General features: G+C 42.2%; 10 protein-coding genes across 14 annotated transcripts in view; 7 read left to right on the top strand and 3 right to left on the bottom strand.

Moving 5' to 3' along the window:
- The window catches only part of vsnl1a (visinin-like 1a), a gene marked incomplete at both ends in the record, with an annotated part of 20,213 nt that extends 2,577 nt beyond the window's left edge, over window positions 1-17,636 (top strand). The window contains 2 exons of one of the 2 annotated variants that reach the window (XM_079179759.1): window positions 16,617-16,832; window positions 17,439-17,636. In XM_079179759.1, coding sequence (XP_079035885.1) covers window positions 16,617-16,832; window positions 17,439-17,636 — 414 coding nt within the window. The remainder of the gene's footprint in view (window positions 1-16,616; window positions 16,833-17,438) is intronic. The other variant, XM_079179760.1, reaches the window with a different exon arrangement.
- A 3,124-nt stretch (window positions 17,637-20,760) lies between these two features.
- sf3b6 (splicing factor 3b, subunit 6) lies at window positions 20,761-23,485 on the bottom strand. Its single transcript, XM_079179970.1, has 4 exons — window positions 23,346-23,485; window positions 22,649-22,767; window positions 21,863-22,001; window positions 20,761-21,661 (listed from the first exon to the last, which is right to left on the bottom strand). Exons 1-4 carry the CDS (start codon window positions 23,373-23,375, stop codon window positions 21,572-21,574), a joined length of 378 nt encoding a protein of 125 aa, XP_079036096.1. The 5' UTR covers window positions 23,376-23,485; the 3' UTR covers window positions 20,761-21,571.
- Window positions 23,486-43,580: 20,095 nt separating this feature from the next.
- On the top strand, window positions 43,581-55,701 carry tdrd6a (tudor domain containing 6a; the record flags this gene model as incomplete). The annotated part of the gene is made up of 11 exons (XM_079180638.1): window positions 43,581-45,052; window positions 45,533-49,089; window positions 49,232-49,311; window positions 50,202-50,256; window positions 50,880-50,947; window positions 51,034-51,646; window positions 52,577-52,638; window positions 53,196-53,250; window positions 53,556-53,623; window positions 55,092-55,149; window positions 55,604-55,701. 11 exons carry the CDS (start codon window positions 43,581-43,583, stop codon window positions 55,699-55,701), a joined length of 6,186 nt encoding a protein of 2,061 aa, XP_079036764.1.
- A 1,525-nt stretch (window positions 55,702-57,226) lies between these two features.
- On the bottom strand, window positions 57,227-64,948 carry pla2g7 (phospholipase A2, group VII (platelet-activating factor acetylhydrolase, plasma)). 4 transcript variants are annotated; one of them, XM_079179851.1, is made up of 11 exons: window positions 64,725-64,948; window positions 63,439-63,563; window positions 62,907-63,057; window positions 62,317-62,410; window positions 62,136-62,204; window positions 60,470-60,641; window positions 59,960-60,073; window positions 58,549-58,640; window positions 58,265-58,435; window positions 58,027-58,175; window positions 57,227-57,953 (listed from the first exon to the last, which is right to left on the bottom strand). In XM_079179851.1, exons 1-11 carry the CDS (start codon window positions 64,900-64,902, stop codon window positions 57,853-57,855), a joined length of 1,416 nt encoding a protein of 471 aa, XP_079035977.1. In that variant the 5' UTR covers window positions 64,903-64,948; the 3' UTR covers window positions 57,227-57,852. The 4 variants fall into 4 exon arrangements, with proteins under 4 accessions (XP_079035977.1, XP_079035978.1, XP_079035979.1 ...); XM_079179852.1 differs by lacking the exon at window positions 64,725-64,948 and adding an exon at window positions 63,999-64,327; XM_079179853.1 differs by lacking the exon at window positions 64,725-64,948 and adding an exon at window positions 64,175-64,327.
- A 1,420-nt stretch (window positions 64,949-66,368) lies between these two features.
- ints9 (integrator complex subunit 9) lies at window positions 66,369-75,891 on the top strand. Its single transcript, XM_079179846.1, has 17 exons — window positions 66,369-66,451; window positions 66,913-67,040; window positions 67,136-67,196; window positions 67,390-67,452; window positions 67,870-68,009; window positions 68,172-68,258; window positions 68,451-68,571; window positions 70,077-70,211; window positions 70,477-70,588; window positions 70,723-70,903; window positions 71,792-71,852; window positions 72,295-72,466; window positions 72,548-72,672; window positions 73,645-73,812; window positions 74,095-74,193; window positions 74,305-74,442; window positions 75,530-75,891. The coding sequence occupies exons 1-17, from the start codon at window positions 66,443-66,445 to the stop codon at window positions 75,704-75,706; spliced, it is 1,977 nt and encodes a 658-aa protein (XP_079035972.1). The 5' UTR covers window positions 66,369-66,442; the 3' UTR covers window positions 75,707-75,891.
- A 928-nt stretch (window positions 75,892-76,819) lies between these two features.
- Window positions 76,820-80,185, bottom strand: glrx5 (glutaredoxin 5 homolog). The gene is made up of 2 exons (XM_079180405.1): window positions 79,792-80,185; window positions 76,820-78,677 (listed from the first exon to the last, which is right to left on the bottom strand). Exons 1-2 carry the CDS (start codon window positions 80,087-80,089, stop codon window positions 78,505-78,507), a joined length of 471 nt encoding a protein of 156 aa, XP_079036531.1. The 5' UTR covers window positions 80,090-80,185; the 3' UTR covers window positions 76,820-78,504.
- Window positions 80,186-80,401: 216 nt separating this feature from the next.
- Window positions 80,402-81,481, top strand: prkrip1 (PRKR interacting protein 1). The gene has a single exon (XM_079180196.1). It carries the CDS (start codon window positions 80,525-80,527, stop codon window positions 81,095-81,097), a length of 573 nt encoding a protein of 190 aa, XP_079036322.1. The 5' UTR covers window positions 80,402-80,524; the 3' UTR covers window positions 81,098-81,481.
- A 1,405-nt stretch (window positions 81,482-82,886) lies between these two features.
- Window positions 82,887-90,521, top strand: clmnb (calmin b). Its single transcript, XM_079180030.1, has 10 exons — window positions 82,887-83,784; window positions 84,218-84,279; window positions 84,372-84,467; window positions 84,670-84,753; window positions 84,861-84,953; window positions 85,058-85,284; window positions 85,445-85,638; window positions 86,002-86,084; window positions 87,749-88,785; window positions 89,497-90,521. Exons 1-10 carry the CDS (start codon window positions 83,700-83,702, stop codon window positions 89,606-89,608), a joined length of 2,073 nt encoding a protein of 690 aa, XP_079036156.1. The 5' UTR covers window positions 82,887-83,699; the 3' UTR covers window positions 89,609-90,521.
- Window positions 89,839-93,951, top strand: LOC306711622 (alpha-1-antiproteinase-like; the record flags this gene model as incomplete). Its single annotated transcript, XM_079180637.1, has 5 exons — window positions 89,839-89,849; window positions 90,746-91,533; window positions 91,878-92,145; window positions 93,385-93,529; window positions 93,721-93,951. The coding sequence occupies 5 exons, from the start codon at window positions 89,839-89,841 to the stop codon at window positions 93,907-93,909; spliced, it is 1,401 nt and encodes a 466-aa protein (XP_079036763.1). The 3' UTR covers window positions 93,910-93,951.
- A 1,658-nt stretch (window positions 93,952-95,609) lies between these two features.
- Window positions 95,610-98,263, top strand: LOC306711093 (alpha-1-antitrypsin homolog). The gene is made up of 5 exons (XM_079179880.1): window positions 95,610-95,617; window positions 95,886-96,540; window positions 96,796-97,066; window positions 97,323-97,470; window positions 97,653-98,263. The coding sequence occupies exons 2-5, from the start codon at window positions 95,895-95,897 to the stop codon at window positions 97,842-97,844; spliced, it is 1,257 nt and encodes a 418-aa protein (XP_079036006.1). The 5' UTR covers window positions 95,610-95,617; window positions 95,886-95,894; the 3' UTR covers window positions 97,845-98,263.
- The last annotated feature ends 45,563 nt before the right edge of the window (window positions 98,264-143,826 follow it).

Raw genomic sequence — 143,826 nt, 5'->3', positions numbered from 1 at the left:
GGAGGGAGAGTGAGACAGAACAGGGTGTTTCGCTTCGGTTGAAAGCGAGAAACACGGAGGGATCAGAGACGGGAAAAGTCAGCAAGTGAATGAGCGTGTCTACATTATTTATTAGTCATTAGCTCAGATGGAGTCACGAGAAATGTTCGAGAAGAGTTGCGCTTGAATGTACGTGTGAGAGAGAGAGAGAGAGAGAGAGAGAGAGAGAGAGAGAGAGAGAGAGGGAGTGTGCATGCATGCGTGAGACAGGCAGGGTTCGACTTACACCTGTGCACCGAGGTGTTTTTTAAACATGCAGTGAGATCTCCCTACATTTACACAGATCTGCACTGCCAGGGTAAACGCCTGGCAGGGGGGGGGGGCACCTCCACTCAGCAACCTGCCTGAACTAAATGTACTGTTTCATTTGGACTTACACACACACACTGTTCTCTCGCTTCTTCTTCTTCTTCTTCCTTTTTTCTCTGTCTCTCACTCCTTTAATTTACACTGCCTCCCTTTGTGGAGGTAACCATCTCCCAGGCTGTGAAGATGGAGGGAGAGGAAGAGAGAAGGTGATCAGGACTGGGGGGTCATGATCACTTGGTATATCATTATAAGAGAAAGTGATGAATCTCAGTTCTTTCAAAACAGTCAGATAGTTGAGTTCAACAATGACTTTTAATCAGTCGCTCTATTCAAAATGATGGCTGAAATTAAGAATGTGAAATTAGAAGTAGATGAAATGGTTTCCAGATGTTAATAACACAATTTAAATGTCCATTAGTAATATCAATTCAAATTGAATCGCTTATTTAAATGCATGTTTTATATTAAAGTAATCAGAAATCTCTCGCCGTGGTAAAGAGGCTGAATAGATGATTTATTGGGAAAGAACCCATCTCTTGAGTTATACCCATGTGCTGTAATGTGTACAGGCACGGTCAAACTGCTAAATCATCCCCACATCTTCATAAGAGTCGTGTTAGAGGCTTGGGGACATAAGAACTAGTCAGTCACAACAGCTCTCTGTGAGCTCTTAGACTCACTGTGTTTAGGACTCGTTAATATATCCATAATACATCGATATAGTGATATGAGTCTAGATATTGTCTTAAATTTTGGATATTGTAATGTTGTCTCTTCCTGGTTTTAAAGGCTGCATTACAGTATTTAGTTGCTCTATTATTTGTCTTTACCCTCACAGTCATTATATCCACATTACTGATGATTATTTATAAAAAATCACATGTACATTTTTTGTTGAAGCCCCAATAGTCGAGGTATTGAGGTATTTGGTAGAAAACAGTGCAATATTTGATTTTCTCCATATTGCCCATCCTTAACTGTGTTCCTTTTGCTTTTCAAAAAGGCGTAAAATTCATTGTAGAAGCAGGTTAAGAACAAGAAAAGAAATGCTGTTCAAAATCAATTTACGCTCTGAATATACTCACCTGCGAGGCCAATGTGATGACGCCTTGCCTGTCACTGCTCATGAACCCTGGTCAAACTAAGCCAGATCATTAAAGTGACCTCCTGCAGGTGTTTCTTCCCCACTGGATTCTCACTTTCAGTGGCTTCGCTGATGCCAGAGAGTGATGCACAAACGGAAGAGAGTCTTCCATTCCGTGAAAAGTCACACTGAGCGGCTCACACGCCACAGGGTGGGAAACGTCTCCTCCCTGACACGCCAGCCGCTCTGGGAGCCGTTCGTAACAGGATTACCACTCTCCCCGAGATGCTGAGGTGATAGATTTTGTCACTAGATTTGTATTTTTTTCCTTGCAAGTAACTGTGAACACACACACATGCATTTAACAGTGATTCATACACATCCACAACATATTGTTCATTCTTTTGTTATAACACAGGATATTATACATGAAATGAGCACCAATATGGTTGGTCTCCTGCCAGTGGGTGTTCTGTTGTTGTTAATGTGATGAGGTAGCATTACAGCGTCAGTATAATGGACTTCATTAGGGTTACTGCTACACACAGCAACTCTCTGTTGTTGTTTCCACGGAGAAAAACAGGAAAAGAGACAGAAAGAAGAAGCAGTTCCACACTACAACTTTGTATTTTGAACTTGCAGGTGCTGTCATGGTTTCTCTGTAGCTCTGGAAAGGCATTGAGAATGTGCTTTATTACACTTTGGAATTCAGTTGTCAGTTAGTATCATGATGTGTAATAACGCTGGAAAGAAATAGGACATTTTGAAATGAAACTCCTGGTGTGTTGCTTTAGATGAGAAGTGATATGAAGGGGAGAGAAGACGGCCTTGCTGTAGATTGGAAGCATTGTTGTGACACTGGCCCACACACACACACACACACACACACACACAGATGCTGGCCTGAATATGGATGTGCGGATGGATTCCGCTCTGTTGCGTCTCGCTTGCATAGCCTCAAGGCTTGGTGTGTATGTGTGTGTGTGTGTGTGTGTGTGTGTGTGTGTGTGTGTGTGTGTGTGCGCAACACTTACCATCCAGTAGCACTGACTGCTATCTCCTCCCCAGAGGGACAGACAGATGATAGGCAGGTAAATGGAGCGACAGACGGACACTGACATCATCGGGCCAATCGCCTGTTTCCGTGAGGAAACATATGTCGCCTGATCACGGGAGACAAAAGACTGACGGAGAAGACAGAGATGCAGCATTAGATCGACGTGGTTTTAATTTATTTTAAAATCCTTTTTGTGATAATACAGATAGTGTAGTGCAACCGAACACTGAATAAGACATTTTTAGGCAACCAAAATGTTACAATTAACTTTTAGGAAGTCAAAAAACACTGTTAAAGGGTTAAGTTGTAAAACAAAAAAACCGACAACTCCCAGACCGGTCAATGCCTTAGCAGCGATCTGTCAATCACTGTGTAGCCCCGCCCTAAAGCATCCCCTGCTTTATGGTCTGTTTGACTCAAAAATGGACCATCATTTACTAAATGAACATCATGCTGTACTGAAGACGTGAAACTAGAGATTGAGACCATAAACTCATGTTTATAATGTTTACTGAGGTAATAAATTAAGAGAAGTAGAGTCGCCCCCTGATGGACATTAGAGAGAATGCAGCTTTAAGGCACTTCCACAATGGCTTATATTTTTAGACCCGGAGGTCACCACCTGATTGTGTGGATCAGTCCGAGCTACTCTGTTTGTTTCCATTAGAACCCGGGCTGTTCATGAACACTGGATTTGTACACAGCGGACAGCTGGCAGACGGTGAGGAGATATTCGCTCAATTTGACAAAAAGACTCCTTTAACTAGCTTTGTAGATTTTGAAATACAGTGTGCTTGGAATTACTAATTTGTAAAACAACATTTTATGAAACAGCACTTGGTTCCAAATACTAAGGCTACTTAGGCAGGGAAAAGGCAGAAACAGGTCTTTATTTCCAGATTCAGATCACGAAATGATGGCAGGCATCTCCATCCTAGAGGTACATAGGCGGGTCCATTACTTACTTAATGTTGTTTTAATCTAAGTGTGTAGGCCTCTCTACAGCCCACAGGAATCACATGTCCCTCAACTTATTTACACATGTACCTGTGCTAAATAAAGATATGTACATGTATACATAGCGATAAAAGGAGTGATAGAAAATATAAACACAACCTTATGATTCAAATTATACATAGAACTGAACTAGAGCATGTAAACATAAACAATGTAGCAAATACAACTATGGCCTGAAATGGCTCTTATGATAGATACAATACAATTATACTGAATGTCAGTGAACAATATTACAGTGTGAGTAAGGGCATCGGTTAGATATTTGTGCTTCCTTAATTCCAACAACTTGATTAAAAGCTTAAACTGATCAGAAACATAAAGTGGTGTCCCATCACACTGGACAGTGGTAATAATGTGGAGAATCACCAGAGGCCCCACAATACGATATTATCACAATACTTAAGTTACAGTAAAGTATTACTGCCATTTTAAACATTTTGCGATAGTGTTGCGTTAACATATATTGCGATGTAATGCAATTCATAACTATATATGATGCAGTTTGTCTATTGTTTACTCGGCTTATCTCAGACCGACCAACACGCAATCTTTGTTTTGACCAACTTCCTGCCAATCCCGCTGACTTTACTCATGACTGCCACAGAAAACAACAGCGCACCATCTAGTGGACTGAATAAGCAATTGTTTCAGCAATTTATATTTGAAATATTAAAAGTAATATATTTTTTATATCAAATAACAATCGATACCTGGTGTCAGTGAATCAATACTAAATCGCCAAAATATCAGGATACTCTGCTGTATGGATTCTCCCCGTCTGCTGCAGTGTATATGGCAGTCTTTCTCTTTCCGACCTCCTCTCCCACCTCTCGCTTCTTCCCTCCCATCTCTCTCTCTCTTTACCTCTCCCGCATCCCTTCCTCTCTGCCCAAGTGGGCTTGTGGTTGCCATAAACTAAGAATAGCTTTTGTCATCTCAGAAGCTCTCCATGGCTGTCACAACACAGGCACAGGAACACAGAGCGGAGCGCTTCACACAGTTCTCCAGAAAGGCAAGAAATTCTGTTTGTGCAGTTTTAGAGACACAAAACACTTTGTGTTGACTTGAAAAGACTTCTTTTCATGAGCTGGGCTGTGCTCGAATACAGAAACATTCCCAACTTTTTGCTCCGAAGATTTGAGTCAAATGGTAATGATACACTCCGGACTAAATGACTCATTATGACAGTGACTAGTTTACAATGTTTAGAAAGCACAGAGGGAGGGGAATCTGACACTGAATAAGCAGACTGTAATTTTCACAAAGACAAACAGTGGTTTCTGAACAGAAAATTGGTGTTAATTGCTGAGAGTGTCTGTGTTAGTGTTTGCAGAGATGAGAGTTGCATCCGAAATGAGCCACAAAAAAACAGACACATAAATACACTGAGAGAGGCAGAAGGGAATAAAGAACGATGGATGCAGAGACAGACAGGGGGAAACTAATGGACGGATGGATTTATGGTAATTAATTGCTTTTGACCTATCAGCCGCTGTCTGGCCTCTTTGCAATGTCTCACTTCGGATTTTGAAGTTGCAATTGAATTATTCAGCAACTTCCAACGAGTCTCACTGCTGCTGCTGCAGTGTTGGAAGAGGAAAAGGGAAGTTAGGGAGTGCCTTTAGATGCACTAAGTAAGATAATGCTGCGTGTTCTAGGGGGAAATCACATCCTGATTGAGCTATGTGTAACCGTTAGCACATCCTGTGTGGGAATAAATCACTTATCATGGCTGAATGGTGAGGGCAACAGGCCACACAGCTATTAGTCTCACCGTGTAGGTTTAAATCCAGTGGGGTGGTGGGGAGAACGACCTTCAAGTGGTTAACAAGGGTTCAAGCCACCGGGTCAGCAAGCACCCACCCATGAGAGAGACGCTGAATCAGCATCGGCCTGACCTCTGACCCTCGTGTGGAGAGAGACAAGCAAGGAGATTCCTTATAGGAAGCAAGTTATATTTCTATTATGTGTGAAAAAAAAGATTATGACAAAAATAAATGATGATTAAAAAAATGATGCCAAGATGTTGTTGTGTACTCAAATATGCACTCAAGGTCAAGTCAGGTAGTCTTGCATTTGTCAAAGTAGTCTGTAAATAGAATGGGCCTTGGTAATGAATGGAGTGGCCGTCCTCACAGCCTGTAGTGCTTTGGAGTAGAACTTGATTAGGTTAGGAGCCTGGCTTCCCTTGCTTTCCCTCCTGTTCTTATCTTGCGTCTCACTTTTGCTCTCGTGGTTTGTCTCTCTATGTCTTGCCATCTGTAATCGTTCTCATTTGTTGCTGTCAGCTTTCGACTGGTCTGTTAACTCCTTGTCTCTGCGTCTTCCTCGATATCTAATATTCTGCTGTATCTTTGATCAAAAGTATGATCACATTGGTAGTTAAAGGATAATGTTTGACATTTTGGGAAATGGGCTTATTTACTTTCTTGCAAAGAGTCAGATGAGAATATAAATGCCATTCTCATGACTGTACATTAGTAATGAATCTACACTACAGCCAGGAGACAGTTAGCTTCATTTAGCATTGAGTCAAAACAGCGGGGAACAGTGAGTCTGGCTGTCTGTAGGCTAACCCACACCACCTGCTGGTTTGAGATTCAAAATGAACTATCTGCAAGATCTGCATTAGTGTGAATTAGTGTGAGTTGATTGCCTGCATTCATCACGTCATGTGTGTTTTACGATGCCTTGCAGCCCATTAGTGTCTAGACGGGGGGTTAGCCAATTGTTGTTTGTATTAATTCTATCTCGTGGAGATCCGCACTCCACTCAGTGCACCTTTTCACCTTTGACCGCTTTGTTGAGGTGTTCCTCAGGGTTCAGCATTGGGTCCACTCTTAGTTTGACTCGTTTCTCTCTTTTGGGTTTAAGCATCAGGCCCGTTGAGAGTCAGTGGTGCCAGACAGATTTTGTTTTGACATTTTGTTCTTTCCTGTTCGTTTGTCCTCGCTGACCCAGCTGTCCGACCTGCATAAGTTAACACAACTCAAGTGTCTGACAGATTGAAACTATTCTCAGAACTGAAGGATGGGAAAACAGGACAGATAGAAAGCAAAAGCATGAGGGCCATGAGAGCCAGAGGCTTGTTTTGCCCCAAAATGATCCTAGCAACATTACAGCCCTTGTTCAGATGGTGCCACAACTGCATCTAAGTGGTTTGATAGATAAACACATTAGTAAAGATGTGTAAATCCATTAGTGGTAGACAAACAGCAAAATCTGAGTTCCATTACCCATGGGTGCAGTGGGTCAGATAAATATGGCTGCCATATTCCCAAATGAAGTTCTACAGACAGCTTGTTTTTCCATATACAGTCAATCAAATCGTTTGATTATGAGGTCTAATCTGACCAAAAACAGAAAACAGAAGCAGTTGTTAATGTTATATACTCCATCAGCATTGGAATAATTGATGTTTTTATAATTCAGTGAAAATGAATATTTCAGAAGTAATATTTAAAGAAAACAACTTTAAACTGTACAGCTGTATTTGTGACTGTTGTAACAACTCAGATTGACTGACAGACACTCTGGGTATCACCGCCGCTATGAATAGTTTGGTGAGTATTCCCCATTTGTGTGTCATTTATTAATCCCGCCCCCCGGTGTGTAAAGGCCTTTAGTCAGATGGGAATAACGTTCAGGCAGCACAAGCACATGAATGTTTGCATGCAGATTCAGGCATTTGAGTTTTTTTCATACACATTGCACACGTGCAGGAAAGTCAGACATGAATGATGAACGTATGCTTGAGGAGGAGAAGCCAAGGAGGTTCGATGAGTCATGTAGAACAAAGGCACAATGCAAATAACGACCCATAATGTAGCCATCTGAAGAAAAAATGGAAAAGAGGTTGTGTGTCTTGTTCCATTGTGCGGTGTTCTCTGAGCGGGAGAAGCTCGCAGGGCCGGCCGTGAGCTTTTTTAAAAGGTGGCTTCAAACGGCACAAGCTGCTGTGGATTTATCTTGCCAAGCGCTTTAGAGACCAGTCATTCTGGACACACCACTGGCAAGTGAAGATAAAGCGAGCGAGTCCTCCCTTTTTCCTCTGTTATTCTGCCTCTCTTTGAGTTGCGTCACAAGGAGCAGAGGGTAGCCCTCAGATCTACCTGCCAAACCTGGAAGCCAGCAGTGAGTCACACTCTGCTTGGGTGCTTCTCTGCATCTGATTTCGATCAGGCAGAAACATGGCACTGGTGGAATGCACCAGACGTGACATTTTTATGCTGAGAGGTTAATAAATACCTGTTTTAATACCAGAATAGATAGTTACTGATCTGGGTTATTGATAGGAATATTGCTTTGTAAGTAGTCTGATGTATTTACCTCTCACTGCAGCCTTCCGTCTCTCATTCTTTCAATGCCAATAACTGTTCTCCTCACCGTCCCCTGAGGCAGGAAATACGTCTCCACACTCAACAGTGCCATCTGCCGTTGTGCTGTCATTCACACTCCTCATGCAGAGTTAGTGCTGCCAGATGGGTGTTTTGTAACCACAGATAAACCAGGGTCAGGGACAGGTCTGCTCCAAATTCCTCTTAAATCACAAGCTGACTGATTTTGTGCTCTCCGGGAATCAGTCGCACACAATCATTCATGATAGACAGCGGGGATCTGTGGTCAGCCATTCAAAGCTGGTTTATACATACTACACTTATTAAACGGGGGGTTATGTTTCAATCAAGAGGCCCCTCTTCTTGAAAGCCTATTGTCTCAGTGAATCAATGAATCAAAGACTCATCCCTCAAGACCAAAAGCAATCCTAGACAAAGATCACGCGTGTATTAACGCAGAGTGTAGACAGAGACAGATGCTCGCCATGTTCGTCTCATTGTAGCATCTTTGATTGTGTGATTATTCACGTCACATTGTTGAAACCATAATTACAAGCAACCGAGTGGGGAAAAACACGTTAACGTCAGCCTCCGACTTTTAATTGGCCCTTGGCTAAGCCCCGCTGCTCACTCCGTCCATGGAGCCCACACTGTCACTAACTGCACTCCCTGAATAAATATGATCTAATTTTGAGATTTTAGAGAGAAACAGGCAGAAGGGTCTATAATATGAGCATATGTATACATTCAGCATAGACGTGCTAATACTAGTTAATAATGTGATATTTGCTAATGCACAGGTTTTTATGTAGAAACGTACCATTTTACAAACGTATATCTCCTTCCAACCTCTCCGGGTAACGAGTATCACTGTTACACAACGTTTACCACGACGAGCTCCAAACCCACATCACCAGCCTGAACATGAAGAACATCTGAAACCTTTTTATGAGTCTATGGAGCAGAGCTGGATGGTTGGCTGATGACTGTGACTGGCATCGCTGCTAGTTAAAACTAAATCCAACACAAACACTGATACAACCGATTCTACTCACTTATTAGGATATACACTATTTGAGTCTGGTTTCACCTGGTATTGAACTGCTACAATTAGGTAGCTCATTTAGGCTATTTATCTGGTGTGGCTATAAGTTATAGCATTAGGGCTGAGCACATTGAAGTAATGCGTGAACGCTCATTGTGATTTCATGCTGCACAGAGCAGCAATGTTTTCCAGGGTTTTTCAATTGGATAGGCCCACTTAGCCATTAGCAGAAAGCAGTGACTTAGGTTACCAAAGTAATCTAATCAACAGTTGGTTACCTTGCTAAGAAGATGGATGTTTGCTGCTCTTCATCTAACAGTCCACAGTGCATTGCTGCTCCTGACTGCTCCATTGCTCCTTACTGAAAACATTTTAAATGATATTACTGATAAAGTGTCACGGTCAGCGCTAACCGTGATCACGTTTCATGTGGCTGGTTCAAAAGGGGTTTTGGGGGAGTTTTTCCTGTACCGATGCTAGCGTCCAAAGACAGAGGATGTAATATGTTGCGCAGATTTGAAGCAAACTTGTGATCTGTGATATGTGATACAAATAAGATGGAACTGAAGAGAAATAATCTTGTGTTTTTTCCAGTTTACTGTTTTTAATGTGGTGCAGCTGCAGTAGGAAATGTTGGCTTAGCATTAGCAGTAACTTAAGCTCTGATGCGGATGTAGGCTGTTATAACAGTAACGCTGGATCCATGCAGCATTCCGTATGAATCCCATGTATATGTGAAGGCAACTTGACTCCAGTGTGGGGAGGCAGAATGAGGTGGTTAGATGATGAACGGCTGCTGCAGAAGAAGTGCAAACCATAAATAGTATGAAACATCAGGTTTGGATCGTGAAGATTTTAACTTGAATAAGATTAGAGCCGAGTGAAGCGCTAATTTTAGCGGTTGTTCTCAGGTCATATATTACTGCTGAATTGTTTACCTTTGGTGGCACAGATATCACAGCAGGCGTCCATCTGAAAAAGAGCGAGAGGATGATTAAAAATGCATTTCATAGAGCAGAGGGGATTGTTCGTGCGTGTGTTTTCTATCCGAGGAGACCCTGGAGGCTTGGACGCAGTAGCAGCTACAGCAGTGCGCTGGCTACGTTTCTGTTGCTGCCTGCCATGTCACAAAGAGTTTATGTAAGAGCACAGGCAGACTCCGTCTCTTTCTCTCTCACACACACACACACACACACAGTGTAAATACCCCGGCCATGTATTATGCATGTATTCCCTCTCAAGCATTCTGCTCAGTGAAGTAGCATGCGAGCGATGCTTTGATGAAGAAGTGTAAACAGCCATATGCAGAGACAGCCAGGGCTGTCATGCCGAGGTCCTGCTGGTGTGTTCCCTCCAAACAGGCTTGACTGCCTGTGACAATGTTAGCAATGGCGTGCATGAAGCATAAGGCGTTATTTACACAGCCCTCTGGTGCAGCGAAGGAATGACGGAAACCTTAAGAAACAAGTCGAAGCCAAAGCCTCTTTTTTTCCAAGTGTACCGCTAACGGTGAAAATACAGACCTCAGGTGCTTCGAAGGACAAATTACAGTCCCAGGCTGACCTCTAGAACCTGTGCTCGCATGCTGGGGAGATGAATAGCCAGTGGCAAACCTGCTGCACGTTATTGAAAACAGAAGAGGCGGTGCAGAGCGTCCTGTCGGACCCTTTAGCGAGGAGAGGTGACCTTGTGGGCTTCATGAGTGGGAATATTAATAGGCTTTAGTCCATAAATTCTTATTAGCTGTACAGCTCAGATCTGTGGTGCTCTATTTTATTCTATGTGCCACTTGAGTGTTCGTTGGCCACTGAGTGGTTACAGTGAGGGATTCATTTTTCTGCAGATAATGATAGCGTTTATCCATGGGGCAAAAATGATCCATATTGCTCGGGGAGGCAGGACCTGAGCACAAATGAGCTCTAAGGCTCCCAAAAGAGTGTGTGTGTGTGTGTGTGTGTGTGTGTGTGTGTGTGTGTGTGTGTGTGTGTGTGTGTGTGTGTGTGTGTGTGTGTGTGTGTGTGTGTGTGTGAGTGAGTGAGTGTCATGTTGTAGCACGCATCTCTGGACTGCGGAAGCAGCAGAAAGATATGGAGAGAATCAGAGTCAGACACTATCAGTGGAAAATAGAGGTACGCGCGACAGAGCACGGCATCGCCACGGCAGCGGCCCAGGGCAGGGCATTATGGGACAGCGAGTGCATGAATGATCCTCTTCTGGGAGACAGGGTGGGCAGGGGAGGTCTGTCTTGGCACGTCTGCAGCTGTCTAATGGCTTTGTCAGGTGTGATTAATTACAGCAGGGACACACAGAGAAGGTTCTGGGTCCTCATTAAGCTTTTGATCAAGGTAGAATCAATGGCTCAGAAAGTTATTATACAGTCCTTATTCTAATGGAACTCTGGGACCTGTATTTTAAAAACGGACCTTACTACAAATATCCCAGTACTGAAAAAGATCATTTCATTATGTAACGTTAGCTTTAATGAGTTATGAACAAAAAACTATGACCAGCTTGTTTCTTTCTCTTTTTGGAGGTGAGAATGTCAGTGTATTGTTGACCTTGAAGAAAAGTTCCACTTACTGGCTTTTCGGGACTAAATAAAACACTAAATGAATGAATCAACAGATGAAATGAGAGTGAAAGTAAATGTTAATGGTCCAGAGAGTACATAAATGTGCTTCATATTGCTTCATGGCAGCAGGGTCTCAGTGGATGGAGGGGGGGGGGGGTAAACTACAGCTATCAGGAAGCTGCAGAGCCAGAAAGATCCCAAAACATTTTACTGCAGGCTTCCTCAGATCAGTTACACTTATAAAGGCTTTATATTTACCATTATAAAACTATTTTTCTACTACTCACACAACTGTAATCCAGTTACATGCAGTCTGCAGCTCCCCATACTGCAACAGACTGTGCATGTAGCAAACAAATCTTCATGGCATTTAAATCCTGACCCTTGCGAGCTCATCACTGGAAGCTTTCAAGCAACAAGATGTCTGTCTAGCTTAACTGTTATCCGAAGAGCTGGCGGAGCGGGCAGGGCCGCTGAGCACGGATCTGCATCCAACATTGCTGTTACCTAACTCTGAAGTTATTTTCAAACCGAACACACACAAGTCATCAGTCCCTCTGTTACGGATGAGCCTGATTGCTGTTGAATCACTGTGTTGTGCTGTTTCGCAGTGAGCCTTATTATTCATCAGCTCTATGATCTTGCAGCCAGTCACTGCTCTGCTAGCGTGAAAGCCATTCGTCTAAGTGTGACTTTCTATTCCGCGCTACTTCTCTCACTTCTCTTTCCTCCCTGTTCCACTTTTTCTATCCTCTCTTCTTCTTTCTTCCCCTGCTTCTACCCCTCCTCTCTCTCTCTCTCTCTCTGGCTTTCCCTCTTTCGCTTTTTGGATCGGCACCAGAGCCAGCTTGCAGTCCGATTATGAAGGCTTTAATGTCCCATTTAATGGCAGCGTGTTTTGGGTCATGTGTGTGTGTGTGTGTGTGTGGAGGTTGGGGTGGGGTATCTGTTTTACAGAACAGGCTTCGCCATGCACTCATTGACCCACACAAACACTGACATTAGCCTTATTAAGCCAGCTGTGCCCGTCCGCCTCACTCTGCACCGGGTGGACAGACGCTGGCATTCAGCCTGTCCTCTGATGACCATATCAAACAGCCGTAACGGCAAACGGGAGCCAAATCAGGAAAGAAATGAGACTTAATGGAAATGTTAACAGCCTAATATCCGTAGCTGTCAAGTCCAGACTGGTTCTTTTTCTGTCATGATGGTAATTGTCACACCTAGTGAAGGTTTCGTCCTCGACAGTCTAGTTCTCTGACGTCCGACAACGACAGACGAGATGAACCGAAGAAAGATGGAGGATTTTCACCGTCTCATCACCCTGTCCCACTTTTCTTTCTTTCTTCTCTCCGTTTTTTTTACGTAACAAAGTGTTTCATAACTTGCCAGATTGAGGAGGAGCCGCAGTGTCTTTCTCTCCCCTCCTCCCTCCCCCGGTTTCTCCGGAGCAGAAGGCCAGATAGGGATGGAGCTCAGTCGCTGCCACACTCCCTCTAACACTCTCTGTCACACTCATTTTAGTCTCCTCCATCTCTTTTCTGTCTTGTTTTCTCTCCTCTTCTCCTTATTCGTTTCCTCTCTCTCTAAGTCCCCCCCCCCCACACATTCTCTTCTGTCTGTTAAGTCCTCTGCAGACTTGATCACTTTGCTACTGCAGCAGAATCCACATGGGTGGGACCTCATTGTAGACGGGCAGTTTTGCAACACGAACCGACTCTCACAGTCTAACCCTGTCGTATTCATCCTCCTCCTCTTTCTCTCTGTTTCTTCCTCTCCCTCCTCTCTCTTTTTGTCTCCCATCCACTGCAGTCTCTCCTCATCCTCCCATCAAGATTCATGGCCTCGACCTCCCCCGCATCGTGACACCAGACAGTTTATGCGTACTGGGGCGGTTGCTCTAACGAGAGGCTGAGGTTGCGTCCTCACCTCTCTCTTTGCCCGTATGACGACACTGTCTGCCGCGCACAAGGACTCGGTCTCGTACCGCCTGAAACAAACGTACATGTGCCTCCGATTGCAACTGCAGCAGAGGAGTTTAAAGCTGCCATAATCAAACTATTAATTATGGATAAAATGGATTATTGGAAAAGGGGTTGCTCTTAGTGATGAAACCACAATCAACTAACTCTGCAGTTTCCCTCAGCTTTACAGTTTTACACTTTAAAGTTTTCAGGAAATTTAATTCTGTTTTGGTTGTACCACCAGCAAATGTACTGTTTTGATTCGCTCTTGAAGCTCTGGGCAACATCGTTTCCAGATGCAACAGCTCCACTATGTTCACCAGCTAGTTGCTGGTTTAGCAGCTAAAGAGACAGCTATTTCCCTCAGAAGAGACCAAAACAGAACTAAAAGAAAGGGAATACTGGACCTGCTTTATATTCTCCAGGTGGCATGACTTCAAATAAATGCTAATGTTGCTTCAGAACTACTGGGTGTGAAATTAATAAGCAACTTTGTGGCTAAACATTTTTTTTTATATCACTGCCAGGAGGATTATTCAAACGGTTGCACAGTCGTTTGTGGGTGTGCACCTCTGTGTCTGTCCACAGCTAACCTCGCCTTCTGCTGCAGCAAACTGCATCATATTATGGGTGGTCAGTTATGGCTGCGTGTTCAAGGACCTCTCATTGTTGCGGTGACTCTCACTTTCTCAAAAAACCTTTTATTGCCTGTGTTATCCTGCCATTTACTGCCTGCTGACTCCTCACTCACTACTCTAGTTGCCGCTAGTGATAACACAGTGCATCGGCAACCAACAGCCGCTACTCTGCAGCCAAAGACAAAGAGGGGCGGGAACAGTTTCCTCACTTTTAGTGTTTTGGACTATGCGTTTGGCTAACAGCTAACGGATGTAGCAGTGCACAGACTGCTGAATAAATCGCCACCTCTCAGACCCTACTACACGGGCAGACAGCTGAGCGAGTTTGATTTTCTTCTGGCAAGATTGTATGACCTGTTTTACGCCTTACAGCCTGTTGGTGTCTAGAAGGAGGGGTTAGCCAGCCGATGGTTGTATTCATTCAATCACACAATACAGCTGTGGTCGTTGCACTCTACTGAGAGCACCTTTCTAGTTTAAATCATGTTTTACTCATTGTAAAAGCAGGATCTGATGACATTTGCTGGCAGATGAAATATTAAATGATGAAAGTACTTAATGTCCTCTGAGCTGATTCACCTTGACTTAATAAATTCATGCTCGCAGCGTTCGCTGAATATGAGCAAACAAAAGCTAAAGACGTAACACAAAGTTCAAGAGCACCTGATTCTCTTTTTTCAGCAATTCCTTTGCTTACGTAAGAGTTGTTGAATATATAGTTCCCATACATCAAACCATGAGTGGTTTTTGAGAGCTCAGCAACAAAACTGCATCAAGGTAAACTATAAGACATTCCCTCAAATGATAACACAGCATGGATATGTCTCCCAGTTTGTTCTATCTGCCTTAAAGGAAGCTGAGTGCAGCCTCGCTGAGCTTAGATTACCCATCAGCCCTTAGAGTTTTTTCCAGAGAGGTCAAGTGGAAGGTTATATCCAATGAATCACTCGGCTTCTGGTGGGCACCCACAGGGTGAGCAGGGGCTCAGTGCTCATCCACAGGGTCACTGCATTAGCCTCTAACCTTGTGTACATGTAGCGCAGGGATGCACTGACGACATTGGTTTGCACTCAGTGGCGGTTTAAGTTCTCAGATCACAGTTGATCCATAGAGTTTACTTAATGATACACAGGAGAGTTGTGGGGCCGCAGACTTTGGCATCAACACACAAAAGTGCAATCCATTTACAACAACCATTTACAACAACCGTTTACAACAACCGTTTACAACAACCGTTTACATGTGCAAAGGGCAAAGTTGTATCGTTATCTTCTTCACTGTAACTCTCTGACATTTGTCACATGGTTAACTTGGCTTGATTTAGCTGTCCTGATAAATCCTGCTATTGGTCCGGACAATCACATCAAAGGGAAAATGTATTTTTACAATTTAGTATATTTTGCAAAGTCTTGTGAACTTGACTTGAATGTTAATAAAATGTACCTAAGAGTCCTTAGCCCGAGCTAAAAGCTAACGTCAGCATGCTAACATGCTCAATACGCTAAAACTCTGAAGTTAAGCAGGTATAATATTTACCACGTTCGTCGCCGTAGTTTAGCATGTTGGCATGCTAACATTTGCTAATTAGCACCAAACACGTATGCAGCTGAGGCTGATGGGAATGTCACTAGTTTTGCAGATAAATAAACGTAAAAAGTGTTGGACAAATTTCAATTGTGACCTGTTGACAGCACTACACCAAAGTAAAGGGATTCAATTGGAATTGATAGTACCAGAGTGAGACCCACGGGGCCCTTTGAATCAGAAAGCTCATTAAGCCTCGAGAAGACTCCCATGTGCGTCGGAAAACATTTAATACACTTTGTAAGAGATATGAAGCTATAACACTTCAGATGCAGAGTGAAGTATTGTGGGATGAGGTAACTGGAGGACTCGTATTCACGGTATAAGTGTCAGGACGCACCCAGTGTGAGAATTGTTCCACCGGGTCTGGCTCCACCGGGTCTGGCTGCTGTGTCGGTGACTCTGACCTGCCAGTGAAGGGGCCTAAGAGAAAAGACAACTTCCCTTCAGGGACCAATACAATGTAAATGTTGTTAGAACTACAATTCCATCTGCATCTCTCAGGAAAGGCTGCAGGCTGTAGATTTAGAAGTTTCCCAAGGTAACTCTACATGATGAGGCAATTCAGCAAGACTTCTTTAAGCCACCTAGCAGTGTGACTATGCAACCATACACGTGAATACACAGACCAGCGACAATATTTGCAGAACTTAAAAGCACTAGATGAGAATAGGAAATCAAAGTTCATTTAATTACTGCAGGTAATGAATGGCCATCGATTTAAAATGCAAATTATTCTCTACCGTTATTTTTCCAAATAGCCCCATCTGTTTCTATTAATCTGCTCTTTAATTACAAACTACCTCATGATCTGGCAAAATTGGGCAGTGACCTCACTAGTTTTTACCAAAGTTATATGCATGTTTTGGAGGTGTTAAGGCCAATGTGGTGTATTTTGACACCGATCTCTTGCTGAATAATGATGTTCCTTTTGGGTGAAGTTAGTTTTCTTTCTTTTTTCCCGTCCCAGTTCTTCCCGTACGGCGACGCGTCCAAGTTCGCCCAGCACGCCTTCAGGACCTTCGACAAGAACAGCGACGGCACCATCGACTTCAGAGAGTTCATCTGCGCGTTGTCCATCACGTCGCGGGGCAGCTTCGAGCAGAAGCTCAACTGGGCCTTCAACATGTACGACCTGGACGGAGACGGCAAGATCACGCGGGTGGAGATGCTGGAGATCATCCAGGTATCACAGCAGAGAATGATCCCTTTAAGGGAGCTAGATGGATCGGAGGACTACCAATCCAAATGTTCTCAGATATATATTTTGAACTGGAACGATTAGGTAGCATGAGCTAACATTTATTTTTTTTGTACTTAGTTGAAGGTTCTACAGCAGAGGCCAGAGACACAAATATAATGTGAAACAAGCAACGAAAGGCAGAAGTGGATGTTTGGAGCTCATGGATAATGTTGTAGTTACACACGTTAGCGGCATGATTGTTTCTAATAAACAGTAGAAAAGGTTCATGTTCAAAATATGAGCAGTGAAGAGTCCAGTGGACTCATCTGTACTTAAATCAATAAATACTAATAGCTAATATCTCAGGCTGTGGTTACCGTGCGGCCCTGTTATTATGTGGACGGCACATCACAGCATCAAGAAGACGCTATAGATAGCAGGCTGACAGGTGATCCAGCTGTGCTCCAGCTGTGCTGCTGACATCAGGCGCTGACACGTTTCCCTTGATTCCTCGTGTCACCTCCCAGGAAAAGACACAAGTGATGGAAACGTGGCCACATTCAGAGGCTCCCGATGTAAATCATCTCCCCCCCTCCCCCCCATTTGCAGGCAATCTACAAGATGGTGGGCACGGTGATCATGATGAAGATGAACGAGGACGGCCTGACGCCCGAGCAGAGGGTGGACAAGATCTTCTCCAAGATGGACAAGAACAACGACGACCAGATCTCGCTGGACGAGTTCAAAGAGGCGGCCAAGAGCGACCCGTCCATCGTACTACTGCTGCAGTGCGACCTCCAGAAATAGGCCGGCGGGGGCGAGCAGAGCGCTCCGCCAGCCGCCACGGACTGCACAGAAAGAATTTCATGTTCCATTCAGTTTGCAGCTATTTCCACTGAAAAAAAAAAATATATATATGCTTGGACTACCTTTCAATGGATCTGCTTCTTGTGTTTGAAACACTCGTGTGCATGAGAATGTTATTTGCTATTAAAAAAAACGATCTACACACAACATACAGTGCAGTGTGCGGGTGTACGCCACAAACACTCACAGCGGACACACACACACACACACACACACACACACACACACACACACACACACACACACACACACACCTCGCACAGATAATATATATAGAAATATAAATATGAATATATATATATATATATATATATATATATATATATATTTAAATTATTTAAAAGATCAACTGCCAAAATGTGAAGTGTGCAAAGTATTTTCCATACAGTCTCATTCTACCGGAGCTTGCGCATCAGTGATGTGCTACGTTGAATTCGCCGCTACTCTATTTATTGTTCCGAGTTTGCTGACGCTAGCTGTGTGTGTTTCATAATACCGAGTAATATCAACTGAACCAAATTCCTACGATGATGTATCTGCCTCCAATGAGACTCTCTATCCGCCGCCTCCAACGCTATAGCTCCTAGAAGAGACGGATGAGCTTTCGTCCAACGTCTCCTTCCAGAACATGCTCGTGCTGTCAGTGAAACGATGTAAACGTAGTTCATTTGCATGCCTTTAGGTTCTGCCTTAAAAAAATCTCCTCGTTTTGCATCCTGTAACCGAAGACAGAAAGCCTTATCTGAAAGCAGCGCGCTGACACTCGGGAGAATCCGCGAGAAAAGATGTTTGCCGACCTGCAGTAGGTCCTTCTACAAGTGTCGTGTTGTATGGGATGTCCTTCCTGTGATCCGTCGAGGCGTCTTCTCTTGACTGCTTTAACTGTGGGAGCATGTTTCCTTGTACATTAGCTGTGGTATATGTTGCTAAGAACTAAAACCCTGACCCCCCCCCCCCCCCCCCCCCCCCGTGCATTTAAACACTATCTCATTACTAATTAGCAGATGTTGAATGTAGAAGAATCCGCCATTTTGAACCTGTATGAGATTGGAAGAAGAGATCTAAATTGACATATTTGTGAAGCAAAGTGAGACGAGGACTCCCTGGAGAACAAACGAAGCTCCGCTCAGCTGGAGTCCGACTAGAGAGAAGATCGAAGCGTTCGTCGTAGTTGGAGAGCATTGTTAGACTTAGTTACAACCTACGTGTCACCATCGCATCCACTTCTTTCCCGGCCAGCCTGCAGGTTGCATATCAACACCATTCATTCGGAGGAGGTTTTTTTCTGAGCGTTAAAGGAGAGGAGGAGCAGCATATCTCGTTTGTCTTTTTCAGTGGAAGTCAATGAGTGCTGAAGCAGCGACTGGTTTTTCATTAGTGACCCGTAGTGGACAGCCCGTACTGTAAAGCCATGCGTTTAGTAGTTTGGACAATTCGCCCCTTCAGAGACCCTCCCAAGTATTTCTCTCTAAACCAATCAATCAATCTTTTTGTACTTTTTTACTCCCTTCTCTCACACATTGTACACGTACTGGTGCATTCCGAATGTAGAGAAGTTCAGTGAAGCGCGGTGCCTCCTATAAAACGATTGTGGAAAGAAACCTGTGAGCCCACGTAAGCCCGTTTAGCTGGCCCTGTCCGAGGGCATCGCAGACCCTCTCCAACCTGCACCCACGCCACCAGTGTTCCAAGAGCGACGGGAGACGTGACACGTCACCATACATACAGTATCGCAATAAAGATCCAGCATACCGGTCCACCGTCATGTCTCAGCAGTCTTTGTGATCTGAACTTCTTCACATGAACATCTTTGGCCAGACAATGTTTCTAATCCCAACTCTGTTACTACTATTCCTGCTATCAAGATACCAAATGTAAGCAAAGGCAAACGTGTACAAGGATTCTTTTGTAGCATGTATTGTGTCCCTGACGACATGGCTGCACTACTCCCTGTGTTGTGATTTAATCTAATAAAAGGAACTCTATGGGCTCTGGTCTGGTCTGTTCACTCGTCACGTGTTCACCTGGGCCGCTGGTTTCCACGGTAACCCTGCATCTCCATCAGCTTAGCTCAGGAGCTCCACCCCCTCATGGTGCAAGTGGTTCATTTCCATTCATTTTAACATAGGTGTGACTTCACACTACAAAAAGACTTTTATACAAATAGTTTTATCATGCAATTAAATTTGACCTGTTTCGGTTGGTTTTATCAAGTTCTATCCATTATTTTCATCAATCCATTTCAACCGTTTATCCATTTTTAAACTCTACCGTTCTTCTCACGTGCTCACTGCTTTTCATATAATCTTTATAGAAACATAAGATTTGAATTCAATAATTTACTAAAGATCTATTAAAACAATTTGTATGATGTACTTTGTGGATGTTTATTTCCCTCCTAAACATACATTTAATTCAACTAAATTTATTTTATATAGCCCCAAATCACGAATGTGCCTCGATGGCGTTACAATCTGTACAGATACGGCATCCTCTGTAACAGGACCCTCACATTAACAAAAAATGTTCATCATAATTCCTCCTTTTTCAAAAGAGTGGAGCGACTCCACATTTCCCTGGCAGCTGCTGAAGCCCCCCTGTGGTGCTTGTGTGTGGGCTGGGAACCGCTGACCTTGACACACTTAAACAACATCTTGGCATCCGATAAATTCTCTCACTGAACTTTAAGAAGTGTACTTAAAATATTAACTTATTCAATAAAAAGCATCCTGTGTCATTCTGCTAGCATGTCTGCATGAGGATAGTGTCACCGAGGACGCCAGGTTAACAGCGCTGCCCACACAGTTACATTAACCACAGCTTGGTTTATACCTTCAGGACTACTAACAGAGGGCATGCAAAGATACTTCACCTGTTGAGACAAACAATCCTGTTTCCTGATTCCATCTTTGATTTCTCAGTGCTATATAATGAGCATCCTACCAATACTTACAGCGGGTGTAGAAAAGGCTGTGCTGATGCACGGCTTGTGTATTTCTAACATAATGTCCCTGTACATCCACCAGATGTCCCTGTTGAGAACGTTAGTGAAATAGTCGTATGCCTACATCAACAAGTGTTTATTCGTTTTCATATTTTTCCAAGGAAACATTTCAGGTGGATTTACAATGGCAGTAACACAAGTGGGAATCCAGTAAGTCTTTGCAGTGGAGATGACAGAGAGGCTGCAGTGTTTACCCACAACACCACTGATCTCACACAAGTACACAGCAGACTCCAAAATAAAACCAGAGGGATTGCATCACTACCAGAGCTTCAGGCTAACTGAGCGGGTGACCCTCTGACCGCTGTGCAAATGTATACAGTCTATTGATCTGAACGGGTTCACACAGAGGACAGCACTTCCACTACAGTACCTCTACGTGTGTAATAAGAGAGGAGGCTGCAGCTGTTAGAATAGGAGCATTTATTTCACAGAAACCATATACTTTACATAGTCAGTACTGGTCAATCAATTTCATGTCACACACTGCTTGGCCACAGTTAGCTATAAATTTAAAGATTGTAGGTGTGTGAGAAGAGTAACAAAAAGAGGATGAATGCTATGACCAGACACCATCTAAATCTGTTTGTTTGGCCTGTCAACCAACCAAAGTTTGGAATATCAAGCAGGCAGAGAGCGTTTTGAGAACACTAGTTGCCCTGATGTTAAGTCACACACTGACAGTCTAACCGGTGTTCACACGTATCCCATGATGGAAATACCCCACCAAAAAATACAAAAAATTAAATGCTCATTTCAACACAATCATTATAAAAAACAATGGTATCAGTAAAATGACTACCCGCATAAAGCAAGGAACATGGGCTTTGTACAGATAGAAAGAGAAAGTGGATGAGGTTTTTCCTGAACGCTACTTTGGAGGGTCTGTGTTGATGCCGTATTTCTCTTTTAGAAGCTTCAGCTGTTCCTCTTTCTTCTTTGTGTCCATCTTCTGGAAAGCCTGCAAAAATAATTGATAAATAAATAAAAGGGAAAACTTGATTACATCTGGAATAGTTGCATGAAGATATATGTTCAAACACCTATATATTTCTTTTTTTTAATTCCTAAATTATTTTTCTGTTTGACCTTTACAAAAGCATATCCCACTATTGCCCTTTGACCTGACGACGCCTACAGACAGTGTAACGCGCATACATACTCTGTTTGCGTTGTAGTAGAGGACCACCAGGTAACGGTTGCAGACATTGAACCCTGATAGATGGTCGCAGGCGTTCTTGGCATCAAAGATGTCTTCATAAACCACATAAGCTGTTCCTCTGGATTCAGGCGTGTTCCCTCTGAGAAGAAAGAGCAAAACACACAAGAAGTGACAACAAGACCAAAATAAGTCCCCACAAAAAAAAAATATATATATATATATATATATATATATAAATCAAACCAAAGCTGTATATAATCTGCTATATGGAGGAAGGATAATAATGTGAAAAAAATAAAAAATAATAATATATATATATATATATATATATATATATATATATATATATATATGGGAAATACCGACATTTCAAAATATCTGTCCATCATCTTTCAGGTGATGTTTTCCTGCTGTCCCAATAAAGATTGAATCAACATCTAAAAAAAATCAAAACTGTTCCGACTAACCTTCTTCCTAAATCACTAATGTGAGTAGCAGAGAGATCCAATAACATGCACCTCCAAGATATCAAGAAGTAGTTTTGCATCCAGAAAGACACTGAAAAAGCCCCAAAAATGGATGGGTGTTGCATGTGTCACTATGTAACATTACATGTTATAACAGCGCAATCAAAACTGACCGCACTCCAAGAAAATGCGTTGGCCTATTCTGTATGTCACCCTAGAATAGAATGTTGCTCCAATGATGATCAAACGTTCTGTTCTTCCTCTGGCCCATTTGGTGTGCTTAACCCTGCAGAGAGCTAAAGCCTACACACACACTTACGTTCTGATCTGGCGGATTGGTCCGTATTTGCCGAAGATATCATACATCTCCTCAGCTGTGATCTTGTAAGGAAGGTTCCTGACGTACAGGATTCTGTTCACCTCAGGAGGCAATCGTATCTGCAACACACAGTGAGGAAAGCACATGACTTAAACATCTTTTGCTATATGTTTAACTATAGGAAATTAAATGATGATGCAATATAAACATAAACGACAAAACATCACGACTACTGCACTTCGATGAAGGCTGCACCGTTAAAAGCTAATTGTCTCGTTACTATATGAAATGATCATAAAGGCTAGTTGAGTCCATTTTAATTCCATATCAATAATGATTTGGTTTTTCCACCCCCTAGATTAGATAAGCGGCAAGTTGTGTTGAAGCACCAATAACCAGATTCAGCTAGCTAGCACATTGTCAATTTTGAGGCACTAGTGCTATTAAGTGTATGTTAATGTTGTCACATTCACAAAACTAAATATCAAAAAGACAGCCCACATAAGTAGCATCCGACGTGTTAAAAGCACGAAAGCGGCGGCAAGTTTTATCACAGCTAATGTGATTGTTTTCAATTCGTTAGCATGCTAACGTTAGCCGCATGCTAAGACTGGGTGACGCTAGCTTCAAGCCTAACTAAGCTAATATAATTAGCTAGTTATATTCCTCAAAGAACAGCAGACTCGCTCAGACTTACATTGGCGCGTTTTGCTGCTTGCATAGCCATGGTGGTATATTGTTAGTGTATTAAGACCGTTGAAAACAAACACGCAGTATCCCAGCTCTCCGGTCTTCCCGTCGTCAAAATGGCAGCGGTGTCGTCAGGTGGTTACGCACTTCCGGTTTCTTCTTGTTCTTCTTCTCTAGTGGACTACAGACAAACGTTAAAGGTGCATACCGCCACTTACTGTACCGGAGTGTATAACATCATGGCTTCATGACAGTTTTGTAATTCAAAGACAAAAACAACAACAACAATAATAATAACTAGAAAATGTAGCTATCGCTCCCGTCATTTCTGTATTTCTGATTGACCGTCTTGAACTTGAGAGGAGCTATCGCTTCATAGATTCAAGAATTTGTCACAGAATACAAGTCTACGCTTAGCCACAGAAAAAAAGTACCATTTCAACCACCTCACCATTTCAGTACTTTTAAATATCAGCATTTGAAGCAAAACTTGGGTATTAGGTACTGATATTTTTTACACTTTTTTACACGCTACAGTGACAATAATAATAATAATAATAATAATAATAATAATAATAATAATAATAATAATAATAATAATAATGGTAAAGTGTAAATGTCAGCTGTAATCACTGATCCACACTCATCCGAACAGACTGTGACACATTCTGAGTATTGTGTTATTAAAATATCAAACGTGACTCCAGAGTTTTATGTTTCATCAACTGCTGTAGCCAGGGGTCAAAAGTAAGGTTTCCTCACCTGCACACAGAACAGAAGTATTTCAAAATTCACTGGTGTTACGTAATCCTAGTCCGGGTATTTATTTCAAAAGTATCTTCCATGATCAAGTTTACTTTAAGTATTGATCTACAGTGAGAAGAAACCTACAATTAAGACGTTGTTTATTTAAAACTTCACATTGACCTTCATGTAAATCCTGTAATATTCTGCTGATTGGGCTGGATGTTAGCTCCTCATTTGAAACACTTCTTTGTCATAGCTAAGTCATACCATGAGGAACTGACATGTTTTGAACTGTGTGCAAACATTAAAAAAATGTAACTTGGCTGCTCTTAGTCATAAGACAATGACAGTGATTTTGAACAAAACTACCTGTCAAAGCCCCCAATTCAAAAACCATGAGTCCAATCAACAACATAGTGATATCATCAGAGAGATAAGACTCCACTGAATGTAAGAGGAGGTTAGAAAACTGGTGCTGTCTGTTTTCTTTGATCAATTTGTTGTCAAAGTTAACATGTAGCTGCTCTCTTCCATATCTAGCACCCTGCCCCTCAGTCTTTCTCTTTCCACACTGAAACTCCTACATCTTATCCGCACATGTTCAACAGTTTCCTCACTTACATGTCTCATATTTATCTGGCACTGTCTTTTGCATTGAGTGTCACTTCTCACTCTGACTGACATTTGCATTTTGTTATCATTTCTACCCATACTCTCATTATTCCACATTTCCTGCCAAGGGGTCATTATTCCGAGCTATGTTATTGATTTTGCTAATGATCTCCCAAACATTTTTTTGATAGCATTGATAGTTGCACACCTTTAACTTTACATTTTTGGCAAAGTTCTTCAACAGATGAGACCCATGACCCTGAATCTGAAGAAACTGGACTGATATGTGATAGTCAGAAAACGTCAGTAAATACAACTCTGGTGAATTTAGAAGATTTTACGTGTCTTAAAGGTGCAGTGTGTAGGATTTGAACATAATGATCTATTAAGAAATGATCAGTATCTGTTGTTAAAATTGTGACAAAATGTTTGGTATTGCCCAACCCAATCTGACAGGAGTTCAGTTTTCTGCGAGTGAAGTTCATGATGGTGCAACGGCTCCCCTTAGTGGTGTAATTCAGCCGGGGAAATGTTGAATGGATTGGGTGGGAAGGTATTTGTATTTTGACTTTCTTGATCTTGATTGATTAGAAAGTGCTCAGTTTCATGTAACTGAACAGTTGCCATAAGTTAAATGTCCAACATTCATACAGCTATTTGACTGTGTCTCTGTCAGGTGGTGATTCTATTACATTTTCTTTCACTTAACTTTTACTGAATTGCAAATGGTCGATTGTCCCAGTGCAGGGATTCTTATGGTCGATTTTTTTTTTTTAAATGTATTTTTATTTAAAGATTTGAATTAAATATGTCTGTAGGTCTGTAGGTGTGTGTGTGGGGGGGGGGGGGGGGGGGGGGGGTGTCAGAGTCATGAGTGAGTCCTGAGCTGTTTCAGGGTAGAACACTGATGAGGGTCTACGTTCAAACTTGTCCGTAAGAAATCCTGGCAATCTGGAGAGAAAGAAGGAGAAGAAAAGTGAGGGCGACGGCTCCGATGATCCATCACAGTGTGAACTAAAATGAACAGATTTGTGTCTGCCGACATGTTTCTGATTGTTTTTCCTGCTTTCGGAGAGCCCGTTGCTGATGCTCAGCTTGTTTGTATAGAACCCGATGGTATCGAATTCGGCACCACTGTGGAGCGTCTCAAAGAGGACCACTCCCATCTGAAACACTGTGGTGGGTCCGGCTCTGTAAATACCACGATCGTACTACTCTGGGGGGATGTCAGTACCTAGAATATACAGACATAATTAAAAGACAGTGAGGATGAGGAGCTTTGTTGCAATGTAAAGTCACAGATGGGTAAGTTAGTGAAGAGCAGGAGTAAAGCCAGACATCTTATCGAAGAAGACGCGGTAAGAGGCTCCTCTCTTGATGAAGCAGCTCAGACCAAAGTCTATGAGGCAAACCCGCAGGTCGCCCGAGCTGGTCTCGATCAAGAGGTTTTCCAGCTTTACGTCCATGTGGAAGATGTGTTTGTTCTCAAGATCAATTGCTGCATCGATGAGCTGTTTCAGAATGACCTGACAGACAAAAAGAGAGAGACGATGGTCAGAGAGGAGGATCGTCTGACATGTTCCCATGGCTGTGACTTGGAGCTGACTAGCAGCATACCTTGGCTTCCTCTTTGTCGAAGGAGGTGTTGCTCACTCACCACGTGGTTGCAGAGAATGTTGTCCTTAGTAATGTGTTTGATGGCAACCTACGAGATACAAACAAGACTTTGGTTAGCACTTCCTGACCATATTTTGTGTGTGTGTGTGTGTGTGTGTGTGTGTGTGTGTGTGTGTGTGTGTGTGTGTGTGTGTGTGTGTGTGTGTGTGTGTGTGTGTGTGTGATAACACTTACAGGGAGATGATCTGCTTTGCGGTATAGCCAGCGAACAGAGATCCTGCTGCTGGTATTTGGCCTCAAATTCAGCTAAACAGATTTTTTTTGTTTTGTTTTAATACATTTGTGAGCAACTATGTTACATAAACTCTAATATGAATCCCTCCTGTGTTTGTTGTAAATAATTAAAATTATAATTTTACACAAACTACTGACCTGTTGTTCCATGTACTGTTTGTTGTGTTCAGTCCTGTGTAAGACGGAACACAAACATTGTCACCGTGTCATCCGTCCTGCCTACACTGCCGTCCAGCCTTGCCAGTAAAGTTTTCACTTCACACACATCTGCATTTAGCAGTTGTATCAACATTAGTGGGCTTGAAACAGTTTTTGAAAAGTTTACAGATGTCCAGTAAAGAACATGAAATAAATGAAGTATTGAAGTCTTCCTCTCATTCAATTTTCTTTGCCATCCTCGTTAGATTGTACTAGCTAGTGTATTCGAGGGAGAGATATGATCCACCTCTTGTGCAGAATACACAACCGCAGATGGCAAGCAGACTTAGCACCGTTGAGCCGAGCTGACCCGAGCAACCCGGTGACATGGACTGCAAACAGAGTTAGTTCAATATATGGCTGCTTCTCTTATGGGTGATGCTACTAGCCTAGCTCATGTGAAGCCAGGAAAATACACCTTAAACCATCTCCATATGTATCCCAACATTTTTTACAATTTGTTGGGGGGCATTTCTGCATTATTCGACAGTAACAGTAGAGAGACAGAAAAGGCAGGAGTGAGAGAGGCGATGACATGTGTGAGGAATTTAAGTTTTAGAGCATTCCTAGTGCTGGATATTATATGTTACAGTGTGTTTACTTGTAAGAGTTTAGACCAAGAAGTCTTTTCATCATCAGAGGTCATTTCATACTGTAAGATGAAGGTGTGAGGAGTGTACTGGAAGCGGGGGTTTGGCGAATCAAACAAAGGAACTGGCCCGAAGAATGTAAGGAGGTGTCTGCCAGCGGGGGTTGGAACGAAGCTGGCTGACCTAGGTGTGAAGAACAGAACAATGGGTCATCGGCCCAGGAGGAACTTATTGGAATCCGGCCAATCACTGAGCTGATCAATTGGCTGAGAAATGTGAAACATGATACTTTTGAGAGACTCAGCAGGGACAAATGATCTTCGAATTGCAGAAGATCCTCAGACCTCCTCCGCATCATGGGACAGACACACCATTCTGTCCTGTGGTGTGGACGGGGCCTCATATTTCATGGAATATTATGTTTGTTTTACTGTCGATAGTGTAATTCAGTTTGCATTTGTTTTGGCTTCTGTTAAGAATATTAAATACTTTTGATTTTAACCTGAACCATTTGATTCTGGCCCTGCTTGCTGATGGAACAAAGAGAGCAAGGGGGGGGGGGGGCTGCTTCTTCTCCTCTGTGCTCTGCTTCTCCTCTGTTTGAGAAACTTCAGCCTCAACACATGCAGCAAAGGGCTCCCTCCAAACCAACCCCTGGCCGCTGTGCTTGGGACTCAGCCTTGCTGTGATACGTCTCTGCATTTGATTCTCAGACCTTTATGCTTTTATGCCTCCACGCTGGCATCAGCCTTGGCTTGAGGCAATATGTTTTTGGGTTGTCCGTCATATGTCAGTCCGATCCATTCCCGTGACCACTATATCTCAGGATCACCTTGAGGGAATTCCTTCACATTTGGAACAAAGGTCCACTTGGACTCAAGGTTGAAATTTGGTGGTCAAAGATCAAAGGTCACCTTGACCTCACAAAACAGTTTCTTGACATAACTCAAGAATTCATATGCTAACTATGACAATTTCACACAAATGTCCAGGATAAGATGCAACTATGACAACTTTAAAAGCAGGTGTGGTAGAAGTGACTGGGGTCATCACCAACAGGGAGGCCTCTGAGTACGAGGGTGCGCATTGCTGTCACATCTGGTTTCTAGAGGTGGATAATTAACAAAAAAAGTTCAAGATTATGTAACATTAAAATCTGACAGTACAAATATGTTGTCAATGTGACAATGAAACAAGTGTCACCAGAATGTTTGTTTGACAGTACGGACTCACCCGTGAATCAAACAAACTCAGCCAATCTCTCCAACACTTCCTTTCTGGGACTTGAAGATTGTGACAAAGTGTGGTGTGAAGCGGTCCACAGCATCAAAAAAGTCAGTCTGCAGGTTTGTGGTGTCTCCAGTTAAAAAACAGCAACAAATGACCAGTGACTCGAGGGAGAGATATGATCTAACGGCTTGGACCATTGTGGACATTTTTGAAAACCATTCTGCAAACACAAATACCTTCACAACTGTTGACATCACTGCAATTGCCAAATTTAATTAGTAGATAGCATACTGGTATTTAATTAAAAAAATGTATTTCTTCAACGAGGAGCTTTCTCACAGCATTGAGGCGATCTTCATCATGACCATCAGGAGGTCTGGTGTAATTTATCTCATATCTTTGGTCTTTTGAGGCCTTTTGATGCCGTTTCTGGGGTACCTTGTTTGCCCCAATTTATACTAACCTCTATACATCCTGCTCTTCTCAGTTTAGTGCGATAGTTTACCATTTTGAATTTCAAGCTATTCTTCCAGCCAGAACACCCAGCCTGGTTCTTCCAGGCTGGGATGTTTGCTTATGAGTGCTAATGCCACAGAATGGATCCGCTCTTCTTTTGGATAGGCATTTCGCTGATGTAGCAACCTGAACAGTTCAGGAAAAGATGTGACCATAACTGACCTCACTTCATCAATTTGCAAAGGAGGTTTGAAGAATGAAGAATGTTGAGGAATCTAAATGAAAGGCCATCATCTTCTGGTGTCTTACAGCCAAGAAATGAAAGCCGTCTCTGAAAGAGTGGTATCCTTCCGATGACATCATCGCTTCACGCAGAACCGTATCCAAAATATCCTTATTGCTTAACAAAGTCTGCAGCATTTTCAGTGTGGGACATATAGAACTGAATGACCACCTGTGTCAGGAAGAAACTCAACTGGCATAACAACTGGAAGTTTTCTTAGTATATAAGATGTTCTCCTGCCAGCTGTTAGGGATCCTCCTGTATTGGTGAATTTCAGCGGGACATTACTTTGTGAAACTACACATACAATGTCACTCACTATAGAGTTATCAACATCACTACAATGCTGACTGATAATCTTCAGGACTGCACTTCGAAGTAATGGCTTTAAAAAGTAAATGGATCTGGTTAATCTGCTGAAATGCTTCTTGTGCAGCACTTTTGTATATGTGCAGGATCGTTTGCATTTTCAAAAATAGTGCAGCCAGATTATGTTCCAGTTGAATTTCCAAGTTCTGTATGTCATCTACGGACTCCTCAACCTCAAACTCAATGTCATCCTGTAAAGAAAACTCCTCCACTTCAGTCAGATGATCTGGACGTTCAATGTTTGATATCATTCCAGTTTTAAATTGCTTTGTAGAACTCATACTGTTGGGGAAAATCTAAATGACTAATTATAAGGTGTGCTTTAAAAAGCTTGGTGTCCTTATGTGTCCTTGTTGTGTGAACTGCCTCACCACAGTTGTTTAGTCTATGCGAAAGAACACTCAGCAGCATGTCCTGGATTGAAATGACAATAAGGACTGTGGGAGCGTTAAGATGGGTACAGAGCTATGTTATGAGAACTTAGCCTCCTGACTACTACATGGCGTGGAAGCCATTTTGTGTGTGTGTTATGCTTTCGTGACGTATTGCCTGTGACACTGTATTGTTTACTTGGTATAAATATCCGAGGCTCAGAGTCAGACCTCTGAGCAGCCTTGATCCATGTATACTGTATGTGAATCAACTCTGTCTCCTTCTTGCAAGAATAAATGTTAACTGATTTATGATTTTCCATTCGGTCTTGCGTGAATTTTTCTAACACATACTGTGCACTTTACTTTTGTTAGCATTGAGCGTTGAATATACATTGCTCTGAAAATGACAGTCTTCCTATGGACATAGAACTCTTTGTTTAAGTTTGAATTGGCTCTGTAAGTGTGTGAAAAACTCAGCTTCAGTGCAGGGCTCTATGTATTCACATATTGGGCAGTGAAAAGCAACTGTGAGCTTACTTACTTGCCCAATGTTTGACTGAGAGTGTCAAACAGATAAATGCACTTTTAGTGCATTAAAAGATTTGAAAGTGCACAAGCAATCCTGATGTTGCTGTTGCTGAGTGAAGCCTCCATGTTTTAGGCGACAGTGTTTTAACAACTGTCCTCTTTACAGAGAAAATACACTGCTTACAGGTCCACTGCATCTGCAAGAAATTATTTAAGTGGGGATAGTCTATTAATTCTAATAAAATTGTAGCATTGTAAACGCTTTGTCGAAGACTGACCGCTGATTATAACTCTTTAAACTGAAATACCCTCCAAATTATAGGCTACTGGCATCTCACCTTAACTGTTTGTTCCTTTTTCCCCTAATGTTACCATAAAAAGCAGATTGAGATGATTTCTCACTTGTCACCGGCAGCTTAATGTGGCTGACAGCTTGAGAGGGGCAAGGAAAGGTCGAATTAATTTGCGCAGTCAGTGAGGCTAAAGAGCGGTGTGCAAGCGCAACTGCAGCTTTTATGGAGACTTTCACCACTGGCATCGAATTAACACTGCATGACGCCGATGGCTACTCGCGTCCCATGTCTAATTATTTAAAATGTTTCCACTCTCGTTATGGAACAATTAAAATAGATTTTCAGGCGAACCTGGAGCAGTGGTGGGAAAAGCTAGTCTTTAGGCTGCCGCCAAAACATGCCTGAACAAATTTAGCTAAAAGACGAATATGCAGTGAGTGCTAGCTAAGTCAGCTAGCGTCGGCAAGTTAACGATTAGCAAGCGTTAGCTGACGCTAGCTAACATTGGCAGCAGTCAGAAACACAAACATTTTACACAGTTACTACTTGCTTGATAACTTGCCTTAATATTCTTCAAAAAACAAAATGAGACTACACAAAAATCAAAAGCCAAGCGGTTTCTCTTTCTTGTCTCAGCTTCTGAGTCCGCTGATCCATCGTCTCTTGAGCACACACGGACTGAATGTTGGCTTCCGCGCATGCTCAGTTTTATTTGTTACTTGAGTGTTTTAAGTTAGCTTAACTCCAAACAATAAGTAAATTTCTTTCTACCTGCAATTAACTGTGACTTAGTAAAAACTAGTAAGAAGTCATATTTTTGATAACTGAGTAAAGTTAACTAATTTAATGTAAGTCTGGACAGCTATTACATTTTACAGTGTACTTGTATTAGTGTAGTGTATTGTTTCGGCAAGAATCAATCTGTGTTCAGTCAAACCTTTGAGGTCAAGCTGCTGCTCCTGTTGGCAGAATATCACTCAACAGATGATTATACATACTTTGAATGATGTTTATCTTTGCTCTCATACTGTCTGTGTGTAGGGGAAGGTGCTGGTGAAATAACTGAGGCAACACTGACAAGAGTTACACCAATCAGAATCATTTTAACGCTTGGTTGGCATTCACAAGCATCCGCATATCTGTCCTAGTTATGGGACTCATTGTTGTTTACTAAGAAATATATTAAAAAAACATATAGTCTAGTTCAATATCTGTGCATGTTTGTGTCAGAGAGAAAGACACATATCAGTCATTTCTAACTCACAGTTTATATTTTTGATTGACATTGTGTCCTTGATATTTACTGAAGTCTTTTCTTAGTCCGTATATGAAAATAAAAACTATTAAAGAATTAAATTCTGAATGACAATGTTCATCCCAGCAAACTCAGAGAGGATCAGATGGTCACCACATTTTCTTGAGATGGTTGACCTCTAAACAGAACAGTCTTGATCGACATATTAATTAGTGAAAGAACATTATGACAAGTTAAGATGAATATCTCATATCTATATGTGGTGTTGAACAGCTTTAATCTGCTGCTGCTGGTAAATAAAATGATTAAGATAAATCAATAAAATGATAAAATGAAAAAGATTACTGGTCAGAGACTTGCCTAGCCAGTTTAATCTATTGATTTGCCATTATTAGGACCAAAGCCAGGCTTTCAGCTCCACCTTGTTTGAGCAGCGTTGACTGAGTAGATTGGAAGAAAAAAAGCAGAAGTTCAATTTGTGCATTTACTTGCGTCACAGAGTAACAGTTCCGGGTTAAGGGCAAGGTTGGTCACGGATGAAAAAAAAAGGTGGAAAGGATCTCGAGTCTTCGGCACGCGCATAGTGTTGAACGTCAACGCCAGTTGACGTTAGCAACTGACTAACCGTTACCGTTACACCGGTTAGCTGTGGAGTTTTGTCGAATTTGTGGCTCCGCTAAAAAAACAACTGGTGCTCGACTAACAGCGGCTAGCGAGGCTAAATGTGAAACACGTTTTGGCGCTCAGTCTGACGTCGGCGGCTGTGCGTGTGTTTTTGAGGTTAACGTTAATTCAGTAAACCGGTGCTACCACCATCGTCTGTTGAAGAAGCCTCGGTGGGACCTCCTGAATAACACGGGTGAGTTATTAGTTACTGCCAAGTAACTCCATGTGTAGAATCAATCAGCATGCTAATCTGCCCACACTTGGCGTTGAATTAGCTTAGCACTTTTCACGTCACCTGCCAATTAGGTTTTGACTAAAATGGTTGCCTGCCGAAGTGTGTTAGCGACCGTTGTTAACTCGGGCAACGTTAGCTATGCTATCATCTGAGCGTAACGTTAGCTAACATTAAACATAACCCTTGTGACACGAGTTTAATGTAGCTAACATTATGGTAACTGTGAAATTCTGTTTATTCAAATAAATTGAACCAATTGGCGAGCTTACTGTTACCGTCGATTGGAACGATCAGCTCAAAACTAAATGTGTAATATTAGGTTGTTAGCTAACAGCTAATTAACTGTTTGAACGTTCAGTTATCGTGAAGGTTTGTGGTCTAGCTGGTTAGTTATGTTGAAAGTGTAAAAAATGTAAACATTGATTTGTTACTCTTTTTTTCCCCTCTTGACACGTTATATGATCTTCAGAGACCTAACAAATATACAAGTGTTTTTTCATAGTACATATCATATGGTAATAGCGTCTGTTTTATGTCATTGTACAAGGACGAAAAATAAAGAACTGTATTTATATCAGTCTAAAGTTACTGTGAGGGAAAGTGTTGGTATCTTTAAATTAATTAAAAAAAAATGTATTATTGTGAATACTTACATTTGAAAACTTTATTATAATTATAGTTTATAGCTGTCTCTAAATATGAGATGTATGTAGGAATATTAGGCAAAGCACCCATACCTTTAACAGATTATTTACTTTATAATATATTACAATTACATTTATACGTATTATTTTATCTACCTTTTGTACTTCATTTACCATCCCAATAAGATCAAATTATTCCCATTAATTGTAAAAACAATGACTGGGGAGGAAAAGATATCAGACCAAGCAAGTCACTGTTTTTTTAAGATATGCATTATTTTAAAGTTGCAAGATCAAGTAAATGTAATATTTGTATTACATTTTTCGTGTCTTTTTTTTACCACGAAAAATGCCTGCTTTTGAGATTGATTGGAGCAGTGTGTGCTGGCTGCTTTGTTTCATACTATTACAGGGGTGGGCAACCTTTTTTTCTTTTCCTCGTTAACCCGAGTGACATATCAACATTAAAGTTAATTATGATGCCACATCAAAATTTAATTAATATAAGGTTCTGTATTTTGTTTTCATCCATATAGGCAATGACCATAGTAACTTAATTTAAGAAAGAAAGAAATATTCTCCCATAATCAGGACATTAATTGTATATGAGGGCACTGTACAAGAAGGCTGTCATCCTTAAGAACCACAGCCACATCTGAGTTGAAATCATGAACCCTAGCAACCTTCCACCAATTTTGTTCATCAGCATTAACAAATTCTGTGAAGAATGTAATGAGTACTAGCCGACCGGAGTTTGTGGCATGTGGGTTGGGGGTAAATAACGTAAATAACGCTGCACAACTGCCAATGACTGAATGAGATCATTTGGCATGCAGATGAGAGGGCACTTCAACATTTTCAAATAACTCTCTGTTCTGCACACTTATTGCTAGACTGCCAGTGGTTAAGCCATTGACACGTGTACCTAAGTTTGCCCACCCTTGTACAATGGAATATCTTCATCATCACTCAGTATTTAAGTGCATGCAATTGATTAACAGTGTTGTACGTTTCTGTGTTTTTGTTCATGTGCTTTGGGCCTGTTTTCAGATTTTCCACTGCATCTGCTCTCAGCAAGATTTGTGCAAGCTCCGTCATCTCCTGTGAACATCTAAAAACATCAAAAAGCAGTGAGTATTCTGACTATTAGGCAAGCATTTGATTGAATTGGCTAAATACATATATACACATTCCTGGTGGATTTTTTTTTTAAATGTGAACAGTTTGATTGAATACAGTTTATTTGGTGGTTTAAACAGAGGATAAAATGTTTTTCTCAGTTATAAGATCTTTATTAACACTTAGTAGTTTTTGCATCTAATGAGCTTACAACGTGTGAATGTAATATTAACTGGACTTACAGTAATGGATGGTATTTCATCCTTTTACTTAACCCAGTACATTAGAGGAAAGATAGCCTTAAATCCGTGGAACAATGTACAGTCCCTGACAAAAGTCTTGTCACTTATCCATTTTGTAGAAACAACAGCTTATAACCTGACTTTTAATTAATCCATTGGTTTCAGAAATGGCTCATATGAAAGCTAAAACCCTCCCAAATTATGTTTAATATACTAAAATAAATTTGCTTCACTGAAGAAAGATTGATCATTTAATGAACACAGAAAGGTCAGATTTTGGCAAGACAAAAGTTTTGTCGCCTACAGAGAGTAATGTGAAAATTGAACAAATAATTTACTTCAAATACAAAAATATGTTGCATAACGTCAGTGAATTAAGTAGTAGTGCTGTGAGATCCATATTTAATATCTTGTAGGACTTCCATGAGCTTGAAGGACTGAATCCATGCGGTTCGACAATGATTCATACAATTTATTGATGAAGTCATCAGGAATAGCAAAGAAAGCAATCTTACATGCCTCCCAGAGTTCATCAAGATGCTTTGGTTTCGTTTTCCATGCTTCCTCTTTCATTCTACCCCAGACATGCTCAATGATGTTCATGTCTGGTGACTGGGCTGGCCAGTCCTGGAGCACCTTGATCTTCTTCGCCTTGAGGAACTTTGATGTAGAGATGGAAGTATGCGATCCTGCTGCAAAATTTGACCCCTTTTATGGTTGGGAATGTAAGAGGTAGCTAATACTTCTTGATATTTTAGGCTATTGATATTGCCTTCCACCCTGCAAATCTCTCGCACACCCCCATACTGCATGTAACCCCAGACCATGATTTTTCCGCCACCAAACTTAACTGTTTTCTGGGTGAATCTTGGATCCATGCGGGCTCCAGTAGGTCTCCTGCAATATTTGCGGCGGCTGTGATGTAATTCAACCGAAGATTCATCTGAGAAATCCACCTACTGCCACTTTTCCAGCGTCCATCCTTTTAGCAGGCTGTGGGCCTTGGAATTGCCTTTTGTTTAGTGATGGTTTCTGGGCACTGATTTGACCATGGAGGCCATTTCGAGACAGAATTCTACAAACTGTCCTGGTTGACACGGGGACTTGAGGTGACCAGGCCTGGTGGAGCTCTGCTGCAGTGGAAAAGGGGCTGGCCTTGGATTTTCAAGCCAACAAACGGTCCTCCTGAGCAGTTGTTTTGCGGGGTCTGCCGGACCTGAGCTTGTCAAAAACATCTCCAGTTTCTTCAATTCTTTTTCTTATTCTTTGTACTTGACGCTGAGACACATTGAAGGTGTCAGCCACCTCAGCAGTGGATCTGGTCTTCAGCCTCTTGATAATCAACGCTTTGGTCTCAGGGTGAATCTTAGGCATGTTGTCAGAGGTCAAGTTGCAGTTGATGTGAAGGTCTGGTCTGCTGGGGTTCTTTTTATACACACCCACTAATTGATTGATCAATTATTGATCACAGGTGAGACTGTAATCTGGGATTGGGTGCATCATATGACAAGGCGACAAGACTTTTGTCTTTGCAAAAACTGACTCAGTGGGCTTTACCAAGCTGTGAATGTTAGAATGCTTTTCAGCAGTTTCGTTTGGCACCAAAACATTATTTCAAAAGCTGTTGGGATTGAAATTAGCCATTTCTTGTAAAAAAAATTGATTACAAATATATTTGAGGGGCACTTAAGGTCAACTTGTACCCAAGCGACAAGACTTTTGTCAGGGACTGTAAGCTTATTGAGGAGATGGTCTGTAGACATTTCTTGTTTAAAAAAACATTGAACTAAAACTGAACATTATCTTGACCAGAAACTATTATCTAACTATCTTTAATATTTGTGGTTAGATTCTTACCATATGATGTGTGTAAGTGCAGTTTATATTTGTGATGCACCTTTTTAGAAGAATACCAGAAAAGTATATGTTAATTAGGGGTGTAACTTGCTGGGCGGTATGACAAAAAATTAGTCTCACGGTAATTTTTAACATTCTGGCGGTTTCACGGTATATCACGGTGCATTTTGTTTTCCTTGACTGTGTTTTTATATAGGTTTATAGTGGCTTACTCTACTGTCAGGTGTACATAGAATATATATATATATATATATATATATATATATATATATACATACATACATACATACATACATACATACATATATATATATATATATATATATATATATATATATATATATATATATATATATATATATATATATATATATATATATATATATATATATATATATATAATACATAATACTTTTTTTTAAAGTTCATCATGTATAAAGGCTTTGCTTACTATAGGGTTTGCTCGTTTGTTCGTATAACGTTGGGATAGCAGTTTGGCTGAAGTATTGTCGCCCCAGTAAGACATACCTTGAATCCAGTATTTTAATTATTACTCTGAACCCGTCTTTCTCAACTGTCTGTAGCGGGACCATGTCCTTGCATAGCTGGATCGTTATTGCGTTCGTAATGTCGCTCCACCGCTTGCTTTTCTTGTCATATGCAGTGCCTCGAACAAATGCCTCTCGAAGCGATGTGTGACCCTTTGGCTTCACTGTTTCACTCACGCCAACGTTACTGGTTGACGACCGTAATCAGACTCTTGGTATTCCAACTCGTTTTCTGCTGAGGTGTTCATCCTGAATCGCTCTTTTCTGTTCGTTAATGTAACGTTAGTGTAGCGACGGAGTAGTGCTGGGCGGTATACCGGTTCAACCGGTATAACGGTATTAATTTCCCGCACGATATGAATTTTTCATATACCGTCATACCGGAGCACAGTCTATCAACAACTGTCAATCTTCAGCAGGTGGCAAAATACATTGTTCGCCGCGGCTTGCGTCACCGTCGGAGCTAGTTCTATTAACTGTATTGAGAGGGACCCTTGATCATGGTTCTAACTTTATAACACAACAATGAATAACCCACAACTAACGCTATTTAACAGGGCAAAACACCACAACACAACAGTTTGTGACACAGAAACAATTTCTAACACTAATAATTGTACATTTATATAATTTCACCGCCGAACTGCATGCTGGGTACAGCTCACTCGCCTGCTAGCTCAACAGTCTGCTAACAGCCGGGAGAGGCTCATCACGTGCACAACGTTACATTAAAGAACAGAACAGATTGATGCAGGATGAACATAGACAGACCGGAGATGCACCGACAGAGTTTGACACATATGCAACGCTGATTACGTTTAATATGTGTGGCATTTGTAATAGATGTACGTTGGTACATAGAGGGTGATAAGACGCTGTAACGGGAGGGACTTAGGACCCAGGGGAATGTAGGTGAAGGAAAGCGGAAGAGACGGAAGACACGCCACACGACACGACGCCACACGAACAGCTGTTCACCGCTCGTCACGATCCTGCAGACCAGAGATTCTCAACTGGTGGGTCGCCGCGGACCCGTTTTCAGTGGGTTGCGGGCCTTTGCCTTATGCAGCGCACTCATTCACGCTCCTTTCCAGCATTTACAGCACTTGTTAAGGCGCTTGTTAAGCGGTGCAGGAAAAACGCCGACCAATGCGTTGTAAATCACGTCACGTGATGCAGTTTAGCCAATCAAATAAGGGTATTCTGAAACGTTTCCTTACTCTAGTGAGATGTACCCACACCGTGACACAGGGAGGAGAGACAAGGAAAGACATCATAGAGCAGATCTCATGAAAATTTATGTGTGAAAGTCAAATATCTCTGGTCGATTTTAACAATTTAAATTGCTGAAAAGACCGCATTCCTAAACGAGTGCTGCGAAAACATTGAAATAAAAGTGTTTCTCTTCCGCACACTTGGCCTTATGGTGAGGTGTATGAGTTTGAAAAGAATACCGTGATATACCGTGGTACCGCCAAAGTTATGCAAAATACCGTGATATACATTTTTGGTCATATCGCACAGCACTACGACGGAGCCTCTCCCAGCTGTTAACAGACTGTTGTGCTACCGGGCTGGCTAGCTAGCTAGTGAGCGAGCAGTACCCAGCATGCCGTTCGGCGGTGTCATTTCATAAATGTACAATTATTAGTGTTACAAATTGTTTGTGTCACAAACTGTTGTGTCGTGGTGTTTTGCCCTGTTAAAGAGCGTTAGTTGTGGGTTATTAATTGTTATATCCCTCTTAATACACTTAGGCAACTAGCTCCGACCGTTACGCCCTCCGCGGCGAACAATATATTCTGCTGCCTGTTGAAGAGTGACGGCAGTTGTTTCGGCTATGCGGTGTGTGAAAAATGAATATCATACGGGAAATTAAAACCGGTGTACTGCCCAGCACTAGGTGTAACGGTTGAAAAAATTCCCACACTTTTTCGGCTTGCGAGCTACTTTTAAAATGACCAAGTCAAAATGATCTACCTACATTAAAAATGCTAAATATCTATATATATATATATATATATATATAGGGCTGTGAAATGATTACAAATTTTAATCAAATTAATCACAGGTTCCTGTGGATTAATCATGATTAATCACATATTACCGATTTTTGTCATTATTGTGCGTCTTTGCGGTGCTTTGATGCTCGAGTCCCCCGTTGCCACTCGCAAAACTTCCCCTCGTCCTCAACAATATTAATCGGTCTACAGCTTTTTGCAATCCATTTGGCAACTGTGCTAGTCAACTTGTCACAGGCAGACTTAGTGAGGGAACTACGTTGTTCAGTGAGGGTGGTTTCGCGCATTGCACTTAAACTCCCCTCACCGACCAACGCATGCGCCGCGTTGAGATGGTACTTTAGGCTGGTAGTGCTACGGTGAAACGATAACGTCTTCCCGTTTACGTTTACGTCCCTTTTCCTAGAGGCGGGAATTGCCCCCTCTCTACGGCAACGCTGATGGGACATATCTTCAACACCAGAAAGGACAAACATGAGACAGTCTGTTACATTAGTTTGTTTGGATAGCAGCTAACGTCTGACTGCATTAGAGATGTTTTGATTGAGACCTGTATGCTTTTGCTTCGATTATTGTTGTGTCACCTTCGTCATCTTAATGTTTTGGATATATCCTTCCACTGCATATTGCAGTCCCTTTAGCCTTGATCCGGAGAATATCGCGGAGATATTACTCCAAAAAGTATCACTGACACTGACAGATATAGCGCTGGTCCCCGTCCTCGCCATGCTTTAGGGTTGACAGTCCTTGGAGTTTTGTCGACGTAGCAACAGTAACTAAGGGGGCGAACGGTCAATTGTGGGTATATTGGAAACTCATTCTGCGCATACGTTAAATGCGTTAAAAAAAAAAAAAAGAATTAATCTTGTAATTTAATCATAACGTGTTAACGCGTTATTTTTCATAGCTCTAATATATATATATATATGTATATATATACTAAGTATACTTTATATTTACAACATATGTTGGCGTAACTTGCATAACTGCATGAACCCTTATGGCACAATACAATTCCGTACATTTTTGGTCATTACCTTACTCTGATGACTTGCACTGAATGGAATCTTCCGCATATTCCGGACAGTAGCTGCTGGTAGCCAGCCTCAAGCAGACTTCTATGATCATCAGTCATAGTGGAACGATATTTGGACTTAATATTCTTCATGTGGGAAAAGGCTGACTCACATAAATAAGTAGAGCTGAATAATGCAGTCAAGAAGGTGGCACATTTCCTCATGTTTGTTTAGTAAAACTGTCCATGAGCCCTGGATTTCTGCTGAATGTCAGCCTGTAGTGTCAAAATCTCATCCTCCACTCTAAACGAGTTCAGGTGAAACAGTGTTGCAATTTTTGATGCGAGTGAATCAACCTCAATATCTTCCAGAAATGTGCAGCACATAAATGTAGCGACTGGCTCGAGTAAAGCAAAGTCTTGAAAGTGTTTGTCAAACTCTGACAGACACTTGGCAATCTGCTCTGTGTAGCGCACACGCCTTCCGTTGTGTCTCCAGCTCTGACGCGAGGTTTTGGAAGTTCCCCAAATCATGGCGCTGCAGCTTTAGCTTCTTTAGTAGAAATAAATTGGAAGGCTAACTAATTAGCTTACCGGAGTTCTGTAGTAGCTCGCGCATACGTGGTGTGCCGTGTGTTAGAAAAGACGTGATTGGCTGCACTGTACGTCAATCAAGTGGCAAATGCCATGAGGACATCAAATTTATTTTGAATGGCATGCAATCTACCGGCACTACTTCCAGTCGATCGCGATCAACGTATTGGGCACCCCTGGTGTACAGGAAGCTGCAGCAACTTCTGTTTTGTCTTTAACATGTGGCCTGCTGTTGTGCTTCTGTGAAAGAAAGTCACTCTCCGCTGCACTGCCGTTGCTTTCTGAGACGCTAGATTAATGACATCGGCCTATTTGTGGCTTTACAGTAAGCTCACACATCACGGTTCAGATCACACCTCATGGTTTGGCACACTTGTGAACTGCGGATTCATTGAGATTTTATTTAATTTGATGTTTAATCATCATAGTGTGTAATAAAGTTTTACTGCCGCTGCTCTTTTTCAAGTAACAAGTCCCCGAATATGAAGGCAAAGTGTCAGTGAACAGATATACTCTAAAGCAGCGGTGTCTTCACATGAACGGAGCATGTTAAAAGCATTTAACGCTGAAAGTCATGGCGAGCGGAGGAACTTGAGAAGCCCCCGGTGTCACTTAAGTAGCAAGTTTGGGAGCATTTTGTCTTCCCTGTAACTTATAATGACGGATAAGGGTGGTTGACAAAAGCGTTATGGTATGTAGGCGTTGTTTAAAGAGAAAGACATACGACAACGGCAGTACAGTTTGAAGCGCTTCCACCACAGACGGGTGGACCTCCAGGGCAACGGAGAGCTACGTGACTCACTTCATCACGGAGGAGTGGAGATTCATATTCCGGTACTGTAGACACGCCCCCTCTGTGAGAGTCACACAGACGCACACCTGGTGCAGGTGCTGACAGAAGCAGTAGAGTGGAAGCTATACAGGCCCAAAGGTCTACCCTCTCTTCAGACAATGGAGATATTCTCAGTGTTTCCCCTACCATGTTATTGGGGCCCTCCCGCCCCCCCTGAAGGACGAGTTAATTTTGCTTAATTTATTTACACGCCGGCATGTCACGTCTGTCACTACATGGTCGCGCGTTTTACAATTACCCTGCTCTCTGTATCGCGCACGCGGTGTTCCGATCCGCCCGCTCACACATGTGCGCGCACGATGCAACAGTCGCTCTGACTGCGAGTAGCACCCCCAGTAATGGTCATTACTGTGAAATGGTTTACAACTTTACATTTTTTTGCAGTATATTTGAATGACATAACCTGACAGGAAGTAAACATAGACCCCAGTTTTTGCCGAGCAGTTCAGTTCAGTTGAAACGGTGGAAGGCCATCTCATTGGCTGTTTCTTTCTTTCAATATAGATCAAAAGACGAGGGTATCAACATACCTCATGTTGCACTTAAACTTAACAGAATTGAGTATTCTTGAATGTTTTAATTTTATTTGTTTTTTATTTCATTTTGTATAGCCCAAAGTTCTTTGCTTTAAGTGTTCTTGAAGTTCTTTAATTATAAATGGAAAGCAAAGTTATATTTGTCTATATTTGTCTTATATTCGAAAAATGATCCGAACAGTGACTCAAAAATCGTGAACCGAACCGTGAGTGTTGTGATCCGTTGCACTCATAGTGGGTTGCCAGGTTGAGCACAGTGGCTCCACTTTAAGCTTCTGAATTTTCCAATTGCAAAAGTATTATTCAAACGTATTGTTCGGTTCGTAATGCGTATTGAACCGTAAGCCTCATACCGAACGGTTAAATCCGTACACGTGTATTGTTACACCCCTAATGGTAATAGAATTGCACATCCAATGACTTCATCGACATGAAAAGTACCAAAGTCCATAAAAGAGCTTTTTAAGACGTGAGGGTTGTAAACATTAGTTCACTTCTGTAGTTGTATCTGCATTCAGGCTGTTCAGCAGTAACCCATTGAAATATTAACCAATATTCCAGTATTATGTTTTTTACACTGATGAGAAGGTGACACCAAGGTGTTGGCTAAACCCTTAGCATTTAGATATGTCTCTTATAACAAGGCTGTTGTTATGGTTAGAGCTGACCAATATTCCCTTTTTTTCTTTTATCATTGTTATATCAAACAATTCCATCTTACACCTTCTCATTTGTGAGGATTGCTGCTTTTTTGTCTTATGTGATGGTAAAACTAAATATCCATAGGTTTTGAAATGTTGGTTGGATAAAACAAAATCAGTTTGGGCAAATTTTGTATTGATCAAATGATGATTGGCAGATAAATTAGTAATACAAATTGAAAGTGGCAGCCCTGTGATCTGTCTGCTAAAATTGAGGGGAACAAGAATATTAGGAGTGAGTGGCATTGTTGTTTAGTGTGTTTTTGTGTGTGCGTATGTTTTTTCAGATAACGTCCAGTGCTCACACGGCTGTGTTGATGAGAGGTGACAAATCATGGGTAGCTGGAATTCATGAAACTGCCAAAATGTCTTCAATCCTAGGACTACCTACAAAATACTCGGATGTAACAGTCTTCATAAGCAGAGTCCATTTGCATCCCTTTTGTGTGCTTGTGGAGTTCTGGGGGAAATTTAGCGAGGAGAGGACGGCAGATTATGAGTGCCTTGCCAAAGAGATTCAGTCTCCTGGAAACACATTTCAAAAGTTTGAAGGAAATCCTGGTGACCAGTGCTTGGCTCAAGTAGACGGTACTTGGTACAGGTCCCGCATAGTCTCAAGAAATGGCTCGAAATACAGTGTGTTCCTCTTTGACAAAGGGAGAACATATAGCACTACCACAAGTCAGCTGGCATGGGGCAAGAAGAACCACTTCCACCTGCCACCCGAAGTGGAATTTTGTGTCCTAGCCAATGTGTTACCACTGTCACCTGAGAAGAGATGGTCTCCAGTGGCCTTGGAATTTCTAAAATCGCTCTCTGGGAAGTTTGTGAAGGCACATGTGCAAGATGTACTTGTGCCGCACGGAACATTTCTCCTGCACATCCCTTGCATATCAAAACAAATGTGTGAGATGGGGATTGCCAGGAAGCTGTCTCCAGATGTGTTCCAGGACTTTGTCCTTATGTCACTGCAGTCCCATGGGAGAGTGGAGGTGTGTCCAGAGACTCAGATCTCCATGGGAGCGGGTGATCGACTGAATAAGAAAGAGCTCTTCATGTACCCAGAGCTGTCAGCAGGAACTGTGGAGACCGTCATAGTCACAGAAGTGACAAATCCCCAGCGGATGTTTTGCCAGTTGAAGGTCTTCTCACAAGAGCTGAAGAAACTCTCGGGGCAAATCACACAGTGCTGTGAGGGCAGAACAACCAATTGCATCTTAAGTCCAGAAATGATTGGTTTTCCGTGCGCTGCAAGAGGAAGTGACGGCACGTGGTACCGCTCTGTTCTACAACAGGTTTGCTCAAACAAAGTGGTGGAAGTGTTAAACGTAGACTATGGAACAAAACAGTTTGTTCAAATGGAGAATGTAAGACCACTGGCTGCAGAGTTCTTCAGGATGCCCGTTGTGACTTACAACTGTTCCCTCCATGGAGTCACTGACAAAGGGGTTGGATGGACAACCAGCCAGATTGACTATCTCAGGACCCTTCTTCTGCACAAGACAGTGATTGCCAAATTCGAGTACCAAAGCATCTCTGAGGGTGTTCACTATGTCACGCTCCATGGGGATGAAAACGCAAGCATTAACAAACTGTTTGGTTCCAAGGAGAGCTTTTTTCTGGAGAGTGAAAAGACACTTGGAGATTATGCCATCCGCAGCACTGCATCCAGCCGCAAGCATCCAGCTCAACAAGAAAGAAATCAAAGACAGATGTTAACTTCTGGACAGGCTTTAGAGGAAAAAGAAAGGAAAGGAATTGTGAAGTTGCCAGCTGAAGACCTCTCACTGAACTCATCACATGTGGCAACAGTTCAGCACATATCTGACCCGTCAGTGTTTTGGATCCAAACACAGAACAATGCAAATGAGTTTGATGAACTGATGGATAGTATCTACCATCTGTACAAAGACTCGGAGGATAAAGATGTGGTGAGAAATCCAACCATTGGCCTCTACTGCGCTGCCAAGGCAGAAGATGGTGAGTTCTACAGAGCAACTGTAACTGAAGGAAGCGAGACACAAGTCGAGGTGTTCTTTGTTGATTATGGAAATACCAAAGTTGTTGACAGAAGTAACATCAGGACCCTCCCTGATGAGTTAAAAAAGCTGCCATGTTGTTCACTGAAATGCTCCCTGGCTGGTGTCAGGCCAAAAGATGGGAAATGGAGTCGAAGTGCCTGTGATTTTTTCATCAAAGCAGTTAAAGATAAGGATCTAACTGTACACGTGACAGCAAAATATAATGAGAGTTATGTTGTCCAACTAACAGATCCTGAAGCACAGGGAGAAAGAGATCTCAGCACACTGATGTGTAGTTCTGGCCATGCTGAAAGGGCTGAGACACAGCGACAACTCAAAACTAAGATGACTACGCAACCTGCTATTCTGCCACAACTCCCAGATGCCAGGCTCTCGCGTGTATACAGCAACAAAGGAATGTCTTTCCAGACGCCCTTAAACACAGTTGGCCCTGCCGGTAATGAAAGACAAATTCCTACATTCAAGGAGCACATGTTTGCAATTGGAAGTGTCATTGATGTCAGTGTGTCCTACATCGAAAGCCCAAATGACTTCTGGTGCCAACAAGTACAAAATGCAGGGCACTTGAAAGTGCTCATGCATGACCTACAGTCTCATTATGCTGGCAGTGAGTTCCAACCCAATGTGGAAATGACTTGTATCGCTCGCCACCCTGATAACGGAATGTGGTACAGGGCCCTTGTGATTCACAAACATGAAACGCCTGATGTGGATGTGTTATTTGTTGACTATGGCCAGACAGAGACAGTCTCCGTCTCTGACCTGAGGAGGATCAGCCCACAATTCCTTGCTCTGCAAGGCCAAGCTTTTCGATGCAGTCTGCTAAACCTTGTTGACCCCACGTCTGCCATAAATGAGTGGAATGAAGAAGCGATAGCAAAGTTCCACAGCTTTGTGGAAACTGTAGCCTCCAACTTTGCGATTTTGAAGTGCACCATATATGCCGTCATGTACAGTGAGCAGAAGATTGTTTTCAACGTTGTGGATCTAGAAACTCCCTTTGAGAGCGTCTGCACCAGTATGGTCAATCTGGTCAAAAGTGCACCTCCCAAGAAAGCTGCTGGGTCATCTTTCCGTCTGGACACATACTACTACTCAACACACAATGTCAAAACTGGAACAGAAGAACAGGTCACAGTGACATGTGTGAACAATGTCCATGAGTTCTACTGCCACCTCGAGAGAAACTTTGATGAGATAAAAGATCTCAAGATGAAAGTGAGAAATCTCTGTCATCAGCTTGAGAATGTAAAGCTCCCAACTGTCTTTGGAACTTTGTGCTTTGCAAAATACACAGATGGGCACTGGTACAGGGGACAGATCAGGGCCACAATGCCAGCGATTCTGGTTCACTTTGTGGATTATGGTGACACTATTGAGGTGGAAAAGTCTGACTTGCTTCCAGTTCCCAGAGAGGCTAATGACATCATGTCTGTGCCTGTGCAAGCAGTTGTGTGTGGTCTCTCTGATGTCCCTGCCAATGTTCCCACTGAGATGAACTGCTGGTTTGAGACAAGTGCAACAGAATGTAAATTTCGAGCACTAGTAGTGGCCCGAGAACCTGATGGGAAACTGCAGGTTGAGCTGTATCACGGAAACACACAGGTCAATTCAAAGATCAAGAAGATGTTTCAGACTGAGAAGCACACAGAAGAGAATGTTGTCAACCAGAGCCAGAGAGCACTCGAGGCTTCAGCAAGTTATTCACAAAAGACTCCAAAAGTTGTCACAAAACAAGCTGCAGAAATGGAAGATCGCGCTCAAACCATCAATAAAAATTCCTCCACCCCAAAACCAGCAGGTCAAATGAGGAATGCCGATAGGAATCTGCAGTCTGCACCAAAGCCTTTGCACTGTGTTTATGAAAATGGCCGAAAAATGAGAGCAGCTGAGTTCTACATACCGCCACACAAAAGGCAGTCAAGTAGTACAGGAAATGGCTCTGAGCCGGAAGATGCCCATCTCAATCCCAGAAAAGGATGTCTTCCCACAGAAACTGAACAGCTCATCAAGTCCACATCACCTGGCACTGAATCTCCAAAGGAAAGCGTTGTGGAAAAATTCCCTAAACTTGCAGACCTACCGTCAAAATCTATCACATCAGATATGAAAGCAGATGTTTATGTCTCACACTGCAACAGCCCTTTGAGTTTCTATGTGCAACTAGTCAGAGAGGAGGATGAATTATTCTCCCTTGTGGAAAAGCTAAATGAGCCCCAATCCACCACCCAAACCAACGTCGTCAAAGACGTGCATCCAGGTGACCTTGTTCAAGCGGAGTTCACAGATGATTCCTCATGGTACCGAGCAGTTGTAAGAGAAGTCCACGGCAAAATGATGGCTCTTGTGGAATTTGTTGATTTCGGAAACACAGCAATGATGCCAATTTCCAAGATTGGCAGACTCCAGAAGTCATTCTTGCAGCTTCCTATCTACAGCACACACTGTATGCTGAGCGAGGCTGCTGGTCTTGGAAAAAAGGAAGTGCTTAACCCAGAAGTGGTGTCAGCGTTCACGGAAGACATAGGTGGTAGTGGAGACAAGGTGCTCAAGTGCCACTTTGTCAGGCAGTCAGGATCCGTGTGGGAAGTCAGTCTTGAAGACAGTGGTGTGAATGTCATGTGTAAAGTCCCTCCTACTTGCTTAACTGATGGTTCTGAAATTGCCTCAGAGGAACCTGTCCAAGTCAAGGAACAGCCTACCCAGATCTGGCAGAATGTGCCAGAGAACTCAGAGAAATCACCACTGAACTCCTCTCTATGTTACCAACAAGAAGAGTTTTTAGAGGGACAAAAGTTAGAGGTCTACATCACGGCTATAAATGATGCTCAGACCTTTTGGTGTCAGCCCTCGGACTCAGAGGACCTTGAGAAGATTACATCAAGTGTCTCAAAAGTGTTGGATGCAGCCGATCACAAGCACATTGACACAGGCTCCATCTCCCCTGGCAGCCCATGTATTGCTCTCTTTTCAGACGATGGTTTTTGGTACCGTGCAGAGGTCATTGACAGAGATGGAGATGAGCTGTCTGTTCTCTTTGTGGACTATGGGAACAAGACCCAAGTCAACTTTACAGATGTGAGGGAAATGCCCCCTGCCCTAATGGAAACTCGCCCACGGGCATTCTTGTGCGAGCTTGAAGGCTTTGATGCTTCACGTGGATCCTGGGACAGCAGTGCAGTAGATGAGTTGTCAGTGCTTACAGCAGACAAAGTGTTACAGCTGACTGTCAACAGAGTAACAAGTGAAGCAGGAAAAATCAAATGCCTTGTGCAGATGGAATGTGAAGGTCAAGTGATAAATGAGGCACTGAAAACCTGGTGGAAGAGTTCCAGGACGGAAAACCAACCTGGTGCTGTTGGACTGACCACTTCATACCAAACCCCACTGCTGTGTGACTCCACTGTGATAGAGACTGCACCACGCGATGATCAACTAGACTATGCCAAAGACCAAGACATGGACATTGCTGATGCCTGCATTTGTCCTCAGAGAGACCAGAGTAAAGAGCAGGGCACTGGCGAGCTTGTTGACCCCCATGCAGATATTTTGCCATGTGATAGTGGCATTGATGAAACTATGTTACCTCAACTCCATAACAAAGGGGACCAAGATATTTTGACCTTGAGCTGTGACAAGAGTGCGGTAGAAACTGACAAAGCAGCTGAAGAGGAGGCTTTCTCGGTAATGGACATTATTGTGCCAGATGACTTCAACTCTCCATTGGATGAGAACCAGACAGAGGCCATAGATGAGTTGGAATCTCTGCCAGGAGAGATGGACCTACCTACCTCCAGCATGGAAAGCAGCTTTGACATCATGAGTTTCTCTGGTAAACACATTAATTTCTTCTTTTATCTTTTGTTTCCGATTAGTAAACAATATGGTTCATTCCTGCCTATCAAATATAAGTAGATTAGTATATGGAAATCATGTTAATGTGGAAAATAAATGTGTAACATTTGCATTTCCAGATCTGACTGAAAATAGAGATTACAGCAAGGTTACCATGGGAGGGGACAATTCTCTAACCAGTACGACTACAGTGAAAATGGTAAGTTGTGTGACAATGACTCGCAGATAGTAGGTGTGAAGTTGTTTATACCGCTGACTTTAGCACAGATGGATAAAGCATAAATAGACTTGATGGAATCTAATTGGGTGTTGTGTTCTTCTAAAGGTTTCCCGTGAAGTACTTTGGCTCAAGGAGACCGTTGATCAGCTTGAGACACATGATCACATTTCTAAAGACTTAGAGCGGGTCGGTGATGTTTTATGTATCACTACACACACTTTACTTAAGAAAAAACTGCTTCTTGTTCCTCTTCTATTGGTTTTATTGGTGCGTTTTGTCATCTTGTAGATTCAGACTGAGGTGCTGCCCTGCGGTGTGCTTCCTGCGTTTGGTGAGGGATTCCTTCATATTTCCATGAAACACTCATACAGTGTAGGCTTTGGCTCTGAAATGATGATACATTTTTAAGGCAAGCTATCACATTAGCTTACAACATAACTTACACTGTGGCTTTAGGTAATTAGGAAGAAAAGACAGACAGTGCATCTTTGTTTTATAAACTATAAGTAGAAAGTTAGAAACATGTGGAGATACATTTGGATAACTAAAATAAGTGTAGTCTATAATACGGTGTGTTCTGAACGTACTGTATTTTGATTGTGATCATCTACATAGATGTTCCTACAGCGCAGGAGATTGACATTGGAGATGCTGCTCCAAAGGAGGAGCTGCCATGTGTCACTGCACGTGTTGAGGTAATGTTATGGAAAAGCAGTATTTTGGATGGTGTTTTTTTCCCCTGTACTTTTTGTTGTTCTTGTTCAAAGTAAATTCTTATAGTGTGTACTTGTGACCAAGTTAATGACCGTTTTACAGGACATCATTGACATAGTGTGCCGGTCAGTGATGGATAATCTGTTGTTTTTTAGAATGACTTCATGACTGCAGAAGAGACCGTGGCTCATCACAAGGATGGATATTCAGGTTTGATGACATCTCTGAATATTTGTTTGCCAAGTTAAATTGTTGGTTTAAACGTCTTTCAGCCTTCTCCATTCGTTTTGATTTGGCATCTGTGTGTGCATACTTAATGTGCACTACGAATGGAGAAAGGAAAACATGAGCCCTATTTGGGGGGGTCTAATCAAACCATGTAAATCATATACATCTCAGTCAATTGTGCCAGTAAAAGAGGCTCCATGGTTAATCTGCTATAAGCACAGAAGCACGCAGAAGCCTTTAGTCTACACAGTAGTTGTGTCTAAAGAAGAGATGCATTGATGCCGATATCAGCCCAATACCGACTCAAAAAGCTGGATCCGTTATCGCTGACAATAGGCTGATGTGATATAGGATACTATTATTTTAACACAAGAATTCAGTCAATTTATATCTATGTATTTATTTGTTATACAGTCAGGAAAGCCATGTTTAAGTCAAGCCTGATGTTGTCTTAAACATAAAAGAATGATCCCAGTCTCTTCCAAACAGTGTATTAAATAAACACTGGTAATGTATTTATACTTGTTATCAGCCAATTCCCAAAGCCCAGGTATTGGTCTGATTGGTCCATCCCTAATCTAAAGAATTTGTCTTTGTATCTGCAGCCCTGTCAGCCGACTTGGACACAGCAGCCATTGTGACACAGACCTGCACAGCTCCCTCCCAAGTGAAGGTGAAGGATTTGAATCTGCAGAACATTTTAATCAAACTAAAAGTTTTCACATCTGACATCTGAATTTTGCCTATATTGCTGCTCAGGTTGACAGGGTTGAGGAGGCGAGCTGTTCTTTTGAGGAGGCGAGCTGTTCTTTTGAGGAGGCGAGCTGTTCTTTTGAGGAGGCGAGCGGCTCTTTTGAGGAGGCGAGCTGTTCTGTGGAGGAGGCGAGCGGCTCTTTTGAGGAGGCGACCTGCTCTGTGGAGGAGGCGAGCTGCTCTGTGGAGGAGGCGAGCAGTTCTGTGGAGGAGGCGACCTGTTCTTTTGAGGAGGCAAGCTGTTCTGTGGAGGAGGCGAGCTGCTCTTTTGAGGAAGCGAGCTGTTCTTTTGAGGAGGCGAGCTGTTCTTTTGAGGAAGCGAGCTGTTCTTTTGAGGAGGCGAGCTGTTCTGTGGAGGAGGCGAGCGGCTCTTTTGAGGAGGCGAGCTGTTCTGTGGAGGAGGCGAGCTGTTCTGTGGAGGAGGCGAGCGGCTCTTTTGAGGAGGCGAGCTGTTCTGTGGAGGAGGCAAGCTGTTCTGTGGAGGAGGCGAGCTGCTCTGTGGAGGAGGCGACCTGTTCTTTTGAGGAGGCAAGCTGTTCTGTGGAGGAGGCGAGCTGCTCTTTTGAGGAGGCGAGCTGTTCTGTGGAGGAGGCGACCTGTTTGATGGATGTCTCCACAGGTATCAGACTTCAGTGGCTCCTGAATGAACAGGAAAAGGACGTGCCAGGCATGCAGTGTGATTATCATATAACTTCTCACAGCCCTGCTTTGTAGTAGTTGTCAGTGGATGCAGCATCATTCCTCATGATGTGCTGTGTTTTTAATGATTCAACTGTTCTCTGCACTGCAGACCTAAACAAGCCAAGTGATGACTGGCAAGCCACCAGAGCAAGAGAGGATGGTGTCAGCAGTGCATCAGCAGAGGTAACACTCAGCTCTATCTGATGATCCACTGACTACTTGGCTACTTCTTCATTTAAGTTTTCCACTTTTCTAATAACGGGAAGGCTTGAACTTGTTAAATGGGAAAAATCTGCTGGAAGTATTGAGTTGCCTTCACTGTAGCTTAAAAAACAAAAGATAATGGGACGGGAATGAATTGGTTAAAGAAGAGAGACTGAGTATGACATAACTATACTGACAGAGCTGGTGCAGTGGAAATGTGCATTACACTGAAATGATCAAGACAGCAAGTGAATATAGAGAAAGCAGGAATATAAGTTTCATCAGGACTGTTAATCTGTGTGTGAAATTGTGTTTTCATCAAAATCGCTGCATTTCCTACATTTTAGGTCCAACATGAATCACAACGTCCTCGTGGGGAGCTTCCACAACGATTAACTGGTGAGTCATCGCTAATAGAATATGTATAATACACTGTAAGATGGTCAGGAATAGATACCGCAGGCGTAGTGTGCTTAAATATGAGGTTAAAAAGAGTAAAGTTATGATAAAGGGGATTGTGTATTATCCTCTTACACTAACACTGGTTACTACCACGAGATCGATTGCTCTTCTTGGTCCCTCTTCATGTCCTGTTGTGTTCTTAAAGTACATTCAGTGTGATGATGTGCAGTAGATATGGAGTGTGATGTGATTGTCTTCACAGAAGCTCCTTCAGAGCAGGAAATAGGAGACTTGTCCCTGCGGGATGAGGCCATGCATAACAAGGTAGGGTGGAACCCCATTTTATGTCAAATGAAAATCATTTTCAAAGCCGTTTGAAACAATATTGATTATCAGCACAAGTACTGTTGTTCTGATGATGCCAGTTTTAGAAATGCCTCCGATACAGCCTAAAATGCTGGATCGGGTATCGGAGAGTCTGCGAGTCTATGCACCGATCTGATGTATCACGTTATATCATTTATCATCTCATTTACGCTACACATGAACAACACTTGTCACTCGATCCATACATCCTGCACACGTGGAACTCTTAACAGAGATGAGAAAGAAGAGAGATGGATCACTTGGTAGCAACTTCCGACATTGACTTAGAAGTAGCTAACGAGTGAGCCATCTGGCTTCCTTCTCATCTCTGACTTGCACATGCTCAGTGCCGATTGAGCAGGTGCCGATACGCAAATACAGGAATCAGAATTGGTATCAGGAAGGAAAACCTGTTACAGTGACATCTCTATGAATACTGTCCGATTAGCTCTGAGGATTGTTTTCATGACGCTGCTCTGGATGACATTATTGACGTTCTTGGTGTTCTGTTTTAGAATAACTCTGTGACTGAAGACGAGACCTCGGCTCTTCACGGCAATCATCTTTTTGGTTTGTTGCTGCTTATTGTTCGTATGTCAGAATGGATGATGAAGCGAACACATTGCTCTTCTTCTTGGATCTGTCTGTATTCTTTATGGTCAATTTTATTACGTTGAGACACAGGATCTTTGTGTGACCTGCCTCTGTTTGCAGCTCTGCCATCATTTTCAGACACACATTAATGGTCATATAAGGCCACTCCATTGTTTTTGTAAATGTTAACACTGATATTGATTGAAGGACATGCAGGTTTGACCACAGACTCTACTCTGCTGGATTGTAAGCCTTATTAAACATCTTATTCTTTATTTCAGGTCCACATCAAGAAGATGCCAGGGAGGAGAGTGAGCGGGTGGTGCACACCCCCCCCAGTCCTAGAGAGGTAACTGTTTGCATTCAGGGGAAACCATGAAGCCTTTTGGTGGGGTAAAGACCCTTAGCTAAGCCCCGCCCCCCACTGCTTAGAAAGAGCGGGAGAGAGTTACTGTAAAAAGTTAGTATCTGGGAGTCTGGTTTCTCTGGAGTTTACCGAGTCATACATTCTATTTTCTTTTAAATGAACAAATGTACATGGCTGTTACTGACTTTTCATCCTCTGCTGTCAGAGCTATGTTACCATGGAGCCCACACTGTCACTAACTGCACTCCCTGAAGACACATGTAGTTTTTCGAAAAAGATAAAAGTGATTTCAGAGAGAAGCAGACAGAAGGTTCTACAATATGAGTTAGGATATATCCAGGATGTCAAAGTGATTCAGCAGTGAAAAGGTGAAAAGGTTAAAAAGATAAAGATAGCAGCTAAAGACTGAGTTAAGAGTTAAAGTGAACCACCACGTCACCTGGAGAACAGAAGACCAGAGAATGAAGGACCACCACTGTTCCTGTAAAGATGGATAGCTCTTTATTCACAGAAGGCAGCATGTGTACACATTCTGTGTACCTTTGATAGCTAGCGTAGCATAGAAGTGCTAACGTCAGTCAATAATATAACACACTTTGCTAATGTTGGCTCCACAGGTTTTTATGTAGAAGCGTAACGTTTTAGTAACGTATATCTCCTCTGTAGCGAGTTTTAACCTCCAGAAGTCCACAGTTGATAACTTTGATACTTCAAGTGTTAACCCTTTGCCTGGTGCTCATAGTGGTATTCATCACGGGCATTATGTAGCTGAAGACTCTCTGACATTGGTGTTAATCGGGCAACAAAGCTTATGAGGGGGATTTGTAATGTGTTGACAGTACACGGTGCACTTTGTAGGCGGTGAGGGACCTCAAGTGGCTCATAACAGAAACACATCAGGCTTACATGGCCGGCAGTGCAGCAGATGTTTAACAGATGTCAACCAGCACAAGGCTTTTACTCAATCCAGCGATGCCCACCTCACTGCCCCCCCTGAGCATTCAGAAGCACTAAAGCACTGTTTCAACTATATAGTACATTGATAAACTTCAGTAATACTGAATCCAAAATGTTTGACAGAGTCAAGAATGAAGACATGGAATGTTGAAATCACTATAACCACATCTGGGTTTTTGGAATATACTGGTTGTGTGTTGTGCATGTAGACATCAAATCCTGGTCTCTCAAAAAATTGGAGAGCCGATTGGGCCGAGATCTTCCAGTTGTTGTGGCTGAATGTAGCCGTGACTCGGTTTCATTAAAGCAGAGGTTCATACCTGGACTTCTTTGTTGTGCCTTTGTGAAAGAGGCCCCTCCATAAGGCCTTCTTAGGTTTACAGGATGCTGTGACAGGTCCTCCACATTAGTGGACACGCAGCACACGGTAAACATCGTATCCCCAACATGGTCACAACGCTCATTGTCTTCACTATTTGTTTATTTCTTCCAGGATTGCAGCAGTAGTGTGCTTGAGGAAGAAATGTCATTGTCTTCAGATGACAGTTTTGGTAAGTGATGCGGTTAATATTTGATATCAATAATTATTTTAGATGTAGTGAAATTAAAGTCTTTGGTGAAATGTAGGAATTTTAGCATGAAGTAGTATTGGGACACATCAAAGTATTGTTTTACAATTTAATGAAGCTTTGAATGTCTGTCGGCATACTTTCATTATTCTATTCTATGTCGGCACTCTTAAAATACCATCCTCGAATATGAATGGTGGTTATTGCCTTTTGTATAGTAACTGGCTAAATGGATTATGAAAACGCCTGGTGAAAGATGTTCTAGTGTGTGATCCTGTTTCTGGTGCGTCATGTAGCGTAGAACCACAACGACTGAACACAAGACCGCAGGTTGAGTAGTGTGCACAGCACAGCAGTCTCTACAGGATGTTGTGTATCTGTGATTGTGTTGCATGTGAGATCAAAGCCCTTTATCTGTTTACCTTCCTGTTTTCAGAGGCCCAGCTGTCGGGGATCACTCATCTCTCTCTGATGATCAATGATGGCTCTGCTGATATTCTGCTTGCTCAGCAGCAGCAGCAGCCAGAGGAGTAACCGCCTTCTGTTCACTTTTATTAACTGCATATGCTTTAAGTTACATGTTCAGGTACAGTTCTTTTCTTTGTGTGAAGGCTCAACAGCAGCTTTTTATTTTCTAGATTGACCCGGCAGCTCATCTTTATGCTTGTTCCAGTTAAACGTGTGGTTTGAAGTGCCTTTGTACAGTAATGGCGTTGATAGTTTGTTGTCAGTATCCATGTGCTCGCCCAGTGGTACTTGAAGCACTGTTGTGTTACAGATGACCTGTTATAACGTCACATAATTCTTTTGTTTACAAAATAAAAGCTGCTCTGATGGTTAAATGCAGCGTTTTTCAAGATGGTTTCTGTGTTTTGTGTGGATACATGCATGCGTTGAAGATATATTTGTGTTGGCACAATAAATATCAGTACAGATCTCTGTGGCCCTGGTTTTCCTTCCGTGTTGCTCTTTACATAATGTTCGTAAAGTTCCATCTGGGTGTTTGTCGTCTTGTCTACAGCCCCAGTTTGGTAACAAACGTATCGCTACTACCGAGAAGTATTTTTAGTGAGCTGGTGTTTCTCACATGGATACTATGAATCAAACTCTGAAGGTATTTAATGCAAGTAAAAACTGTCAACATCGTTTCTGTTCGCTTCAGTCACCACTTGCATTCTAGTAGTAATGTTTGCAGAATTTGAAAATCCACATCATTGTCACTCTTTTAGACCATCCCAGTGTCTTATGTCTCACTTATGTCCATTTCAGATGAATCTGAAGATGGTGTGAATGGATGAATCCCTTTAATCATGCCTGCTATGTACTCTTACGTACTGCTGGAATTCATTTTTTAATTTGTCCGATTGGGTCATTGGATACAAGTGCATGACTGTTTGAAATGTTTACTCTGGTAACAGAAGAAATGGCTTCTCTGTAGGTGTTCCAGATAAAATGTCTCCTGAATGAAGAGATGGTACAGCCTCTTAAAGGGACAGTTCATCCCAAAATATAGATTTGTCCTCATCTGTCTCACGAAAATAAATGCATTTGAAAGCTTAACAGCAAGGTCTCTTTCCAGAAATCTTGACGTGGTTACTGACTAATCCAGACCTCGCTGTGGTAAGTTCATGTAGGAACTAGGGTTTAAAGTAAAGAGCTCCTCCATGGAAACAGATATTGCTGTTGAGTTTTTCATGTGAATTTCTTAGCGCTTTGAGCCCCACAAGCAGAGTGGCATGTAGTTCCATTATATTTAAGAGTAGGCCGATATCTCCGGACTCCCAAACAATCTAGATTGATGAAAGAATCCACTACAGGTAAGAGGGAAATATGCATTTATGATTTGGGGGTGAACTGTCCCTTTTTAAAATGTTTCAATAAAGACGCAAAGGTTCCAGCCCTTACGACACTGAACAGTTCCTCATCAGAGTACCTCTGGAGCTTCTACAAGCATATTATTCAAAAGCTCGGGTTTTAGCCTCAGAACCTGTTCGTAAGCTCATAGCATTACAAACCTGAAAGACTTAAAGCAGTTGACAAAAGCCGTATCTGTATACAAACCAGATTTATTGGGTTTCTGTTACGGTAGGAGTATAAAAGTAGAAGGCTGTTACATTGACCCAGGGTGAACAGTAGAGTTAAGGCACGTGCTGTTTTTAATGCAACCTGTTAGTGTTCATAAGCTTTAATGATGATCTACTTACTGCATGTAGCTGCCCTCTGATGAATCAGGATGGATACATGTTAATAATTCATCTGAGTCCTCAATCTTCCTTTGTTCTAACAACGCCCATTGGTTAGATATGATTCTCATTATAGGTCTTATTCCAGAATCACTGCAATCATAGTGTAGCTCGTCTCTGTTGGAAGGTCATACATCCAAAGAGACACAGTCTGTGTGAAATAACATCTCAGTTCATATACACTCAAAGATTAAACATGATTAAATGCATTTCTCCAGGAACTTCCTGGTAATAGTGAAGATTTCACAAACAGTGAAAAGTGTTCAGTGACATTCAGGCCTCATGAAACAAACGCTGGTTTTATCTGTCAAGAAAAACTAAATCGGTCCTGCTGATGAGGTAGAGATTTTCTTTTCCATCTATTACGATTCCAAATAGTTATCTTTAGTCCGCTTCTAGCACCAAGCAGGCCTGGCCTGACATTTTGGGGATATGAGGCGGCTCACATGGAAGACTGAAGCACAGTGATGTTAGTTCCTTGAATGAGGTTGTCATCTTGCCCGTCGATCAGAGGGTCCCACTGATTAAAGTTCTTCTGTAGCCCTGCAAAACCCAGAATTGAGATAGTGAGATACTGCGATTGACAGGCTGATCGTGTGCGCTTCCTTGTTCTTACCGAGGTGGCGTTGCAGGAAGGCTAGTGTTGCTTTGTTGCAGAGGTCTATGGCGATCTCGGGGTCAATCTCTCCCTTCAGCTTCATCAGCTTGCCGATCCAGTTGCCCGTCAGGAAGGTGAAGTCTGGGAAACTCTGGTGGACTGTGCCTCTGATGAAGGAAAACGTCGCCACAAAGTCAGTGAACGCCGTGTTTCTCACAGGATCAACGAGGCCCAAATTCAGTCCCGTGCATTTTACCTGATAGTGATCATTTTCCGCTGTATGACGGCCGACTCCAGCTTCTTCATGCGGCTGATGTTTCCCGCCCACTGAAACTTCTCTGAGTTGATGAAAAAGATGGGCTGCTTCACCCGGGGAAAGATCTCATCGTCTAAAGGGAACATCCAGGAGTCCAGCGCGACGCCACACCTACAGGAGAGTTCAGATGGCATAATTCATACGTTGTATCATATTCCTGCTTCTCTGAAACGAGGGAATGCGACAATGGAGGAGACATGGATATATGTTGTAAATCCACATACTTGAATTTGACCTCTTTGCACAGAGCTTCTATCACTGTTGCTCCCCCGAAGGAATGCCCCACCGCTGCTGTCCTACACAGATCCATGGAGTTCTGTTGGCATGGAGGCGAGAGGACATGGATGGTGAGTGATAACAACAATGAAAGGTCTACTACTGGTAACTGTTTGAGGATCAGCTTCAGGTTCTACCATCAGGACACAGGTGATATTCTAGATTTTCCCTCTGGTCACCAAAATGTCCTGACACAGCTGATCAAACGGACATGAGAAGCCTCAGGCTGAACCAAAGTGTCTGGATCTCCCCACATTCACACACTGACGCTGCTGTCTTTACCTACATATTCTTTTATTTATTTGTACTTTTAGGACCTTACAAAGTATGTACTGCTGCATGCAGTATGCTTTCAATTGGGACATACTAGTCATGACATTGCACCTTGAACTTTGACCCTGTTGCTCATGTATCCACCTGGTCAGAATAGAAGAACATCCTGGTACTTTTGGTGTTCTGCATTTCATATACTATGTATTGGGACATGCTACATCCTCTCATCCTAAGTAGTGTGGGTACTGGAACACAGAGAGAGTGCTGTCCACAAGTTACCTTGCAGCTGGATTCTCACGCGGGATCACGTGGAACATTAAACTCATCTTGTCAGGCTTCAAGTAATGCGTTTGTGTCCGGTAAGCCACAGCACGGACCAATCAGAGCCCTGTGAGGAGCTACTGGCTGCTATGGGCGTGGTTTGGTTTAAGTGTGTGTGAGACAACACAACAATGGCGGCTCCTCCTAGCATCAGTTATATCAGAACTGGAGAGTATTGTGTTACTCAAGATCATTTACAGACCTTGTGAGCAGTTTCATGTAGGAACTTTATTCCATGAACAATAGTTGAAACAACAATAATAACGAGGTCATGATGTCTGGAAAGAGACACTGCTGTTGAGTTTGTCAAATGGTTATTTTGGCGGTTTGAGCACCACAAGCAGAGTGTCATGTAGTCCCGTTATAGTGGAGAGGAGGCAGACATCTCTACAGCTGATCTCTCCAACACCAGGCAACTCACACCAAAACTATCTGGGTTGATGAATAGCACTATAGCTAAAATGCTAAATAGGTATTTTTGATTTTTTCCCCTTTAAGATGAGATTTTTTTCATCTTGGGTGTGTTGCACCTGAAATGATTAGATTTCCTGGACACTATATAAATGAAAGCACTTCTACTGTGATAAAGAAAACTAAAATAAAAACGTGCTGCAGCTTATAATAACTTGCTGTGAGGCACATATTTCCTCTTCATTTTCATTGTTCGGTCACTAAATCTCTATTGCTGCTGCCTTGTTGAAGGTTTTAATTCCAAAATAAACTCATGATCTGTGTGAAACTAGACCAAAGCTCATGATGAGTTACCTCCAACGTCGTCCAGTCAAACTGTGTTTGCAAAACGTTTTGCACTGGGGTCCCCGAGTTGATTTCAGTGAGTCTGTCCAGAGCCAGGATGCATTCATCTGCTCTCTGTTTCACCTTGGAGAGACACAAATGATCCACACAAGTTAGCAGAAAAGCAAAAGCATACGCTAAAAATGACCACAGTATCACATGAATCCAAACTCAGTTTCATAAAGTGCAGGATCGAAAAACAGGATAGAGGAAATGCTAAGATACAAGTTGAATATGAGACTTATCAGATACAGAAAGTAACAGACTGAGGAACAAGGAAGTGGTTGTATTTGAACATCAGTGTCATGCACAGCATTGGTTACCGAGTTGTGCAATCCAGCCTCATTGTATAAAAGAGGAATCGTCTCCACCTCTGTGTACCTTTCATACAGTGACCGTTGACTCACATGAGCCGCTGTCGTCATGTGGACGAACGTGGCTCATGGATGACTATTTTCTAGTAAAGTGAAAGCTTCTGACCTGTTTATTTCGGAGGGGGAATTCACTCTCCCCGTGCTGCAGATTCCTGTAGTACATCCACTCTCTCACCAGGTTGTCTTGGGTCGAGGTAGATGTTTTAGGCTCGTTCTTGTTTGCCTTCTCTGACTCCGTCTTCTCACGGAAATAATACGTAGCTGCGGCTGACTGGTCTCTGCACGGGGGAAAAATACACAGTGCTGCAAAATGATACTGTGTCAAAGGCAGAGTACTGAAGAACAATAAGTATATATTACAAATATCACAGTAAGTGTAATGTCTTACAGGGAAAGTGTTTTAAAGTGGGGTTGTATGAGGTACTCCTCCACAGTGTATTACTACTGTAGATGTACTGCTATGGACGCACTCACCTAAAAGAATCCATATCAGTTTGAGTGTACGCTACATTTACAATATAGTCACCTCTCTACCTTGCTGTCAGACTTTCTAACGGGGAACTAAAGCTGTCAACTATGCTCTCTTCAAAGACACAACACTCCATTGACAAAAAGTAAATTCTACCTCTCAGAACACGGGAGGTTGTTACTGTCCAGGCTGAGTTTAGACTCACCACAGTGACACAAACAAAGTAAGCGATGTCGACCAGCAGCTTCGGTGTTCTGAGAGGTCACATGACAAGGAGTCTAGTGGCTTTGAAGAGAGCACAGAGAACCGCTTCAGATCAGACAGGGAGGTACAGTGGTGAAAATATTCGGAATATAGCGTTCAGTCAAACGGTCTAAAATACGTCCACAGCAGTGCATAGCTTTGCTCCTGTCTGCTTCTACAAACTCCATCTCCTGTAGTAACACACTATGGAGAAGTACCTCATTCAAGCACACTGAAACATCACCACAACTATTGAAAACAACGGTCAGTTCTATGCTTCGGATATTATATTGGGCTTTTAGAACAGGCTCACAATACCTGTTTCAGATCAACAACCTGATGATGAATCACGTTATGTGACACATTAATGATCTCTTCTCCATTTCTCACACAAACTCGTGCGCACGAATGTAGTTCAGTTGCCAACTCAAGCTTGAACTTGTTTTTGTCCTTATCATTTGCTGCACCTCAACCGACATGAGGTTGGAGGAGAAGTAACAGTCTTTTGTGACTGTTGTGGTAACAGACGACACCAACTGATGTGGCAGCGTAACGAACGCACCACTGGCTCAGCGGCTGGATTGACCACTGGTCTCCTGTTCCAGCCATGAACTATGTCACAACACAGGCACATGCCTTTTCTCTCTCTGTGGCTTCAGCCTTCAACCATCAGCTAAAAATTCAGCGGAATACCACTTCAACCCACACGAGCGACAGACTGACTGTGGCCATTATGTTCTCCTCCATACGGTCCCCTTGTCTCTATACTGAAAAGAAATGTGATGACCTGGTTCGTACTATTGTCTGCACACTTACTCCACTGATTATTGTTCGCTTGGCTCACCACCAACTAGAAGTTCCTCCAACTGACACGTGGCCTCAAATGTTCAGCGTACGTATTGTCAGCCGACAGTTTGAATGGAGCCAAGATTATACACAGCTTACAACATGACATATGTTTAAAGAACTGTCCTCACACCCCGATTACTGTTTGAATTAAACAAATCCTGACATGAACATGAAGATTCAGCTAAAAGTATACTTTAAATAAATGAAATACCTGTGTTCCACGGACGCCACAATGAAGCCCTGAGAGGCCAATTCTGCACATATGGCTGAGTACAAAGTCCTATAGGAAACACCAGGGAGAAGTGAGTCACACCATTCACAGCAGCCGATACGTGAGCATCCTATTCATAAAGAGTCAATTCTGTGGCAGTGTTCAAAGTGATTGTGTCTACCTAAACGCTCCAAGGCCGTGGGAGAAGATAACTACAGGACATTTCTCACTGGATTTAAACGGAGCATCCACGGAGGCTGGAATCTTAAAGGAGCCTGGAACAGACAGAGGGAAAAACATGAGCTTTTTAAAGCACAACACCAGTTCAGTAGAAGTTATGGAAACTTCCTATAACTGATGACCGTGTCCTAAAGCATTCTGTTGTGCTGTTGATTTACCCAAATTCCAGGAACTTGCTGGTTCCCATACATTTGTACAGTGTGAACATTAACATGCAGAAATGACACTTCCCAGAGTTAGTTCATTTATAACTCTAGTGGACACCATTACTGCTTTCATTGTTGCTTGGTAATGCGGTTGACAGTGCAGATTGATGTGCAGCAATAAGACTAAAGAAACTACACTGAGCTGATTTAAACACTGTCGAGAAATGAGGTGAAACCAACGTCTGCTCGGAAGGAAGGAGGGAAAAACATGAAAATATTGATATAAAAACACCTGGAAATGTATATTACATTTGTCAAAACACTGCACACACTTGTTTAAACTTGTTTGACATGTTCTTCATACTCTTAATTGGGGTAAAATTACCAAAGAGGTAGTTGAAAATCCTTTCACTCAGAGCCCTGTTGATTTTCAAGAAGTCTGCCAGACCGTTGAAATACTCCACACACGGTACCCAGTCTGCTTTTTCTGCTTTTTCATTCTCTTGACAAGGATAGTAGAGCCTGAAGAAGCTGCCCTGTTAAAGAAGCAGACGGAGCAGAGACAGAAACATGCTACTGTCATGTGATCAACCAAGTGTCCCAAATATCTTCTTCACAAAACGTGTACATTTATGTTTGTTGTGTACAGATTTTCTTTCTCATGCTGAACTTTGAAAACGCTTTTCCTTGTTGCAAGTATTAATGCTGTGATGGAATGAATCATCAACTTCATATTGTTGGTGATTTAATAGTTTTATAGCAGCTATATTAGCTGTGACCGATGACAGTACAGGACATTCTCATTAGCTGCTCATTTGGAGAACAGTGGCTTTAACCAATGCCGAAATTCAGTGGTATGCTCGTTGCCCATCTCAACAAAAAGTGACACATTCACACATGTGTGGTTGTGCTTTTACCTGAGCAGTGTGGTCCATCATGAAGTCGGTGCAGCCCACAGCATTGGGGCCCTTGGCGGGAGGGATCCCGAGATTACTGCAGGTGTTCCCCATGGCGAAGAAACCGAGCGCGTGCCTCCTCTGCTCTGTCAGGTGAAGACAACATATTCAGCTACAGCAAGCAATGCCGATGACCTGTAAGTCATGACTCATGGGAGAGATAGCATGACTTGACAAAAAACAAACACTGAGACTACTTTACTAGATACGAAAACAGTATCAAAATGTCATGTTTTCCTTCCCCTTACAGTATTAGTGATACTACCCCTGTTACTGTATGATAGATTACACAGTGTATTGTAATTATACTTGTATATGCGGTTATCTTCTGTTGTTTGACCGCTTTCAGTGAGCAAGAACAATATGCAACTAACGTTAAGTTCACCAGATATAGCTAACTGAGCGCGTGCCAAAGTTCACTTCATGTAACAATAATATGCAACCTTTCAGCTGGATTCCACTTAGTATAGCTGTTGGGGAAATGTATGCGTTTACGCTCTCAATGCAAATGTAGCGGTTACCTGTCCTTGACCACTCGTATATCCTCTTGCCTAATAACTGTACAAATCCTCCACGACGTAACATCGACCACAGTAGTTTCAAAGGCGAGATTTACCTCGGTTTCTTCTGGTTAGCTGTTAGCGAAAAAAACACACTAATATAACGTTAACTGTTTCACAAAAAAAACGAGACCTACCGGAGATACAGAAGTGGCCGCCGGGTGCCAATGTTACTGCATCAGTTTCGCAACATTACTCTGTAACTATTCTTTTGTCTCTCGAGATAAAACGGTACGAGTCACAAGGGAGTGGTTTGACCTGACAGTTGGATAGTGTCAACCATAGGTGTTAGCTAGCCACTACTAGCATGGACGGGAGCTAAATCAGAGCAGTGATTGGAACGTGTTTGTTCCTTCTTATACCCTATGGTGTGTTCACTGCACCGCACGGAGCAGTCGCCCCGCCTCTGGCTGCCTAAAAACATCCTCCAACGTAAATATAACACAATGTCATTTAACCTCCCCAGATACCAAAATAGGTGAAGGGCTGGGCACCAGGCTCATGGTCCCCATAATCACAATATTAGGCTTTTTTATGTCTGTCCTGCAGTGTCCCACGTAAAACGGGGTAACCTGGTCTGTATATGGCTCTGGTTAGAACACGTAGCTGTCCTCGTGAATGCCGCATTGTTTAGTTTTGCAATACAGTGTCAAACCTTCTCATTTACAGTCTTTGGTGAAAACATACCGGAATCGACGTTGGAGCGTCTTTTGAGGAAAACTAGTCCACTCGAGTTTGAAACGTCGCTTGCTTGTTTATGTGTTGAAACAGGAAGGGAGCAAATTCCCCTTCCTTTGAAATAATAAAGTTGATATAAAAACAAACAAACACATAATCGTCTTTGGAGCCTGTTTTGTGGAAACATGTGTTACGTAGAAGAACTCTGTGGCACAGTCAAAAAAAAAAAAGAAAAAAAATGTAAAGGTATATACGAGATTCGAACTCATATCATTGAGTGGAAAAATAGTTGGCAGCCAGAGGCAGTGCCATTACGCCACAATAGATACAACGACATTCTGGAGGCATACACACAAATCTAAAATACAGTCAGTAGTCGCTCCTAAGAGCGGAGGTAACCAGATCAACTTGTGACCGCAGAGGGAACCAGATCAACTTGTGACCGCAGAGGGAACCAGATCAACTTGTGACCGCAGAGGAAGATCAACTTGTGACTGCACTTCGGTTTACCATGCAGCATTTTGAAGTGCACCACGGAGCACTTTTGAATACAGCTGGTTTCCGAAACAAATCTTTGTAGCGCTGCTAATTAATGAGGCAAACGTTTGTGATGTGTTCATGAGGTGAAAATACACAATGTGGACATTAATGCATCAGAAAAAAACATAAATGGCAATGCTATAAAATGAAGAATTTAACCAGCCAAGAACACAGAGTGCAAGTTGAGTTAATGTGACTTTAATAAGTCAAAAAATACATAATCACATTCAATTTGTCAAAAACATTGATGACATTCATTTTCAATTGCAAGCTGGACACAGAGTCTAGAAATCAGAACTGCACTTCTGATTTCTAGACTCTGTCCAGCTTGCACTCAACTTGACTCAACTCTCAACTCAACTTGCACTCTGTGACTCAACTTGCACTCTTACACAGAGTGCAAGTTGTATCTATTGTGGCGTAATGGCACTGCCTCTGGCTGCCAACTATTTTTCCACTCAATGATATGAGTTCGAATCCCGTATATACCTTTACATTTTTTTTCTTTTTTTTTTTTGACTGTGCCACAGAGTTCTTCTACGTAACACATGTTTCCACAAAACAGGCTCCAAAGACGATTATGTGTTTGTTTGTTTTTATATCAACTTTATTATTTCAAAGGAAGGGGAATTTGCTCCCTCCCTGTTTCAACACATAAACAAGCAAGCGACGTTTCAAACTCGAGTGGACTAGTTTTCCTCAAAAGACGCTCCAACGTCGATTCCGGTATGTTTTCACCAAAGACTGTAAATGAGAAGGTTTGACACTGTATTGCAAAACTAAACAATGCGGCATTCACGAGGACAGCTACGTGTTCTCTTCCCATTTGCAACAGACGCATTCGGCTGAAGGTCGCCAGTTAACAGGGTCCCTGGTTGAACCGTAACACCTGCAGTCTCGGCACGTGCGTTTGTTGACAGCAATTATCGCCTTTATGATTGACGTTTTTTCGTTAATATTTTGTGATAAGTAGTGCTCTTTTCAGGGCAGTTACAAATAAACAAAAACGTGCTGTTTTGTTCGGTATTTCGCGCATATTGTCCTGCTGTGGCTTGAGAAACACTCCGCCCCCGTAGAGGGCAGTAGAGGGCGAAAGTCCCAGAAACAAAGCGAGCGTAGTCTGTAGAAGGATGCAGTGTTAGCGAAGCCAACTAAATATATTCAACGTTCATTTATCAGAGTTAAACATGAAATTGGTGAGTTACCCGACTGTTAGCATAATTAAAGTAGCAAATTCAACCCCAGCTGACGGTAAAATTGCGTTACTAAATCATTTAGTATACCTTAAGTTAAAGCTACTCTGTTAGCTTAGCAGCTAACGTCAATATCTCTGTGTGCTCCCGTCTTGTTGACTGTGGCTAACATTAACCAAGCAGCCAACAGCTACGCTATGTACACTATTGAACGTATGCAGTCCATAGTGATAGTAAATTACTGACTCAGCTAGTTGACTTGATGCTGATGAACGGAGGATTTAGTTATTATAATGAATCAACATTACATCTGTGTGTGTGAACTACAGACTCTCCAACGTGACATGTATAAATGTGATGTCCTGTCTACCCTGCCTCTGCTCTGTATCTGTCATATATTGTGTTGTCGGCACCGTAATGTTATGTCCACGTGCGTCTCCAATCGCTCTCCTTCCTTCTCTCAGTATTGTCTGTCTGGTCATCCCACACTGCCTTGCAATGTCCTCAAGTTCAAATCCACCACCATCATGCTGGACTGTGGACTGGACACCACCTCTGTCCTCAACTTCCTGCCCCTTCCTCTGGTGCACAGGTGAGTCAATGGCGTCAGCAGCAGTGGCTTCATTTAGTTACTTCATTCATGTATGGGTGGTAGTCCTGAATTTTAAATTTTTTGTTGTTATTCAGCCCAAGACTCTCCAAGCTACCTAGTTGGGTCTCTAAGGATGGAACAATAAACTTGGAGAAGGTATGACAAGCTGTTTCTGTTGTATTTAAATCACTTAGTATTTAACCTGTAGCTGAACTTCAACTTGTGTTTGATTGTTGCTTTTTGACATTACATGAAGTTGTTTCTGTCTCTACAAAGTGTAAATACATCAGGATGTGTCTGTGATGAAGGGCTACAACAGTAAACAAACCTTTCCTTTCCATCTTTCCAGGAGCTGAAGGAGTGTGCAGGAAGAGTGTTTGTGGACTCACAGCCAGAGTTCTGTCTCCCTGAGGTAGTAAACTCAACACACACACACACACACACACACACACACACACACACACACACACACACACACACACACACACACACACACACACACACACACACACACACACACACACACACACACACACACACACAGAGTATATTTAGTCAATGTCCATTTCTTTTGTATTGCTTCAAATGAATGATTTGGCTGCAGGAAAGTATAATGCAAGCATGCCTAGGACAGACTGTATGACTAGAACAACATACCAGCTCAAACTTTCCATTCACTATTCCTTACTGTGCTTTGCCACAGTTATTAATATTATCATTACTTCTGCAGGCCAGTTATTCAGATTCAAGTTACAATACACACTGTACATAGTATGATAATACATATTTGGTCTAAATAAACTTTCTTTCCCATTTAAATTGGCCACAGAGAGAACTGCTGGATCTATCTACCGTTGACGTCATCCTGGTCTCCAACTACCACTGTATGATGGCCCTGCCTTACATCACTGAACACACAGGCTTCACTGGGACAGTGTATGCCACTGAGCCCACCCTGCAGATTGGCAGGTGAGGAGTAACAAGGGAACGTCACTATATTGTTTTTATGTTCATTCAAAGAGAAAATGATTTCAACTGTTTTTCCTCATTTCAACCATTGTTTGACAAAAATAAATTGGCTGTGGTTTCTCATGTTTAAGAAACGTATATCATTGCTGTTGTTTTCCTCAGGCTGTTGATGGAGGAGCTGGTGAACTTCATGGAGAGAGTTCCTAAAGCCCATTCTGCCACCTGCTGGAAAACCAAGGAAATACAAAGGCAAGAAAACTGTTGAGAAAACTGTTACAAACTGTCGTCTTTTTCTGTGGATAGTTGTAGAAAATATTTATTTGTAAAAAAAATCACATTGGAAAATATTGTTTATCTTAAGATTTAAAAATGTCACATGTCATACTAGCTTAGACCTCTAACGTGTCTGTCTCTTCTATTATCATTACTACATGATGTTAGGATGCTCCCTGGGCCGCTGAAGGATGCAGTAGACGTGTGGGCGTGGAAGCGAAGCTACAGCATGCAGGAGGTCAACTCTGCCCTCAGCAAAGTTCAGCTCGTGGGTTATTCACAGAAAGTGGTAAGAACCTCTTTTCTCCTACACTGTCTGCACAGTACAGATGTAATGCTTAGTACACACCCAACGCTCTAAGATTAAAGGGAAAAGAGTGGATGTTTTCATTTGATCAGAAAGAGTGTTTATGTTTGTCTCATAACCTTCCTCATTGACCTTCCTCACGCTGTAAATACAGGATTGTTAGTATTGTAGCGTGAGCGGGTCCTGCCCAACGGAAAGAAGGGCAGGATCACACCTAACACGGTGGTAACTCCGTCAGTAGTCCGACCTCCGGGGATTAGTGTCCCTCTGTATGAGTCGGAAGTGTACCTTCGGCCTTTTTATCTCACCCCGTAGCTGAGTCGTTAGAATTTCGGAATTATTGTCTTTATGAGTCTTGTTCAGCTACGCCCTAGGCGCTCTCAGTAGGATGTAACCCTAACACCCCGTATGAGTAGTTACGTAGAACGTCTGTACCTTACTATTTTTCTCAAAACAGTTATATAAAACAATTTCAACTCAAGGAAAGTCTATGTGGTGTAAAATATATCAGTCACTGTAAGCTGTCTTCTGATAGCAGAAATGTCTCACAGGGTCTATAAAAGAAGGGCATTCTATTCTCTAAACTGGGAAAAAGCAGCTCTCCTTCTGAGGGTCTTCCAGTCTCCCCAAAGGGTGAAGCCTCCAGTCTCCCCAAAGGGTGAAGCCTCCACTCACCCCAAAGGGTGAAGCCTCCACTCACCCCAAAGGGTGAATCCTCCAGTCTCCCCAAAGGGTGAAGCCTCCAGTCTCCCCAAAGGGTGAAGCCTCCACTCACCCCAAAGGGTGAAGCCTCCAGTCTCCCCAAAGGGTGAAGCCTCCAGTCTCCCCAAAGGGTGAAGCCTCCACTCACCCCAAAGGGTGAAGCCTCCACTCACCCCAAAGGGTGAATCCTCCAGTCTCCCCAAAGGGTGAAGCCTCCAGTCTCCCCAAAGGGTGAAGCCTCCACTCACCCCAAAGGGTGAAGCCTCCAGTCTCCCCAAAGGGTGAAGCCTCCAGTCTCCCCAAAGGGTGAAGCCTCCAGTCTCCCCAAAGGGTGAAGCCTCCACTCACCCCAAAGGGTGAAGCCTCCACTCACCCCAAAGGGTGAAGCCTCCAGTCTCCCCATGACTGGAGGCTTCCAGTCATGAGGCTTCCAGTCATGAGGCTTCCAGTCTCCCCAAAGGGTGAAGCCTCCAGTCTCCATGCTTATCTGAGGTTGGAACCTCCTTCAAAATCATGCGTCACTCACACATCAGTCATCCTGGATGTTTGACCGGGTTGATCCTGTTTGAACAGGATGAATTATATAAGGCTTGAGTGACTTTTTTTTTTTACATAAAAAGTGTAAAGAAGTTATATGTTGTAATGGTTCTACTTTTATGCTTTCATATTTTTCTACAATCTCTTAACAGTATGCTTCCACATACTACTAAGATACCTGTATCTGTCCTCTTTCAGTTTTTCTATATTTTTGTGCTCTCACAGTGACGACTTCTCTCTGTCTCCAGGAGTTGTTTGGAGCGGTCCAGGTCTCCCCCTTAAGCTCTGGTTACTCATTGGGGAGCTCCAACTGGATCATCCAGTCTCACCATGAGAAGGTTTCCTATGTGTCGGGCTCGTCCCTCCTCACCACACATCCACAGGTAGGTCCAACAGACCAGCGGTACACACGAGGCCTGAGAGGAACCTACAATGGTTAAGAATGTGATGCGTCCATCTGTCCCATTCTGGTGAACGTGATATCTCAAGCACGCCGGGAGGTGAAGGGAGGACATTTAGGACAGACTTGAATGCGTTTTGACTAGTTGCCGGAGGCCCCCCCCCCCCCGTGAGCAAATGTTTGAGGCAAAAAGGGGAAAACAAACTCGTTCTTTAATAAAGTCACTTGAACTCATTCTCTTCTGCCAGCCGATGGACCAAAGCTCCCTCAAGAACAGTGATGTTCTGATTCTGACAGGCCTCACCCAGATGCCCACCGCCAACCCAGACGGCATGCTGGGAGAATTCTGCAGCAACCTCGGTAGGTACCGGATGATTTAAATGTATGTTGTATTAACGGTTCTAAATTTAAATGAAATGAGTACATGTAGAATATGTAAGTAAATCACATTTCTGATTCGAATATTAGTGTTTATTATTCATCTCTGCCTGTAGCCATGACGATTCGAGCAGGAGGCAACGTGCTGGTGCCGTGCTACTCGTCGGGGGTGATCTATGACCTGCTGGAGTGTCTGTACCAGTTCATCGACAGCGCCAACCTGGGGACCACGCCCTTCTACTTCATCTCACCCGTCGCCAACAGCTCGCTGGAGTTCTCTCAGATCTTCGCTGAGTGGTGAGGAGCTGTTTGTTAAAACGGTCCCAGAAATCTGTTGTTGTCCAGAACCTGAAGGAAACCAGCCCAGCAATGAAAGAGAAGGAAATGATACAGATATGGTGATGTGTGAAGATAAAACCAACATACAGCAACAGATGTTGTGTATGTCCAAGCTGGCTTCTTGTTTTCTATCAGAATACGTGTAAAAAATCATCCATTCATTTGTCACTGGATGCATTTAGTTTGCTTCAGTTTACTCAGTTGTCATTACAAACAATTCCAGGACCAATAGCAGTACTCTTAAAGTGATACAGATACTGTTAGAGAACTTCATTTGATACAACATGTGAATGGAAGCCTTCAGTTGTGTAAAATGCAACGACCACCGTATTTATTTTCATCAGAGCCCACAGGCGTTCAGTAGATCCACACGTTCCAATGTTTTGGTGGCATCTCAGCTCACTGAACGGCCAACTCCATCATCACCGTGCAGGACTTCCTCATACCACAGACTGCAGTGGTTATAGCTGCTGCAAAGTGGGCCAATCACACGTTACATTAAATCACAGACACTTGCACTAGAGGAGAGCAAAACCATACAAAGAGTCTTTTTTTTTCTTGATCTGGGTACAAATATTGTATCCTTTGACTGGAGAAGGTTCACAGCTACTTTGTACTGGGTTGTTTTTGGTTGATACCATGCAAGATGCATTGCTGCAAACAGCTGTGTTTTCAAAGTCAAAACGAAGTGTGAACCAAGCTTATTAATTGCAGTGCTGATTGGCGGTGGCTGTTGAGAGTTGCGGTTACCTGATACCGCGGTGCTCGTTCTCAGACATCGTTTGATTGTTCTCTGGGATCATTCTGGGATATTCTGAGTTGATTTACGTTTTTCCCCTTTTTTAGGCTCTGCCACAACAAGCAATCAAAGGTGTATCTTCCAGAGCCTCCATTCCCTCATGCAGAGGTGAGTCCTGCTGCTGTGTCTCCGCCCAGTGAAGAACAATGCTGTGTTTCAGAGAAAGAGGATAGATGGAAATGCTGTTTTCTGCCAGCAAATGACAACTGAAGTGACACCGCAAACCAGTAAAAGCTCTGAGAGTTATCATGGTGTTTACATTAGCGAAACTCTTTGAATCTCTCTGGTAAAAGAGGGCACCGTTATTACAATATGCATTTCATTAACTACACATTTGGAATCAGGAATCACTTCAATATTTGTGGTCCAACAAACAACACTTTATGTCCGGGCACTGTCAGTGTATGCAGCAGCAGAAGAGGGTCATTTGGTCTTCAGATGTGTCTGGTCCTCACAGCACAGATGGCCATGGTTCCATTCAAAGTGTTGGCAAAGAAGCTTGCTTCATGTGCTGCTGTCTCACAATACAACTCCTGTGTTTTTGTTTCAGTTGATCCAAACCAACAAGCTGAAGCACTACTCCAGTATTCACGGAGACTTCAGCAGTGAGTTCCGTCAGCCGTGTGTGGTGTTCACCGGTCACCCTTCTCTGCGCTTCGGGGATGTGGTTCACTTCATGGAGCTGTGGGGCAAATCCAGCCTGAACACCATCATCTTTACTGGTAACTACGACTGTATTCACTAGACATGACGTGAATGCTACTCTTGTGGAAGCCTCTGTGAATTCTCTTTCTTCCCACCAGAGCCAGACTTCTCTTACCTGGATGCTTTGGCTCCCTACCAGCCTCTGGCCATGAAGTGTGTTTACTGTCCCATCGACACACGGCTCAACTTCCACCAAGTATCAAAGCTGCTCAAGGAGGTCCAGGTACGGTCAACACTACCGTCATGTAGAGCCTCAACGATGGAATGAATCTGATTCCAGCTGTTTTAATGTGAATACTTTCTCTTTTGAGATATGATGATTGTCCATCTCAGAAATGTCTGCCTCATGTTTTATTACATGCAACAGCAGTAAGAGGAGAACTGTGCAACAGGCAAATAATCATCGAGTCAGCAGAAGTCCTGTGTTTCAGTTGACCCTGTTGTTGTTCTTGTTGGATGTGATATGTAAACCTTTTATATGGAGTTAATGCTTCTATTTGTTTCACATTCTTCAGTTTGTCCCGCATCATATTATACATACATTACATTAAGCTTTAGTGATTATCAAATGAAGCAGAACTCTTCCCTTAAGCAGTTGTACTGCTCTTGGCCTTGAACCTCTGTGAATCGGTGCAGCAGGTTAAAGCTCCGATATACTTGGTGGCTTTCATGAGATTGTTTTATTTAGCCATGCTAGAACTTAGGTTATTGTTAGCATGCTTGCTCAAGTACAACCTCACAGAGCTGCTTGTTCTTCAGTACACAGCATGTGATTGTGTCTCCTGAGGAAGTAGCGATGGAGTTTATTTTATTTATGTCAGCGCAGCAGCCTCCATATTCCCTAAAGAGAGAAACCCCAGAGCTTACGGGAGCTTACACCTGCCCCATGATGGCAGGTGTTAGTGTGAGCAGAGGTAATAAAGATTTCCCTTAATTCCCTGATAGACATGTTCTTCTTTGGTTTGAATCAGTGTGAACTTAGTTAAAACCAGGTGATCAAAAGTAACACCATTGTTTCCTTCCCGTGGTTCTCTCCTCCACTGCCATTGACAAACGACAGCTATGAGAAGTTGAGCTCCCCAGGCAACCTCACGTTAAACCCTCCTGTCTGTGTTAGATAGAAGCGGGCTCAGTCTCAAACATGGCACAGCAAGTGATGTGTGTAAAAGCTGCTTGGATGTCTCCTGTCCTGCAGCCCCTCCATGTGGTGTGTCCAGAGCAGTACACCCAGCCTCCTCTGACCCAGTCCCACCGCTCTGATCTGATGCTGGAGCTGCAGCCCCCTCCGATGCCCTACAGACGCTGCTCTGTGCTCAACCTGCCCTTCAGACGCCGCTATGAACGGGTCTACATCCTGCCTGAGGTCAGAGCAGGAGAGAACCACAGTTAGAACTCTTGTGGGCATGAATATAGTCTACTTTAACCTGTCTGGTTAAAGGGACCTAAATAGACAATGTTGAATACAAGATCAACCTTTGGATACAGGTGGTGATTGCATATTTTGAATTCTCTCATGTGTTGGTAAGAGACGATGACATATGGTGTATCCAGACTAGATTGAGCTACATTACAGAAATATTTCAAATCCTGTCAGCGCACAGGTGGCTAGTTTTCAAGTGTAAAAGTCTGATTCTTCAATTCCTAGCTGGCCAACTCCCTGGTGCCCTCTGAGATTAAACCCGGCGTTTCCCTGGCAACTGTGTCTGCAGTGTTGCACTCCAAGGACAACAAACACACGCTACAAGTGAGTCATGTGAATGTGTGTCACAAAACGGGTCGATTCATGTTTAAATATGGACAACATTGCTTCACAGGAGCAAAAATTGAAGTTTGTTTTCCTCTCCTGTGTTGCCAGTCGGTGCCCAAACCCCCTCCAGCGCCCCCCAGCAAGAAGAGGAAACGGGTCCTGGAGGAGCCTCCAGTCCTGCTGGCCCCCAAACCCCTGCTGAGTGGAGCTGTGCCCCTGGAAGCTTTCCTGGCCACATTGCAAAAGGTGTGAAATCTGCAGACATCTGTGGAAACCTCAGTTTAGTTTTTATAGCAGCCAGCTGTTACATTTTTTTGTCCTGCAAAATATATTGCTGCTCATTGCTGTTTTTAGTATTCCCAAAGGAGATGATTGCAGCCAAGAGTCTCCTCCCATATGACATTAAAGTCTCCTCACGCATAACATTGGGATTGTTGGGATTAACAGTGTTTTTATAGCAGAGGCCATTTAACCCCAGCAGATTCAAATGCATCTATAAATTACCAAGCACTAGTAGGAGCAAGTTCTCCTACTCTTTAGCAGAAAACAACACTTTGTGTGTGTGATACAACTATTACATTGACTCAAAACCTCTTTAAAACCTTTGGGTGACTAAAGGTAATCCCCGGTTCTTTGATAACAGAGTGAGGTGGTTAACTATGGAAGCTCCAATGACAACACATCTGTCAGTGACAGACAGGTAGAACTTTGCTAGGGCCACGCCCCCTCACATCACCACATCTAACTAATGTCTATGCAAGAAAGGAAGTGATGGTGAAACACTTACTTTAAGTAACCCCCTCTGTTTGGGCTCTTACGATAGGAGATATAGACCACTCCAGGACTGCATCCATTTCCCAAAACTCATAAATAGTGTAGAGCCGGTGATTGATTATCACAGGGAGCTTGGCAGGTTTGCAGGTGAGCCCCGAGGCATCCAGCCTGTAAAACCTCACAAAAGTGTGAGGCGTAGCCCAGCTCGCTGCAGCACAGACATCCTGCACTAAAACGTCCATGAAGTGGCCACCGCAGTGACATCACCTCCACGGCCTGGAGGGAGCTCCCCCTGTTGGGACTATGGTGCCATGACATTGTTGTTTGTTTTTGAGGGAGCATTTCACCCTCAGCCTGGCTGCGAATATGCAAACTTTATTTTTGTTTTTTTTAAACTTGTGAGGAGTCTGTCGACTGTGCTAATGTGAGGGGGCGTGGCCCTAGCACAGTTCAACCTGCCACTGACAGACGTGAAGTGATTGGAGCTTCCATAGTGAAACTCTGAAGGATGCTAGAAAGATAAGTTCATTGTGAATTGATCTCCTCCTCCTCCCTGCAGCACGGTATCACAGAGGTCAAAGTGGAGGAGACGGCGGACGGACACATTCTGCACCTGCAGGCAGAGGACACACTGATTCAGCTGGAGGAGGACGGGACGCACATCGTGTGTGACAACAACGAGCCGCTGCGGACCACGCTGAGAGATCTGGTGCTCCGCTTCCTGCAGAAACTCTGACCCTCAGCCTCCTCATGAGTCACTCGGGTTCAGGGTTTCTGCTCTTTGGGACTGTGGATAGAAGAAAGCATAGGAGGACATGGTCTGTCCCCACCTCAGTAACTCAACTGTTACAGTACTTTTACTGTAAATTCCAGTTATTTTGTAAAATAGTATTTTGTATTAAAAGTTTTTTTTCCAAGGGATCACTTTTCCATCACTGCAACTTCTCCATTCAGGAAGCTGTAGTATAGTAAACCACAACAGTGAAGATGCAGAGATAGGTCATGAGCTTGGGTTTCCTCTGGGTAATATCAAAATGTCATTTGCATCAACTTATCCAACATTTAAATGGCATTTGTAATCCCGACATTACATTCAGATCTTGTTTCAGTTTGTGCTCAACTCATCAGCTGTGGTGGTTGCACGTTTCTCTCTACAGCTCTGAATATAAGAAGGTAGGGAGATGTCCGGTGCTTTTAACAAGGAACAAGATGTTCTCAGCGCTACCTGAATGAAATGCTCTGAGGTTTACCTTGTGAAGAGAACCACTCCATCCTGTGCACCTATTGAAACAGCCATGATGGGCCTTTTTCTACAGAGGACATTTTGACATTTCACAGTACGAAAGCACAGGTTCAAACAACAAAATGAAGGATAGCTGGGTTCCATTTCGCTGCTGTTAGACATTTAATAGGGTAACCACTTAATCAGGAAAATAATCACTGGCTGGTCCACCATGAACACAGGTAGGTTTGTCAGATTAGCCTGTTGAAGAAATAAAAAAATGACAAGACAGCGTATTCTGTAGGACGGGTGTCAGCTAAACCACGGGACACGGCGCTGAGCACCCGTATCTGGACAACAGAAACACATTCAGGGAGAGCAGATTGAGTCTAACAGCTGATGGTGCAGACCAACATCAATGTGCCAAAACATCAGCTGTGAAAAAGAACAGTGACTGTGCCGTCTGCTCCAATCCATGATCTGTGCTCCTCTGATCCTAATCACTTTGTTTGGTTACTTCATTGCCTTTATTTTTTATTTGGCCTGGATGCTACATCACACCCAAAACTGAACAAAGAACTTCTGCATGTCGATAGTTATAAAAGAACGACACTGTCTCTTATTTGTGTCAAAATATTTAATTGGCGCAGGGTTTACGTGCAGCTAAAATACATTTAACAATGTGCTTTCAATGTACAATATCTTACAGTGTACTACATGACCATTGCTTTGATAATACAGCTGTGCAGCAGGAGGAACATCTAGGATGGATACATGTCAGGGGTTCTTGGGCTCAGTAAGAAACAAAAAGAACACTTCCCAGTCCTCTGAAGAATAAAAAGCCTCTTTTCCCTCAGTGATAAATGAACAAATACCACAGACTGAAGACAGACACGTCAAACTGTAAATAGAACTACTTCTGTTTGTCCAAATGCGCTGCATGTCAGTCGTTTTCAGGATCAAGAGAAAAGGGTGTTGTGTGTGTTGCGTTTCAGCGGGTGGACACTTTAAAACAGGGGACACATTTGGTCTGTGGTTCCTGGCAGTAAAAACAGAACAGTTCAGTCACAGTGGACGAGATCAGTGAGGTGTGGTCCATGTCTGCTGTCACCTCCGCTACAATGGCTAATGCATATAAGATGGAATTGGCCAGATATCAAACATAATATAATTATAATCCCCAATGTATAAACATCAGCATCGCCCCCTCTTTGTTCTTCCTTCTAGTACACGGTCTGTTCAGGCAGTGCTTTTGGAAGGTTTCCAGTAGGATATAAGAAACTTTATAAAAGATCTAAACTTGGTCTTGCTGCACCCTGAGGCTTACCAGACTGAGGCGTGGCCTAAAGGATGGACAGCAGGGCCTGTAGAGGGCAAGATGATAGGATAGAGGACAACATCCTCATGTGAACTGATTCAAAGCACGTGACCGCCTTTAACAGTGGGGTTATAGTGTGAGGCCTGGGATTCCAACCAACACAGTGCGCTGGTATGGATCTAAAGGCTGTTCAACACTTCTTTAAGGAGATTATTTAGAGCGTGGTGAATCTTGATATGATAGAACTCTAAACCAGGAACTAGAGAGCAAAGACCAAAGGTTTTCCTCCATGTGTTTAATGAGGGACATATTTAAGCTGCTTTACTTAAAAATAAATCAAATGTTTGGGAGGTGAAGGAGGTCGGTCTCAGTGACAAACCCACAGAGAGTTATCACTGGACTCAGACATGGAGATCTTTATAGCATCTTTTAGCCCCTAACTTTACCGTTTATGGTTCCTTTTTGTCTGCAGCCGTCATCAGCAGACAGGCACCGATAAACCCAGTGTATGTGTCCGGCCCAGCACCAAATGGCACATAGACTAGTTAGCAACTAGCTGTTGAACAAAGGGGAGCATTTAGGGCGCTAAGAGCCACATATTATTCTCAGGGGGCCGATAGAGAATGTGAATATTGGATTTCATTGCATGACTCCAAGTGAATGCTTGTTATATCAAAATAGGTCATTGTGGTGTTTGCAACTTGTTGCACCGAAAAGTGTGTTTAAAGAGAGGCTGATGAATGTGGGTAGAGAGTCAGATAAAAGTGATTTGGGATTCCTGTGAAGACACATTCCTCACCTGCCAGCTCCATGATCAGTGCAGCAGGAGCACTCTGAGCCACATGGCTGCCACTGGAACTACTTTCACAGCGGTCTTGCTGCGCCTTATTGGCCAGAGGTGAGTGGTCTTTACCCACGGCTGCCTAGTGTGGGGGATTAAACTTGATAAATGTGTCCTCTGTCTCGTCAGCTCTTCCACGTTCATCCTCTTCCTCTACTTGGACTCCTCCTCCGCCTTCAGCAGCGCGGAGCTGATGCCCAGCTTCTTCAACTCCTCCACCAGATCCCCGTTCTGGTGCATCTGGAGCAGAATGTCACAGCCTCCCACGAACTCGCCGCTGAAGTACACCTGAGGGATCGTGGGCCAGTTGGAGAAGGCCTTGACTCCTGTGGAAGGCAGATAGCGTTGGGTGTCAGAAATAACCCAGAACCAATACTATATCAGGTGTCAGGCTAGAGAGAATCATGTGACAAGCTACTGGAAGTACATTTCACTTCCATGCCATGTTCCAGGGGATTTTATTTCCCAGAAAAAAAGGCCCTTCAGCGACAGTAGTTTGTGTTAAAAACAGAAAACTGGCAGTGAAAGCCATCATACCAGAAACTGTGTTATGGACCCCAATGTTATGAAAGCACAATGTCTAATTTCTGTGTTTCGACAGCAGTTGACAAAAAAAATAATAAAAAAAGCAATTTTACATTGATTAACTGCAAACTTTTCTCTTTTGGTTGGAGCCATACGCCGTATGTTTCTCTGTTTGCGTCTAGTTACACGGTGTTAAGCTGCTACACAAACACAACACAAGAAGCTATTTTAGGCTGTTTATCTCACCTCGTTGTGTTAATGTGTTTATGGTTTTGGTTAAATATTGCCAACAGACTCATCAGTTAGCAATACGAGTGTCAACTTCTTTACACCGAGTTAAGTAAAATATCTAGGTTGAGGTCTTTGAGGTCACACTTCAAACCCCACATCTTGATTGTGGGTGAACTGCTGTCCTGGCTGGGCACTACTCTGCTGTTGCATTATAAGCCTCCATTGACAAATTCCCCTTTAAAGGGCAGAGCTGATGTAACAGAAACAGTTCCTTGTTCCTTAACATATTGTGTGCCGTCATTGTAAAACAGGAGAGGTTAGAGTTCTGGCATGTCTGTATTGATGGTGCACTAAAAAAGGACCACACCCCGTAGTCCTGCTGCAGAGCACTGATAACAACTTAACACTGAACATCTCCAAACCTAGTTAGAGAGGGCCGTTGACAAAAAGCGGACATGTATGGTTGGTTTGAATGTTCCAATCAAATGAAACGTGTAGTTGAATAACAATAACGAATAATAATAAGGAGAGCTGACAGAGACTGATAGATCTACTACAAGCAAACTGTCTTGGAACACTTCCACTGTCAAGCATGAAGAAGTTTAGCGGAAAGTTCGACGTTAGATTGAGAGGTGACAACTTGTTGTTGCCATGTCATGAACCGGTTATCTCAGCTTCACTGACCTTCCCTGAGCTCGGAGTCCTCCAGTACGTTGTACGCAGCATAGTCGTCCACCCCGTGCATCCGGAGGATCTGAACCACGGCATTGCTGAAGCCACACATGGGCTGCGCCGGCGTCCCCTTCATGAACACCACCACTTTGTCCTTCTTCACCATCTCACCAAGGTCTTTTGGGACGTCCGCCGCCGCGCACAGGAACCGGGCCGAGGCGGACCACACGCGTCCGTCGGTGTGTCGGGGCAGATAGACCGCCGCCCCCGTCCGCAGACACTTCGCAGTAGATCTAATTAAACTGTTCATGGTCTTTGGTAATTAATATATTTATATGTTGCGCTACAATGTCGTGGAAAGAGTCTCACCTGCTTTCTGAACAGGCCGTGTAACCAGACAGTCTGACTGACGTGATGTGCGTTGATGACGCTCGCGTGAAGGGGCGGGACGTGAACGCTGATTGGACAGCTGCGCCCAAACAAATTCTAATTGATTTTCCATTGGTACAGCAACGCGTCATTTACATTAGATACACAAGGAATGATTACAAGTTACGATAAATAAAAACAAATTGAAACCACCACAACCATCACACATAGCTTCCATTTTTATATTATTTGGAAAAAGGCAATATTGTAAAAGAGGAAGAAAAAAAGTTAAATAATTATTTCCCGGTAGCAGAAGCCTTCAAGAACTTCCGGGGCGACTCGACCACAGAAGAAGAAGACTGCGGCGTTTAGAAAGATGGCGGCGCACACGCAGAAGAATAACAAGCCGGGAATATCTGGAGGAAAAGAGGCTCAGCCTCTGGTAATCGCCAAAACTCCGGCGGAGGAACAGCGTCTGAAGTTGGAGAGGTTAATGCGGAACCCGGATAAGCCAGCTGCTATCCCAGACCGGCCGAAAGAATGGAACCCGCGCGCTCCGCCGGAGTTCGTCCGAGACGTGATGGGCTCCAGCGCTGGTGCAGGCAGCGGGGAGTTCCATGTCTACCGGCACCTCCGACGCAGAGAGTACCAGAGGCAGGACTTTCTGGACAAGATTGCAGATAAGCAGGACGAGGACCAGGACTATCTGGATAAGGTGGAGCACAACAAACAGGCAGCCGATGACAGAACGGCAAAGCGCAAGAAGAAGCGGGAAAAGCTGAGGCAGAAAAAGGAGATGGCAAAGAAAGCGAAGCTCGAGTCCAAAAACAAGAAAGAAGACGACGCCGACAACAGCTCGGACAGCAGTGACGAAGAAAAGGAGGAAGACGGGGACAGAGAGGCTGACGATGACGCCGAGGCTCCTAGCTTCATCATGGGGAGGAAATGATTCTGACTGCTCGGACCGGGTAACGTGACCGGCGTTAATGCTCCTCGGAAGTGACATTGTGATGATCGATCATGAAGCCACGGGGCTCTGAAAGACTCGAGGCACACGTGGATGTGCTCCCCGTTTTACTATTACACAAACCTGAATGGACTGCTCGGCTTAAGTGTATGATTGCAATCACACAATGTTGGAAAAGAGACACGTTGACACACTTTCGACTTTTCATTATGCTTTCCATCATCTCAAGTGTTTGTTCTTTTTTAGTTCTCATGTTTCAGCTCGCAGGTCAGGTGGGCTGTCGTCTTCTGGGGACCAGACACGATTGCATTGTTGAGTTGTAGGGAATCCTAAGCATTTGAATGGGATGTTTTAATAAAAATACCAGTATACATGGACATGTCATGTGGTTTATTCTCATTTAGATTGCTGAATTCTCTTTGGTGGGGTCACTGTTGGACATAGTGATGCAACGCATGAGTAACCACTAAGGTAATATTCAATATGCCGGTGAGTGCATGTGTGCACCATCACCTATGTTTTCGTGGTATCAGTCTTTGCAGCCTTGTGAAGCTGCTCCTTGCATGGACCATTGCTTGTGGGCACAACAAGGTGGCAGAAAGTAACTCAAAGAATGAAAAGGCGTGACTTCTGGAGGCTCAGGAGATTCACGTGCGATGTTCCTTGGACAGACTCCTGCTTTCCACGGCGGTGGTGGTCTCGCTCTGTGGCCATCACCTTTCTTAAAGCAGGTAGAGTAAAGCCTGACGGCTCGATATTGTTTGGAACAGGGGGAGCTCTACCTGTCGAGCACTGTCGACTGTCACAATAACCGGTTTAACAATCAAGGAGCATGCTGCTTCAACAACTATCAATTTAAATAAAAATCACACAAACCTGTTACGTTTACAGTCATGTAAACTATTCTGATATATTAAACCCCTTTATTGAACGGGACGATTTACAGAACAAACGTTAGTCTTAGTTCATGTGCTGTTATTCCATGTTGGTTTGACTTTTGACTTTCTTCAATGTGCATCTTCACATTTTGGCTCTGTTGAAATGAATTCAGCTTGTGCTGATATGATTTATACATGAGAAGTTTCTCATGAGGGATTCTGCTCTCTGATGGAAGATTTCACTCATTAAACATGCATTGAAGTTCCCTGCAGAGTTCGAGTGAGGAATATACTGCAGAGCCTAATAAAATGTGGGTCGCTGCAGAAAGCATGGGCTGCAATTCACAGCTTGTTCTACACATTTCATTGCAACACATTGAGATCCAACATGAGGGTTTAGGTTCCCACAGATATTCTTAAGTGATGGAAAACTTTCCTCCTGTGTGTTCTTTCATCAGTGTTTTATAATTCTACAAAGTGAGACATGTCATACATTTTTCAAAATGAAATGTGACTTTGAGATGTGCCTCTCCAGCAGCCCTTGGAGATTGGTATGAACGGGATACTGACAATTTTCAAATGCTGCAAGTAACCAAACTGGACAGAGTAGGAGTCTTACTTTCTAAATATGTTAGGATGCTGTTAGTGAACGTCAGCCCACATTCACACCGACTCCAGCCCTGCTTGAAATAACGCTGCCTTAATTCATTTAAATCAAGCTGGCTGGTTGAACATAGAGGATGCTGGGAAAAAATAGTTTTAGTATAAAAATGTAAGATTATTTTTTTTTGGCCATTTTTTGCTTTTATTTGATACAGTGGAGCAAGACGGGACGACCTGCAGCAGAGGGCCACAGACCACTGTGGCAAGGACTCAACCTTAGTACATGGGGCACCAGTTCTACCAAATGAGCTATCAGGTTTATTTATTTACCTGCAACTCCAACTGGACCTGGGTCTGAATGCCTGCTTCAGGTGTCGATCGTGAACTACAGTGTCTTCAGTTCACGTCTGTCCAGGGACCTTTGTTTCATGGTACAACCCATGTTTCTCTCATAACATGTTTGAACAGCTTGACTCTGTAGTATGCTTTAAGATGGTGAGGCCTTGATGAGCTGCAAGTCTAAAAGAAAATTTCAGTTCCAGGTTTAACTGGGGAAAAAAAGTCCACCTGCCTGTGCTGTCAACCCATCTCTATAGATAACATGTTATGTGTGAATACTGGAAAGTACAAACCATGGCTACATCTGCTCACTCTGTTTGTGAAAGCCAGACTTTCATTCCTTAAGTCTGAGCGGAACATGCTTTTGTCAGTGAACCCTGTTATGAGAAGCAGAAAGATATTTATTACAGGCCCCTGCAGGGACACCATACCACCTGTGACCTCACACAGTGCTCGATCCCAGCTGATTCCTTCCTTTTGAACCGTTAAGGAAGTCATGTGACTACCTGCCTCCACATAGTTCTGTGAAGCACAGCCCTCCAGTAGGATGCAGGTTGGATCGTCTCAGGGGGAGTGGAAGCCAGACTCGATCAACACCGCGGAGCGTGTTCAGGCAAGACACACCCGCCTCACTTTGCCTTTTCTTCATCCTTATTCTGGAAGGGAACCTCGGAGCACCTCTAATTCCTCAGAGTGCCTGACATTCTGTATTGTCTTCCTGTCTTTATCTCCACGATGGATCATAAGTAGACAAGGGAGGTGGAATGAGAATGCCGGACAAGGCCAACGGGGATTCACAGAGGAAATCAGTGGGAGAGATCAGTGATCAACGTGTGCAGCAGCCTCAAGGTACTGTGACTAGAAGTACAAATACTGACGCACTGTGTGATTATAGTGTGTTAAGTCACTGTGTTGTAAAAAGAGAACACGTTGCAAGACAATTCATTTTCTTTTCCTTTCTTGACTGCCTTTCCTCAGTCATTTTCCAGGTAGGTGTCTTTGGCATCGATGCATCTGATTGCCAAATCATACACTTTCTTTTTCACTTGTTGATGATTTGTTTCTGAAAGATCTGCTTCAGTTTTATAAATGTCTTCATAGTCTGCAGTCATTTAGGGTTAACGCATATGTGCCATTTTCCCACATTCTGTCAGACAAACGAGTCAAACTCAAAATTCCTCATGTGCCACACAAGTAAATCGGGCTTTGAAAAAATTGTAACAGTGTTCAATCATAAAACTGCAGTGTATTCAGTGGCAAGCTCCTGTTTCCTCTCCCCCAGATGAGAGGGGAGCAGTGCAGAGGAGAACCTTCACCAGGTGGATGAATGTGTTTCTGCAGAGAGTAAGGCACAAATCAATAGCAGAGTTACCGTAACACTACACTCCAGCTCATAAACGCAGTCACCAATAAGGTTTACCATTTGTTGTTTCCAGCACGATCCTCCAGTCGAGGTGCACGACCTGTTCACAGACATTCAGGATGGACGAATACTGATGGCTCTGCTGGAGGAGCTGTCTGGGTGCAAGCTAGTAAGACTCAGGCTTTATAGTGGAAGTATTTCATGTCACCAAGAAGAAGAATATAATACAACACTAATAAGTTACTTAATTTGCCTCTGGTCAATTTCCGTTCAGTTCACTAGCAATTGCACCAATTTTTGTGAGCCTATAGGATCCTTAAAACACATTCAAAATTCTAAAGAAACGCTCCTTGTGTGATGTCTTTCGTCAGCTTTACAGGTTTAGGTCATCTTCTCACCGCATTTTTAGACTGAACAACATTTCCAAGGCTCTGGCTTTCCTGGATGATAGACACGTGAGTGTGTTTGTTTGTTCAGTGATCAGCTTTGATGTGCGTTAAACTTACTATCGAGTCCGGAAGAACTGGATTTCCGGTGATGTCTCCCCCCTGTTGTCTCTCAGGTGAAGCTGCCTGGCATTGACGCCTCAGGTATCGCTGATGGGATCCCCTCTGCTGTTCTTAACCTTGTCTGGAATATGATCCTGTATTTCCAGGCAGGTCTCTCCCCCCATCATCTACCCTAATGTCTCCATGTATTATTTCCCTCCTTGCCTGGGTGTTAGTCTTTGTATCTGACCTATACATTCTTCTCATACAGGTAAAGGAAGTATCGCGAGGCCTCCAGAGGCATTTGTCTTCCAGCCTCTCTTCCTTATCCACGAGCAGTCACCCCTCCTCCAGCGACCTCCCACCCCAGCCAAATGACATTGGCAGCTATTCCTGCAACACCCTGCCAAGCAAAGGCAGAAAGGCTGCCAGAGAGCCAAAGTACCATGGGAAAGCAATAAAGATTCTGCTGCAATGGGTCCAAAGATGCACATCAAAGTGAGTCTGAAAAAGAGCCAACCACTTACAAAGTCATTTTTGTCAATTAAAACCTTCCAAACCCAAGTGTTTACCTCTACAACCACAATGAGGGAAGCACAATGTGCGAGCTGGCTGTGTTGAAGTTTGGTGTTATGATCATGCAATTTAAAATTTGCAGGTTTGGGGTGGAGGTGCATGACTTTGGCAGGAGCTGGAGGAGTGGGCTTGCATTCCTAGCTATGATTAAGTTCATAAACCCAGGCTTGGTGGACCTGAGGGAGAGCCTGTCCAGACATCCACGAGAAAACATTCAACTGGCCTTCACGATAGCCCATCACAGTTTGGATGTACCACCTCTGCTGGAGCCAGAAGGTAAAAACTCATTGAATAGAAAGTGGCTCACATTGATCCAACTTCATCAACAAAGACAACTTTCTGCTTCTTCACATAGACAGTCCTACGCTAAGTAGGTGTTAGAAGCCCAACGTGGTGTAATGATACCACCTATCAAAGGCTTGAAGGAGTAAATCAGAAGCACTTAGCACAAAGCTTTCCTGATCAATTTAGAAGTTAAACTCGCTCGAAATGAGCAGCAAAGGTCATTGCTGCATGTAGTGTCACTGTTATTGTATCTTAAGGGTCATACAAAGGCTCAAATAGGCCCTCACACAGCAGGATGGTCTCCTTTAGTCCAACCTCTAATGTAAGAAAACTGTCCATTCTTCTTTTCCGCAGATGTGTCAGGCACTTCACCAGATGAGCGGTCCATCATCACCTATGTGTCTATGTTTCTGGGCCATTGTTCAGACACAGATGAAGTTAGTACGTCTTTGAGTAGCTCGACTTTGTTGCTTTTTGCCTTATAGGTTAGGAGTTAGGTGACAGAATTGATACCCCTCTCATATCAGTCTGTCGAATATGAAGCTACCACCAGTCAATGGTTAGCTCAGCCTAGCTTAGCTTACCGTAAAAACTGTCAACAGGGTAAAACAGCTGGCCCAGCCGCCTACCAGCACCTCTAATTAACATGTTATACCTCGCTTGTTTAATCAATACACAAGCCGAAGTTTAAAAACAGCTGTGCTTTTACCTAAGGTTGTGTTCAGGACTGTTTCTTTGCAGGGTGCTGTGAGGAAGGAAGGTTTTTGTACCGATGACTGTAAATACATTTGATATATCATGTCTTTTAGTGAGCTGTAGAGGTGCTGTTGCTTTATGCTAAGCTATAAGCTAACTGGCTGCTGACTGTCACTTAATATCAAATGCCAGTGGCGGGCCGTAGACCTGGGCCTTCACTGCTGTCCTAGAGTTGAACCACCTCCTAATAACCTCATTATGACGCCAGCATGACGGGATGCTTCGTCATTAACGGGCAATGCATATAGTTAAAATATACACAATGACAAGAACAAACTCACAAGAACCAGTCACATATATTTCTACGACAACAAAGCAGGTAGAATAACATAAAACCCAAATAGCACGATTCAACAGGCCTCTGCACATTCCCGCAACACTGTGGCGCTAAAACACGTATTCCGCGACACGCCATTATTATTCACATCAGAGGGAACAATATTAACCATATCATAAAAACGACACGATAGAATATCAACACAGTAGTAACGCTACTGCAGATGTAAAACAAACAGTTCACTTAGCTGCTGTTCACTTCAAGACAAAGCCCATCATCCTTTCTTTGATTATAAAGAGTTTAATGACGCGGTTGTACAGAACATTTGTGCGTTTTACGGTCGAGCCTCCCTGTTTTAATGCGTTTGAGGGCTGAAAATGTAATGTCACGTAAAAACGTCTTACGTATCTTTAAACTTTAACTCTTACTCCTACAAAGTTCTGCTAGCTAGTTTCACAACAGTCACGCTAGCCCACTGACCAATCAAGCCGCACGTTAATGCTGACGTGCTTGTAGGCCAGCTATCTGATTGGTTGAAGACAATGACAATCAACAATATCGTCCCCATTTATTTAAACTGCAAAGCGATTCACTTGTAACTGAAGGCCTCCGGGCAGATTCTTTTACCTAGAGACAGCATCGGGGCGAAATCTGATTGGATAAAAGCTCTACTTAAAACAAGCTGTGCTGGAAGCAGAGCAACTGAGGAAGACAGTAGCTGTGCAATGAGAAAATAAGATAATGGGAAAAATATTAAGAATACATGTAGTGTATTTATGAAAACTAATTCAATTATGAAATAGCTATAACTTTGTGATTCTCTCTCGGCCAGCAGAGATGGCATTGCTGGTCCTGACGGCCCACCACTGTAAATGCGCAGCTAGAGAAAGGTATCAACCTTCTCATTTAACTCTCGGGGAAAAAGGGAATCAACTTATTTCCTAAGATATCATACTATTCCTTTAGCACCAAAATCAAATGTATTGATAAACACTATGAACCAATGAGCTTTCTGGGTATTATTCCAGTGGTATAATGTAACTTTCACCACTAAACCCTATATTACAGGTTCATACAGCAGATATCGAAGTTCCTGAGAGCCCACATTTTGGATCAGTTGAGTCTGTGAGCTCTGGAGAGACTCACGCCGACGACCATAAAGCCCAAGCATTAGTCCAAGGCTTAGAGAAGAGCAGAGAGCAGCTACTGTGGAAACGCTGGGCCCGAAGATCCTCAGGGAGCCCCCAAAACACCTTGCTTCACACTAGTGAGGCCATGCCACCATTCAACAACAAAAAAAGCAGGAGTCGAAGCATTTTACAGCCACCCAGTCCTCTGGACGCAGACGTAGTCAGCCAGGAGATCCGATCATGGATGGAGATCATGGATCAGGCCAAGAGCAAACCCAGATTGGATGAAAGTCACCTTTCTTTGAGCTCAGAGGAAGGAATCTACAGCTTGTCAGCACTGGACTCAGATGAGGAAGATGCCTACAGCTACATCCTGGATCTGAAGAACGAGGTTTTTCAACCATATAATCAGCTGAAAAGACAAGTGCCAAGGGTTGAAGAGGAAACAGAGGAAGAAATGTTCCTGAGCGGAGAACAGACTGAAGAGTCAAAACATCTGGAAGTATTGAAGAATACGTTAAACGGGAGTGAACATCAAGAAGACTCACTAGCACAAAATGTTGAACCAGAGGTCAGGGCTCAGTCAGGGGTTCATAGGACATTTGAATGGGACAAAAGTGAAAGTAGTTCCAGAGAGATAATAACTGATGAGACTGTATATAGGGTCAGAGGAGCCGGTGAAACTAGAATAAACACAAAAGGAGAAAATGACGGGAAAGAAAATGGCCCAAACATGGACGAATTAACCCGTGAAGATGACAAGGAAGAATGCAGTGATGAAGTCATGACTTCTGAAGTTATTGCAGCGGAGCGACAAGACAAGAACCTTAAGATTAAGAGATGTGAACACACTGGCAAGACGGCAACAATAGCCGGTAAAACTGCCCCCAAAAAGGACACTAATGGAGGTGTTAATGTCCGTGGTGTTGAAAGCGGTTGGACTCCTGCCTGTACTGCAACTTCTCAGTCATTCAGGTAGGTCGCGGAATTTGTACAATTTGTCTGACCATTTGCTAAGCACTTCATTATGGTAACTAGGTTTAGGCGTACCAGCATGGCACATGGTGCAATGATAACGGTAGATTGACTACTCAATATGTTTGAAATAATGACTCTTCTGTTACGAATGAAAAGTACTTTTGTTGCCGAAACATTATGTAGTTTTCTTGCATTTCTTCTTGGGTTTTGTTTCAATTTCATAGTAATTTTAAACCGAACCATCATATATATTTTTTTACAAACCTTACTAAGTTGTTTTGTTGCCCAAACCTGACAAAGTAGTTTTTTTGCCTTTGCTGAAGTAATTAACTTTCACGTCATGAAAGTTAATTGCAACATTTTGGTCTCCTCAAAATGTCCTGTTCAGCTTTTGGTTGTATTTAGCTCCACCCTCTCATGTCACTTCTGGTTGCAAAAAAACAAGATGGTGACGGCAAAAAGCCAAGATGGCGGTGCCCAAAATGGGGTCCAATAATATACAATATATTTAATATATCTGTTACTGCACTGCCAGGCACACCGCTTCAAAAATTGCTGGTCAATCAATGGTTAGTTCATTCATAAAGACTACACAAATAATTACATTTTTATCTGTGTTTATTGCTTTGATTTAATTTAAACATCAGCCTAAAGCGCCTCATTGTAGTCTGAATCTAACACTCTTTTGTTTTATCTGCTGTTCAACAGAGAGGGAGGATTCATCCATCAATCCTCAGCTGCTACTTGTGACATAACCCCATTAGAGCTGGAAATGCTCTTGGTCCTGTGGATCCTGCTCTACTGCTGCTTCATCTTCTGAGTCCCCCTGCAGTGCACCCTTCTTATTAAGATATGCTTATTAGCCCAGTTTCCACTAACGAGCCGAACAAGGACACTTAGGGCTGGATTGACTCTTTATCTGGGTCACACAATTCCCCTCAAGGCAACACTTAATGACTGTGTTTGCTTTTTGCTGGCAGCAGAAATGATTAGTCATTGTGGTTATAGTTTCAGATAAAACACATAGTGCTGTTATCCCCATTATTACACATGTTTGTCAGGTACTCTGTCTTACCCTGTACACATGACTGGACATGGCTTGTGAGGTGTTTGTGCATGTCCAAAATGCTCTTTTTATTCGATTTATTTTTCAGGCAGAGATCCTCCTTTCAATTTAAAATACTTTCATTGACTTTATAAACCACATGGTGGCGTCGCAGCATCACAGCAACTGTCACACGGCGTCGACCGCTGAGAATCTCACAAGACCTGCTGTTTAATGAGATGCTGTATTGACACTGTGAAACTAAGCTGATAATATTTAATGAGCACTTTGAGTCACTTCATTGTATACTGTATCATTGTCCTCATCTCTACAGATACTGTGTGATAGTTAAAGCTGATCAACGATGCAGACTTTTCTTTTCATGGCATCTTTGTGACTATGAGATATAAATAATATATCTTCTTCTTATTCTTCATATATCTTCTGGTCCTTTTCACAAGATCAAACCAGTCATGTAAATATTGTATTTTGAAGTGCCGTAGACATACAAGGCACACGCTCAATATCTTTGTTGCAATACCAGTTTGTACACAGTAAGACTAGGGCAACTTTTAAGTATGCATCTGTTGCACAAGTGTTCAAAATCCATATTGACCAGAATGTGTATTAAAGGGGGGAATGAGTATGCCCTGTCCTCACTGTCCACCAAAAACACACACACACACACACACACACACACACACACACACACACACATTCATTGGCTCTGGGATTCTAAGAAACTAAAAAACATGCCGTCTTTGTTTGCTTGGAGCTAAACCCACGGGTCAAAAGCTCAGCCCCCGGAGATCAATATACTTTCGACACTGCCGCCACCCCCGCACAAAGCCACGAGAACAACACTTCCCCACAGCTGTAGCTTTGCTGGTCTTATGAGAGATCAACCTGCAGCGCCCCAGAATCAGGCCAGGCCAGGATGGCGAGAGAAGAAGCTATGGTGTTTGTTATGTATGGTTTTACATGTCTCACAGCACTGGCATGGCTAACAGGCCTCACAGCATATGTGTCGGTTTTACCAAAGCCTGAGAAACTCCTCAGCAGGCCTCTGCGAAGGGAACAAGAGGTCAATCAGCAGCTCAACACATCGGCCCTAAACACAGCCTTGGCTTTTGAGCCATACCGTGACCTGGCAACCAGCACCGCTGCTCAGCAGCAACAGCACAACATCTTGTTCTCGCCCTTGGGCCTGGCGTCAGCTCTGGCGCTGCTGTCCCGAGTGTCTGTGTCCGAGAGTCGGAGCCAGGCCCTGGAGGCCCTGGGGCTGGAGGCCAACGCTACAGAGCAGAGCGTGGAGGCCACCTTATCTGCTCTTGCAGATCTGCAACACAGCCTCACTCTACATGAGGGAGGTGGGGTTCAAAGGGCAGAATCTAGAGCTGGAACAGGAGCTGGGATTGGGGCAACACCATGGGTGGAAATTGAAGGGGAAGATGCTGGAAACCGAACTGATGTAGATGACGGGGCGGAGGGTAGGAATGGAACTGAGGGTGGGGTTCATCCTGGTGGTCAGCTCAGAGTGTGGAGCAGCCTACATTTTGATGGAAAACCCTCAGTAGACTATAACAGTTTCATGTTAAGGCCTCGGCACACCTCCGCCTTCAACACCAGCTTTGACACGTTGATGAAAGACTTGGAAGCCTCTGACAAACTTGAACTTACCAATTATGTGTATTTCAAAGGTAGCTCCTTGTTGATGAACGTTTCAGCTTTTGTACATGCATAGTCTCACCATAAGGTTGGGAGGTGTTCATGCACATTAAGGTTGTGAACCATACACCTTCAAAAACATATTAAGCTTAAAATCTGTAGAAGTAAAGTCAGTACACTTCCGAAATGTGCTCATTGTGTCAATGCACAGCATCAGTCATTGTTGTCTATGTAGAGCAGATTCTCTCTTGTGACAGTTGATGGTGGTGAATTTACACAGCAGGTGCTTTTTATAGGTGTGCAACTTCTACCTTTGCCAATCTGTGTTCCTATTTCATTTGTCACCTGTTCCCTTTATCAATGACACATGAATCAGGTCGTCAACCATTTGAGCGGCAGCACACGGTGCCAAGGAGCTTCCAGCTGAACGCCACTACCAGCGTGGAGGTTGCCATGATGTTCGGGGACGACTCCTCTGAGGTGATGATGCTGTACGACACCAACTGCTCAGCCACGGTGGTGCGGCTGGCCCACTCCCAGCGTCTGGCCTCGCTGCTCCTGCTTCCTAAAGCGGAGCTGCAGCCCCTCGAGGACTGCCTCTCTGACGAACGCATGAGCTTTTGGCGCAGCAACCTGAAGCCGGGGTAGGTGGGGGAGGGCCACAATTGTTGAACAGGAAGGAGGTGCAAAACGTTGTCACGCTGTCCTCTCACGCTCATGCTTTCCTGAGTACTTGCATGGACTTAAAGTAAGTGTCAGCAGAATTAAGGATGAGATGAAATCATTTAATTTTACCAATGAATCTCTTACTGCAGAGGATTCAGAAAACAAGCTTCAATATGTGGCCATGAACTGTTAAAAAACACAATGATTGTAAAGCTAGAAAGGCAACATTTGAGGGGGCTGGTACCCAAAATACAGTCTCCTGGATATCTGTCTTTGAGATTTTAGCTCCCAGGTCTAATTATGGTGAATGGAATTTAATTTGTTGTGCTCACAGCATTGAACATTTTTACATATTTTGGAAATTCCACAGCATCACATCTTTCTATAGGCAGCAGCGACGAGGAGACTGCAACCTTACTCAAAGGCATACATGAAACAAACATAAATGCAACATCCACCTCATGTTTCCCACATAATTTCCATCCATTCAAGGTGTGACAAGCGCTCTTTTAATGACATCATCTCGCTTTTACACTGTTCTTCTGCAATGGTTTAATGACACCGCCACCAGCTGCTCATCTCGATGAACCGATCCAAACATTTACATAACGGTATCAGATGCAGTCTCCTTTTTCCACTTTTCTGCAAATTCTGTATAAATTTGTGCTAAATTACCCAGAGCAATCATCATGCTGTTCCCGCGAAGAAACATGAATGCATAATTTTTCATGCAATTTATAAATACTGTGAACACCATGAACAGAACTCCATTCACCTCCATTGTATTAAAGGCAAATGAAGTGTAGCTAGACCCTGCAAGGGCAAGTGACAAACTATGTTTGAACCCATTAACAACACAAAGGTAGCATTTATTTCAGCTTGTATTAACTTGTGTGTTGTGTAGCTCAGGGGTTAGTGGGGAAGCATGTGGGGGTATATATGGGTCTGGGTGTGTCCATGTACGGTGAATGCCCTCTATAAAGGGCGTTTGCTTATCCTTGAGTGTACAGCATATTGATCCGTGTCATGGCACTGGTCCCCTGCAGCCACTGGCTTTCTGTTGTTTGCTAGCATGATGAATGATGCTGAGTGGATTCTAAGTCAGCAATAATTACTGCTCTCTATATCAGTGAGCCAGAGCCTGCAGTATGGGTCCCAGACATGTAACAAGACAACTTAGAGCAAATCCATTAAAACATTGATTGTTGTTTTCACAGGCGGGCAGAAATCCGTTTCCCTAAGTTCCAACTAAGGAAATCCTACAGTTTAGAAAGCCTCCTGAGGAACTCTGGGGTATCATCGGTTTTCTCACACTCAGCCGACTTCTCTGGAATACCGCAGAAGACTCTGAAACTTGCCAAGGTTAAGAGAGAACCAAAATATCCTCATTTTCTTTGCCAGAATGGATTACCATAAAACAACCAGGCAGAAGCGCTTGCTTGAGACCTTATTACACATTCAGAAATTCACCTTCATTGGTGCATTGGACATGCTGAACTATACTTTCTTTTCACTTTTTCATACTTTTCTTCTGTTTCTGTCCCTTTTTTCAGGCTCCTCATGAGGTTATGCTCGAGGTGGAAGAGACCAAGTACAAAGATGGAGGGAGACCTGATATCATGCTGGACTTCTCTGTTCCCCCGAGGATTACCTTTAACAGACCGTTCATGCTCATAATCTACGACGATCTCACGGGGCTCGTCCTGCTCATGGGGAGAATTATGGATCCTACAGATGTCTAGACTGAAGTGAACACAGTAGCTTTATCTTGCTTTGCTATTGATAAAATACTACATTCACTTACATTACATCATTTGTATTTTTTCCCAATAGCATGGCATATCATTCTGGGGACAGAAATGCTTTTCCAGCAATTACATCAAAATTGCAGAGTGCTTTGTTTTACCTCCAATTTTCCCAAACATTACATGCTGATTGACAGTTTATTTCCCCATTTACACAAAATGATGAAAAGAAATTCAAATGGCAGTAATTTGTCCCTGTGACTGAATCTCTGCTATTCTTGCAAACACATAAAACACTTTTCTTCCATTACAAAAGCATGTGCTTTTTTGTCTTTTTTTTTCCACATCGCAACCCATCTCTTTATGGCCTTGTGCAGTTCCTGAAAAATTGCTCTGCAGAAACATTGAGGCTTATTCGCCCAATACAAAAAGGAAAACTTGTAAAAGTAGTGTTACATTTTCACACTGCAGTTTTACCTCAGCATCACACAGCCTTGTGGAGATGACATTGAGCTCATTGAGGAGATGATAAATAGAGGATAGTTTGATGAACAGGACAACAGATCTATCACAAGAAGCAGAAATGTCAGCCTATTAATCAAGAAGGGGCCAATTGACTTCTTGAGCAGCCCCCCCCCCCCCCCCCCCCCCCCCAAAGAACTTGTAACTGTCATGTTCCTAGGGTTTTTGTTTGTTTCCTGTTTTCTTTTTAAATCACATGTCTTTTTTTACTTCCTGCCTTTGTATGGTTTTCCCACTTGTGTTCCATCAGTGAATTAGATCCTAGTGTAAATACACTAGCCTGTGTGTTTTCCCTTACTCAGTGTCAGGACGTCAGCGCCTCACCCAGTCAGTATTCTAGCTGTCATTTCCTAGCTTTTAGTTTTCCCACTGCTTATTATTCATTCCCAAAGCCTGAATGGATGTACAAACGTTTATATTAGAGATGTCCCAAGCTCATTTTCTGTTACTATCAACTTTTTAGTAGAGCATTCAGTATTTTTGATCGAGTAGCTCATGTCAGATTTAAAGGCTATATCTGCTATTTCAGTGTACAGATACATATTTAATCAACATGTATTGGATTGTTCTTAGTAACAGCATAGCCTTCCCAATGTTGAAGGAATTAGATCAGGATTGAGGCCGACTAAATGATGATTGGGACAGCCCTAGTCTAAACAATCCATTGTACTGCATCTAGCTGACTGATATTATAAAGTTAGTGAACATGTGTTTAGACATTAACCATGTGTTTATTGTGTTATTTAATGGTTTGGCATGAAGTTTCATCTTGAAATACACTGCATGCTACAGAATATACTGTATGTCTGGACCCACACAGCCTCGAGGAGAACATGCAAACTGACCCAGTAATATTGAAGAATGGCTCTATGAAAATCAGCGTAACTTTACAGTTTGACAGGTTTATGTCATGTTTCCCTGTGTAATGAAACCCCGGTGATTTCTGGTGTACATGTGATTTCAAAAATGTCATGATTAATGCAATACACTACAAAACTTGTGCTGAGTGAGTGAGTTGTGTTGCTTCATTGAAGATAGTCCGGGCTGATAACTCTTAGCACAGCACAGAGAATAGGGGCTGGCTCTTGGTTAATCTTTGACTCAACTGTCAGCTGACTCTCAGAGCTCTTGTATAAAATGGGGAGTTTCTGGCAAACCATCTGCAGCAAAGAGGACATTAAAGGTAAGCATGGCACTTTATCTAAAAGGAATATATCACTTATAATGCTTGAAACCTTAGAGTATTAGACTTACATTCATTGGTAAAAATCAGGTTGCGAAGTAAAGCTTTTGAAGTCCTAAAATAAGATGTAATAATTAGGAAGTGTAGAGCTATTTAGATGCTAAATGCATTTAATGCAATTCATTCCTAAAATGGTTCTATATATTCTAATACCACTATTACTTACTGTGGCTGAGCCCAATGAACAACTTTTAATTTCCCTGGACAGGCTGTAAAGATGCGTGGGATCTTTGCTAGTTGTGCACTTTCTGCACTGCTGCTGGCTGCAGCCTGGGCAGACCACCACCACCACCACAACCACGATGGTGCTGGTCACAACCACGATGGTGCTGGTCACAGCCACGAGGGAGAAATGAACTGCCATAAGCTGTCTCCTCCCAATGCTGACTTCGGCTTTGCCCTCTACAAAAGGCTGAGTACCAACGCTGCTGCTGGAAAGAACATCTTCTTCTCACCGCTGGGCATCTCCACGGCCCTGTCCATGCTGTCTACGGGGGCCAAGGGTGAAACCCACCGCCAGATGTTCTCCAGCTTGGGCTACAGTGCTTTCAACCAGACTGAGGTCAACGAAGCATACGAGCATCTTTTTCAAATGGTAGGAGACAGCCAGGAGGATCAGCGCCTGGATGTGGGTAACGCTGTGGCCCTGCGCTCTGGCTTCAGTCCTCTGGAGATGTTCCTGAAGGATGTCAAGCACTACTACTCTGCTCATGTCTTCAACGTCGACTTTACCAAACCTGAGGAGGCTGCAGCTGAGATCAATACATACATTGCCAGTAAAACCCAGGACAAGATCAAAGATTTGGTGAAGGACCTGGACGCTGAAATGGCCATGGTGCTGATCAACTATGTCTACTTCCGAGGTAGGACACAAGACCATACCGATTAAGACTGAAAGAGAGCAGACTATTCATGCAGATAGCCAGATATTTTGATAAAACACACATCAATACATCTAGGTTCAGGAGCATCTTCTTGAGTAGTTCAAGGAGCTCAAGGGCCGTGTATACTATGAATATGTAAAACAAAGTCTGAAAGATATTAAAAGAACGCTAGACATTATAGCGCATATTGACATGTGGTAACTACATTACTTTCCCCTCCATTGTCTCCTACAGGACGATGGGTGAAGCCCTTCGATGGCAACCAAACACAAAAGGCCGAATTCAATGTGGACGAAACCACCAAGGTTCAGGTGGACATGATGAAGAGGACCGGTCGCTACGACTTCTATCAGGACGTTGACAACCACACCACCGTCATCCTGCTGCCCTACCATGGTAACACCTCCATGATGATTGTCCTGCCCGACGAAGGCAAGATGAAGGAGGTGGAGGGCTACATCTGCAAGGAGCACATCAGGCACTGGCACGACTCAGTTTTCAGGAGGTAAGAGAGGAATTACATTTTCTTTTGAATCCTCCTTTTGATGGTTGTGAAGTGTATAGTGACAGTGTGGTCGTTTGTAGGATCATAGGGAATGTCTTGGTGTTTGGTGGGCTTTTAACCTGGATAATTTAGTGTCCGACAAAATTCTAAGTAGATGAGGTGTCCTTGTTTAGCTTGTTTAGCTTGAGTGACCAAGCTGTAGGTCGACTGTATGTATCAAGTGATTGTAACACTGGTGATGTTCTGCGTTTCTTAGTTCTGTGGATCTGTTCCTGCCAAAGTTCTCAATCTCCGCTGATGCCACCCTGGACAGCACACTGACAGAAATGGGCATGGCCGACGCTTTCACAGACAATGCTGATTTCTCTGGCATCACCGACGAGGTCAAGCTCAAAGTCTCAAAGGTAGGCTCAGCAAACACGCCCTCACGTTTGTTATGGGAATTGAAATCCCAATTACTCTTTAACATGGGCACAAATACATAAAATAGTAGATCCTGCAAAGACCCTTTGCGAGCTACAGTTTTCCAAGACTTGCGTTCTAATTGGAACTAGACACTAATTGCCTCCTCTCGGTTCCCCCACAGGTGTCCCACAAGGCCGTGCTGAGCGTGGATGAAACGGGAACAGAGGCAGTGGGAGCCACCACCATCGAGGTCATGCCCATGAGCATGCCTGAAGTAATGAACCTCAACAGACCCTTCATGGTCTTCATCCTGGAGCACTCGACCAAGTGCATCCTCTTCATGGGCAAGATCAACAACCCCACAGCCATGTAAAGATGCTAGGGACATGAGTGTTACATTTGTAATATTGTCACACTGTAGTAGGTTTTAATAACTACAGGACATAAAGCTCATTTTGAACTCAGTATCTGAAAGCCGTGTAGAGATGTCACAGTGATATAAAGAGCATTGGAGAATGATGAATGGAGGGTAGTTCGATGAATAGGACAACAGATCTATCAAGTAACCGAAATGTCAAGTCTATCAATCTGCTTGCAGTCTGTCAGTGTGACTCATTTATTACCGTCTGTCATCGGAACTCGGCTAGGTGTATAAATGTCTAAATACATCATTATGTATTGTATCCAGCTGGCTGTTGTGTTTATGATAAAGATTAAAAACAACATAAGTAGATATATAGCTTGAAGCATCTGCTTACACACTGAGCCAATGTGTTATTGCTGTTTCAACATGGTGAAGTGAAGGGAAATAAAGACTTTTCATGAACAACTGGCATTTTGTTATTTTAACCTTGGGTTCATAGATCCCAAAAAAATTACAACAGCAAATAATTCTGAGCTATTGAGAGAAGGAACCAATACTTTTTTGTTGAAATAACAAGTCTTAAATGTGTCTCTTTGTATCTCCCTCGAAGGCTGCTGATTTCTGGTGTATAATGCACCAATCCAACTTTTTACGTCCCAATACCTGGGCTTTGCATACCGGTCAATATCGAGTACTGATCCAATACTAGTGTTTAATCAATGAGCTGTTTGCCTCACTTTGTGGAAGAGAATGGGATTTTTTTATGGATAAGAGAACATCAGGCTTTACTTACACAATGCTTTCCTAACCTTGTAAAACACAGTGTAACAAATAAATCTATAGATTTAATTTTATTTAGAGAATTGTTATTTATTCAAATAATAATTCATACACCAACCCTTGGTAAAAACATCATCAAAATTAACAGGAATAACAAATCAAGTAGAAACCTTTTGAATGCAGCAACGAATTGATCAACACTTAAACAGGAATTAAAATGTCTGGATATAATGTACACAGTACATAAACATGGAACTGAACTGAATAGTGAATTGAAGCAAATTGAATTGTGATGACTTGTAATCTCATACACATTTAATGCTGTAACTGTAACAGACACTTTTAGACACCAGCGGTTCTTTAGCCATGTTGTGTTGCATCAGGAAAGATAGCCTCACCAGAAATCTCTTGGCAAAGGACAGGAGAAGAAGAAGATGGTTTTCCTTAATGTTTGATGGAACTGTCTGCTGACTCTTAGATTAATTGTAGGCAGTGGTGGGCCGTCAGGGCCAGCAAAGCCTTCTCTGCTGGCCTAAACAGAATCACAAAGTTATAGCTATTTTATAATTTTTCACAAATACACTACATGTATTCTAATTATTTTTCCCATTAGCTTATTTTCTCATTGCTAGCTTCCAGTCTGCAGCGCTGCTTCCAGTGCAGCTTGTTTTAAGTAGAGCTTTTAGCCAATCAGATTTCACCCCTATGTCTCTAGGTAAGAAGAGAGGCCCGAGGCCTGCTAGGTAAACTTTGCAGATTAAAGTAAATGGAGACGATGTTGTTGATTGTCATAGTGTTCAACAAATCAGATCTTTAGTTTGACATGTTGGACGTATTCTTTGACGTGCCAGAGCTACCGAGGTAGTCTACAATACATCAGCATTAACGTGCAGCTCAGCAATAACGTGTGGCGTGATTGGTCAGTGGGCTAGCGTGACTGTTGTGAAGCTGAAGCTAGCTAGCAGAAGTTAGTATTAGTAGTAAGTTGAAGTTGAAAGATATGTAAGAAGTTATGACATTGACATGACATTTTTAGCGTTTTGCTTGGTGTAGTTTCTTTTTTTTTACCTAGCTTTGTTTTTTTAACACTGAATGGCTGAAGGAGGAGAAACGGTTTTCTCAATAAGGATATTTCCAGAAAGAATTGACATGGTAAGAAAGGGTCGGCCAACGGTATTTCTGGCTGACAGCGCCAGAGAAGAGTTGCACATGTTATGGCTAAGAATGCATTTTATGTGCAACTAAGCGTCTTGGTGTTTGGAACTATGCTACGCTAACCTGAGGTGGCTAACCAAGGCAGCAACAAAACACCATAGCACGACAGGACACTTACAAGCTACGGTGCTTTTGAAAACTTTTGGAGAGACCCGAGTAGATCTACAACTCAACGAACTCGTTCGCAGGAGGACCTTTGGCTGGAACTGAACCGCACCGATGTTCTGTACACCGCGTCATTGAACTCTTTGTAATCAAAGAAAGGAGGATGGACTTTGTCTTTAAGTGAACAGCAGCTTTGGTAAGTGAAGTGCTTTTTTTTTTTACATCTGCAGTATCATTACTACTAGGGCTGCAACAACGAATCGATCATAATCGATTATTAATTGTTTTCTCAATGGAGCTCGGATCGATCGGTGCTAGGCTATGCTAACATTGTAGCAGCTCCATCAACACTCACAATAACGTCATCTAGACATAAATACGGCAGCGTCTATTTATTGTTTTCACTATATGGTTTACACACACACATTTAGACAAATAATTGGGTCCGGTCTCTATTGATATGAGGGATGGTAGAGCTCTGGGTGAACACAGACGGCTACAGTATTAATTTCCTGATTCAACAACGGCAGGACGTCAGTGATGACAGAGAATGCTGATAAAAAGCCCTCTACATCTTTAGACCTGCGCTGTGCTTCAAACTACACTCTGACTGCCTTCTTTCTCCTCCACAGGCGTCCCACTAGGCTGTGCTGAGTGTGACTGAGATGGGAACAGAGACAGCAACCACCACCATTACTCAGTTAGTATTTATCAGTTTGCCACGATTAGTCAAAATTGACAGACCTTTCTTGGTTTTCATTTGGAGAACCTCACTGAGAGCATCCTGTTCATAGGCAAGATCAACAACCCCACAGCCATGTAAAGGCACACGCCAGAAAAAGGTTAATCATGATCACAGAATCATTAAAGAACATTTTGTTGACCGAAATGTGAAGTCAAGCTGCAAACGATCAATTAGTCAATTAGACAGTAACATCTATCAGCAACTATTTTGATAACAAAGAATAATTTAGTAATCTTTCAAGCAAATATTCAAATAATTTGATGGTTTTGGGTTCTTTGCTGCTTTTACTTGTCTTACATTAAAGTTAGTTGAATTTCTCTGAGCTTCGGACTGTTGGTTGCACAAAACAAGACACCTGTTGACATCTGCTTGCGCTCTAGAAAATTGTGCATTTCTCACCACCTTCTAATAATTGACAGACCAAATAATGAATTGGTAATGAAAATATTCGTGTTCGTTGCAGCCCCAACGAGCAGCTGTTGGAGGGGTTCTGCATGCCAGCATCAAATACATAATATATAGATACACAGTATTGAAATATGATTAAATATTATCATCCAACCATGATTACCTGACTGATGCCATACCTATAATTACTCATGAATCATAAATTAGTCGTGGCCCAGTAATGAGATAATCTGTCATTTTTCATTATAAATCCAGCTATGTGGATCAGCTAGAGGAAAATCACCTAGTGGTTGAACTGTTTGGTTTATTGGGTCAATGATACAGCGGAGAGAGGATATGTAACCAGATGGCCGTCAGCCTCACACGACTCCTCGACCTTTGACCTGTCAACAGAGGAGTTACTGCAGGAGTGTTTACACAATCAGTACACATACACTTTGTCTCCTCTGTCAGCACCCACACACAGTGACTTCTGCGAAGGACGTGCGTAAGTAGTGTCTGAATCAGAAAGCTGAGCGGGCAGCTTTTTAAAGTTCAGTCCAGTCTGCTGAACATAACCAGGTAATGGACTGATGCCTGATTTATACTCGTACATCTGTGCACCTATGTGTTCTGTGCGGGCACCTCTTGCACAGTACTGTGGTGGATTGTACATAGCATATCGCATCTTTTTGGGTTTTCAAATCCTTTGCTAGTCAGTCTTTGATTTATTTGATAGACGTGATTCAATAGTTTGATATAAGCTAGGCCCAAACTCAGATTTTAGTCAGATATTCACATTTCATCTCTACGGCTCTGTGGAAGCTCTGCACAAGCTTTTTCACAGTGTAAATTAGGCATGAGAAGCATTGAGTTCTATCAGAAGCTGCACATTTTTCTATATACGGCCATATGAAAGTCTCAAGGACAATACCAGCATGTTCGTCATAACTAAAACATTATGTACTATACTTTTCTTAATGCAGCTTGAATGTTGAGTTTCGTATTTTTGGATGTATTTTTCCAACCCTTCTGGTCAGATACTTCTTTCTATTCATTTCTGTGCTGCATGGAAATCAATTATCAGGCTCTGAGACTCGCTCGAGTTGCGTAATCTATTACATCATCTTGTTTGTGGCAATGTAGCTGAAGTGTAGAATAATTGGAAAAGAATACACAATAATATAGACGTTGATGAATATTTCAACACAAGCAAGTTTTGACTTCAAATATCTTTGCTTTTTTCACTTATTCTCTCCCAAGAACACAGGAACCTACATTCACTAACCTAAAGCTTCAGTCTCTTTTCATTGGACCTTGTCTCATGGGGTATCAGAAGATCTTTTGAGGATACTATGAACTACATAGACCATTTTTCATTCTATTCTATGTCTAATCAAAACATTAAAGATCCCATGAAACATAAAAATCACAACTTTAGTGCTTTTTGTGTACACTTGTATATTGTGTCATGTTACCAAACATATCCTAAACAATATATTCATTCTTTTTACAGAGAGGCAACGAATGCACAATACTGTGGTAAAAAATGATCACATTACATTTTAAAAGAGGTTGAATACGTATAAATCTTCATTTTTCATGAGGCCTCCGTGACACTTGGTGTCACCAACTACAGAAATTCCAATGACATCACATCTGATGGTGACAGACTGGCGAAGGTGGCCAACAATCATCAAACTGTGGTGTCCTGCTGTGGTGTCCTGTGTCAAACTGTGGTGTCCTGCCTCTTGCTCTTTTGCTCCTATTAGAGGCAGTTGATCATTTCAAACCACCATTTCTGCTGGTCTCAGCACATTGATAACATCATTAAAACCTTCTGGTACCGACCGAGGACCATTTGGTCCTACAGCGAGACAGTTTAGCGAAGAGAGGGTCGTAGAATGCACTTTTCAGAAACGAATATAATGAATGCTACACACATGTTAAATACCAACTTAACGAAGAAATTCGGGGTAAAAATATCATCAAAACCATTTTACACACTGCAAACACAATTATACACAAACTAATTTAATCAAAAAGAAGATTTACCACAATATCACGTATTTGTCGCCATGACTCGGCGAGCTACGCACTCTGGACAAAGCTATGAACACAAAGCTGAACGCTAACACGGACAACCAATACATCACAGAGCAAGAGAATGCGACACAGAATCCAGAGATATCTTCAGAATTTCTCCCCGTGAAACCATTACAAAGATACAGCCAACAAGCACCACAACACCAAGCCGCTCCACAGCAGAACAAATCATAAATGCCCCTTACTTTGAGAAGAATCATGAAGACAAAGGGGTAATATCCCGTTTCCTGTGTATTTTTTAACTGTTTCCTGAAGAAGTCTGACCGGACCGGGGGGGAAGGGATTTCACTTTCGGCGTATCCGTTTTTACGCTGGGCGACGCACGGCGCATTTTTGATTTCTACTGGCTAATGATTCTGTCAATCAACACCAGCTTACGCCCGCTGTCTTCTTGAGACTCTGACGCGTCGAACGAGGTGTCATAGTCTGAAATTGACCAATGATAGGCTGAGAAAAGCCTCACATAGACACAGGCAAACTGCACAGACGAAAATGGATCCATGGTTTACAGGCTCTGAGTGGATTTTAGCTCTCAAAATGATGCCAAACTGCTGTATTTGGATAGATTGAACACTATTAGTGTTAAAACAAGTGAAATATATAGTTATATAGTATATAAAAGTACAATGGTACAGCTGGAACAGCTGATTCCAAAATGACAATTTTGCTTAACCCTGCCTGACCTCTGTACTAAAACCTCTCTAACTCTTTAATGCTTCACTTTATCTAAACCAAAATTTGCAGAGACTGCTGACATGTTGTGCTATGATTTGGGAGAGGTTTAAACTTTCACCTGCATCATTCAAAAGAGATACTCATGCTTTCAGTGCTTTCTTTTCAGGCGAACCTGAAACTTTTCAATTTGAGCTGTGTGCCATCTTCATTTACTCTTAACCAGTAACATATACACAATATTTACACATCTGAGCAAATCTCACAAGTGTTTCCTATATTATAACATAAAAATTGTTAAAATAGACCTTGTAGTTACAGAATTACAGTCTTTATAGTATGGGTATGCAATTTTTGAGCAGAGGCCTAAAAATAGGGCTAGGGTTAGACAATGGGAAGATGCATAAGCATCAGCATGAAGTGTTGACCTATGCCCCTCCAGATGCTATGGACACGGATACATCATCACCTGTTCCAACCCACTTTGCTCTGTCTTTGGTTTGGCTGTCTTAAAGGAAGATATACTGTATATAGAGGTTAGTTCAAAAGAAAGTCGCTAGATTAGCTCTGCACTGTCTATAGCACACTGGCATTGACAAAATAACTTCCAAATGATCTTGGCTGCCTAACTTCGAAGAATCATCATCATGCTCTGTTTGTCCATCAGGAGGTCCACCACTTCACTCTAGACTGAAATATCTCAACAGTTATTGAATTGCCTCAACATTGAGGTAGAAATCTATGGTGCCCAGAAGAGGAGTCTTAATGACTTTGGTGATCCCCTGACTTTTACTTTAGCGCCATCATCAGGTCAACATTTAGATTTGTCAAATACTTTGGTTTATGACAACAATACTTGCAAAACTACTGACATTCCCATTAAGCCTCAGCGACACTTAGCTTAGCATCAGCATGTACCCATTCAGTCTTGTTGTAAACAATTTTTTAAAATGTTTTGTTTGTTACATTTTTTATTCTTACATTGTTTTTCTCTCTTTTATGTGTGTAGATCCAAGGAGGCTACCACATCAGCTCCTATTAAGTCTTGTGAAAGAGTCTAAAATGTTTAAGTTAAGGTTAAAAAGTTAAAAAGAGGTTAACGAGGTTCAAGTCTTTGAAAAAGTACCGTATAAGGGTACGTACCTGCTAGAGGAGTTGATCTACCTGTTGAGCCTTTTTGAGAGATGCTTCCTGGGATTTATTAGTCATGCCTGCAGAGGTCAGAACGGGGAGCTGATGCTTCGATGAGGCTGCCGGAGAAAAAGCATCGTGGTCCGAGCATCTATATTGATATTTTTAGGGCGCCAACACAAAACCATTAATGCAATGCTCTGCACCAGTCGAGCACACATCACTCACAGTCAAAACCCCTTTATTTTGTATCTTTATTGTAATTGTATAAAAGCAGATGATGTGGAAACAGCAGAGTTAGAACACAACATATTAAATAAAAGCCCTGGTTCATGCTGGGAGGCTTCCCTACACCGCCCCCTGCCGGGATATCATATGGCTCAGTGATAGAGCGGGTCGTGAGTTCATGTCGATGTGTCCTTGGGCAAGACCCCAAATTGCTCCCGTGAGCTCCCATAAGCTCCCGTGATGCCATCAATATATGAATGGGTGTGAATGTAGTATAAAAGCACTTTGAGTGGTTGGAAGACTAGAACGGTGCTTCATAAGTACAGTCCATTTATCAGTGTGAAGTGGCTGATAGTATTGCTATGGAGTAAATAGTTGGCTTGTGTGTACTTACAGAGGTGTACATGTGCTGCTTGATAAATATTGCTTTGGATATTGAAACTGCCCCCTCCCCCCCTCTCTGGAACACATCACAAACTCAACATAATTTCTGAGCCTACGCACAATGATGTGTTCATTAGTGTCGAGCCGCGACTCTTCTTCTACAGTGAAAATCTCTCAGATCTCTCTGCTTTGGTTATTATTCCTTCATGTCGAAGATCAAATGTGTGGTACGCATGCTAATCTTCACACATTGTGAAGTGGGCATCTATAATGCATACACCGTCAAGTTGTGGGTGTGCGAGTCCTAATGCTGCTCTCACACGACTCATTCTGTCGGATGTGACGAGAGGAAAACAGCATCTCACTGCAGTGAGACTGACAGACGGGCCAGAGCAGGAAAAAGATATGAACAATTTACTGATGAGATGACTGGGTGTTCTCAGGTTCTTGTCATAGACATTGCACATCCCAGTGTTCAGCTCATGCATAACATGTCTGGCACTGCTTCAAAAATTCTATTTGTTCACAAACCAGCTGTCGTATGATGATATCAAAGGTTTTTCTCGCTGAATTTTATTTTAAAGGTTTACTTTTTTATTTGGTTGTAAACTTTTGAGGATATGTCAATGTTGTGTTTACAGCTTGTTTCCGCCGGCACAAAAAACTAGTTAATACAGGTTTAAGGATAATTCACTTGTGCTGCTTATCTAAGTATGAACATCAATTCAGAGTTGACCTCCTGCATTCAGGTCATTTTGATTTGCTTACTAAGCATGAGCAACTGTTGGCAATCACATGTCAATACAACCCTTAAAGTGAGCCTGTGGTGTGTGTGAGTGTTGTGTGGTGATTTTGTGGAATGACCTTATGCCCACATGTTGTTTAATCAAACAGCACCACATTTCATTCAGAGGAGGACAAGGCATGAATTTACAGACATGTCGGACAGGGTTCAAATATCCTGACAGAAATCCGACTAAGACTGACACAGATTTAAAACAAGGTGTTACAGCAGTCAGTAAAGATAGTGGCTGATCAGACACTTCTCTGTTGACACAATTCTATCGTCTTTCAAGATATATTATGGTGAATCCACCAACGGGACCAATGAGAGAAGAGACTGTACTCTGCTTGATAGTGCAATCAGTGGTGAACAAACAAGTGTCCAATTTAGCCTAGCAACTGCACTGACACCCATAGAGAGATGCAGTTGTCTCTGGTTGTCAGAAACAAGGAGATTTCTTTGAATGATTCTCATTGTCTCTCATCTATGAATATTTGGTGGTTTTCTTTCCTTCTCTGTCATTATTTCCAAATCATCATTGGTGGACAAAGTATGATTTCACAGCAACCCTCAAGGAATTATTTTTATGCTCAATAAACCATAAATCCGTTTGAATAAGCTAAAACTTGATAAAGTGTTATCGTAAGATACTAGAATACGACATGCATTCTGAACATCAGCAAAATGAAACAAATGAAAATAAGAGGTGATAGATACTACAGGATATACAACCTAAAGAATAATAACTACAAAGCGCACTGACACAAACTATAACAAATAAGTGATGGCTTGTTTGCTGTCTTCCCAGGGAATTAGACAGGTTGATATTGGCTTGGTCTCTCTGCTTTCAGTTGATAGAAGTGTCCCACGTTAGCTTGATGCAGAAGCTGAAGGAGTGGGAGGCAACCTGTTCTCACTCCTAACGCGCCATGTAACACGGATGCACGTTAGGCGTGTGTATGCGAAGCACCTACCTGCAGCATTATGGGTATAGGGACGCAGAATAAAGAGATAATCCACACAGGTCGGCCGGGTCAAACAAACACAGGACTCTCCTCCAGGAGACCTTTGTTTGTGTCCTGTGCGAAACTCAAAGTAAAGTTGACATTTCGTCACAAGACTTGTTTGTGTCACATTAGTCAAGTGAGTTTTCAAGAAAACATGAACCAAGCTCTTCTTCTAAACCAGTGTTTTTTGTTGCCTAAACCTACTTTTTTTTTTATTTAAAAAAGACACTATCACTAACACTAGCATGTTTCGAGCATATATTGACACGACGTCACTGACACATCTAAAACTGACGATAGGGGGTTACCTAGAGCGTCCGAGTTTAAAGCTTAGTGCCACTGACCAAATAGAAAGTTTCAAGTTGTCCTAAGTGATGGTTTTAGTTGGAAGGTTAGTGAACTGTGTGGCTTCTGGAGTGCTAAGTACACTCACTCATCGGGCTAACTTTAAGCTAACTGTTAACCTGTTACCACTCCAACGGCCCACGTGCATCCATAAATACCCACGGACTGCTGTTGCATCATTTCAAATTAGCCGGCAGATATGCCTAACTATCTATGTATTTTCAAACGTAACTTCAGTTTGCATGTAAACACTGACGCTCTTTGGATCTCAAAATGGTGGCTGCAGTCTGACGTTTCGATTGACACCTCATTTGACCTATTAGGAGCTTCCATGTCCTGTCCACAGTCTACAATAGCCAACGAGAGTCCGCGTTGAAGGAAAGTGCCTGCCCCTCTTCTTTCGGGTAAAGCTCGAGATAACGTGGAAGTCACCTGCGTAACCGCGAGTCAGGTCGCTGTGTCCGTGCAATAAATCCAAAGTGTGGTTTTTGAGAGTTTTTGAGAATTTAGGAAAGTAAATAATGGTGAAATAACTTATAGATAACTGTATTTAGACATAAATAAGCTTTAGTTAGTACACATTTCTACATATCTGTTTGCTAAAATGTCCATGTCTTCATTACACAAGGCACATTGTGATAACGATATCAAATTGTCAATGTAACTGTGTTTTGTGTTGTACAAAGTTTTGATCTATATTATATGAAAACTGATACAAAAAGTCTGTTCTAAAAGTGGAGAACCAGGGTCTCATTGGAGCAGGAAAGACTTTATATAATTTGTGAATGTTTGCGTGAATGTCTCTGTTTTCTGTCCAGACTGCTGACTTAGCAAAGGGGCATGAAGGGCCTGGAGGAAATGAGAACTGGGGTACATAAAACAAACATTTGGTGACAATTAAATCCACTACCTCTAGTAGTTGTTGTAGTAGTTATAGTAGTAGTTGAAGTTGTTGTAGTTGTTACAGTTGATGCTGTCGTAGTTGAAGTAATATTAGTAGTAACTCTTGTTGTAACAGTAGTAGTTGTTGTAGTAGCTGTTGCAAAAGTTATAATATAGTATTGCATTAAAAATGCGATAAAAATATCATAGTATAGTATGATATAAAAAGTCATAATTAATTCACAGCATAATATGTAATAAAATAGTAATAGTGTGGTATGTCATAAAAAGTCATAGTATGGTTTGGCATTAAAAGTCTTATTATAGTATGTCATATAGTCTTAAAAAGTCATAGTATAGTATGTTATAAAAAATCATAAAAAAGATGACTAATCAAAAATAGTCTAAATGTAATATGATAGTACGTCAAGAGGTCATAGAAAAGTCACATAGTAGTCTGTCAAAACAAGTTATAGTATAGTAAGTCAAAATATTAATAATATAGTATGTCATAAAAAGTCATGGTATAGTTTGTCATACAAAGCATATTTTAGTATGTCATATAGTCCTAAAAAAGTAACAGCATAGTATATCATGAAAAGTCAAAATAATTCATTGAATTCATTCAATATGAATAGTCACAAAACAGTACATAATACAAAGCCTTAAAAAAGGCATAGTATAGTATGTCATAAAAGTCATAAAAAGTCATAATATAGTCTGTCGAAAAGGTCATAAAAAGTCAGTATAGTACGTCAAAAATGTTAAATCATACTAAGTCATTAAAAGTAAAAAAATAGTAATTGTAAAGTATGTCATAAAACTCATGGTATGGTATGTATTAAAACGTTTCATAGTATTGTATGTCATAAAAAACTAGTAAAAAGTCATAGTATAGTATGTCGAAAAAGGTCATAAAAAAGTCATAGTATAATAGGTCCATGTAGTAGTATGGTATTTTAAAAAGGTCATAAAAAAGTCATAGTATAGTATGTCAAGTAGTCACAGTATAGTATATCCAAAAGGTTTGTCAAAAAAAGTCACAACAAGTCATAGTATAGTATGTCAGAAAAGTCATGGTATGGTTTGTCACTAAAGGTCTTATTATAGTATCTCATAAAAAATTATGAAAAAGACTATAGAATGCCCAAGTAGTCAAAAAGGTCTATATAGGAAATATATTATATGTTAATAGTTAAGATTTTCTCTCCAAACAAATCATTCATTCAAAATCCTAAAAAATAACCCACAAGAACACACAAATTGAATTTGATAAAGTTTATTAAATTAACACTGGATCATAACAGGGAAGTTATGAAATGAAAAGAACCAGTGCACTCAACAAAGAAAAATATTACATTTTGTATTAAGAGTTAGGTTGAAAAAGATCAACTCTTGGATGAACATAAAAGATTAGACATGATTGCTTTGAAAGTTAAATATTGAAATGTAGGAGTCAACTACATGTCCCAGAGAGCATTACTGTATGAAACAACCAATCATAAGGCGTAACAGTATGAAATAACGATTCGATTAGTGTTGAGCTTTGTAGAGCCTGTTGGATAAATTCACAAATTTGATTAATTTCACTTCTGTTAATTACTAATAAATAAATGATTACTTCTTTTCAGATTCTTGTTTTAGCCAGTGACAAGCCGGACTTCTGCACAGGTCTAAGCACTTACATTGTAAATATCAAATCCAAGCTACCCTGCCTTACTCAAAAAACGCTGTATGAAACAGTGGTCACAAGTTCCAGATCAAGTAGCTCAAGATGATAAAAGACTGGTCCGAGGTCTGGAGGTTGTGGGTTCGATCTGTAGTGGATGTAGTCACTGTTCCGTCACCCATTGGTTTGTGGATTGCCATTTTGAAGCCTTGAGTTTGGCAATTTGTCCTTCGCCAATTTAATTCTGAGTTCATGTAGTAGAACACGTTGGATGATGTGGACCAAGTGAAGAAACTCCGTTGTCCCCAAATTTGCTCCGAAACTCTGCACTCATCTGGGGAGAAAGGAAGAGAGGCGCCACATAGGAATTTGCATCACATTCACATACATGTGGGCTTACTATTACAATAACTACTACAACATCAAATACAACCCGTAAAACAGATAACCATGACATCGTTATGGCAAACTTTACTGTGACTTCTTTATGATATACTTCATTGTTTATTTAGGCATTACCATACTAAGGCATTTTCATATTTATGCCATACTATATGATACTTTTAAGACAAACTATGCTTTGATAACTATGCTTTGATAATTTTATATAATTTGTAATGATATTTTTCACGACATTTTTGTGACTCTTTTACGGCCTGACTTTTGTCATGGGAGAAGATGCTTGGACATTTTAATTCTTATAGCATACTATAATACATTTTATGGCATCATATACATTGGCTTTCTTATAAAAGTTTTATGAAATTTTTATGGCATACTACAACCTGACATTTTTATGATACACTGTACTGTGATATTTTTATAGTGTACTATGGCCTTGTTAACGACATTTTTATGGCATACTATACGATGAAAATGATTATAGCTCTTCTAGGACTCAATTTATGTCATACTATACTATTCTATTTTTTATGACATGATACTTTTATAACATGTTATATAATGACATTATATATGACGTTTTATGACATAATATATCACGTTTTAAATGACATAGAATACAATGATATTTCAATTACATTATTATGGCATAATGTACTATGATATTTTTGTGACATACTACATTGTGATATAGTATACTATGCTATGATATTTTGATTATATTTGAATGACTTTTTTGTTGCACACAATGCTACGGTATTTTTATTATATTTTTATGTCATAGTATACTATGAGTTTTTAATGATATTTTTATGACTTTTTATATAGCATATTAATATATATTATAATGTCATTTCAAGGCATACTTTACTGTGACTTTTTACTGACTTTTTTTGACAAACTATACAATGTTTACTAGAATTTATAATATCGCCGCATTGCTATTGCATTTGCCAATAATATATCAATATATATCCACAAACACAAAGTAAACTGATCCATTACGAGCATATTTTGATTTTGATAATTCTCATACATGATTCTGTTGATATAATTCCTCTTGCTTAAATATGGCATATAAGAGTAATTAACATGTTCAGCAATAGTTTTATTATTTATGGCGCATGATACTACTATTGCTTCTTTGCCTGACATTACCAACTGCCTAAATACTTAAACGTTTCTTAAAAGTCTGTACATTCCATTATCACACAGCAAGGGAAATAAGAGACCACTAGCAACAAACACAAAAGCCATTTAACTGCAAGTAGCCTTGTTATATAAATGAATTTGTTTCTTAAACCCCTCAATACCCCTCAGTACACCGATTGTGAGTATAGTGTTTGTTATCAGCTGTTGTTGCCCTCCTGCCTATCTGCCACTATCTTTTTCTTTCCTCCTGATGTTGTTTGAAAGCCGTTTGTTGCTTTCACTAAGTGCTTATCCACAGGTGGTACGTTTCCTTTTACCACGCTGTGTGTCTCACATGAAATTCAAAAGCGCAGGTGAGACCTAGCGCTCTCCATGGAGAGGGGTAAATCAACATTCATGGATGTCGCAGAAAAACGTATGTATAACAGGTAATTTAACTAACTGATTATTTAGAAGCTTTATAAAACTAATAAATCCAACAATGAATGTGTTCTGTGATTAGTTGTCCATTTATCTGTGTAGAAAGCAGTTATTGTCATTGTGAGTCCAGTGAGGGGGAGACGTAGCCCATATGCTCTGGTGTATGAATAGGTGAATGGATGAATGACATGTCGTGTTAATGTGCTTTAAATGGTCGGAAGACTAGAAAAACGCTATTTACCAAGTCTTCCCTTTTGTGTTTTGTGTGATTTAAATATCTGAGATTTCCATTTCATCTTTTGTATTTATGGTGATATAACTATTTATACATTCATGTGACATCACTGTAGCATACATATTGTGATAGCCCACGGCAGTTTGTCCTAATAACACGATTGTGCATTATCTACCGAAGCCCGAAACAAACACGATTCAAACATTTGTTTTTATACCGTTTCGACCTGATCTAGAGATTACAAGGTAATTATGTCGTTATCTTGAGAAAACAAGCCTGTTTATAGAAATAATAACATAATTCATTTCTTATCACGAGAAAGCAAAAAGTTGTTTCCACAGATTACTTCAAATGTAAAGTAGCCGACAGTAAACGCATTCAAACGGCCGAGATAGTGATGGACTTGTAGTAAGTGGAAGGATATACAGTATGTGTGACTACATGTACAAAATAAATTATATTGTCAAGCAGTATAAAACATGTTGTTAACAAGGTTATATACAAAATACATATATGGGAATGAGATTAAATGTAATATTTTCATAAGTAGTAAAACATGCAACTTGTGTCCTTTAATGGAAAATGTGTTTTCAGTACTCAAGTGCACAGAAGTCAGTATGTCTCTGTGCAGTTTGACACTAGAAGGCTGTTTAACATTCATCTGCTGAAGGAGGACACTTTCTCTGTGCTGAATATACAAACTAAAAACATTTCTAAATTGTTTTTCATTTGTATAATGAAAAACAATTGTATATTCAGCGAGGGAGGAGACGTTTTTTTTTTACAACTTATTGATTATTTTGTGAAGACAAATTATTCACAACAGAGAATTTTATGTATATGCTTTCTAACATTTAGACACAGATAGGCACTCACACAAGCATCGCTTAATACTGTGAAAAAAGAGTGCAACTCATCTTCACTCAGCAGGACACACAGACACACCTAAACACACACACACACACACACACACACACACACACACACACACACACACACACACACACACACACACACACACACACACACCCCAGTAGGTGGCACTGTTGTGTCACGGGAACAGAGCAGGGGTCCTTGCACCTTGCCATTGTTCACTTAGTGCTCCACTCATTTGGGTTTGTAATTTAGACCAGAATTAAAGCACAGCCGCTCCTCTATTCATTGCTCTGCTTTACACATCAAAGTAAAATGAGTTGAATGCTTGGAAGGTCATGGAGAGGCTCTTCCTCCTGTCATCGTTTTTTATGTGTGCTATAGCTGCTCCACAGTCTCAGCCAGTTAAAACACATTAAAGGGGGAATCTACAGAAAGGGAGAGCAGGTTTTTTTTGCCTTCAATCGTTTTGGAGAGTGTAAACATGTGCAAAAAACCTACAAAAAAAGCAAGAAGAACACAAAAAAGCTTTAATCCTTCTTAATGGAGGAAAAAAACCATGGGCTTCTATCACAGATTAGCACTTCATTTATTTGTGCAGTAACAGTGAGATACTGTAGGGTTGTTTATTTGCACAAATCTAGAGCTCCAATATCATAGCGAGGATAGTTTCAAATTCTGTTTTATGGTCTATTTCTCATCAAGAGGCGCCCCAGGAGCTGGGACCGAAACGCTTCTGCACACAGGCTTTGCCATTGCAATCAGCCACGAGGACGGTGACAGGTTAAGAACAGCACCCAGTGAGTCTCCACTGCACAAGTGTCAATGATACAAATCCACTGAGCACACAGGTGGCACAGACCCAACACACCCAGTGATCCTCATTAAATGTGCATCAGAGCCAGGTTGACAGAAGGAGGCTGCTTCTGCGTCAAAAGACAAACAATAAGGAAACCGATAATGTTTGTAATGAATGTCTTCCCTGCCATGACGTGTAGAGATGTACAGAGAGAAATCTTTACACCTTTTATGTTCAAGCCTCCGTGCCGGAAAAGGGGACGAACTGACGAGAAAGAGATCTGAAATTGTTGGTGATGTTTTTATTAGAGTAACTCTTGCTGACAGTCCAAAGCATATCACTCTAACTGTGCTGACCTGAGAGTCTGTGCCCACACACACACACACACACACACATATAACTGTGTGTAAAGCCATCCAGGCGATGGCTGATGTCTTGATGTGCTGTTCAACGGCATGACCCTAAAATGTGAGCGTGTCTTTGCTGTTGACAAATAGGATTAGACGTAGCCCGTTTCAACAGAGAACCTGCTGTGTTGCAGCTCCGTCTGCCTCTGTGTCTCACTTTGTACTGTATCAAACCAGGTCAGCGGTGAGACAGCAGCAGCGTTCCATTATTATTCCCCTGTCACATTGCATCGGCCCTACAGAATCACGGCGTTCTCTCGTGGTTCTTGATACATGTGTTGACTGTTATTTTTTTTTTTTTTACACCTGCAGCTTGTGTGTGTTGGCACTGTGCCGCTGATCCATCACATTTAATGCATGGTGAAATTGCCACTGGCCTGTTAGGGACATCCATGCGCAGACACACACACACACACACACACACACACACACACACACACACACACACACACACACACACACACACACACACACACACACACACACACACACACACACACACACTCCACTCCACCAGCGCCCTGTCTGATAGAGGCAATCAGCAAAGATTTACAGGATCATAAAGGAGACACTGCAGGTGTTGACATAAGCGGCCCAAATAAACGTTCCCTCCCTAAAGTGTCGTCATCGATGTGACTGTAGAGCTGAGACGTTCCTGTTGAATCATTTGAGAAGAGCACACTTTGAAGAATATCATGGCGCAGTGATGAAAACAGCGAGGATTAAAATCCTGTCAAAAACAAACCAAACAGCAGGACTCGCTGTGCCAAAAGATCTGAGTGTTGAGGAGACGTTGACCAGAGAAGGAGCAAATCAGTTCATAAAGTTCTAATTAACAGACAAGTATTTGCCCTAAATCAAGAAGTATATAATGATACAATTATTTGAGCTAAGAAACAGTGTTGATGAACCACTTTCTAATGATTCGTTAAATATCACACTGATTTTCTTGATTATTTGTTCCTGATTATCTTTGAATCAGGAGCTAAATGGAACTAGTTGATGACTAATCTTTATATCTTAATATGCACACACAGTGTTAATACAAAGCGTGAAAGTTTTTCCATACTAGTATCTTTGCACCATTAGTAAGTCCATCTTTGCATGATTGCTGTAATGCATGAGTAACACAAGCCAGAGATGACAATAACAATTGAATCCTCGTTTCACAGCATGTTTACATTAGCATTCACTCATCCATATGCCACGTTAGCTAACACCGTCTTCATAGACCAACTAACTGTGGATTACATTGCCTCTCATTTATGATTGTTTAAGATCAAGCTATGTGCCTGTTACTACAAATGTTTCGGTTAATATCTTCCTCCATTCTAACACTGTGCATAACTATTAATATGACATATGGATGTGAATAATGTATATGTTCTCAGGATATGATGAGGCAAATGTTTTAAAAAAAAAAATAAATCTGTTTTCTCTGTTGTGAATTAATATCCAAACTTTTTGCTCCAGATTGCACCATTAATTCATGAATTAATGGTGCAATCTGGAGCAAAAAGTTTGGTAGGATTATGCTCTACTTTACTCAGGGGAAAATAAAAATGGTAATTAATGGTAAGATAACCACGAAGCAGTGAAGCAGTCCCAGCAACCACCCAATATGACACATCAGTTTACCTGAGGAGATCATGCTTTATCAAACATAAACAACAAAAATAACATATAGATCATAATTATTCAACCTGTTCTCATTCCCAACCCGTCACATACAGACCTGTGGTCAGGACCACTGGGACTTTGAACCCCTAGGCCTATTTTTAGTCCTCCGCTCGAAAATTGTAATCCATACTAAAAAGACTATAATTCTGTAACTACAAGGTCTATTTTAAAAATGTTGATGGTTGAATAACACTAGGAATTGTGAGATTTGATGAGATGAGTAAATATTGTGTATATGTTACTGGTTAATAGTAGCTGAAGACAGAACACAGCAAACAGGGAAAATTCCCAGGTTCGCCTGAAGAAAAAGCACAATCCTTTTTTAATGAGGCCCTCGAAAACCCATACTAAAGCCTAACAACATTCCCAATTCATAGCAAAAACGATGCAGGTGCCTCACAAAAAAGATTTGGTGTAAATAAAGTGCAGCAAACCCAATTTATAGCAGTTTGTATATGAAAGAATTCTCATTTTCAAACCAGGATTTGCAGCTGTTCCATTGTACTTTGATATACTATATAACAATATATATCACTATATTTCACTTTGTTAATGACTCATATTGTACAATCTATCATAACAGAGCTGTTTGGCATCTGTTTGGCATCATTTTGAGCCATTTTGACCTCTCATATCTCTCCATGCAATTTCCTTGTCTGTGTCTGTGTCTCTGGAGCGCTTGCTCAGGCTGTGGTGGGCCCATCTTGTCATGTGACATCTCGTTAGAACCGGGAGGATATTTGGAACACACCCATGTGTTCCATGAAGTGATTGACAGAAGTTTCAGCTACTAAAAAATTTGGATTTACTTCGTTTTTCTTCGTTTTCTGCCCTGGAAACCACCTCAAGGTATGCTACGGTTCTAATGTTTTGGCAGTGTGGTGTTGTGCTTTGTGTGGCTTCTTTGATGTAACTTTTGAACGGTTTCACGGAGAGACGTTTGCAAGCTATGGTTCGCTGCAGTGTGTTGTGCTGGTCCTGTTTGATATGTGGGGTGTCTGTGAAAGAGCCGTAAGTCGCACCCGGGATCGGTAACGGAGAACATAGCTCGCCTTCTCCTGGCGACAAATAGGTGAAATTGTGGTAGTACTTGTAGTTTCTTGTAGTACTTTGTGTATATATATGTTTTTGAGTGATTAAAATAGGTTACATGGTCCATATTATCAGAATTTCTTCGTCACGTAGGTTTTTGAAATATCATAAAATATCATTTAATTCGTTCTCAGAAGTGATACATGTGTACACTCTGTCGCCCCCCCTCTAGAGCCAAGTTGGGCTCCGCTCGGGATCAAAAGGTTAAAGCCCTGAGTAACGCTTGGCGTCACTCGGGTTCAGGCAACCAAACCACTCAGTTCAGGTTAAATAAAGCCAATTGCCGCCGACATTGTTATGGACATTGTCACTGATGGTGTCGCTCTTTCTACTACATCACCTGACTTCCGTCTTTGCTCTAAGCCTCTAATATTCCTGCGTATGGTTCAACATTGAAGTTAATTGAAAACCTGGTGCGTCTCATACAGACACTAAAGGGTGCCTCAGACGCTGAGGGGCGTGACAAAGCATTATATGGCGGTATATGACAAACTGGGAATGAGACCAGACTGAATCACTAATTACTTATCATGATCATGATCTAACATACTATATCACGATGTTCTCAATTAACTTACATGTACTTGGGATTACCTTGCTTTTGACTAAACAGTTAATTGTTGTAATTAATGGGATTTACACTTTTTAGATTCCCAATGATTTTTGTTGAGAAAAACTTGTTGTAGAACTTTTTTCATTCAATTATTAAAATGTAAATATCTCACTTAATAAATTAAGCGATCGTGTTTGCCAAATGGTACTCGCTTTCTTGCTGAGAATGTCTAACTGTCAGCTAGCTGACAGTTAGCTTAGCTTAAAGACTGAAGACGAGGGGAAACAGCTAGCGAGGTTCTGTCTAAAGGTAAAAACATTTTTCTACCAGCACCTGTACAGCTCACTAACATGTTGTATCTCGTTTGATAAATCTGAATAAAGAAAAAGTGTAAAAATTAGGATTTGTAGTTAATGGACAACATCCAGGAAGTCATTGCGCTTTGCACCTGTAATTTACACCTCATCTTGAATTAAATATTCAATGCAGAAAAGGGTCATGGTCCATAGACTGACTCCATAGAGAAAAAAAACCTTCAACCTTTGTCTCTAACTTCACATTAATGAGTCAATAAGCTAATTTCCTTGATGTCACATATTCTGGCGCATGCTTGGAGTCTATTGCCTTCAATAGTGGTGGATGCTGCCTGTTAGTCCCACCTCAGCTTCAGTGATAAACCCAAGGCATTAGCACATCGGCTCAGAAATCTATAAGGTGAGTTCAGGTCACGTCTACATTTTTGTGGCTGTTATACAGGGCCTACAGGTAAAATTAATTATGAAAGACTCGCTTCGCTCTGCACCAGCAGTAAACTGTTTCATTACAAGTGCACTGCTGTGTCTTGAGGTTGACCGAGGCAATATACACCAACATGCAGAGCTGTAAAAGAGTGCAGTCGCTGATTTGACGAGTCACTCGTCATCACTTCTTCCCCTTCACCTCTCACCTCAATGCCCTCACCTATTCTTTACCAAATTTCCACGTGAAAACGATATCTGAATTGTGTATTTTAGCTTAAATCAAACACACATAGTGAATAGACAAAATGGTAAATGGACTGTACTTGTAAAGTCTTTTCTAGTCTTCCGATAAGTCAAAGCGCTTTAACACATGTCATCATCCATTCATACACTGATGGCAGGGGCTACCATGCAAGGTACCACCTGCACACCAGGATTAACTAACATTCACACACGTCCACACACCGTAGGTACAGCTAAGGGAGCAATTTTGGTGTCTTGCCCAAGGACACATTGACACATCGACATCCGCAGCCGGGGATCGAACCGCCGATCCTCTGATTGACGACCTTGCTCTCCACTGAGCGACAGTCGCCCACAAAATACACAAAACCCACCTCGTACACGGAGCTTACAGTATAATCAAGATCAATGTTTGTTTCTGATTGTTGCTGTCGGAATTCTGAGATGAAGCTGAGGAACAACGCTGGTTTTTGATGGCGGGGAAACATTGGTAGAGACACAGTGACATGGAGAAGGAGAGAGAGAATCAATGGATCATTTATTATGTCCAGTGCTTAATGAAAAGGCTCTGCTGCAGATGAAATAAAGTGCTGCCAAAAGGAAGTCTTCAGAGCCCTTCTCTGCCTTTAGCTTGATGTCATGATCGGTTTAATACTCAGGCTGCTTGTCCTCCACTATTGATCGGCTGCTTAATGGCTTTTCTTGCACAAGCATCATTCAAACTGCACTTTATTGCTGTTGTTTTTCTTATTATCGATTCTTTCAGACACCACTTATCCATCCAGATACTAAATTGCTATATATCCATCCATCCATCCATCCATCCGTCCATCCGTCCGTCCGTCCGTCTGTCTGTCTGTCCATCTATTCATCCATGACTTAGAGTTATAAGATGATATCATACAGTATATGAATACATATGTCTGTCTGTCTGTTACCTGCATCGTGAGCCCATAAATCCGTAATGTAGTGGCTTCACTGGATCTCAGATGTTGTCTCTGTGGGAAAGCGGAGTGGAGCGACTCTGCTTTGCGTCCTCGTTAAAGCGCTCTCTGCGGTTTATGTGTCCGCCGCCACCGTGAACCGTGACCCGGGATTTATAACACCTCATTACCGAGCCATCATAAAACCCTCATGTTTATAATATTAATGCCTGTGACTTATATTTAAATGTCATCTATATGTCGCAGTTGAAAGGTGTGTTAATGAGAAGGGAGTGGAGGGAGGGAGGCAGGGGGTGAGGTTGAAGGACAGACAGGCGGGGATGTCAGATTACAGGAACACTGTGAGGGAATGAGAAATACATTTCCCGTGATGTCTTTTATGCCTCCATCTTATTGTTCGTCACTTCTACTTGGCAATTTGTCATGAAAGCTGCTTGTCCCATGTGGCATATCTGCAATCAATAATTATGAATATCTCTCCTTTAGCCACAGTTGAAACTGCCACTTTCTTTTGTTCCGGTTTGTGGGCGCTACTGATGATTCCTTGTTATGGTGATTAATAATTTGATGTAGAGAATAACGCTTGTGAGTCTATATTTCACTTCAGATGGCATCTCACAGATACACTGATAATATCTGTCAGTGGAGGAGATAAAAAGAAGAAAAAAAACGAGGGAGAGGGGGAGAGTCCCTCCCTCTGCTCCTCTCCTCAGGAGGTGACACACTTCCACATCAAAGCTGAATTGTAGCTTATTAGCGTGGCAGAGTGAGACCGGTGGTACGGTTCAAATGCTCGCGCTCACTTTCAATTACTTTTGGAGAGAGATTCATTTTTGTATCTAGGAGAAATTTGATCATCAAAGCAAACAAAGCGCCGCACGCTCTCCCTCCTCTCCGTCTGCAGTTTAGACGAGAGTTAGAGCCCCTGATTTGAGCCAAACGATCGCATTTCATCACTGCAACACTGCAATTCTTATCCACTGGGCTAAGAGGAATCTGATATTTTCGCAATGCTCCACATGAACAAGAACCTGGTTTTAATGATGAGGTCTGTGATAGCTTCCATGACAAACTGAAGTTTGCTGAAAGTTTGGATCAGATGGGCCTGATAGCCAGGAAACACAGCGGAAACCCATTAAACAAGTTGATTTCCTGAAGCAAAACAGGTAATATGTTCCAGATCCCTGGCAATAGATGTAATTTCAATGGTTTCAACAAAGATTTGACCTCCAAATCGGACTTAACCGACAGGGATTGCATTCCCAATTTTGGCTTCGAAACACACATCACTGATTGATCTCCTTCGCTCCCCTCTGCCACATTTGTTGCCAGTTGGTATCACCCATCCAAAATTCAGATTTGGGCAACAGAGCAGAGGCTGGGTTGAGCTGAGGAGAGATGAGATACAAGAGGCAGCAACCACAACAGTAGAGATGCACGTCAATAGAAGCCCAAAGTATTGTAATCCGTATTGTAATTACAATGGTTCAAATGAGAAAGTGGTTGTGTGTTGTGACGAACCAAAGATAATCATCACTCAACTTTGCTGTTACTCTCTGGACATTTTAACCTCTTTCAGCTCCTTGTTTTGGTTTTATGGCCTGTAATTAGTTTCAGTTCACTCCCACCGCTCTAATCAAACCACTTTCTATCAGCAGCTGCAGGCAGCTGTTTTCACCTGTTCAGCACCAAATATTTGTGTCTTTAGCAGCTAAAGACACAAATATTTCCAGAAGAATTCGTTCAAACCAAAACAGAGCTAAAGGAAAGTGAATACTGGACTTACTTTCAGTTCCAAATAAATGCTGTTTGTCTGCATCTGGTGGAGGTGTAAATAGGGAGTTGTTTGCTTACATGTTAGCCATAGCATAGTAGTGTTTCAGATTTAGTGGCCTCAAGCAGTGATTTTGCAGATTGCAACCAACCTTATTGGGCTACTGAAGAAACATGGCGGTGCATTTCCGTGAAAAGGACCTGCTCCCCATGTAGATATGAAGGGTTAATTCTAAGCTAACTTTCCTATGTTCAACAGCTAGTTGCTAACTTCTAATGCCGATCTTTAGGGACCCGCCGCTGATCGCTATCCAACGATATTCAGCAAAAACTCAGCTTTATTGGCATGTCTGCGAACGCATACAAGGAATCTGACTCTGGTTTTTACGTTGCTCTCAATGTACATACACTGAAATTACAAATAAAAGGACAACATCAATGGGCATGAATGTTCATTTTGTCCTTATGGGCAGGTGGCACCTTGCATGGTAGGTATGCCACCATCAGTCTATGAATGGGTGTGAATGGGTAAATGATGTAGTGTTAAAGCGCTTTGAGTGGTCAGAAGACTAGAAAAATGCTAAACAAGTACAAGTCCATTTACCATAAGAAAACCCCTGTTTACTTTTGTATTTCGTTATAGGCTTACATGTTCCATTTCGGACAATTAAGTTTGGTTGATGTCAAGCCCTGTCAGTGTAGCTTTAAGTTTCTTTCACATTTGGCTTCAACGCTCAGTCGCGGTGGTTGCCACTTGGATGAACCCTCCCATTCTTTCACTCAAAGTTATTTTACAGTGATTTTCTCCTCTCAGTTTGGCGTTGAGATCCAAAAATCTCCACCAGTGACTGCATCGCTACATATATATACATATGTATAGATATGTTTATCAAACATTGATGGAAATTAGACAGGAACATGTAGAGTTTAACCTTTTACCTCACTTAAGTTTGTCAAACAGTATGTCTTCTCAAGCGGTGTCTGTTTGAATACGTGTGTGTGTGTGTGTGTGTGTGTGTGTGTGTGTGTTTTAGGAGGACAGAAAAATATTCCTTTAACCATCTTTGTCCACACATTGTTTTCATTTGATTTTCATTATGACTCAAGTTAGCCCCAGTCAGTGTTTATTGGCTAGAGTCCAGACAGACCTCAGTCAGAGCTGTGTACTGAACTGTGTTCAGTACTGAGAGTATGAGACGGCATGTGTGTTTGCTGTTGCTTGTTGAACCTCAGCAGTGTATTTCTGTTTATTCCCGAGACGATGTGGCCCTTTGTTTATCCCCAAGACGCCGCGGCCCTGCGTGTTGCTGTTGTTTCGGCCCCACAAGGTGTCTGTGTTGGTGTCTTCGTGTGTCCCAGCGATAAAGCAGCCCTGCCTGGTGGTCCTGTTATGCAGAGCTGGGCAGACGCCCGAACAACCAGAGGATGAATGGACTGTGAAGTTCTGGTGTCAGCACAGACAACCACCTACAGCAGGGGTGTCAAACTCATTGTCGCTCTGGGGCCACATCAGCATCATGGTTGCCCCCAAAGGGCCGGTTGTCGGCGGGGGGGGGGGGGTGCTCCTTCGTCTTCGGTGGGGGGGGTGGGGGGGGGCGTATGTGGCAGCTGGTGGAGGTGTGCGCGGCGCGTGCGGATCGGGGAGGAGCTCCGCCGTGCGCGATACAACGGATATTTGTAAATTGTCCGACTTTTACATTTTTTTTTTTTGCTGGCGGATTCGCGGGCCACATAAAATGACGTGGCGGGCCGGATCCGGCCCGCGGGCCGTATGTTTGACACCCCTGACCTACAGTCTCCAGAGGGGCTCCTTGCGTGATTGCCACCAGCGTTATTTTGTTCCCTTTGATGAAAAACTTGCTGTCACCTGACGGCAGTTTGCAACTTCACTCCCTTTCTTTTCTTTTAGGAATATCTTGATTCAAACAGGGAGGCAGATCTAGTTGGAGCACACATGCATGTCTTTTGTAGAACTGGATTATTTTGGAGAAGCTGAATTTTCTTTTTTGTGAAGTGGTAAATCATGAATTAAAGATGAGGCTGGAGTTTTGCTATCGCGGTGCGGTGTGGCGCTGAATAACAAAAAGCTGGCTCACTTCACATTTCTACAAATGCCATTCACATCACATCCCACTGCATTTTACAAAAGCACAACCTACTTTGTTGGTCTGTGTTTATATCGTTGAGGACCCAGAGCGCTTAAAATCCTTTAGCCATTGTAAATAGAAGAATGGGACCAATCTATACCATAAAAAGCTAACTTTCCATCACTTGCCGGTGTCCCTGTTGTTGTCATGGCAACCGTGACCCGTGGCACACCAATCTCCTCCGTAGAAGTAAACAGACCATAAACCTAATTAAAGACAAAAACGACGGGCAAGGCGAAAATAACATACCCAGATCTTAATGTGCAACTGAAAAGCACAACCAGAGAGCAATTCTCAACATAAGGCGTCGTCAGAGGGCGCGTGTGGGAGAATATTTCATGGATAATTGAGCTGGTGTGATGCCGGGCAGCGTCATCGTCGTCGAGGGGGAGATAGGTGAAGGGCTCCGGAGGACAACCATCAGAGAGGCTTAACAAGCTCCCACTGGCTTCTCACGTCAGTGTGATTAACACGAGTTGGTGGAACCCCTGATCCTTTCAAGATGGTGTATGACAAAGCACAATGAATGACAAGAAAATATAATTTAAACAAGAAAAACAAAATAGGAAAGAAGACAACACAGCTGATGAATCGATCTTTGAATACATGACAAGAACAATAATCACAAGGCAGCAATAATGAAATTCTTCAAAAGTCTTCAAGTTCACTTTATCTACTCCTCTGGGTAAGAAGAGTTTATTTTGTGAAAGCAGAACTTTTATTTGCTGCACTTTGGCTTCTCTAGAACCAAAACTAGAAACATTATTGATAATGAATTAGTGTTTGTTCCAGCGCTGATCACCATTGACAGTGACTGATCTTCTGACTTTAGATGCACTGATAGGTCTGCAGAAGGAACACATGTTTTTCTGTATCCAGAGGAGAGCAGAGAGGCTGTCGGTCATGAGTGAGGAGGTGAGAAACGCTTACGTTTTCAAGCATGGATAATATCTCTGAGCTTTGGGAGGGAATCAATGCCAATCCCCCAATTTGCTTACAAGGATTTGTTTCCACTGCATGCTTAGTACCCTTAAATACCCCCAGGATGGGATTTTAAAGGGGATCCTTGACATTTTGATTTACTTTTGTTGGCTAAAGGCTGCACACTTTCTCTACTGTGAGAATGCATGCGTTGGCCCTTGAGTTTCTCTGTAATGTCTTTTTGAACCACACTCTTTATTTCCTACAGCCTGAGCGCCCACTGACAATCGGCCGATATGTGAACCGTCAACAAGCTGAGAAACAGTTGGCCATGGCTGAAATGTTCATGCTCTTCGTCTGTCATCAGTCAGACAAAGTTTCCCTTGTGATGTGATTTTTATGGACAATAGTTTTGCCTGGCAGGGTGCAAAATAAACGACAGCTTGATTACAGCCATTCAAAGTGTCCCAGTTTTCTGAAACCCTTAATGAAAGAGTGCAGAGTTTAACCTCTTGCTTTGACAAATATCAGACTGCATTCATCACCGGGGTCAGTGGTGAGCTCTGCCGCAAATAAGACTTGTCGGTTCATTTTCAGTGAGGTCTGTAATTAATGCTCACTTGATAACCATGTAACACTAGCATATGTTGCATTACGTACCTGTAAAGAGATTAAAGGGTCAGTGCATAAATTACAAACAAACAGTATTTTCTCAGTGGAAATGTTTTTTTACTTTTGAAGCTCTGTACACTATAAAGTGACAAAATCACACCACTGTATTGGGCTTGATGTCAGAAATCTCACTCAAGGATATCTGAACATCTGGACATTACTAGTGGTAATTATGGAAATATGTGGAAAGCAACCCTTTAAAGTTATAGTTTGACATTTTGGGAAATATGCACATATGCTTTTTTGCCAATAGTTAGCTGAAGAAACCAACACCACTCTCATGTCTGTATCCTAAATACGAAGCAAGGTAAATGAGACTATTAGCCTAGCTTAGCATAACGACTGGAACCTGGGGTAACCATCTAGGTTGGCTTTTTAAAAAAATCTGCCTACATGTATCATGCTTGTTAAATCCGTAGAAAAAAAGTGTCAAAATGTTTTCTGCACGTAGCATTTGCAAAATTGCAATTTTTAGAAATTGAAGAAGCGTTTCTGAAGTTGTGGATGAAATCAGCAGAAATAAAAAGCAAACTTTAGGCCATAAACAAACACCACGGCCGCTGAGGCTGTGAAGGCGGACAAGTCGCTGTGATGACGTTTTGTAGTCTCAAAAACAGCAACTGCCTTTTTCAAGACACTTAACAGCTTCTGAATTAACCAGAGGGGTGTTTAGTGTATTTTTATGTTGGAGAACTAAACGTTACATTCTCCTCAGCTTGTGTACCCCACAGATCTGATTTCAGGCATTGAACCACTAACACATTCAAAAAAGCACATTGACTTTGAACCTGGAAGTTAAAAAATGTTGACTCATTTCCAGGTTTTTGGACTCAATCCTGCTCCACTATAGACTAAAATGGTGTCACTTGAACCTAACATAAACCAAGCGGCAGGCAATTAGCTTATATTAGCCTAAAGACTGAAAGCAGTGTGTCTCTCCGTCTCTGTCCGACACATTTAGGATGAGTTATAAGGGAAGAAATAGTATAAAATGCTGTTGTCTGAAGCTACATGAGGCTAAAGCAACATAAAAAAGGGTCCGCACTGCTGGAGATCACCCAGAATTGCTGAGGGAACCATCAGCGTGAATGCTGTTGTCTTTTTTGTCACTCGGTTCAGGATAACGCACTGGATTGTGGCAAGGACCGGAAAGGGTGACTTTCTCTTTTTCAGGTTTCATAAGGAAAGGTCTTGGACCCTCACTACCTTAGGAGCTCCACTTCAAAGAAACTCAATTTTCACTTTAAAAGGCAGACTGAGCTGCCACCATCTCTCATCGCCCTTCCCTCTACTGTCTCCTCTCCTCTGTTCTCCTCCTGTGTCCACTGAGTTGTTTCCCAAGCCTGGACGAAGGACGATTACACAAATCTGTCACCCAGGAAATCTCGACACTTTATTTCCTCTCAGACAAAGAGCCAGTGATAGGTGATGAGTTTGTAGCTGCTGGGGGATTTGACAGACTCTGGGGGAATAATAAAGCAATTTCAGCCTGCCAGAAAAGTCGGAGGACAGAGAGGGAAAAACACACACGAGGAGATATAAATCACTCGTGTGATAGCTACAGTTTTTCAGTGGAGAAATAAGACAGTTAAATTGTACAGAGAGATGAGTGGCTTGACCAGAGCGTAACTGTGGTGTCGAAATTACACAGTGGGCCAAATAAAGATGAATTGTAAAAGGGTGAACACTCAATAAAGGTTTTATGTGAGGGGGGAGGAGTTTAACAACCTGTACTGGTATTATTTTTATTTCCACCTACTAACACATCATAAAGTGACATGAAATTAAAAGAATATAGGAAATACAAATATATTATATTATTTATATAATGTAGAAAATGGGTTAAATACATTTATTGTGTATTTCATTCTATAAAGTATATACCCTTTATTTTGAATTGTTTAATATAAGTTTAAATGACATACGCTTCGCAGAGTACAGTAAGTATGTAGAATACATAATAAATTCAAATATATTAGAAACTTCTTGGAAACAAAAAATAAACTTAATACATATTAATCCAGTATTAATTAACTATACTTGCAGCAAAGCATTAGATACAACAACAATTGTTTAACAGTGCTTCACAGTTTGAACACATAACGTAAATCCCATGATGCTGGTAACTGAATACATTTCACTTGCAATGGGAAATGTTCCTTGGTCCATTCCTTTAAGTTCATCTATATTCTTTTGTTGTTATAAGTTGACCTAGTTTGGGCAGTATCAGGTCAGTTTCAGTTCCCTTAGGTTTGTCAAATAGTCAAATACAACGATCTTAACTTTACCGGTCCTACCACACTGGTGTACTGAAGTGATGCTAATAAAGGAGTGGGTGTTCTGCTCCTCTTAGGAGGAGGTGATCAGGTTCAAGGTTGGCTCACCATCTCCTTCGCAAAGGACAATACAAAATATGGGCCATTCCAAGGAATCTCAAAACCTAGCCACGGCACTGCCAAAGGGCTTAACTCCTGACGCACAGGTCCTCCAGTCACCTCTTTCATTTCACATAAGTGATGTCTCAAGGTCTGCTTAGCATTCATGTGTTTTAGTTGAGCTAGTTTTAACTCAAGTAACACTCTGGTTTGTGTTGTTTCTCTTACTCAGTACAGTCAAACTTCGACCTGGAGGGGGTGGAGCTTATGTTTCCTCTCCATAATAAAGTGTTGTTTGTCTGACCGAGCCAAAAAGAAACAAGTCTCTGACATTACTCTGACACATTGTTTAGCAAACAGAAAATAATGTTGGAAAGAACATAATACATACAGAGTCAAATTTACTGCGTTACATGTGGGGTTATTAATCATTTAATATGTTTAACTTAAAAAGAAATGATAAAATTACTGTTCTATTGCTTTAAAGGTTCTCTATAAGGAATTAAGGGCATATGTAGTGCCTCCACACGGCTCTCATACTAGAGACGGCAACAGTGCTGACATATATATATATATACACAGTATATTCATAAGTCAAGGTAAAAACATTGATAGGAAAATATGTCCTATTATTTTAGGCTATTGCCTCTTGGCACATTATTTACAGTGAAGGCAGCAGATACTGGGCATTGCTTAATGAAATAAAACAGGTGATTCATTATGTTTGTTTGCAGTCGGGACAGTGGAAGAAAATATCACCAAAGTAACATTTCTGACTCTGCATAACAAAACATGGGGTGATTCTCATATATCACTGTACACAATACCAAACAACATATCTCATTGCAGTGCAGCTCTCCACAGCCTGGCTCTCTGCTGTAAGGAGCATCCAGCTAATGTGAAATCCTTCTGCAGACACCAGACAACCTTCTTACTTAATATTGTAAATGCTCACATACAGAGCTTTTTGGAGATGCAGTCTAGCAGCGATATTTCACAATGACAGCAGCAACTACCATGAACCGCCCCTCAGCTTTTCTTGTCATTTTCCCCCCTGACATCCCATCCATCAATAACTGTCACGTTATGAAGTTCCAGCAGGAGAAAAGAGTGTTTTTCTTTCCCACTCATCAATCGGCATTACAGAAATTTAAAGTTCAGCTCAAACCACTCAAATTACCTGCTGTGTCGTTTGCGGCGCCATGTGGCGACAGCAGGCTTGTTCCATTACAGAAATTGTTATGCTAATAAATGCTTTCAGAAACAGCACCTTGTGACCTTTGCTCTCCGAGTGCATTTATGCATTTAATTCTTTGGCGATGCTTCTTTAATGGCAAAGCAGATTGCATAGTCAACATGCAGTTGATGACGCAATCTGCTTTTAAAACATGAAAATTGCAAACTGGAGTTCCGTGTGTTTCCACTGGGTAAGTGTCAGTTTGGGCCAGCATCAACTGAGAAATGATCTTAAGCTGCATCCTGGAGGCAGGATGCTTAAAGTGGCTGTCCCTTTTTTTAGACAGTGGCACTTAGACTTTATTTGACAGTTGACAGCAGAAAGAAGCAGAAAGTGGAGCGAGAATAGAGGGAGTTCAACCTCTTCTCATACTGATATAACGTGATGCAGCGTCGTGGATTAAGAACGGGCTGTGCACTGATTTCTATGCAATGTAGGTTTGTACTTACAAATTGAAGGAGGTAAGGGGATAGAAATGGTTTGATTAAGAGTGGTGCAGTGAGTAATGCTCACACACACACACACACACACACACACACACACACACACACACACACACACACACACACACACACACACACACACACACACACACACAGACACAAACAAACACAACCTACAATCCCCTTCACACACACACACACACAGTCTCACTCTTACGATTCCACTCTGCTGCGCCTCACCACACAGTGCAGCGCTCTGGTTCAACAACTCCCTCTGTGGGAACGAGGGAGGCTGCTTCAGCCCAGCCAACCATTGGAAACTCATTATTACAGTAGTAAGTGATGGATCATTTCCAAATGATCTCCACGTACACCTCAACAATTAAGCCACCAGCAAGGCAATTACAGATCAGCAATATAGTGGTGGGACACTGATATATTGCCGGACTTTAACCTTTGGGCTAGCGGACAGATTACACTTATTAAGCCACAGCATTATTGAACCTATAAAAACCATTGCACAGCCATATCAGCTCACATAACTGCAGAGTGGACATTCTTCTTGCTGGAGAACTGTGCTGGTAGAGGAGCGGGTGGAAGTGGTGTCTGAGGGGAGAACAGAGGAGCGGGAAAGTGAGGTCTCACAAATCTCTTATCCTTTTCATTCTGTTGTTGTGGCACATAAATTCACCACAAGGAATTTTCTTCATTCAACCACTTTGGTCCCGCCATGCATGGTTCTCAGAGGATGAATCCCAATGACTTAGCTGATCCCCTGACTTGTCATTCGGCGCCATCATCAGGTCAAAATCAGTTTGTTCAAAACTTGGTTTTATGATCAATAAAATCAATAATGACGGTTTCATCAGCCTTTGCTGTCTTTGTGTTTGAGGCTTATTAGAAAACGTTAACATGCTAAACTAGGATGATGAATATGGTAAACATTACATACTGAACATCAACACGTTGTCATAGAGTTGCAAAGTGGGAGTAAAGATCCAATTTGTTTTCCCATAGTTAGTTAATGTACGTGATTCACAGTTGGAACACATCTACCGCTTGGATCGGCATGAAACTCTCCCGGGTAAATCCTCAGTACAAGGAGAAGACTGCAGACTGTAAAAAATATCTTGTTACGTGCACCGCTAATAGCGGGTGGGATCTAAAGATTATATTGCTGAGAAAACTGTAGCTAATCAGCAGCTGAGGCTCATGCGTTTTGTAGTACTTAGACAATTTAGCCGTCGCCGTCTTGGCAATGACGACACAGCGCCAACTCTTGGCTAAACCAAAAATGGGCAAAGAGGTGGATCATCGGTGGAGCTGAGGCAGGCCCAGATTACACAGCAGAGCACCCAACTGTATCTCAAAGTGACCATGCCTAACTGGTGAGGTACGTATTATTATTTTGGCTATGAAGTTGGGCATTTTAACTCAGGTGGCCATTTAATGAACTGCAGTTTTCGGCACATCGGCGTTCTCAGCAGCGGAGGCTGCCGCTTGGTTTAGACCTGTCCACTGTCCCGAAGTGATGGACAAAACTGGATTTCTCTGAGACAAAAGTTGAAACAGTCAAGACTGGTGGTCAGGACATAAACCTCACCATTACATTAACTGGGAGAGTCCCATGATTTTTTTCACTGCACACACAATTTTATTCTTGTTGATTCTTGTTGTATAATAATGAATAGAGGTGATTTTGCCTCAGCATAGCCTCAGAGAGCCGCTAGCATGGCTGCAGCTTCTTAGTGCTGTTATATAAATAAACTAACACTGTACATCAGTGGGCTCAGCTGCTTACTTTCTTCCACTTCTAAAAATGATGTTCTTTCTAAACAATCAAAAGTCAGATCAATTTTACATCTGCACAGAAACAAATGTCAGCAGCCAATAGCAAAACATAGCTTGCAGTTTATTTACTGTGACACTAAAACTTGTAGGCTAACTCACATAAAGCTGTCAGATGAGACTCGAGGTGACAAGATGATGGCAGAGGAATCCGTTTAAATTGGGTGGATGAGCAGGGAGTCCATGCAACGGTGGGAAAAAAGAACAGCGAGTGAGAGTTACACTCTGATGAAGAAACGAAGAGAGACAGATTGAAAGAGAAAATATGTAAATAAACTGACACATTTTTTTCACAATACTGAGGACAGATTAATTCAAAACAACGTGCTGCTGCTGAGGTGCTTAATTAACTGGCTCTATACTGTAGAGGAAAAGTTATGAGTTTGACAGCTTCTTTTGTGGCCCTCCTCTGTTTCTTTGATCTTTCATTAAAAACACCCACATATGTATGCTGTTACTTGAAACATCTAGGAATATATGAAGAATACACTATTTTAAATATCTAGGGAAAAGGTGGGAATTTCAATTCTTTACAAAAGACGGTCTCTTGTTCTCTGTTACATCATTGTACAGAGCGCGTTTCACTTAGATAACATTCCCAGGTCTTTGTTCACGGCCAAAAAGAGAGATAATTAAAATATGAATGCTGTTCACAAAGACACAAGACATCATTCTGCAGACATCATTCTACATTTGCTTGTACAACGTTACATGTCTGACGTTTTGAAGGGGTTCATTTCTTTATTAATTTCTTTTGTTTCTATAAGATTATTCAAATTAATTTCTACAGACTGATTATTAAAGTTTCATGTTTCTGTTTAAATTTAGGAATATGAAGGCCGAACACAAGAGCCATATCTAGTGTGGAGAATAGAGCAGAAAAATGGCAGACTGCATCGTCTTCTTATTAACAGAATAGTCGAGGCCATGTCAGTGAAACAGCTATGGAGCAAGGCATTAGTTTTATGGTGCACACGTATTTGAGCCAAGCACTTGCTTGCGGTTTTCTTCGGTTCACTGATTTATACAAGCGATCCTAAAATACAGTTTTTTCAGAGACAAATTAAAACACAAGGAAGTGTCAGACGGAGACATGTGGCGTCTCTCTGATGAGATCATTTCAGATGATGATGTTTGACAGCATCCTAAATAAGTGCAGTGCAGAGTGAGACTCAATGTGTCATTTCGCAGAAACAACAATAAAGATGTCCTTCTCTAATATGGTGAGGTTTTGTGAGCAACAGTTGCAAACCGTAACCATAAACTGTACATGCATTCTATACGTGCTCAGTGGTTCAAGAAATGAAGTCTTGAGACACTTGTGGATTGAAATGCAACAGCAGACCTTGTTTGTCAAAAAAGACATATGGGCATATGCATGTGCATGCTCATGAACACACAGACACACACACACACACACACACACACACGCGTAGTGCCACACATCTTCATATAAACAGCTTATAACTTTAGGTTTGGATTCTGTACCTCACACATTCTACACATCCACATATTCTCATTAATCATCTACTGTGATATTAATCCCAACTTAATCTTGGCATTTTGATGACTTTTGTTTCTTATTGTATTAGTATGAGTGTCACTTCAGATCATTTTTAGCAGGCCCTACCAGCTGCTGGCTGCCATTCTTTCTTTAAGTGTGGTGAAATTCAAGAACAGTCGGGCATTGTGGATGTTTATAAGGGATCCTGAACAGGCCTCTACGTATGAGCTCTAAACTGTAGACTCAGGTTCAGCCAGACAGAGAAGCACATGTTCGCCTCATGTCAAAAGAGCAAATTTGAAGCCTGAGCATTTGTGTTTATTTGCATTATTATTAACAGCCATGGTACAATAGCTGTCAGATAGCCGGCAGCAGACACGCCGACCGTGTGTGTCATTGTTAAGCTCAGCCTCTGACTGAACTCAGATTGTTATCTTAATATATGTGACCTAAATTGGTTGATTTTCTATAGAAAACCAACATTTACTTTGAAGTTGACTTTTTTGTTTTCCCATCTTTTGGTTTGAAAAACAGAACTGGTTCCAGCCTGATGAGGAAGCTAGCCTCTGAATATGATTTCAATTTATAGAAAATGTTTGCAAATGACAATGCAATGTCTAAATGTTGCATCACTTGCCAAGTTATTCAGCGAAATACAATAATTGAAAGAAGAAGAGGAATAAAAGACTTTTACACAACAACATGGATGCAGACCTTCGGTGCAAAATGGCAAAAAAGGCATCATCATTACATTTGAACAAAATAAGATTCATGGAATATTGTCATCCATTACAATAGCGTTATATTCAGAATACTGAATATACAGAGTTTGAACATAAGCAAATGATTCACTCCTCATTGAAAAGGCTTTTATGCATATCGGAATTAGACTGCTGCATGTCCCCTGCTGTGACGTGAAAAGCACGGAGGAGCCTGTATTTTGTATCTCTTGTTGTTTCCATTATGTCTGTGTTACTCACGCAGGACTGCTGGGCTAGCAAAAGACACTCAGCCAGCAGCAGGAAAGATAAATGGTGTACAATACAGGTGAATAAACAAGAATGGCTGTGCTGTCTGTCCACCAACAACAGGTTCAATGTACACTTCACCTTCCACAAAGCTACGTCCAAACCAGATGACTTCAAGTAAAATAGAGATGAGACAATGGAGCATGGCTAATCCATAGAGCTACTGTAGTTTACCTCCATATTGCAATCATTTTTTGTCAAATCCCAAATTGCATTTCAATCATTGTGTAAGCTACAGCTGCTCGTGTGTAGACTTAAATGAACAGTGTTAGGGGGATTTGATAGCAGAACATGCAATATAATATTCTTTACTATGTTTTTATTAGTTTATAATCACCTGAAAGTAAGATTTGTTGTATTTTCATTACATTAGAATGAGTGGTTATATCTACTTAGGGAGTGGGTCCTCTTCACGGAGTCTGCCATATTGCACTGCCATGTTTCCACTGTAGCCCAGAACGGACCAATCCAAAACTGACTTTACAGAGAGCCTTTTGTGTTTTTAAGTTACCTAAAACCACCGTGGTTTTCCAACATGCTTGGAAATGGAGGGGTTGTTCAGTTGGATGCAATCTGCAACTCGCCACTTGATGCCACTAAATCCTACACACTGCTCCTTTAAGAAATTAGGCTATACAATGAGTAGCTAACAATATGTAGTTATTTGTTACTTATAATCACAAATTCTCTTTTCCACTCAGCCATTTTCCTAAACTATGTCTAAATGCTGCTTTTAAATCTGAGATCCAGCCGTTCAGAACAAAACAAGCTCATCTATATATTTATCACCCTGGGTGGGCGGGAAATTACTGGTAATGGTTTTGGCCAATCAAGATGTACAACCATCACAGAAAAGAACTGTCACAACCACAGATAATGCGAGCTCCCTGTAGCCCTCTGTGGCTCTGTAGTGGAAGCCAAGCTATTGATTACAGCTCTGTGAGAGAGCATTGATTTCTATCTCAGGGTGAATGAGTGAGAGGACTGAATCCTCTCAGCAGTGGGAAGGAGGGTTAAACTTCAGCGGCAAAGGGACACTGAAAGGGAAATAAGGTCAGACTTGACTAAGTGAGTGAGTAAGCCACTTGCTATTCTTGAATCACATCGAGCACTTACACCACCATAACGACTTTTTAGGCTCCTATTTACTGAATGTTGTCTAATGTGTCTGCCTAATGAAAATAGCAGCACATCTTCTGCTGCTTCTTTTAGAGCGGCTAAGTTACATTCTTTACACATCCGTCGAAATGAAGTCTACACTGTCTTTGTGAAGGAAAATGGGTTATTCTATGTGTCTGAGCAGAATTTCATTTTCAGTTTGCCTCAGTTTATATGATCTCAGCAGAGCAAATACTCTTTGATTTAAGAACTCACTCTCGTAAAACCTCTGGCCTCTTGCATTTCACCAACAGAAACAAGATTTATTGAAAAGAAAAACTTAATGCACAACACATCATAAAGTAACATTGTTTTGGCCCTAAAGAGCCACTTATTTTCTCTGACAGATCATCTCTTGTCAATGTATCATCAGAGTACGTGATGCATTTCTGTGACCTGCCTGGATAGATAGAATGATGAAGGGAGTGAAGGTAACTGAGAGAAATATTGTCGGATGACCCGAGAGTCGATAAGCTCAGCCCAGAGGCTATCAAATGATGACTTTCTGAGCTCCAAACCATCAGCCTGCATGCTGAAGTGGAGAGAGTGAGAGAGTGAGAGAGTGAGAGAGTGAGAGTAAATCAGGAAGCAAAATGAGAGGGCGGATGTCGATGGCAGCCAGCTAACTGGATTAGCATGTGTAATAATACTAGCAAAGGTTAATGTTTGCAGATCCAGAGAGGCTAATGCAGGGCCATGCTCTATAATAGAAAGGACAGGTCAATGGGACTGGTTATTACTCAAACTAAATAGCTTGTGATTATCCTGAGATACTCTTTACTGGATTTGACCGTCTCTCAAACAGCATAGTCAATATCAACATATAGAAAATGAACATTAAATCACTGGACAGTGATGGAAATGAACAAAAACTGGTAAGGATGTAATAGTTTACAACCACCACTAGTTCTGTGGAATAAATGGATAGTGTGGCTAAAGCTAATTTAATTGACAAAACAGCTATTACAGGATGCTTCTATCCATCGTGGTCGGACTTGTGTTATTTTTAACATCCCTCGGGATGTGTGAGAAGTTCTTCCGGAGGTGGGAGTTAAAAACCTCCCATACAGGATCCTCCGCCAGTTCACCCTCACTACACGTTTGGGCTTGCCAGGTCTTTCCAGCCGGCTCCCCCGCCATCTGATCCAACTCACCACTAGGTTGTGATCAGTTGACGGCTCTGCTCCTCTCTTCACCCGAGTGTCCAAGACATACGGCCGCAGATCAGGTGATACGATTACAAAGTCGATCATTGATGAGGTGAGGTGTTCTGGTACCAGGTACACTTATGAGCCACCTTATGTTCGAACATGGTGTTCGTTAGGCCAAACCGTGGCTAGCACAGTGAGACACCACTCGGGTTCAGATCGGGCAAGCAGTTCCTCCCAATCACCCCCCGCCAGGTTTCTCCATCATTACCCACGTGAGCGTTGAAGTCCCCCAGGAGAACTAAGGAGTCGGCAGGCGGCGCCCTTTCCAGGACCCCTCGCACAGACTCCAAGAAGGCCGAATACTCTGAACTACTGCCTGGTGCATAAGCACAGACAACAGTCAGAGCCTTGCTCCCCACATGGAGAGAACTCCAACACAGCGGCACTCAGCTGGGGGCTCGTGACTATCCCCACTCCCGCCCGGCGCCTCTCACCCTGGGCAACTCCAGAAAAGGACAAAGTTGCACAGAGCCAGTGCTGTGTGTGGAGGTGAGTCCAACTATATCTAGCTGGAACCGCTCGACCTCCTGCACCAGCTCCGGCTCTTTCCCCGCTAGCGAGGTGACGTTCCACGTCCCTAGAGCTAGAGCTAGCTCCTATGCTGCCAGCGATCGGCTCACCCAGGCCCCCGGCCCGCCGCCCGGTCTGCATTGCATCCAACCCCGATGCTTGTCCTTGCGGGTAGTGGGTCCACAGGGTGGCTGCTCCATGTTGTTTATTCAGGCTGAGCCCGACCGGGCCCCATGGGCGAAGGCCCGACCACCAGATGCTCGCCGGCGAGCTCCCCTCCTGGGTCTGGCTCCGGGAGGGTGCCCCGGTTTCCCTGGTCCGGGCGAGGTGGCTGAAGTCCGTGGGCTGCTTATCATCAGGGTTGTTTTGAACCGCTCTTAGTCTGGGCTCTCCCCTGAGACCTGTTTGCCTTGGGAGACCCTACCAGGGGCTACTGCCCCGGACAACATAGCTCCCAGGATCACTGAGCCACTCAAACTCCTCCACCACGTTAAGGTGGCGATTCGGACCGGTGACATACAATTTGTATTTATTGATGCATTTCATTTATCATTGACTTGGTCTTCAATCACTAACAGCAATAGTCCTTTTTCTTGTTAGCTAGAAAAAGAAGAAATGGCTTCCTTCTGCTTGTATCCAGGACATACAGGAAAAACACAACATGCTGCATAGTATCTGTCACCACATCCATCATAAATGTGCTTGTGAAACACTAAAAATGTTGGCAAGGCTATTGGAATTGTGATTGCTGAAGAGCAGACTGCTTGAAGAAACTTGATGTCTGAATCGCTTCCAGTTGACATTGGAATGAAGACGTGGCGACGCTATAGCGCAAACCACAACACAACACACCCGCATCGTCAGCCATGACATTCACTTGCCAGGCGAAATAGGTGTGGCTGGAAGCTTGGAGTCCTTGTTTCTACTTGCATAGATACTTGGTGAACTGCAATAGGTAGCAAGCTAACAGGTAACTCCTTAGCAGGTCCGGCCATCCTAGCGCCCAGGGGTGGGCTGGCCATAGGGGATACCGGTAGGCCAATGGGGTTGGGCTGGTCCAATACCGGCACACCTTTATCACCAACCGGCCCTCCCTCTGACATCGCTGGCCGACTATATTCTATGCTTCACAGAACACGTTAAATTTACTCTAATACCTGAAATCAATAATCACTGACTGAGATTTATACTACTCCTCGCGATCTGTATTCACACTCATGGTTTCCATCTTCTTTACTCATCTAATCTCCTCTAAATGTCAATCACTCGAGCCTACTCAACACTTGCGTCACTCGCTCGCAGACAAAGCCGTTTTTGAGCGCGAGCCGGCAGCATGGCACCGGCACCAAAACGTAAATCATGTAGTGAGGTAATAATAACACACGAGTATACTGACATTGTTTTTTATTACCATGTCACTATAATGCATCTGGGCTGGCAGAGTTAGTTTAGGTTCTGTTACTTAACTTATTGTTTTGTTGCACCTTCAACACCCCTACACACACACACATACACACACCCAGCATGCAACACTACTGATACCACTGATGTTCACACCCCATCATATGTTCTGTTCTGTTCATTTCTACAATATAGTTCATACTAATTCTACCCTCTGATTCCAGTGTCTTTATTGTGTGGTCTTTCTCTGCTGACATTCATTCCTTAAGGCTCTGTAGTTATACGTATAACCATCTGATACTAGCCCAGAGTTCAGCAGATTCATCTAGCAAACTATTCCTACCTTGGAATGTTACAATGGCCAGTATCATTTTATTCCATGTGTCGATCCAGGCAAATTTGGTGGATCCAAATGTTATAAAAAAACCCATATATGATGTAATTTCTTTGTAATCATCCAAAATAATGTTAAGTGTATGGGTATTTTTCCAAGTAGGCCACTGACTGGTCGATACGCGCGATGCATTGAGTGGGCAGCGCGCCGTGTATTGAGTGGGCCGGTCTGACAGTAACTCCCGGGCCACTTTTTCCCCCCAGTCCGCCCCTGCTAGCGCCTTTCAGTCAATAGCTCTCTATTTTCTGTCAGTTGTTTTGTTTACTGCCCCCTGGCATTTTGTTCACCCTTTCCTTCAATAAGAAAGCTATTGAAAGGGAAAATAAATCTCTCCGAGCAAACAATCTTACTCAGCAAACTGGTTGGCTGGTTAGCTTAGCTGAGTCGCTAATGGCACAGTAGGTTCACGGTTTATTCTAGACACACACTGACTCTCAACAGTGCGCAAACCATTGCTCTTCTGCGGAACAGTTTTCACTCCTACAGCGAGGTTAACACTAAAAGTGGATGGTGCAAGTTGTGCAACACTGCTAAACAGCTACGATAGCTTCCCCTACTTCACACTCTGTACAAGTTAAACCACATTTTTAAAACTGAAATTTGGATATCTTTCGCCACATTGAGCCAATCCTGGTGGTTCCCGCCCCAAAAAACCTTTAACAGGCGGAAAAAAGGAAGAAACCTTAGGGAGAGCAACAGAGGAGGGATCCCTCTCCCAGGATGGACAGAAGTGCAATAGATGTCATGTGTATAGAATGAACAACATAACAGAGTTACAACACATTCAATGGATATGACAGAACCACGGCAGGAAGCCAGACCCGGGTCCAGATATAACCAGGAGCCACGGAAACCTGCGCGGCGAGAAAGCACAGAGACTCTGGTGAAGAAGCAAAGTCAGTAATGTGGTTATGTAATAGAAATGGTAATGTATTGGCAATAGAAATAGTAATGTGAGTAATAATAAAAATGATATTAGCATTCGGTGTCAGCAGGGCCATGGCAGGAGGCAGGACCAGGGTCCAGATATAACCATGATCCTAGGAAACCCATTGATATGAATTCATTTTGTCACAAGATGATACCGTTTTAAATCTTGGTTTGTTGAGATATATTACTCAACATCCAAACTATTGAACAAAATCACAACTAATAACACTAATATTGGACAATAATAATGTTTTAAAAATAATCAACAGTACATCCCTCCTCTCATGTCATTTATACTATCATGCTGCTCACTGACTTTGCATAGAGCCATTCAAGCTAAACTGACCATATTTTTTGTTTTCATCCAAGTGACAGAGTGAAGTTTAATTATTCAGAGATAAAACGTATTCTTTAAAAGCATCTTTACTTTGAATATGCAATCACTCTGGCTCGCAGGCAGTCCCTCCACTTTTCAGGCTGTTCACAAGGCCATTGTTGAAGTTAATCAATGTGGCTCGTAGCTTTCAGAAAATGATGGAGGGTGGTCAAGATGAATAGGCCTGACACACTCAATTTAGAGCCCATCAGCAAGTCGTAAGTGTTAAGCAGGGTTAGAACTATTTGAAAGCACTGTCTTCTCGAATCCAACTTGTTCATTAGGTGTTTCCGGATCATTTAACCTCAATAAGTTATCCGTTTCTCTCGCAAATGATATTAGGTCTTGTGGGACATTAAATCTCCAATTTGATTTGGTCACATTTTTTTCATTTTTCTCTAATCTGGTCTTCTTTGGACCGCTTCTTTGCCAGATATTGACAAGGGACTCATGCTGTAAAGCTGTTTAACTCAAGTTTTTGTGTTAATAACAACCTGAAAAAAACATGCAAATGTCTGTGTTTTACATCACTCCACTTGTTAATTGGCCCTTGATCTATTGCTAAATGAGGAATTAGAGTCTAAGATTATTCTCTTTTTGACTACTGGGTGACACTCTTCTCACTAATTAATTAATTAACCGTTATCAGAGATAAAATAAAATATCTGCTCACCTTTAGGAGAAATAGAATACAAGACAAATTTCATACACAGTATTGTTTTTTCCAAGTGTGTTTTCTGCCTAGTCGGGCTCTACTGTGCTGTGCTTGGTTGTGCTGGCTAGTACTAATGTGCTATGGTTGGCGAATTATCTGTCAAGAGTTTTTGGTGTCGACAAAGTTGCTAAATTTCACTCATTTAACAGCTGCTAGTTAGCTAGCTTACTAAATCCCCCATGTTTTAAAAGGAAAATCGGCTTTTCATTGGATGCTGTCGCCAACAACAACACAAACACAAAGAAACAAACCTTGTGTGCGTTGCATGAAAGTTTTCCTCCTCAGTGTGACAGAAGTGTGCTGGAGACCTTCATTATCCTGAAGATAAACTGGAAAAGACAACGAAGAACAGCAGTTGTTACAGCAAAGTGTTTGCAGCAGTTGTCAAAACAACCAGCAGTTGCAGAGTCGTAATATAATAATTTGGAGTCGTGTGTGTGGCCACCTCATTTTAAGTCCAATATCCACTCCTGGAAGAAATGGTGGTAAGAATGAATCAAAACAATGTTGGCTGTAAAAACAAGCAGAAAGATACCAAAAAGCTCCGTAGAGCTCAAAGAAATGCAGAGTTGAGTGAAAATACTGTGGGTTCACACAGATCTATAGATAGACAGATAGATAGTTACTTTATTAATCCCGCAGGGGGAAATTGTTTCGCTATAGCAGAAATTATGGTACAGGTAAATAAAAATGTATCATATATACAATGAAATAGAATAAAATAAAATGAACTAACAAAAGTGGAAAGATTTATCCAAACAACAAACAACAGTGTAGCGGTGTTCTAGTTGTGTGATTGATTTGGCCAGAGGTGATTTATTATAAAGTCTTATAGCAGAGGGCAGGAATGTTCTCCTGTATCTGTCCTTGTGAGAGCAGAGCTGGATCAGTCTGTTGGAGAAAGTGCTCCGCTGTCCCTGCAGTAAGTGGTGGAGAGGCTGGTCCAGGTTATCCAATATGGATAATAGTTCTTCAGTGTCCTCCTCTCTACCACCTGCTCCAGAGTGTCCAGTTTGCAGCCAGTGATGCAGCCTTCTTAACAGTTTGTTAAATCTGTTGGTGTCTCCGGCTCCAATGCTGCTCCCCCAGCAGACTACGGAGAAGTACAGTGCACTGGCCACAACAGACTGGTAGAACATCTCCAACATCTCCAACATCCAACAAGGATCGAAGTTTCCTCAAGAAAAAGAGTCGACTCATCCCCTTCTTGTACACGGCGTTGATGTTGGTCTTCCAGTTCAGTCTGTTGTCGATGGAGACTCCCAGGAACTTGTACTCCTCCACCATGTCCACATCCTCTCAGCGGTTGTGGAGCCGTCGTCTTCCTCCTGAAATCCACTACTGCCGTGTACTCCTCCTCCCGTCCGTCCCTTATACACTCGACCACTGCAGAGTCATCAGAGAACTTCTGCAGATGGCATGACCCCGAGTTGTACTGGAAGTCAGTGGTGTACAAGGTGAACGGGAAGGGAGACAGAACAGTTTCCTGTGTAGCTCCAATATCACTGACCACCGTATCAGACAGCACACGGCCCAGTCGGACAAACTGTGGTCTGCCTGTGAGGTAGTCAGTGATCCAGGAGATGGTGGACGCTTTAACCCCCACCACCTGCAGCTTCTCACTCAGCTGCAGTGGTTGGATGGTGTTGAATGCACTGGAGAAATCAAAGAAAGCGATTCTCACAGAGCCACCGGTTCCATCCAGCTGCAACTGAGCTTGTTGCTCGTTATATTAAAATATTCATTATAGCAGCCTTAAAGTTTAATGTGAAAACAAAACTTACAAATGGCTGTAAAGCCAAAGCTGTATGTGGACGCAGATCAAAATGAATGCTATAAAGGAGGTTTTTTGCACAGAAAAAAAAGAGTTGAAACGGAACTCCCCCGCGATTCTCATTGTTCTTTGTATGTGAATGAACACAATGTAGCTTGTTCTGTATGATGATGAAGGTTATTCAATCAGCAGTTAGGATTGGTTTTGTATGTTAGCCCCAAGCTGATGTTATATGGCTATTAAGTATATAGTTATATTTATATATCTATATATATATATATATATATCTTTGCCTGACTGAGAACTGTTATGCTGATTCCATGCTGCTCCATTAGATATCTTGATATCGGGGTGGTTGGCTACAGTTAACATAGCTTTGCAATCAAACTTCAGCGATATTTACAGTGACACTGCCCTCTAAAGAGAGGAAGAACTGAAGATGGCAGCCAAGGGAAAGCTGGTTTTAAAACAGCAGCCAACACTGAAACACAAAGGAACCATTTAACACTTCATCTCCTGTAACTGTTATTTCCTATATATCTGTTGTTAAAGTTGGATTTAAGGATGGTTTTATGGACTGCAAAACGTATTTGGGTTTTAACCTGCATTATAGACTTACCTAATTATGTCTGAAACTGAAAAAAATAACAAAATGCATTTCAATGTGTACAATACTCCATTTGGAACATAATTTCGTTCATCATTTCAAGAAACAGTTAAAAGTATATGTGTGTGTATATTTGTGTTTGCATACATGAGGGATCAGTGTGTGTGTGTGTGTGTGTGTTGGGACATATTATTTAGTACGGTGTGCCAACAGCAGGATGAGGACTGGCAGGAGCTGGCAGGAACAATCCTAATCCTATTAGGGAGAAACACAAATATGTGGATGTGAATTTTTATCAGCTTGTTGTTATACCTCCATTTTGTTCTTAATAATATACACACCATGGCTGCTGCAATTTCATATTTAGTTTTTATGAGGTTTACGTATTAAATACACCACGCATTCCAATACATTCAGTATATACTGAACATTTAGAAATTACACTTGAAACCAAACAATAAGAAATTGTGTACACTGAGCATGACAGCACAGGAAGGATGAAATTGCTTTTAGAAGCCTGACATGGTGACTTAGACAGAAGGAGAAAAAATATAAAGAAAGAAAGACCGACGGGAAATAAGGAAGGAATGAATATACTGTAGACGGAATGAAAGACCCCCCAAAAAAGAGAAGACACCCATGACAGTAAATTGGTGAGTGAGTGACAGTGTGTGTGTTTCCCTCTGAGGCTTGGCGTCAGGCAGCCGGAGCCGCTTGACGGATGGAGCTTTTAATTGACTCCATCGACGTGGGACGAACGCCGGCCAATCATCAGAAGAGCTGATGCAAATCAACCGAGGGCTTTTGTTTCTAACAGAAGGGCCTCCATTAGACCAGATAATAGGCCAAGCTGTTGATAGCTCTCTGCCCTCCATTGTGGCTGCTGTAGGTAGACACACTATCTCACACACCCCTCCAGATGTTTCTCAATTGGCTCGCTTATCATTTCACTTCATATATCTGCTGCCAGAGCGCCTCTGTAAAGTT

Source organism: Pholis gunnellus (genome assembly GCF_910591455.1).
Source record: "Pholis gunnellus genome assembly, chromosome: 19".
In the NCBI taxonomy this organism is placed as follows: Eukaryota; Metazoa; Chordata; class Actinopteri; order Perciformes; family Pholidae; genus Pholis; species Pholis gunnellus.
Note: the sequence above shows the minus strand (reverse complement) of the source record. Positions and strands in the feature narration are given on the sequence as shown.

What these genes read in the sequence shown, in the direction of transcription:
- sf3b6 (XM_079179970.1), bottom strand. Translation starts at nt 23,375, where the DNA reads ATGGCTATGCAAGCAGCAAAACGCGCCAAT. An exon ending in CCAATCCGCCAGATCAGAAC is followed by an intron (nt 22,002 to 22,648) that starts GTAAGTGTGTGT and finishes CTTTCTTCTCAG; the next exon opens with AGGGAACACGCCTGAATCCA. An exon ending in TCTACTACAACGCAAACAGA is followed by an intron (nt 21,662 to 21,862) that starts GTATGTATGCGC and finishes TTATTTTTGCAG; the next exon opens with GCTTTCCAGAAGATGGACAC.
- pla2g7 (XM_079179851.1), bottom strand. Translation starts at nt 64,902, where the DNA reads ATGTTTCCACAAAACAGGCTCCAAAGACGATTATGTGTTTGTTTGTTT. An exon ending in CACGGCCTTGGAGCGTTTAG is followed by an intron (nt 62,205 to 62,316) that starts GTAGACACAATC and finishes TGTTTCCTATAG; the next exon opens with GACTTTGTACTCAGCCATAT. An exon ending in GTGGCGTCCGTGGAACACAG is followed by an intron (nt 60,642 to 62,135) that starts GTATTTCATTTA and finishes TCCCCCGTGCAG; the next exon opens with AGACCAGTCAGCCGCAGCTA.
- ints9 (XM_079179846.1), top strand. An exon ending in TCCTCACCACACATCCACAG is followed by an intron (nt 70,212 to 70,476) that starts GTAGGTCCAACA and finishes CTCTTCTGCCAG; the next exon opens with CCGATGGACCAAAGCTCCCT. An exon ending in AGCTGCTCAAGGAGGTCCAG is followed by an intron (nt 72,673 to 73,644) that starts GTACGGTCAACA and finishes CCTGTCCTGCAG; the next exon opens with CCCCTCCATGTGGTGTGTCC.
- glrx5 (XM_079180405.1), bottom strand. Translation starts at nt 80,089, where the DNA reads ATGAACAGTTTAATTAGATCTACTGCGAAGTGTCTGCGGACGGGGGCG. An exon ending in GGACTCCGAGCTCAGGGAAG is followed by an intron (nt 78,678 to 79,791) that starts GTCAGTGAAGCT and finishes TGCCTTCCACAG; the next exon opens with GAGTCAAGGCCTTCTCCAAC.
- prkrip1 (XM_079180196.1), top strand. Translation starts at nt 80,525, where the DNA reads ATGGCGGCGCACACGCAGAAGAATAACAAGCCGGGAATATCTGGAGGA.
- clmnb (XM_079180030.1), top strand. Translation starts at nt 83,700, where the DNA reads ATGAGAATGCCGGACAAGGCCAACGGGGATTCACAGAGGAAATCAGTG. An exon ending in ATATGATCCTGTATTTCCAG is followed by an intron (nt 84,954 to 85,057) that starts GCAGGTCTCTCC and finishes CTTCTCATACAG; the next exon opens with GTAAAGGAAGTATCGCGAGG. An exon ending in GTCCAAAGATGCACATCAAA is followed by an intron (nt 85,285 to 85,444) that starts GTGAGTCTGAAA and finishes TAAAATTTGCAG; the next exon opens with GTTTGGGGTGGAGGTGCATG.
- LOC306711093 (XM_079179880.1), top strand. Translation starts at nt 95,895, where the DNA reads ATGCGTGGGATCTTTGCTAGTTGTGCACTTTCTGCACTGCTGCTGGCT. An exon ending in CAACTATGTCTACTTCCGAG is followed by an intron (nt 96,541 to 96,795) that starts GTAGGACACAAG and finishes TGTCTCCTACAG; the next exon opens with GACGATGGGTGAAGCCCTTC. An exon ending in CACGACTCAGTTTTCAGGAG is followed by an intron (nt 97,067 to 97,322) that starts GTAAGAGAGGAA and finishes TGCGTTTCTTAG; the next exon opens with TTCTGTGGATCTGTTCCTGC.